The following is a 143,378-nucleotide window of genomic DNA, read 5'->3' on the forward strand; positions in this document are numbered from 1 at the left end:
ATTGGGTGATTTTCAAGTATTAATTTACTTGGTCAGTCATTTTATAACTGTTTACTGAGTATTTATGAGGTGCCAGACACTGTGATGGAAGCTGAGAAAATGGCACTGAACAAAGGACTTATCCTTGGGAAACTTACATACTGTGGAATCTCTAATTCTGTGAGGTTGTCTTTGATAGACTTTTTCATAGGGAAGGGAATTCCAAGTGAATCAGTTATGATAATAGAATGGGTTTGACTTAGAGGAAAAAGCATCAGAAGCACAATTTTTTTCAACCCTCTAGAAGGAACCCACTGCAAGACTAAAATAGTCTAAACTTAAATTGTATGATTTTTTTGTCAAATGAAGATTTCCTTTGTGTCCTAAACCTTCAGAATCAGCTTGGAAATCACTGCGGGTTCTTCACTCTTTTTTTTTCATACTTAGCAAAGATCAAAGTGGTTGACCAGAATGTTTTGGTAGATTCCAGAGACCATGGAGTGATAGAAATGAAGGACAGAGAGCATCTGACCAAAGTACCTGCCCTTGCAAGGTGTCACCTCCATCAGTCTAGTTCAGTTCAGTCACTCAGTCATGTTCGATTCTTTTCCACCCCATGGACTGCACCATGCCAGGCCCCCTGTCCATCACCAGCTCCCGGAGCTTGCTCAAACTCATGTCCATTGCATTGGGGATGCCATCCAACCATCTCATCCTCTGTCATCCCCTTCTTATCCTGCCTTCAATCTTTCCCAGCATCAGGGTCTTTTCCAAAGAGTCAGTTCTAAGCATCAGGTGGCCAAAGTATTGGAGCTTCAGCTTCAGCATCAGTCTTTTCAATGAATATTCAGGACTGATTTCCTTTAGAATTGACTGGTTGGATCACCTTGCAGTCCAAGGAACTCTCAAGAGTCTTCTTCAACACCATAGCTCAGAAGCGTCAATTCTTTGGCGCTCAGCTTTCTTTATAGTCCAACTCTCACATCCATACATGACAACTGGAAAAACCATAGCTTTGACTAGACGGAAACTTGTTGGCAAAGTAGTGTCTGTTTTTTAATATGCTGTGTAGGTTGGTCATAGCTTTTCTTCCAAGGAGCAAGTGTCTTTTATTTCATGGCTGCAGTCACCATCTGCAGTGATTTTGAAGCCCAAGTCACCTCCACAACCACTCACTAGCAACACCGCCAGAACTTCCAAACCTCATTGAGTTTGCTTTTCATAAACCATGCTGTACCTCTTTTATCCAGCAGAGGGCAGTAGTGCATCACAGTTATTGCAGAAAGCCTGCTTGATATTAATCCTGTGATACTCAGTTCAGTTCAGTCACTCAGTCGTGGCCGACTCTTTGCGACCCCATGAATCGCAGCACGCCAGGCCTCCCTGTCCATCACCAACTCCCGGAGTTCACCTAGACTCACGTCCATCGAGTCAGTGATTCCATCCAGCCATCTCATCCTCTGTCGTCCCCTTCTCCTCCTGCCCCTAATCCCTCCCAGCATCAGAGTCTTTTCCAATGAGTCAACTCTTCGCATGAGGTGCCCAAAGTACTGGAGTTTCAGCTTTAGCATCATTCCTTCCAAAGAAATTCCAGGGCTGATCTCCTTCAGAATGGACTGGTTGGATCTCCTTGCTGTCCAAGGGACTCTCAAGAGTCTTCTCCAACACCACAGTTCAAAAGCATCAATTCTTCGGTGCTCAGCTTTCTTCACAGTCCAACTCTCACATCCATACATGACCACAGGAAAAACCATAGCCTTGACTAGACGAACCTCTGTTGGCAAAGTAATGTCTCTGCTTTTGAATATGCTATTTAGGTTGGTCATAACCTTCCTTCCAAGGAGTAAGTGTCTTTTAATTTCATGGCTGCAGTTACCATCTGCAGTGATTTTGGAGCCCCAAAAAATAAAGTCTGACACTGTTTCTACTGTTTCCCCATCTATTTCAAAAATAACGATGTCCCAGGATTGTAAACAAACTCGGTAAAAGCCAGCTCTGGGCAAAATGCTGGAAAAGGAGATTTATTTAGGCAACTGCTTGCAGGCTCTGCTGTCCGACCTCTCCCATCAAGAGTCCCTGAGAGATGTCATCCTGCCCAAGATGCCCTCTTTCAGCCTGGCAGTCTGATCTTCCCTAATTTTTCCATCCCCCAAGTTTTGTAGCACCCTGTAAGGTCATGCAATGTCCCCATGGCCTTCTGAGTCCAGGCTTTATGTTCAGCCTTCCTAACACGGCACTTTCCACTTTAGCTGCCTGGGATGGTCAGGCTCTGGCCTTCTCCTGTATATTCCACAAGGTGAGAAACGGTGAATGCAATCCATGCTGAATCATCATGTTTAGGAGAAATGGGATATAAACTCTAAATCATACCCTCCTTCTCAGGTTTCATGCAGTTTTCTGAAGCCCTGTCTTACCTACTCCCCCCAGCCTTCTTCACAGACCTGTACCTGTGCTTTTAACACAGATGCAGTACGGCCTGGCTTCACCTCCTTAGAGGTGAAGTCATTTTTATGAGGCCACAGACCGAGAGAAGTTTCCTTCACCATGCATGTCTAGGTCTGAAAGTAGTTAAAACACTCTATTAAGGGTATCATAGTGTGCCCTTCGGAGAAGGCAATGGCACCCCACTCCAGTACTCTTGCCTGGAAAATCCCGTGGACGGAGGAGCCTGGTGGGCTGCAGTCCATGGGGTCGCTAAGAGTCAGATGTGACTGAGCGACTTCACTTTCACATTTCACTTTCATGCAAGAATTCCATGGACTGTATAGTCCATGTGGTCGCAAAGAGTCGGACACGACTGAGTGACTTTCCCTTTCCCTTTCATGCATTGGAGAAGGAAATGGCAACCCACTCCAGTGTTCTTGCCTGGAGAATCCCAGGGACGGCGGAGCCTTGTGGGCTGCTGTCTCTGGGGCTGCACAGAGTCGGACATGACTGAGGCGATTTAGCAGCAGCAGCAGCAGCAGCAGTGTGCCCTTCTGGGAAAGAAAGGCATTTGACCAGAAGGCACTGCCCCAATAGGAACAGATGCCATAAAGGACAAGAAACTTGGGAAGGACTCACCCTTTCCAAGCCCTGCAGGCTCTTTCCCTACCCAGCCCAAGGAATACAGACCCAAGTGCAACTCTGCACTGAGTCCAGGGGGGCTCTACCAAGTGTATCCTAATGCCATGGATTTACTTTAATTAAGAGAAAGGGTGGTGGCAGGGTTGGGGGGGATGGATTGTATAACTAGGAACAGTGTAAATTTATCATGAAGAGTCAGCAAGGATCATGGTTTCCAGTGATTCTGAGGCTGAACTTGCCATCTTGAAATATTCTCCCAGTGGCTGACTTCTGTCAAATGAGAAAAAAAAAAGCAAAACCTAAAAGTTGAGAATTATGTTTTATTCGGTGGACTTTTTGAGGACTAAAATCAGGAAGACAGCCTCTCAGCTCCAAGCTACAACCATAAAGAGGTAAGGGAGGAGCCAGGAGCTTTTGCAACAAAGAACAGGGGGTCAGAACATAAAAAAAAAAAAAATACTGTTAATTAAAGAAAACCAGACATCTCAAGTTAATGAACGAGTGCTTTTCTTTATATGAGAAGATGCAAGAGTCTGGGCTCACTGAACTCATTCCTTTGATAGGCACCTTACCATCCAGGACCAGTATCCTGCTTTTCTCCATCCTAAATCCCCTCAGCATGCACAGTTGTGGATGACTTCTGTGCCTGATGGCTTAATGGCTGCAACATCTTCTCATTTACTGATATGGCAGGTGACATCCTTTGTCCACACTGCCCTTCTAGGTCAGTGGCTAAGATAAAATGTAATGGACAGATACTTGTAAAGTCTTTAGTATCATTACAATGCACTGATTCAAAAAATGTATTAAACACCTACATTAGGGCACTACACCAATAAAAAATTTAAAAAATCTGGAAAGGTGAAAAAAGAAGTGGGGGACAAAAATGGGAACTAGAAGTAGTTAGGGGAGAGCAAGTGTTATCAGAAAAGAAACTCTTTGGGCAAGGTGTGGAGACAGCCACCAAGAACTGCTTCACTGCTACTAGTGGATTGATGGCCTGGGCCCCCTGAGGTTTACGCCTGTTAGTGAAACCCATCAGGGGGATTTACTCTGACAAGCAGCAGTAAAACTAAAGCCTTTGTCTGTATTGGCAGTAAACCACCCATGACATGGATGCCTTTGGCGCGAAGCTTGCTACTCTATTGCACTCCGTTAAACTGGCTCATTCTCAGAAACAGCTGTTATAAAAATCAGATGCCTGGGCCCCATTTCAAACCCAATGAATCCAATGTCCAGGCATCTGGGTTTTGTTTTTCTTTTTAAGCTCCTCAGCGCTTCTGATAGCTTGTTTTTTCCTTTCTTGAAGATGTTTCAAGTACAGGATTACATTTTTTAAGGGATAATAATTTAAACAAGTTTTGTAAAAAGAGTACCTACGGTTTTGACAATTTATCACCGCGCTTATTTGCTTCTCTGCTATGACAAATTTTTCTTGGAAGATGTATTTCCCCTCGTGGGTCTGATCTTTTTATTGCAACTGTAGGTAGTGATCGTAGATACTCGGAGAATTGACAGAAGCGCCGTGTAGCTCTCCAGTCAACAAATACTGAGTGTCCTACGGTGAATATGTAAGACCCCCCCGCCCCCACCAAGGCCTGTGAAGGAGGGTGTAGAAATAGAATGTGCTGCGCTTAGTCGCTCAGTCGTGTCCGACCCTTGGCGACCCCATGGACTGTATGTAGCCCGCCAGGCTCCTCTGTCCATTAGATTCTCCAGGCAAGAATACTGGAGTGGGTTGCCATTTCCTTCAGAAAGGTAAAGTAGGAAAAAACTTGAATGACGTAGTTGGAGGATTAGGCACCAGTCAGTTGCTTTTGTTTATTGAACATCCTTGAACAACAGAATTACAATAATGAATATTTCTCAGTCCCTGGCCCCAGGGAAGCACGGGTTCAGAAGTAACACTTTCAACCGGAACCAACCAGTGACACTTCCGTGTGAACTGGGACAAGAGCCTTTTTCCCACGGGTGGGAGAAGAGCGAGCGGGACGGGCGAGGTGAGGTGAGGTGAGGACTGGGATGGAGCGAAGGAAGGACCCTTCCCCTGTCACTGATCTAAGGACCCGCCCGGAACCCGGACCCTCAAGGGGAGAACCACCACGTCATCCCAAACCACCTCGCCTCGCCCCGCCCCGTGTTCTCACGTGACTGCGCGGGGCGGGGCCAGCTCCCCTCGGCCACACTCCCGCGAGAACGTCTAGTCCACGGGCTGCGCACGCGCGGACCGGACACGCCTGCGTCTCGGGCCCCGCCCCTCTTCCGCAAGCGCTCGGCGTGTTTGGCGTTACCATGGAGCTGCCGGGCCGCCCAGAACGCCGCTGGTTCCCCTGGCAACCCAGGAGAGCCAAACCCTACTCGGGTGGTTGCAGCGAGAGCGGGCGCGATGGTGTCTAACCCAGTGCATGGCCTGCCCTTTCTCCCAGGCACGTCCTTTAAGGACTTAACGGTGAGGACGTCTCCGGCCAAACCCCTGTCCCCACCTCCTGGCAGCCTTGGAGAGCTCGCAGCAGGTTGCGTCTCTGCTCGTCCACGCGAGTTTGTCCTTTTCCCCTTCAAACCCTCTCTCTGCCCCCAACGCTGTTCTCCACACCCCCACCCCCCACCCAACCTCACTCTCTTTCTCCAGTTTGCTTTCAGCCCATCCCTTTCTGGGTTTTCCACTCCATCCTGGCAGTCTGTTGGCCTCCCAGCGTTCTTCCTTGCTGCTCTGCTCTTGCTGGTTTTCCCCACCTGGTTCCCGAGCTCCCTCGGCCTTCTGCCTAGCTCATTCTCCCTCTGCACATACCCTTTTCTGCCCAGTTCCATCCTTAAACTCTTCTTCCCTCAACCTGGGCCCCTTCCCCGACTCAACTTCTATACGCCTTCATCCTTATTTCCACAGCCCCATCGCGCCCACTCTCCCCAAGCCCGCATTTCCCTCTTCTGAATCCTAGACCCAGTAATCGCTCCCACTCCCAACTCCATTTTCCATCTGTTGGCTTCGTTATGTCAGGTCCTTTTCCTCGGTCTCATTTATGCTTCTACCAAGCCCCATCTCCTTTTCTGTCCAGCATGTCGACTTTTTCTGCAGTCTTGTTTAATCTTTTCCCCCAAATCCTCTCGCTTGGAAAGTTAAATTTTCAACACTTGGCCATCTTCCTCCCAAATCATCCTTAGGTGCTTTGTAGGAGATAATTGCACTTTAGTTCCCTCTGCCACAATTGATGTGTTCTTGTTTTTTCTTCTCTAGCCCTTTTCTTTTCGCTTTTAACATTTTTATAAAAGATTCCTATTTGGATTTTGTTTCACTCCTCCCCTACCTTAAGTGTTGTTAGTTGTATCTTCTAGACAAAACTGAAGAGGAAAAACAAAATAGGCTTGTGTTTTTTTTCTCCAACACAGTTTAGCCCTTGACAAAATTATGATTTTAATACTGAAATTTCAGGGTTGCTGAAATATGTGTGGGAAGGTCAGCATTAAGATTCAATAGGCTGATTTTCAAAGATGAAACAATAATCATTTATGTAGTTTAACAATTTAAACAATAAGTTCCTCTCCTTGGTCATGAAGGTAAAGTAAAAAAGACTGGAGCCTGACTGCTCACTTGGTTCTTCCTTTCCTGTTGAGGGGAAGTTGTCTCCTGGCACTGAACAGTGCTGGTTTGGAGGATGAGATGATGCAGACAAAATGAGGTAGTCTTCCTTCTCTTCCTGTACAAATATCCCACTGTGTTGCTGAAACCTACTACATGGACCTCTTCCAGAGCTCTTATTTGTGGATAGCTGTCCGACCGTTGATCTTTGTGGAGTGGTGGGGAGGCTGGGTCCCCGTGCCACTGTTTTGATCTCCTTCCTTCAAAAATACTTCATTTTCACTTTTTTCTTTTTTATATAATCTTTTGGTTTTTTCCAGTTATCAAAAAAAAAAATCTGTTGATTGTAAAAAAGAACAACAACATAATTCAGAAATGTATAGAACAGAGAACATTCTCCAAAGCAGTCTTTTTGTGCACGTGTTTGCATGCTTGTAATTGTAGTATGTGTATATTTTTATAAGCTGCTTTTCTGGGCTTATTAAATCATAAACATTTCCCCCAGATTGCTACATGGTCTTCAAAACAAGTATTTTAATAGCTGCATAATAGCCCATTAAGTGAGCTTTCCATCATTTGCTTGTCTTTTAGATTGCTTCTCATGTTTTGGTATATTGTAATTAACATTGTAATTGTCAGCCTTAGGCATATTGTTCTTTCCCATGATTTTGGATTATGTACTCAAAGGATGGAGGGTGGAATTATTGAGTTTGACTTTAAATCCATAATATCCATTTGCTTTCCAAAGAGTTACAATATATTAGTGTCACTGTAGCAAGAGGGCCTTTCATTTCAGGTAAGAAATCGTTTCACAGATTTGGATTGTTTTGGTTCTGTGACTTATAACCACCAGATAAGATAGTACAAAATTAGGAGTCTACATAAAGATATTTTAGTTTTTTTGTGGCAGGTGAGCTGATAATTAAAATTGGATGCTCAGTAACAGGGCTTTAAATTTTATTTTAAGCTCAGGCTGCTGCCTCCCGCCTTGTTCCTGGCCACCTGTTTTAGCTTAAAATACAAGAAGCTTCTCATGTAGGTAAAATTTTTGATACAGGGTTTGTGGATGTTTATAAGTAAAGGTTGAATCTGATACCTTTGGAAGTTAGCTCTTCTACCTAACAAATACTTGTTATATCATGACACACTTCTTTTTTCCTTCAGAAAACAGCATTTCATAGAAGCCAGACTCTGGGCTACAGGAATGGCTACGCAGTTGTTCGACGTCCAACAGTTGGGATTGGTGGGGACAGGCTCCAGGTCAACCAGCTGTCCCAGGCTGATCTGGATGAGCTGGCCAGCAAGATCCCAATCCTCACGTATGGACAGGCCAGGCAGGCCCCGCCTGCAGTGTTTGTTCCTGCACATGTGGCTTTCGACAAAAAGGTATCATCTGGGATCAAAGGGTACCCCTCAAATTCAGATTTCTGAGAGCCAGCTGTTTGCAGAAAAGTCAGTAGTAAACCACAGGCTTTCCAGATTCTCTGAGGAAAAAATTGTTCAAATGCCTCAACCCTTAGTCATAGACAGCTGGACTCAGGATTGAAAGACTCTTTCTTTACTCAGGAAGCTGATTACAGAAAATAATTCCCTGTAAATGTCCCTGAAATATTTTCTAAATACTGTTTTAAAAAGTTGGCATGGGGTGGTTCTGAATTCTTGAGTTCGTATTGCTGTGTTTACCTGTTTGATGTGTTTTCCACATTTTAAAAGTCCTGTATCCTGCAGTAATGACAAATTCTTAATCTCTGTGAAATGCAAAATATCATGAAAATGACTTCATCTATTGTCGGTTTTTGTCTGTTTCTGTAAGTTTTTGTTTTTCAGGAAACATTTCAGATTTGTCGTAACTGAACCAAAGGGTAGTATAACATTTTTGTTTTATTTATTCTTATGCTTTTGTAATGTGAGTTTTATTTCCATCTGTTAACATTTCCATATCTTTCTTGATTTTCCTTGTCAGTGAGCTTTCTCTTTTCACTAAGGTAAGGTTGTCCTAACCCTGGCCATGCAGCAGAATTACTGACGGGACTTTTAAGAAACTTGGGTGTCACCCCAACCCTTCATTGATTCTAATTCCCCAATGATGTCTATATATAACTGAATGTGACAACTACTAATCAGGAGTTAACTGTCTTCATTTACTCCTGGCCTATATTACTTGTCTGTTTTCTTGGTCTTACAGAGTACTTATTGAAGCTAGAGGCAGAAAGGTACAAAATAATCTTGTGGAAATTTGCCATTTGCACTGGTAATCACTTAATTAGAAGCAAGTATTTTTTACTGTATCAGCCATAATCTATATCATCTCCCCTTCCCCATCTCAGCTAACTCATTTGATACAAACAGATTGACATGTGCTTTCCTAGGCTGAACCTAAACATCCCTTATCAGTGATACATGATTTTGTATGTCTTAACTTTGTTCTTGTGTCTCTTGTTTATTTACAGCTGTGAATGGCACTGCAAAGCCAATAGAAAAGGGAGAGGGCTGAAAATACAAGAGAGGAGTGAGACAGGCATTTTTAAGTTTGTGCTGTGTTAAGTCGCTTCAACTGTGTCCGACTCTGTGACCCTATGGACTGGGGCCCACCAGGCTCCTCTGTCCATGGGATTCTCCAGGCAAAAATACTGGAGCAGCCTGCCATGCCCTCCTCCAGGGGATCTTCCCGACCTAGGGATCAAACCCACATCTCTTAAGTCTCTGGCATTTGCAGGCAGGTTTTAACAGTTTATCAAGATATAAATGGTTATGTTCAATTTTTACTGAAAACAATAGCAAATAACTATTGTAAACTAGAAAGTGAAAAAGTATTAATGAAATTCAAAGAGAGAAAATTGTGCCTAATAGGAAATAAGCTTCTTATTTTTTGTTTTTCTATGTAATTTTATGCTAATTGTCATTACTTAATTTATACTTTTTAAATACTACAATTCATTTCTTTAAAGATATTTGTTGTGAAAAGAATATTTATATTTTTTTCTATTCATTTACTTGGATCATCATAATTTCTTGATAAATAATTCTTACCATAAATTATGAAGTAGAGTAGTTAAATACATGGTTTTGAACCTGAGTTGTTTTTTTTTTTTTTTTTTGCAGTAAGGAAATTACAGGTTCTGTGAATTAAATCAGAGTTTAAATTTTTTGAGAATACCCAGAAATCCACTTCATAGCCAAGATATGTGTCCATATTTTGGACATTCTTCATGCCGTTCCTCATGATTAGAATATAACTGAATATAATGGCAACCCACTCCAGTACTCTCGCCTGGAAAATCCCATGGATGGAGGAGCCTGGTAGGCTGCAGTCCGTGGGGTCACTAGGAGTCGGACACGACTGAGCGACTTCACTTTCACTTTTCACTTTCATGCACTGGAGAAGGAAATGGCACCCCACTCCAGTGTTCTTGCCTGGAGAATCCCAAGGATGGGGGAGCCTGGTGGGCTGCCGTCTGTGGGGTCGCACAGAGTCGGACACGACTGAAGCAACTTAGCAGCAGCAACGACCTCTTACACAGATGATAAAGACCAGGACTTCTCCAGGGAATGCCTTCGTCTTCCCCTTTGCTCCTGTGCCATTCTCATCTTTCCCCAGGCTGACTTCCCACTCTGTGGTGTTCTTCTTCTTTCATCTTTTCATCCTGCTGCCATTTCACTCAGGGGACTGCTTCTCTACCTAGGGTCATACCATCCTGTCTTAAAAACAAGACAAAACAAAAAAAACCCTACCTTCTTTCTGCTTGGTTTATTCCTCAAAGCACAGCTCTGAGAACATCACTTCTTTAGGAAAATGTAACCACTACCCAGCTCCTCTGGCCTACAGTGGTCACAATTCACAAGTGTAAGCACAAAGATAGATTAGGATTCATTTGTACTGATCATGTGACATAATTCTATAAGGTTTGCTTTTAAATAACTCATTAACGTTTTAAAAAATAGAATGCATAAAATCCTGATTATTTGAGCCTTTAAAATGTGGTGTGTGTGTATGTATCTTTTTCCTGCCTCCCGTTCTGAGGCCAACTTTCTGTTGCCAAAGGTATCTGTATCCCCTCCACCATAGAAAACAGATGGCTTGGGAAGCTGGGTATGCTCCAGGGTTCAGTGTGTGTTCTTCTCCTTTGTCTCTGCTCACTCCTTGACTCCAGACTCTTACCTTGAAATGTCCTTTACATGATGAACTGTGTCCTGAATTCTAGATGAGTTACCCGTTTGACATCTCCTCTTGAATGTTTAGTGAATACCTCAAAAGTAAACATGTTCAAAACCAAACCCCTAATTTTGTTTCCTCATCCCCAAAATATGCTCCACTACAGTCTCCCCCATATCAATTTGATTGTAGTTCCATTTTTTTCAGTTGCTCAGGTCAAAATGTTTGAGTCATTTTTTTTTTTTTCCCCTAATGCTGACATCTTTCTCCAAACCCAGCTCTACATCTCAAGTCGCCTCCTTCGGTGTTAACTGTGCGGTCACTTAAATTCAGTAAGCCTAAATTCGAGCCCCCTATCTGCACTGCCAAAGTCATCTTCTCAGAAAAATCTGTGTAAGTCTGTGGTTCAAATACTGACTATTATGTACATGAATTACTGATCATGTCTTCATTTCATTCTTTGCAGTTGCTGTAAAATGTTACTTTAAAAGGATCTTCATATTTGGCTTTTACTGTATGATTGTTTTGCTTTAAACATTCTGCTATATTCATCCATTTCATCTTTTTGTTATGAGTTTTAAGGCCCTGACTCCATTATATTCATATTTCTGCTATGCAGTTGCCCATTCTTTTTTGGTTCTTATCTTATTCTTCCGCAGTAAACATTATACATTATTTCATCTCCTCCTCCATTGAGCCATAATTGTGTCTTCGCTAAAAAGTCTCCTTGGTTTGTTCCCCTTGTTTTAATAGAGTTGGGTTTGGGTTAACACTCTTACTTCCCTGAAACATCATTCTAATATGTTCTTGCCTTGAAAAGAAATGTTAAAAATAGAATAATAGACACTTTAAAATCCCATTTTGTGCCATTTTGACTTTACACTGATGCTGCTGCTTCCAGAAGACCTGGGATTTGGTCCATCTGGGATGGTTGTTTCTGAGCACAAAACAGGTATTTACAAGCCACCCAAAGATGTTGTGATGGATGGTCAATTTGAGATTCATTCATATAAGTCTCTAAGAATGAATATGTCATTAATATATGTTTACAAGGCACCCCACTTCTAAAGAAATGGACTTGAGATTCGTTTTCATTTTGAAACCAAAAGTCGTCGTCTTGTCCAAATTTCTTATCCTTTTCACAAATTTGAAATGGAATTTTTGACATTGAAATAAGGCTAGTAGAGTTAAGTCTTTAAGGAACACATTAGTAAACTGTCTACCCCTATTTTGAGTATTTAGTTCAGAGGTCAGCAAGCTTTTTCTGTGAAGGGCCAAATAATAAATATTTGGTCTTGAGCTGCCATAATAAAATACAGACAGACAGGTGGCTTAAACAATAGAAATTAATTTTCCCACAGTTCTGGACGCTTCAAGTCCAAGATTGCTGTTGATTTGGTTTCTGGTGAAGGCTTTCTTCCTGCCTTTCAGGCAGCTGGCTTCGTGCTGTGTCCTCGTACGGCCTTTGCTCAGTGCGTGTGTGCTGAGAGGGAGGGAGAGAGCTCTCTTCCTCTTCTTAGAAGGCCACTAGTTCTGTTGGATTGGGGCTCTACCCTCAGGACTCATGTAATCTTACTTAGCTCCTTGGCACCTTATCTCCAAATATAGTCATGTTGAAGGTTAAATTTCCAACACTGCATATTGTGGAGGTGGGGACATAATTCAGTCCGTAGCAGCAGTCCAACTACTCAACTCTGCCCTTATCATGGGAAAGCAGCCATTAGCAATTATATGTTATGTTGTATAGTTCCCAATTGTTTTGAAATTTTGTTCTCCTTTTGATTTTGCGACCGTTTAAATGTATTAAAAACTGTTCTTAGTTGCAGGTTCTATAGAAATAGACAGCAGGGGTAGATTTGTCCCATGTTCATAGTTTGGCAGCCTCGGAATTACAAGGTGGGAATGATGAGTATTTGAACCTCCCTGAGTGATTCTTGGCGTGAGAAGAGACTTGTTATTTTTTGATGAGACACTAACACACCATTTCTCCCACCCTTCTGTATTACAGGTGCTTAAATTTGATGCCTATTTCCAAGAAGATGTTCCTATGTCAATTGAGGAACATTACAGGATCCGCCAAGTGCACATTTACTACTATCTAGAAGATGACAGCATGTCCGTCATAGAGCCTGTCGTGGAAAACTCTGGGATCCCTCAAGGAAAGTTAATCAAACGCCAGCGCCTCTCCAAGAATGACCGGGGAGACCACTACCATTGGAAAGACCTAAACCGAGGAATAAACATCACGATTTATGGCAAAACTTTCCGCATTGTTGACTGTGACAAGTTCACACAGGTATAGTATGTGTTTCGGGAAGTTTTGGTGTCTGAGGCATTGTTCTAATCTATGAGAGAATACATGTCACTTGTCAGGGTAAGAGGAGGGCACTGATCCTCTGTCCTGAGTGGATTAATATGTAGGTTAACTTGGCATTTGTATATGTCATATGTGGCATCATGGGCATCCCAGGTGGCACTAGTGGTAAGAGCCTGCCTGCCAATTCAGGAGATGTAAGAGATGCAGGTTCGATCCCTGGGTTGGAAAGATGCCCTGGAGGAGGGCACGGCAACCCACTCCAGAGTTCTTGCTTGGAGAATCCCAGGGACAGAGGAACGTGGCGGGCTACAATCTATAGAGCCTCACAGAGTCAGATGTGACTGAAGCGGCTTAGCACACATGTGCCATCACTGCATGGTGACATCATCTTTTTCATGATGACATTGGTACATATCCTCGATGGATATTTGAGTAATAAAGTTAAACTCCCATTGTGGCTGAATCATTTGGTTAGAAATCAGTTCACATGCCAGTTCAGATAGAGAGTAGTGGAGCTGGTACCCTTGAAGGGATAGAAATATGAAAGAGACCTTGGGCAATTTAGCTTAAGTCTGGATTTACAAAAATAGCACCATCTCTACTAGCAGATATGAGCCAAAAGTTTTTTGTGCGATTTGTATTTTTTTGGAACTCATACTTGCTGTATACTAGGGAAACTTGGTATCTAAAAAATTCCTGGAATAAAACCATTTTTAAAGAAAAACACATATTGGGAAAAATCTTTATTTCTCTATTTCATATGTAATGGATTTTTGACACCTTTAATTGTAGAGAGAGAAAAAAAAGCAAAAGAGAGCACTTTCTTTAGCACAAAGTGTAGGTATTAGTAAATAATTGCAAATTTGCCTTAGCAAAGATACAGTTCCTAAATTTTTTATGCCTTTAATCCCATGTGACATAATGCCAAATGTAATTAAGTTTTACCATGCACTGAGCCCCTATGAGTTTACTCATTTATTATTTTTTTAATTAGTAATTTATTTAGCAAATACTTAATGCCTGCTGAATGCCAGGCACTGTTCTAGGTGCCAGGTATAAAGATTTGCCCTTATAGAACTTATTACATTCTGGTTGGAGGAAACAAATAATAAGCAAACCAATGTTTGTCAGATGCTGCAAAGAGCTATGGAAGAAACTAAAGAGGGGAAAGGGGTTGGAGTTGGAGGGGGTGCGGTGTGTGAAGGCTGGCCAGGGAAGGCCTCACTGATGAGATGTCTCAGGGGCAGGACCTCAGGGCAGTGAGAGAGGGTGCCATGGCATCCGTGCTGCCCTGAGAGCAGCCAAGAAAACCATAGAGAAGGTGGAGGTACCAGACCATCTCTGAGAGACCGTCCCCCTCAAATGGGTCTTGATATCTCTTTCTGGTTTTGAAGTCCATTTTATCATAGGTAGTTCCAGGATTGTGCCACCAATGAAAAATTATGAAGTGTTGTATGAATTTGAGGTATCACCATTGTTTTTACAGTCACATCTTTACAGTTTGAACATTTGCGAGTTGATCCCTGAGCTGTTGATCTAAGCCAGTTGTAGTCACTTCTCATTAATAATGGTAGTTACATGCAGTACAGTCTTCACAGACACTGAATTAACAAATACTGAACCATTGCTCCTACAAGAAATGCAGAGTTGGGTTCCTCCAAGCCTGTGGTCAATACACAGTCTTGTTCTGTGTGTTGTTCTGTTTACAGATTATTGTTGATTCATTAACATTGAGGTCTTGGCCAACAGCACTATAAGTCATGCCTGAATGAAGCTTAGCTGACACTTGTAATTTTTCCGTAAGGTACATCACATCTGCCTTTTCTTTTTTGTAGTAAAATGTAGGTAACATGAAATTCAGCACTTTAACCATTTTTAGATGTACTGAGTACTTATTGATCGTCTTGTACTGAGAACATGAGACAGCACCGTAGCACTAAGGTTGGGGGCCACTTCAAACTGCAGAATCGCCTACAGAAAGCAAATAAGTGAGAAAAAGTGGCTGGCCCCAAATAGACTGAAAAGGACGTTCGAGGAAAAGGACTGAAACAGGCAGAACTTCCCAGTGTTCGACCTCAGCTGAGAGTGTGCATCAGACAACTCAGAATTCCCACTGCTCCATGCTCGGCTGAAAAGGACCACAAAGCTCCACAAGGGTTGATTAAGTTGATAAGGTTGAGCAGGTAAACAAATACAGAAATTTGTGGAAGCTGAAGTTCTCATGACTGATAGACAAGAGCTGAGTGTTTCAGGCATTGATGAGTAGATTATGTTTTCAATAACTGATCTGTTAGAAGTTGGCTCCTATAATAGTCTGAAGTTTGTCCACATCTTACCTGATTTGATGGTTTTCGCCCTGGCTAGACCTATGAGTGAATAAGAAAGGAAACTCTTTACAGTATGATTTGGACAAGGCACCATCTCTGTTCACACACATCATCATCACCATCCATTCTCACCCCCTCCTGAGGGCTCTGCATAAATGGTCCCATAGACAGAGTGCGCTGAACGTGAGATTCCGGGCCCTAGGACCAGCAAGGAAGCAGCAGCGTTCCCAGACCTAACGGGGTCATCCAGGGTCCACAGGTTGTCTGGTGACCACGGGCACCTTTCTGGAGCATGGTGCCGGTGAGAGACTAGACTTTGAACACCTGTGTTGGCGGGCTGCACCTGGGCTTCGAGCGTCTGTGCAGAGACGTGGGGAGTCTTGCTCTTTTCAGGCCCGCCAGCCTGTGTCTTAGTTTCCTGTCTGGGGGAATTCCCTCCCCCACTTGCCTCTTCTGCTCTCAAAGACACTCCCTTCTCTCTGCTCCTCCAGGGACACTTTAGAATAACCACTTCAAAGAGCTTAGGCTTTTTTCTAAGAGACAGGAAGAATAGTCAACTTCAGGAAGCTTCTACATTCCTGCCAAAACTTTAAATACTAAGATTACAAGCTAGTTAGCAGAACTGATACTAGAGCCCGTATATTCTGGCCCTGAATTCTGTACATTTTGTATGGAATTGTCCAAAAGCAAACCACACAATTCCCCAAAGAAACCCACATTAATTTCCAGTTCCAGAATGTAAACAGATCCCAGGAAATTGTTTTTGAGTGTGTGTGTGTGCTTAACAAAAAAATTTGTTGTGCTTTTAAGAAGAATTGAGTTGTATTAAATATATAGTGACTTAAAATAATACATATTTGCTCATAATCAGCAAAGAAATTCAAGATCACATCGAGTTCAGATGGCTTTCTTTAACTTTTTCTAGTGAGATTTGAGCCCTTGATTCATCTTTCCTGTTTGATTGAAATATTTTTTGGTCTGAAATAACCAGTGGGTTTGCTTTCTTTTCCTTTTTTTTTTTTTTTTTTTTGTGGGAAGTGCTTAATCATATATTTGTTTTAATTGAGATGGAAAGCTGGGAATTTGATTTCAGCTTAACTTTCCCTCGTGCCGCTTGCCGCCATGTGCTGTATGATGAGCTCAGTCCCGTCCGACTCTCTGGGACCTATGGACTGTAGCCCACCAGGCTTCTCTTTCTGTGGAACTTTCCATGAAAGAATACTGGAGTGGGTTCCCATTTCCTACTCCAGGGGATCTTCCTGATGCAGGAATCGAACCTGCGTCTCTTGGGTCTTCTTTATTGGCAGGCGGATTCTTCACCACTGTGCCACCTGGGAACCCCAGCTTGGCCCCATACCCGACATGAACTACATACTGTTCAGACTATGATTAGGTTCCCGATGTATAAGCATTATATAAGTGTGTATAAGCAATCCTAGTGTTTCCTCTGTTCCTGGGCACCTAAATCTAATTGATCTGAATTCATATTTGGAGCCAGTTACCTTGCCACCACGTCTTACATTTTTACTTAAGGTAATTATCAGTTATTGTCTGCATTACAGAATTGGGTCAGTCGGAGGCTTGGTACTGCTAAGACATGCTCAAGCTTTAAACTAATGGTTAATGTGGACAGTGGCTTAGAAATTCTTATTATATTAGTGTTTATTTTTATAGCATCACTTAGCACTTACTTTAAGAAGCTTCAAGAAGGATAATCATTATTAATTTTGAATTACGTAGGTATTTTTGGAAAGTCAAGGAATTGAGCTAAATCCCCCAGAGAAGATGGCGCTTGATCCTTACACTGAACTCCGGAAACAGCCTCTCCGTAAATATGTAACCCCAACGGACTTTGATCAACTCAAGCAGTTTCTCACCTTTGACAAACAGGTAGGTGAGTGAGCTAGTAGGTTTGTTCCCAAAAGCGGCACTGCTTATTAGCAAGCTGTCTTGGTAGGTGTGTATTTTGAAACATTACATCTGTATTTTAACTGGTCAGGTACAGTGCTCTCTTTCTGGGGTTACAGGTACAGGAATCCCTAGGTTTCATATCAGAGATTCAAAGAAGATTGTGAAGTTAAGTCTTATGAGTTCCACCAAACTTCTCTTTTAAAGTAATTCCTGAGCACCATCTGCTCCCTAACTTTACATTTCCAGCCGCCCACTTCTTTTCCTAAACATGAATTAATCTCCAAGAATCCTTTGGGAAACCTTGAGTGAATTATATTGGGATGTTTCAAAGCTATTGCATATATGTAGGTTTCTAATGTTAAGATAGTAATTTCAAAGCATTCCCATTGCAGATGCTTCCTTGTTAAATGTTATAATACATTGATGTTTGAGTACAGAATGTTCTGGGTATTTTCCAACTCTGTTCCAGCCTGTCTTCCCCCTTGTGAGCTGGTGTACAGAGCAGATCCGAGTCTTCTCTTCTCTGTACTAAAGGGAAAGAGAAAACAGCGAGATCACCCTCAGTGCTTCTCTGCTGCTGTTTCTCTCAGAAATGTAATTCTGTTTAGTATAGAAAATTTTACCTAGCACTACCAAATTCTTTTAAGAACATTCTTTAAACCAGTCATATGACTGTTACTCTTTTGTAAAGATTCTGTTTTTGAGATTGAAAGAACTAAAATACTGATTAATAAATGAAAATTCTTTCCATACTAATTATATACAAACCATTCACGTGTATCTTTATTAATTACGTATAAACCACTGAATGAAGGGCCCACTGCTCTTTTAATTCAGCTTTTCTTTCACTGACTAATATTTTGGATCAAAATGAATCCTTTCTCAGCACAAGCTTATAAGCCTATTACTTAATATTTTCCAGCTGTTGACATCTGGTTTATAATTTCAGATGTTTTTGTATCTTTGGTGAATACTTTTTTTTTTAATAACCATCTGAGATTACTTCATAGTCTTTCTAGCTAATCTTTTCATCACTGATACATAAATGCCAAAGTAGCTAAGTTAAACTCTCCCTTTGTGGAATTTTTTCTTTAAGTCACTGCTTTGGGTTCCTCAAAGGTTCTTCGATTCTATGCCATCTGGGATGACACAGACAGCATGTTCGGTGAATGTCGGACCTACATCATTCATTACTATCTTATGGATGACACGGTGGAAATTCGAGAGGTCCACGAACGGAATGATGGGCGAGATCCCTTCCCCCTCCTGATGAACCGCCAGCGCATGCCCAAGGTTTTGGTGGAGAATGCAAGTATGTGTGATTCAATTTATCCTCTATTAATTGGGACCTTTCCTGGATCTCAGAGGAGTTACTCAATCATGTGATCATTCCCTTTACACTTGGGAGATGGCTGCTGTGTTCTGTAGGCTTTTCCGTAACTTCCCTCCGTTACTGGCCCCTCAGTCCAAGCTTGTCTCTGAAATGATCTGGCAGAGATGATTGATACCCAGATGAAGGGAGCAGAACCAAAACAGCAGTGGGAGATTTATTTAAGTGTGGAAGGGCTTCTGAGCCATTTCATGTCAGGCTTTTAGTGCTTTTCTGAAACAGCCTTGTTTTCATTCAGAGGCACAGCTTACCATTTCCTTAGGTGTGCTTTGGACTTTGCTTCTCACCTCAACCACTTCCCAATCAATCAGGAAGTTTCTGTGTGGAATAACTTCAGGTGGTAAAGACACGTCTCTGATTCGTAAAGGTGGATCCCCATTCTATCAGCCCCTGGTCTTTCTTTGCTGGTATAAAATAACCTTGTGAATTGGAGCAAGAATGCAAACAGAATGCAGCTGAGACATGCTGTCTGTCACTACTTCTCTGGAATAAGTGAACTTGCTTTAGTTATTGACTTAAGAGTTTAAGAATTTTCTCTTGCAAGAGTGTCATCTTGGTCACATGTACTGACCAATGTTTGGATAGATGACAGAACTCCGTAAATACTTTCATTGTTTTTTTATTTTTTTAACTCTGTTTTTTGGAACTCAGAGATAAGAAATTCCAGGTATTGAGCCAAGAGGTTTGTCTCAGGTTATAAACAAATCGGCAGTCTGAAGGCTAAATCCAGCCCACCCACATGTATTGCTGGGTCTGCGGAGTGTGTTTTAAAAATGCAGAGTTGTTTAGGGGCAAGGAGGTAGAGATTTCCATCACTTGGAGAGTGAAAAGTCAAAATGTGGTGAAAATACACCTTGATAAATATGTAGTTGTTAGAAACAATAAACAAAATATACAAGAAAGCGAATGGGTGCATCTTAAATGCATACTGCTGTGTAGAAAAAAGAAAACAAGATGCATAGTGGAATACCGCTTACATAAAGTAAAACACAAAACGGTGTAAATAGTACATGCAAAACCAGAAAGCAGTTCGTTAGAATGGTGGCCTGTGAGGCAGAGGAGAATGAGACTGGGGAAAGGGCGATAAAAATGGTCATCATTTTTAAATTAAGAGTTAACTTTAAAACCCTCTTATTTTAAGAAGTGAGAATAAGTGCTTTAACAGCTTCCATTCTCAAACAGCAATAACTGGATTGGCGCCCTTGTTCAGCTTAGTCCAGCTGCTGCCTGCTCCGTTCTGCTTAGCTCCCATAGCACCCTCCTAGGGTTCCGTGACATTGGACTGTGTACTAAGTTTGGCCTTCCAGGTGCTTAAATGAGCTGAAATGCCTGCCATCTGGAGCTGACAAGCGTTAGAGTTATGACTGAGAGGCAGAATGGGAATGTATTCCGTGTAGCATGAAGAAGGGTCAGTAAACCTCATGAAGTCACTCTTAGGTTCCTTGTTTGTCTGCCTCATCAATGTGACCTATGTGTAAACTTTTCAACACGTAATCATCTGCTCCTATAACTTCCCAAATTCTAACAAAATTTCCATCAGAGGTAGATGGAGAGGTAGCCAGGTGACCTACGTATGGTCCCTTGAAAAGATAGGAGACATATGTTTTTGTGAAAGTTACAATTAGTCTTGTGGTAGCAGGACAGAAAAAGCTAAGCTCCCATCAACTAAATAATTTCTTTAACTGGAAAAAGAAATGGTGTTAAAGCATCTGATCGACTTCCAGAGGCCTTTATCTAGTGGGTAGTTCTTATTGAATTCAGTTAAACAAGAGTTAAATATCTGCTCCGAGAACCATGTCATGTGCTAAGTGCTGTGGAGGATAAGATAAAATTGCTCCAGACCTAGAATGCCTGTCCTTCAGGCACTTTCAGTGGCTGGGGAGACAAGTCATATACACATTCAGAGTGCTTAAACAGTAACACGGGTGCCCCAGGTGATCTGATTCCTGATTCGCGTGTCATGTAGACAGAGCTCAGAACAACGGGTGTGAGCTAGAAAGACCAAAGAAGCCTTTACAGGAGAGCCTTTACAGGGTTAGGTTAGTAAGACCTAACCCTTACTTGGAAAAATCTTATATACAGAAAGAAAATGATTCCAGAAGTAAAAATCTGAGATGTAAGAAGCAGTAAAGAAAGAAAATGGTAAAATGTAGGTGAATCTAAATAAATACTGACTATACCCGCTGAAGGCATAATGTTGAATTTAAAGTGAAAGTGAAAGTCGCTCAGTTGTGTCTGACTCTGCGACCCCATGGACTGGACAGTCCGTGCAGTTTTCCAGGCCGGAATATTGGAGGTACAGTTCCCTCCTCCAGGAGATCTTCCCAACCCAGGGACTAAACCCAGGTCTCCTCCTTTGCAGGTGGATTCTGTACCAGCTGAGCCACCAGGATTGAATTTAAGGGCTTAAGAATATCAAGATAAAATTAAAGTCTATGACAATAATGATATTGGAGCAGTATTAGGATTAAGAAAACAACAGGTTTTGAAAAGTGGGTATTTTTGTGGATTATTTATTTTCATCGAAATAGAATTAACTTACAATACTATGTTGGCTTCAGGTGATCTGATACTTGTATACATTACAGAGTGATCACCAGGATCTGTCTAGTTACCATCTGTCACCATACAGACTTATTACTGACTCTATCCCTATGCTGTACCTTACATCCCCGTGACTCATTTTACAGCTGAAGTTTGTATCTTTTAATCTTCCTCCTCAGTTTTACACTCATCCCATCACCCCGCTCCCCTCTGGCAACCACCAGTTAGTCCTCTGTATCTCTAAGTCTGTTCTTGTTTTGTTAAGTTTATTCTTTTATTTTACTTTTTGTTGTTGTTGTTGTTCAGTCGCTGAGTCTTGTCCAACTCTTTGTGACTCCATGGACTGCAGCATGCCAGGCTCCCCTGTCCTTCACTGTCTCCTGGAGTTCTCAAACTCATGTCCATTGAGTCAGTAATACTGTCTAAACCTCTCATCCTCTGCCTCCCCTTCTCCTTTTAACCTTCAGTCTTTCCCAGCATCAGCGTCTTTTCCAATGAGTTGACTCTTTGCATCAGGTGGCCAAAGTTTTGGAGCTTCAGCTTCAGCATCAGTCCTTCCAGGGAGTATTCAGGGGTGATTTACTTTAGGATTGACTGGTTTGATTCCTTGCAGTGCAAGGAACTCTCAAGAGTTTCCTCTGGCACCACAGTTTGAAAGCATCAATTCTTTGGTGCTTGGCCTTCTTTATGGTCCAACTCTCAATAGCTTTGGCTTTATGCACCTTTGCTGTCTAGGTTTGTCATAACTTGCCCTCCAAGGAGCAAACATCTTTTAATTTTATGGCTTCAGTCACTGTCCACAGTGATTTTGGAGCCCAAGAAAATAAATCTGTTACTACTTCCCCATCCATTTGCTATGAAGTAATGGGACCAGATGCCATGATCTTAGTTTTTTGAGTGTTGAATTTTAAGTCAGCTTTTTCATTCTCCTCTTTCACCCTCCTGAAGAGGCTCTTTAGTTCCTCTTCACTTTTGACCGTTAGAGTGATATTATCTGCGTATCTGAGGTTGTTGATATTTCTTCTGGCAGTCTTGATTCCAGCTTGCAATTCACCCAGTCTGGCATTTCACATGATGTACTCTACATATAAGTTAAATAAGCAGGGTTATAGTATTTAGCCTTGATGTATTCTTTCTCCAGTTTTGAACCAGTCAGTTTTTCCATGTCTACTTTTTAGATCCCACATGTAAGTGAAATCGTACAGTATTTGTCTTTCTCCAACTTAATTCACTTAGCCTAATAACTCTTTAGGTCTCGCCACGTTGTGGAAAATGGCAAGATTTCATTCTTTTTTATGGCTGAGTATATTCATTGTATGAATGGATAATGAAAGAGAAAGACAAATATGATATGATATCATTTATGTGTGGAATCTAAAATAAGACACAAGTGAACCTCTTTGTGAAATAGAAACAGACTCACAGACATAGTGAAGGCTGATTCTGCGTTTGGAAATCTGTTGATTTCCCCGGATGAACAGATTACTGGAACCATCCACACTGACTGTGCCTGCCTTCTGCCACAGGATCACACTGGCCTCACAGCATTGATCACAATTGCAATGAAACCGTTTTTTGTGTGTTTAGAGTCTGCCACCCCAAACAGAGTGTTGCCTCCATCAAGCCAGGAATTTTATCCATATTATTAATTGTGGTCACTAATAATTTGTTTGTTGAGTGGATAAATGGGTGAAAGTGAAAGTCGCTCAGTCGTGTCCAGTTCTTTGGGACCCCATGGACTATAAAGTCCATGGAATTCTCCAGGCCAGGATACTGGAGTGCGTAGCCATTCTCTTCTCCAGGGGATCTTCCCAACCCAGGGATCAAACCCAGGTCTCCTGCTTTGCAGGTGGATTCTTTACCAGCTGAGCCACAAGGGAAGCCCAAGAATACTGGAGTGGGTAACCTATCCCTTCTCCAGTGAGTCTTTCCAACCCAGGAATCGAAGTGGGTTCTTCTGCATTGCAGGCGGTTTCTTTACCAACTGAACTATCAGGGAAGCCCCCAAATGTGTGGGCAGTTAAACTAAATGACTTGGATCCCCCCACCCGAGATCCAGTACTCTGTCTTTATAGAAGGATGTTTATTCTTTTCTCTTGTGATGATTCCTTCTAAGCCTTAATTCTGCTGAGATTAGTGACCCGTGGACAGAGGAGCCTGCCTGTCCATGGGGTTGCAAAGAGTCGGACACAACTGAGCGACTAACACACACCCAACAGGGATATCGGAAGCCTAATATGGGAGAGAAACTTTACAGAAACCATCTGGGCCATTATGGGTCCCGTTCACGGATAGAAATACACAGCCCTGTGTTCTGCTGGGAGCGTGGAGGAGTCACTGACCCTCCATCAGAGCTGAAGCCCACACCTGCTCTGTTCTCAGGATTGCCCGGCTGTTGTGTGTCTATCTTTCTTCCCATCCTCATTCCGTTTTCTCTCTCCTCTTTCTGCTGTCTTTTGTTAGAGAACTTCCCTCGGTGCGTGCTGGAGATCTCCGATAAGGAGGTGTTGGAATGGTACACGGCCAAAGACTTCATCGTCGGGAAGCCGCTCACTATACTTGGGAGAACTTTCTTCATTTATGATTGTGATCCATTTACTCGGCAGTATTATCAAGAAAAATTTGGAATCTCCGATTTACCACGCATTGATATGAGCAAGAAGGAACCGCCTCCTATGAAACAGGTAATGGAACACTGGCTCTGAGGGTAGTGAGAGAGTTCATCTTCTGATAGAGGACTTTAAGGACAAAAGGGGCTCTTATATGAATACCCAATTAAAAATGGGCAAAACATATGAAATAGAGCAGTTCACAAAAGCAGAAATACAAATGGCTAATGAACATATGGAAAGACCCTCAACTCATCATCAAAGAAATAGAAATTAAAATACTGAGGTTTAGGATTTTTGATTTAAAAAGACTCAACAGCATCCCATGTTTGCCCTGATGTGATGAAATAAGCTTTTTCCCAGACTGCTAATAGGTGACCCAGTGAGGAAAGCTCTGAAAGACCGTTTGTTATCATTTTAACTTTTCCAAAATAAAAATATTACATATGTCTTGACCCAGAAAATCTGGTTTGGGGATTATAAGAAGATAGGTGTAAGGACCTGTATTGTAGCATTGTTTATAATGTGTTAGAACATTGGCCGAATAAATTATAGTATATCCATCCATACAATTAGAAGACTGTAAGTCTAGTTAAAAAAAAAAAGAGGAAGTCTGTGCATATTAGCATGAAAAAAATGTCCATAACATTTTTAAGGGAGTGTGAATACATGATGTGGCACTAATTTCTGTAGATTACTGTATACAACATCTGCTTCCGTCACTGAGGAAAAGACCCGGAGGAATGTTTCCCCAGATGATCTACAGTTGTTAGTTCTCCAGTGGGCAGAAGGGAGGGAAAGAGGGAAGTGGGAGATGACCAGGGACCTGTTTTTTATACTGTGTGGTTTTAATTTCACTTTCTATACCAAGCTGTATATTACCTTAATAACTTTTTAAATTTTTTCATTAAATTCCAGACCCCTAAGACATTTCTTTCTTTTTTTTTTTTATTTGCCTATTTATCAAACCTTTCACTTAAAAAGTGATTGGGAGCAAAAAACAAACAAAAAAAAACTAATTAATTGAAGATGTTGGAAGATGGTGTTCTTTAATTGCAGTTTTGCTGTCCTTAAAAATCAGGCAGAATCCCAGACTTCAGTTCTGTGCACCTCAGAGTCCACTGTGATCTGAGAGTAAGTTCATGGTGTCTTTAATGCAGCAAAATAGTAATCTAGTAGACTTGGGCCTTCAGAATGGCTCAGCCACGTATTTTAGAGTTTGAAGTAACAACTGCGTGTTTTCAGAATTACACAGCCAATTCCAGAAGCATCTCACGTATCAAGGCCCACGTGTCATAGACCAAAGGCACTGTGCCATTACACCTGTCTAGGGGAAGAACAATTCACACAACCTCTGTGTGTGTTGCTCGTGTATAAAATAGTGTGTGAGCATCCAGGGCCCTTCTTTATTCTGCTAGCATGTGTGTAAAATTATGTCAGCGGCTTCTTTTCAAAAGACAGTGATTGGAAGGATGGAATGATTGAGTTCCTCCAGCCTGGCCTCTGCTTTACCCACAACTCTTGGCCCGAGCCGCTTGCGTATCTGCTGAGTTACAAGGGTTCTGTGTCCTGTTTTATCCCCTGGACTTCTGCTAATGCTTGAACCACTTTTGCATCATTTCTTTACACGGCTCTCTCTCACCTCTCGCAACTTAGTGTAGGCCTTCTTTCTTCCAAGAAGCAAGTACCTTTAAGCTCTCCTCAGTCATTACCCCTTGGCCGTCTAAACTCTACAAGGTGAGTGGGGACACAGAGATGGGAGGCTAGCAGTTTCTAGAGGCACCAAGCCAGCGTCAGGCCAATGGGCAGGGACAGAGCCAGATATGAAGTGCGTATATTTGATTTGAGAATCGTGACCTTCAGATCAGGAGTAAGTCCACATGGATCCAGAGGCCACATGAGCTAGATCTCAGACTCAGTCCATCTGGAGACATGCTGGTAGGGAGGAGGAAGAAGCCAGGGCCAGGAGGGCCCATCTGCCATGGAGCCAGCCTCTGAACACGTTTAAAGGATGAGGGGCTCTCAGATTTTGTGTGTGTGTGTACATGTTAAAAAAAAAAAAAAAAACCCTGGGCAGGAACTCTGGAGGGTGGGTCATTGGAACAGGGGTATCTATGAGTGGTGGTATCCACAGAGGAATAGCTCTAGTTTGGAACAGGACCCATGCAGCAGCTTGGCATATGATGGAGTATGGGAAGCACAGTACCAGGGCCGCAGGCGGAAGGGCTGATATCTAGAGAAGGCCTGCATCCCAAGAGGGGAAATGAGATTCGATTTGAGGGAAATAGGTGGAAACCTGTTAAAACACAAAAGGAATTTGGCAGGAAGGTGTTCAGAAGCTTACCTCCCTATTTCAAAACCCCTTAATCTCCCCTGCACCCCCCGACCAGGTTGCTCTCACTGTGTATTGGAATTAGATAGTGCCACTGCATTTCTGCTGCTTACAGGTAAGTTAGAGCTTAGCATGTGGGCAGTGCTATGGGCAGCTTAGCATGAGGGACTTTCAAAGTTGCTCTGTCCATGGCAACTTATGTATTCACTGCCTACTGGTTTCGCATATGGGACAAATTAGTCATTGTCCACTTACTGGATCCGCTAATCACACTTTCCTGGTGGCTCAGACAGTAAAACCATCTGCCTACAATGTGGGAGACCTGGGTTCGATCCCTTGGTTGGGAAGATCCCCTGGAGAAGAAAATGGCAACCCACTCCAGTATTCTTTCCTGGAAAATCCCATGGACAGAGGAGCCTGGCAGGCTACAGTCCATGGGATCACAAAGAGTTGGACACGACTGAGCGACTTCACTTAACTTAGTCACATTCCAGCCATGCAGATCATATTAATCACATACAGCCCAGGGGTGGGTGAAGGATCAATGTTCTAAGCACTTCACCTTGAATGAACATAACAGAGTCCATGGTTTTTGAGGGAGTCCCCATTATAGATGGATCAGGGCTCATACAGACTAATTTGTTAAACTTGCTGGATACAATATGTTTGAAGATTTGGGGAAGGTGTCTACAGGTGAAAGCATGGTACGAGCAAGTTTGCTGAGAAAGCAGTGCAAAAAGGAGTCAGAGAAAAAGAATTCAGCTGAAGTCTGCCTGGCATTGATGAGAGGGAGGAAACCTCTGAATTATTAATACTTAAGTTTTTGACAAATCCCAGCATCCTGTAGTGGTACCTTCAGCCCTTTATGGAACCTAAGTTCACGACAAACATAAGTTCACCCTGTACTTCCACACTTACCGAATAATCTTTGCATCTGGAATTCAGTTCCATGAGTTTACTTCTTCACCAGGGAAGGGGAGTCCTGGGTGGACAGTGGGGGGGTCTGAGTTCTCAGTAAAGTATGACTGTCATTACTATGAGGCAATAATCAAGAAATAAAAATATCAGAAGTATGGAGGTTAACAGGAAAAAAAGGAGCATGAACCAAGCCCTGACACCTCCACCCCACCCCAGCTCCAACACACAAGAAAATGGTTTCCAGATCTGCCAGGCGGAGACCTACACCCCAGAACAAAGAATTCACAGGCCCCTGGCTTTCCATGCTGCAAGTCCATGAGTACCAGGGCTGGGGAGCAGGGCAGGGCTCTGCCATGGCGGTAAGGGTCAGTGGACGTCAGCGATGTCTCAGCCCAGTCTGGAGGGTTATTCTGTAGCATCATGAGTCACTTGTGTGAGCAGTGATCAAGGGCGTAAAGTCTATAAAGAAGAACGGAATATGTGATATGTTGTTCTTTCCGATTGCATTTGAATATGTAGAAATTACTTTTAAATATTTTCCAGACTTTAAAAAGAAACTTACAGTTACCTTTAATGAAATTTTAAAAACAAGCAGCATCTGCTTTATTTCTTGCTTCCTTTTTTTCTTCAGGAGTTGCCTCCCTATAATGGTTTTGGCCTAATTGAAGACTCTGCTCAAAACTGCTTTGCTCTCATCCCAAAAGCTCCCCAAAAAGATGTTATTAAAATGCTGATGAACGAGAACAAGGTGCTTCGTTATTTGGCCACACTGGTGAGGACAGTGTTTGTATCCTGAGGTTCTGCTGTGTCTCAGTGCTGTGCACGGTTGTCCGTTTTGTCTGTAAGCTAGAGAGTAATAGCTGTCGGAGTCATGTTGAACTCCAGCCTTCAGGCAGGGTGGACGGCATTAAGCATGGTGCTCCCGAACCAAGACCTAGCTCAAGTCCTATCTGCCTTCAGAATCTCTCTGAAATCATTAATCTCTCCTCGCTAGCCCTCACATCTTGACCGACTTTTTGGCCTTTTTTATTAAGCAGTGAAAGCCTTGACTTATATTCAAAGTATCTGTCTCTCTGTGTGCCTTTCCAGTGAACTGTCATTTCCTTGACAGTAGGGACCATGTCTTTTATATTCATTAAATGTAACAAATAGAATCGTACTAACTTAATAGGTAACTTTGGGAGGTCATATGTTTAGTGGCTAAGAGGTTTGGAAAGAGACAAATTTAGATCCTGAATGTTCCACTCAGTGGCTGAATTGCCTGAAGCAAATTACTGATAAGAATTCAAAGGATAATGTCTCTAAAAATAGAAAAAAAAAACAGAAATAGAAATATAAGTGTTTTATTTAGAAATGTAGACATAAATAGCAGAAATTGACATGTTACTCTGGCAATAGACATGTGTTTGAAAAATGAGAACGTAGTTAACTGATACATTTTTTGAAATGTTGAACAAAGCTTTGAAATGAGAGTTCTAGCAAATTCTAGGCCAATTAGAACACTTCACACTGTAAGAATTCTGGTAAGGCAGAAACCAACACGACGTAAAGCAATTTTCCTCTGATTAAAAAATAAAATAAAAGAATTGTGATTAATGAAGGTTTTGCATTGTTGCTAAGTTCTTTGAGTTACTATTAAAGTTCAGTAGGTTTGTTGAATTATAACATAGTAATTGTGAATTCCTTGAGGGCAGGGGTAGTGTCTCTTTAGACTTTGTAGGCACTCGATAATTATTGGTTGAGTTGGTAAATGAATTTATTTACACATACACTGTCCATGAGTCAGGCAATATAATGTTTTACTCATTTTATGTTTTGAAATATAAGAATCACAGAGGTTAATTGGTGTGTCCCAGGTCTTACTGCTTAGACAGAGGCAGAACTGGAACTCAACCTAATGAAAACTCTCAAGTTGAAAAGATAACACGCACCCCAGTATTCACAGAAGTACTGTTTAAAATAACCAAGACATGGAAGCAGCCTAAATGTCCATCACCAGAGGAATGGATATAAAGAAGCTGTGTGGAAGGGGGTGTGTGTGTGTGTGTGTGTAATGGAATATTACTCAGCCATAAGAAAACTATGGAATAATTTGCAGCAACATGGATTGACCTAGAGATTATCATATAGTAGAATTTCAATGAACAAGCCTGGAAGAGAAGAGTGAAGTAGAAAATTAGCATTATGCACTCCCCACAGTAAATTTGTTGCTGACCAGATCCATCAACAGATGCTAAAATTAGTGGGAAAATCTTTGGGGAAAAACACGATTTTCATAGTTTGCAAGTAGACAAGATCTCCATAGTTTGCAAGTATCTCCCTCAAGATATTTATTAACTGCAAAGGGAAAGATGATGACTTCCTAGGAGAGAAACCTACCAGGCATCTTCTTAACCAGGTGATCAAGGTCAGTGTCACCAATAAAAAGACGTTTTGACATCATGGACTCCTTGATACGCACAGAAAAGGATCTTCATATATTTTCCTCCCCTTTAAAATTTTCTTTTTAAAATTATGTATAGAAATGGATTTGTGTAAAGCCATAGACTTGGCGTAATTACTTTAGTGTCCTTGAAGCTGAACATAATGTCAGCTAAGAGGTTTCAGACTAGCCACCTTTGGATAGAATATAGCCCATATGTTATCTCTGGCCTGCCTGGTGCTTTTAAAGAGTTGAAGTCAACATGTTAAAGTCAGGGATTTAATATAGTAATCCATATTTCTATCTTCTCATGAAAAACTGGAAGATCTAACAACACTGGGCCTGCATTCATTCCCACAGGCAGCAGTCAACTGGTGTGAGTTGGGGCAGCTTCCCTTAGGTGAGGTGTACCCTGTCCAGGCCTCCAGAGTCACCCCATACTGTTCATTCATATTATATTCCATATGTTAGGTTTATATTGTACCCTAGTCCCTGTAGGTGTTTTAGTTGGCGGCATCTGCACAGATCATGTATCTTCATAATGTCCTCTTTTCTTCACCTTTCCAGGAATCCCCCTTCCCAGAAGACAAGGGCCGCCGGTTTGTCTTGTCTTATTTTCTAGCCACTGACATGATCAGTATCTTTGAGCCTCCTGTTCGAAATTCTGGTATCATTGGGGGCAAGTATCTCGGCAGAACTAAAGTTGTCAAACCAGGTTCCTCGGTGGAAAACCCTGTCTACTATGGCCCCAGTGACTTCTTCATTGGTGCTGTGATTGAGGGTAGGTCTCAGCAGAGTTCAGGCTTTCCTACTGGCTTTGTTGGGGATTTAACTGAGTGAACACTTGTAGGAGGCATTAGTCTGCAGTCCAGAAGTACATGTGGTTCAGTGTCGTAATGTCCTCCTTTATCAATTAAACTGTAAATTGGTTGCATTTGTTGGCTGTAGATGGAGACTTGGAGCTCCCTAAGTGCTGAGCAAACTAGTACACATTAGTTTGGAGAGCTATGTAAGGTTCATTAGTCTAGCTCACAAATACATGTCTGTGAATTTTTACTCTTGGTTGCCTGATAAAAACATAACCAAGCTAATGTATTTCTACCTTCTCCCCAGTGTTTGGCCACCGGTTCGTCATCCTTGACACAGACGACTATGTTTTAAAATACATGGAGAGCAACGCTGCCCAGTATTCACCAGAAGCACTCCTGTCGATTCAGAACCACATTCGAAAGCAAGAGGCTCCTGCACCAGAATTGGATGGGTATGTCTGACCATCTGAGATCCATTTTGAATTTGGCACAGTGAGATATTCAGGAAACAGTTCTTAACAAAATGAATGGGTAATCACATTTTAGCTTTTCAAATTTCCCTCACCAATGGAAATTCTTATACACAGGTGGTGGTGGTGGTTTAGTTACTAAGTCGTGTCCTACTCTTTTATGACCCCATGAACTATAGCCCGCCAGGCTCCTCTGTCTATGGGATTTCCCAGGCAAGAATACTGGAGTGGGTTGCCATTTCCTTCTACAGGGGATCTTCCTGACCCAGAGATGGAACCCATGTTTCCTGCTTGGCAGGTGGTCTACACAGGTTACCTGGGTTTAATATAATAACTTGGGTTTCCTTGGTGCCTCAGTGGTAAAGAATCTTGCCTACCAATGCAGGAGACACCGGTTCAGTTTCTGGGTTGGGAAGATCCCCTGGAGAAGGAAAAGGCAACCCACTCCAGTATTAATGCCTGGAAAATCTCATGGACAGAGGAGCCTGGTGGGCTGCAGTCTGTTTTGGGACTCAAAGAGTCAGACATGACTTAGTGACTAAACAACAATGATTAAGACAGTGGCTATAGGGGAGATGAGAGGAGGAGGCGGTACGGAGGATGAATGTTTCTGACCTGAGCAGTTGGAAAGGAGGAGTTGCCACCAACTGGGATGGAGACGTATATTGCAGGTAGAGGAGGGTTTTTTGGAGGTGGTGGGGTGGTGGGGATGTTTCAGTTTTGGACATACTAGCGTTTAAGATACCTTTAGATATTCAAGTAGAGTGATCAAGCAGGTGGTTGGACATATAAATCTGGAGTTCAGGTGAGAGGCCTATGCTGTGGGAGTTGCGGGCATATAAATGATATTTTAAGCCCCGAGACTGGGTGAAATCTCTAAGGTAGTCGTTATAGACAGAAGAAAGAATAGCTCCAAGTATTGCACTCTGGAGTCCTCCAGCAGTAAGAGTTGCGAAGAGAAACCGGAGAACAGCAGTGAGGCTGGAAGAAAGCTAGGCAGGTGTGTCCTGGAATCCAGGGGGAGGGTCCAGGCGTCCCCTTTTGCCCAGAAGTTTATAGTGGCATTATAAATGTGACCACACAGACAATCTTTGTGCCAATGGGAAAATTCACTTTTGTTCTGCAACTTCAAAAACTTTTTGTCAAAACATGAAAAACTCTGATGGTTACAAATGTATAGAGAGATTAAAAAATAGTAAACTTGATTTTTATTTAGTCCACTGTAATTTTAAGACATTGCCAATGCTGAGGATTAAAAATGTTTCATTTTCTTGTAAAAAAACAATTAAGAGTAGTTGGGACAGTGCTTGCCTTCCTGTTCTCACACAATGCGAGTATCTTTTCTGTGCCTCCACAAATCATCAGATTCCTTTCCAAGTTTGAATCAACTTCCAATGTTTTCTTATTTTCGCTTTTAGTGTTGTGATTATATCCTAGAGTTCCTTTAATGACAGTGAAATATCTCAGAGTCCTTTTAATGTGAAGTTTTTGAGCTTCCCAGGTGGCTCAAATGGTAAAGAACCTGGCAGCACGTGGGAGACCTGGGTTCGATTCCTGGTGGGAAGATCCCCTGGAAGAGGGAACAGCATCCCACTCCAGTGTTCTTCCCTGGAGAATTCTATGGACAGAGAAGCCTGGCAGGCTGCAGTCCATGGGGTCACAGAGAGTCGGACACGACTGAGTGACTTTGGCTTCACGTCTTGCTGGCGTCTGGGATATCGTGATCCTTTTTGTCCCGATCATTTCCTCCTTTTGGGTCAGTGCGCCGGCCTTTGCTGGGGTCCTCTGGCTGCACGTCGAGTCTCTCAAACGGCAGCGGTGTCCGTGTTCCCAGTCAGCTGGTTCTTCTCTAACTCCGCTGTGTTGGACCTGAATTCTCCTCTCTAGCTCTATCGCTTTTGGTTTTTTGCTGCACTCTCATCTTTGCTGTCAGAGTTCTCTCTTTCATTGTCCATTTTTGCAATCTGTCACTTGAGTTTATCCGTTAGAGAAAAGGAGGCAACGCAGCTACACGCTTTGCTATCTGTGTATGGCTTCAAAGACACATGCCTGGTTACTAGTTACTGACAGATTTCGAAGAGAGGATATGCTTGTCATTGATTATGACACACATCTGCTATTTATACAGTGACTTGTGGGCTAGAAATCTGACAGTGAGTTTTCACTTTAGGCAGTAATTCACAGTTAATGAACTGTGGTAACTGAAAGTCGAACCATGTTGTTGAAGGACTGGGTTATTTAACTAGTGAACTGTGGTAACTGAAATTCATGCATATCTGAGCCATGTGAAGTCGTAATTGTCTGCACATCAGTGAAGACAGTGATTCGCTCTCTCAGGTGAGGATTTAGCAACAGGTAGGGGGGACTGGAAGAAGCACAAGCTAGAATCAAGATTGCCGGGAGAAATACCAATAACCTCAGATATGCAGATGACACCACCCTTATGGCAGAAAGTGAAAAGGAACTAAAAAGCCTCTTGATGAAAGTGAAAGAGGAAGGTGAAAAAGTTGGCTTAAAGCTCAACATTCAGAAAACCTAGATCATGGCATCTAGTCCTATCACTTTATGGGAAATAGATGGGGAAACAGTGGAAACAGTGTCATACTATATTTTTTTGGGCTCCAAAATCACTGCAGATGGTGATTGCAGCCATGAAATTAAAAGACGCTTACTCCTTGGAAGGAAAGTTATGACCAACCTAGATAGCATATTCAAAAGCAGAGACATTACTTTGCCAACAAAGGTCCATCTAGTCAAGGCTATGGTTTTTCCAGTAGTCATGTATGGATGTGAGAGTCAGACCGTGAAGAATGCTGAGCGCTGAAGAATTGATGCTTTTGAACTGTGGTGTTGGAGAAGACTCTTGAGAGTCCCTTGGACTGCAAGGAGATCCAACCAGTCCATTGTAAAGATCAGTCCTGGGTGTTCATTGGAAGGACTGATGCTAAAGCTGAAACTCCAGTACTTTGGCCACCTCATGTGAAGAGTTGAGTCATTGGAAAAGACTCTGATGCTGGGAGGGATTGGGGGCAGGAGGAGAAGGGGACGACAAGGATGAGATGGCTGGATGGCATCACTGACTCGATGGACGTGAGTCTGAGTGAACTCTGGGAGTTGGTGATGGACAGGGAGGCCTGGCATGCTGTGATTCATGGGGTCGCAAAGAGTCGGACACGACTGAGTGACTGAACTGAACTGAACTGAGGGGGTACTGGGGACCTCAGTGAGGACTTCCACTGGAATGGAGCGGGGGGTGGGCTTAAGACATGGGAGGAGAGGAAGTTGAGGAAGTTGGTGCAAAGGGGATTAGGGAGATGGGGAGTAGCTGGCAGAGGAAATGGAATAGAGAGAGGGCTTTTTGTTTTGTTTGTAAGAATAAAGGGCAGCAAGTTTGTATGTAAATGGGAATAATTCTGTAGGGAAGGAAGCATTGATAAATCAGTGAGAGAGGGGAGATTTCTGGTGTCTGTGAGAGACAGTGGGGTGTTCAGGACCCAGGGGGAGGAACTGGCTTTAGACGGAAGCATTGGTCATCCATCTCGGGCAGTGGTTCACCAATGTTCACATTTAGGAACGTTCACATTCAGAGGTCAGAGAGCAGCTCTGACCTCACAGACTTCCATGAGGGTCTCGAGAAGCTCCCAGGGTCTCTGGATTACTCTCTGAAACCATAATGTGTGTGCCAGGCAGGAAAGCAGGGTGTGTGGGTGCAGGTGCTGGCAGGTTGGTTGAGGGGTCAACACGTGGTTGAGGGGTCCTTCTCGTTGTTTCGCTGTTTTCACTATAGCAGTGCAGCAGGAAGAATGCAGATGTGGAGACGTTGGAGGTTCCGGGAGGAGAAGTTGGGAAATGTTCTGTTGACTCTACAAATAAATAAAATGAATATAAAAATAAAGTGAAAATAAATACATACCATCATTTTACCTGCTGCTAAGAAAGAAAGACTGTCAGTTGTAATTGAGACTCACCATTAATTTTAAAATGCATCCTGATTCAGAGATGTGAAAAATATGAAGGAAAATAAGTTTCTTTGGCTGGTGAAACATGGCAGCCGTCTAGGAGAGTGGGAGGCAGATGGCACGAGGGCCATAGTTTGGTGGCTGGGCACCAGGAAGGGCCAGGTTGAGATTCATGGCACACATTTAACTTGAGTACTTCTCAAAAGCTTTTTTCTGTAATTTCCCCATGTCTCTGCAAATACCAGGAACACTGGAAAGCTTCTTGCTTTGGCATACTACAGGTGGGCTGTTTTCTCCCCCTTTTTTTAGTAATGAGGAAAAGATAGTATTAGGACACTTAGAGTAAGATACGAATAAAAATAAATTTAAGTTCTGGGTTAATAGATCCATGGCTATCCTCATTCTGACCCTCACTTTCGTTCTCTTCTCTTGTGATGAGTTAGGGATAAATGAGAGAAAACGCTCAAAGGTGCTATGAACCCAGGGATCTTGCCCTCCGTATTTTACAGCCTTACTTCTCTTGGCTCCTGACTCACCCATCTGGTAAAGAATCCCGCTCTAAGGAAACACAAACCCTGTATTTGATCATTGGAAAGAATAATGAAAAGGGATCCTGAGTACTTGTCATGCCCAAGAACTTTTTATGTCCAGTGTTGGCTCCTGCTGCTGCTGCTAAGTCACGTCAATCGTGTCCAACTCTATGCGACCCCATAGATGGCAGCCCACCAGGCTCCCATCCCTGGGATTCTCCAGGCAAAAATACTGGAGTGGGTTGCCATTTCCTTCTCCAGTGCATGAAAGTGAAAAGTGAAAGTGAAGTCGCTCAGTCGTGTCCGACTCTTCGAGACCCCATGGACTGCAGCCTACCAGGCTCCTCTGTCCATGGGATTTCCCAGGCAAGAGGTGTTGGCTACTGGATGATGAAATTTGGAGTTAGCCATCTTCTTTCTCTGAGCCATAAAATTAAAACAGTGCCCACGTGATTGGAGTATTGACTTCATCTGAAATTCTTTTCAGGCTTAGGTCCCTGTACTGGCAGGTGGATTCTTTACTACTGAGCCACCAGGGAAGCCGTCCATATTCACTCTGCAGTTGGTCTCAGGTAGATCCAGTGTGAGTGGCTTCCATTTTCCTACTCTTTGCCTTGGAATGTTTCTTTACTGAGCTCTTTACCTTCTTGTCACAGCTAAGTAGCTCCCATTTCTCTAAATTCTTTTGTGTCTGTCACCGCCTCCTTTCTGACTGTGCTGGTATCCAAATAACTCTCCAGAAGTTGTTTCTTGAGGTCACTGATTGTTTTCAGATCTAACGGTCTCTTGTCATTTATTCATTAATTCAGTGATACTGGAGCTTGCACCACATGCCGGACCTTAATAAACACTCAAGGCAGCCAGATGAGAGAATAGGAGCTCGTTGTCTAGGGCAGCGGTTGGCAGACGCTTTTGGAAAGAGGAGTAAATAATTCAGGTGTGTAAGCCACACCAGCATCTCTGTTGTAAACTACTCAGCTCTGCCTTTGTGGGGTGAAAGCAGCCGTGCATAGTGTGTAAACGAATAGGTGTGACTGGGTTTCACTTAAACTCTATGTAGAAACACAGGCTGCCCACTGGCTTTGGCCTTTGGGCCAGCCCTGCTGGTCCAGCGCTCAGCCTTTTGATCTGCAGATAATGTACACTGATTTTTACCACAGTGCCTTCTGACTCATCTGCCCGCCACCATTCTCTTCTTTAACCCATTGCACCGAGTTACCAGGCCGCGAATTATCACACAAAGTCATGCTGGCACTTGACTCCAAATTCATCATACTACTTCTCCTCTGCCCGTTGTATTGAAGTGTCATTGACAGAACTGTGTTAAGTGTACAATGTGATGATTTGATATACATGTGCATTGTGATGTGATTACCACAACCTAGTTAGTTAACACATTCATCATTTCACATTGTTTGTTGTTCAGTCACTCAGTCATGTCCAACTCTTTGTGACCCCATGGACCGCACACGCCAGGCTCCCCTGCCCTTCACCGTCTGCCGGAGCTTCAGTTCAGTCACTCAGTTGTGTCCGACTCTTTGCGACCCCATGAACTGCAGCACGCCAGACCTCCCTGTCCTTCACTATCTCCCAGAGCCTACACAAACCCATGTCCATTGAGTCAGTGATGCCATCCAGCCATCTCATCCTCTGTTGTCCCCTTCTCCTCCTGCCCCCAATCCCTCCCAGCATCAGAGTCTTTTCCAGTGAGTCAACTCTTCACATGAGGTAGCCAAAGTATTGGAATTTCAGCTTCAGCATCAGTCCTTCCAAAGAACACCCAGGACTGATGTCCTTTACAATTGACTGGTTGGATCTCCTTGCAGTCCAAGGGACTCTGAAGAGTCTTCTCCAACACCACAGTTCAAAAGCATCAATTCTTCGGTGCTCAGCTTTCTTTATAGTCCAACTCTCACATCCATACATGACTACTGGAAAAACCATAGCCTTGACTAGACGGACCTTTGTTGGCAAAATAATGTCTCTGCTTTTTAATATGCTATCTAGGTAGGTCATAACTTTCCTTCCAAGGAGTAAGCGTCTTTTAATTTCATGGCTGTAATCACCATCTGCAGTGATTTTGGAGCCCCCCAAAATAAAGTATGACACTGTTTCCACTGTTTCCCCATCTATTTCCCATGAAGTGATGGGACTATAATCATGTTAACAGTGTTAATTACTCTAATTCAGGAGTATGAAATACTTTCCATCTGTTTGTCGTCTTCAGTTTCTTTCATCAATGTCTTATAGTTTTCAGTGTATAGATCTTTCACTTTGGTTAAATTTATTCTAGTTTTTTAAATGCTATTATAAATGAGATTGTTTTAATTTTTCTTTCAATAGTTAATTGTTAGTGCATTTCATGTTGTTTAGTTCCTAAGTGGTGTCCGACTCTTTGTGACCCCATGAACTGCAGCACACCAGGCTTCCCTGTCCACTATCTCCCTGAGTTTGTTCAGACTCATGTCTGTTGAGACAGTGATGCCATCCAACCATCTTATCCTCTGTTACCCCTTCTCTTGCCCTCAGTCTTTGCCAGCATTAGGGTCTTTTCCAAAGAGTCAGCTCTTTGTATCGGGGCCAAAGTATTGGAGCTTCAGCTTAAGCATCAGTCCTTCTGATGAATATTCAGGGTTGATTTCCTTTAGGATTGACTGGTTTGATCTCCTTGCAGTGTAAGGGACTCTCAGGAGTCTTCTCCAGCACCACAGTTCAAAAGCCTCAGTTCTTCAGTATTCAGCCTTCTTTATGGCCCAACTCTCACATGCATACATGACTTCTGGAAAAACCATAGCTTTGACTGTATGGACTTTGTTGGCAAAATGAAGTCTCTGTTTTTTAATACACTGTCTAGGTTTGTCATAGTTTTTCTTCCAAGGAGCAAGTGTCTTCTAATTTCGTGCTGCAGTCACCATCTCCAGTGATTTTGGAGCCAAAGAAAATAAAATCTGTCTTCGTTTCCACTTTTTCCACATCTATGTGCCATGAAGTGATGAACCGGATGCCGTGACCTTAGTTTTTTTAATGTTGAGCTTTAAGCCACCTTTTTCACTCTCCTCTTTCACCTTCATCAAGAGGCTCTTTAGTTCCTTTTCACTTTCTGCCATTAGAGTGGTATCTGCATATCTGAGGTTGTTGATATTTCTCTCAGCAATCTTGATTCCAGCTTGTGCTCCATCCAGCCCAGCATTTTGCATGATGTAGTCTGCATAGAAGCTAAATAATCAAGACGACAGTATTCAGCCCTGATGTACTTACCCAATTTTGAACCAGTCTTTTGTATTATGTCTGGTTCTAACTGTTGTTTCTTGACCTGCATACAGGTTTCTCAGGAGGCAGGTAAGGTGGTCTGGTGTTCCCATCTCTTTTAAGAATTTTCCAGTTTGTTGTGATCCACACAGTCAGAGGCTGTGGTCAATGAAGCAGAAGTGAATGGTTTTTTTTGAGTTCCCTTGCTTTTTCTATGACCCAGAGGATGTTGGCAAGCTGATCTCTGATTTCTCCACCTTTTCTAAATCCAACTTGAACATCTGGAAATCCTTGGTTCATGTACTGCTGAAGCCTAGCTCGAAGGATTTTGAGCATAATTTTGCTGGCATGTGAAAGTTGCATGAGTGCAGTTGTGCGGTAGTTTGAGCATTCTTTGGCATTGCCTTTCTTTGGGATTGGAATGAAAACGGACCTTTTCCAGTCCTGTGGCCACTGCTGAGTTTTCCAAATTTGCTGGCATATTGAGTGCAGCACTTTAACCACATTATCTTTTAGGATTTGAAATAGCTTAGCTGGAATTCCATCACCTCCACTAGCTTTGTTCATAGTAATGCTTTCTAAGGCCCACTTGACTTCACACTCCAGTATATCTGACTCTAGATGAGTGATCATACTATTGTGGTTATCCGGGTCATTAAGACCTTTTTTGTACAGTTCTTCTGTGTATTCTTGCCACCTCTTAATCTCTTCTGCTTCTGTTAGGTCCATACCATTTCTCTGCTTTATTGTGCCCATCTTTGCATGAAATGTTCCCTTAGTATCTTCTAATTTTCTTAGTCTTTCCCATTTTATTATTTTCCTCTACTTTGCATTGTTCACTTAAGAAGGCTTTCTTATCTCCATTTGCTATTCTCTGGAACTCTGCATTCAGTTGGGTATATCTTTCCCTTTCTCCTTTGTTTTTGCTTCTCTTCTCTTCTCAGATATTTGTAAGGCCTCCTCAGACAACCCCTTTACCTTCTTGCATTTCTTTTTCTTGGGGATGGTTTTGGTCACCACCTCCTGTATAGTGTAATGAACCTCCGTCCATAGTTCTTTAGGTACTCTGTCTACCACATCTAATTCCTTGAATCTATTAGATCTGATTTAGGCCATACCTAACTGGGCTAGTGGTTTTCCTTGCTTTCTTCAATTTGAGTCTGAATTTTGCAATAAGGAGCTGATGATCTGAGCCACAGTCAGCTCCAGATCTTGTTTTTGCTGATGGAACAACAGACTGGTTCCAGATCGGGAAAGGAGTATGTCAAGGCTGTATATTTTCACCCTGATTATTTAATTTATATGAAGAGTACATCATGAGAAATGCTGAGCTGGATGAAACACAAGCTGGAATCAAGATTGCTGGGAGACATCAATAACCTCAGATATGCAGATGACACCACCCTTACGGCAGAAAGTGAAGAGGAACTAAAAAGCCTCTTGATGAAAGTCAAAGAGGAGAGTGAAAAAGTTGGCTTAAAGCTCAACATTCAGAAAACGAAGATCATGGCATCTGGTCCCATCACTTCATGGGAAATAGATGGGGAAACAGTGGAAACAGTGACAGACTTTATCTTTTTGGCCTCCAAAATCACTGGAGATGGTGACTGCAGCCATGAAATTAAAAGATGCTTACTCCTTGGAAGGAAAGTTATGACCAACCTAGATAGCATATTAAAAAGAAGAGACATTTCTTTGTCAACAAAGAACATCATATAGTCAAGACTATGGTTTTTCCTGTGGTCATGTATGGATGTGAGAGTTGGACTATAAAGAAAGCTGAGCACCAAAGAATCGATGCTTTTCAACTGTGGTGTTGGAGAAGACTCTTGAGAGTCCTTTGGACTATAAGGAGATCCAACCAGTCCATCATAAAGGAAATCAGTCCTGAATGTTCATTGGAAGGACTGATGCTGAAGCTGAAACTCCAGTACTTTGGCAACCTGATTCGAAGAGCTGACTCATTTGAAAAGACCCTGATGTTGGGAAAGATTGAAAATGGGAGGAGAAGAGAATGACAGAGAATGAGATGGTTGGATGGCATCACTGACTCAATGGACATGAGTTTGAGTAAATTCCGGGAGTTGGTGATGAACAGGGAGGCCTGGCGTGCTGTGGTTCATGGGGTCCCAAAGAGTTGGACACGACTGAGCAACTGAACTGAACTGAAAGACTAATATATAAGATCCTGTCATCTGTAAACTGAAACAGTTGTACTTCTTCCTTTTCTCTTTGGATGCCTTTCATTTATTTTTCTTCCCTAGTTTCTCTGGCTAGGTCTCTGTAGGGCTTTCCCAATGGCTCAGCGGTAAAGAATCTGCCTGCAAGGCAGGAGACGCAAGACTCTGGTTTAGTCCCTGGGTCAGAAAGATCCCCTGGAGGAGGAAATGGCAATCTACTCCAGTATCCTTGCCTGAAAAACCCCACGGAGAGAGGAGCCTGTTGGGCTACAGTCCAAAGGGTCACAAAGAGTCAGCCACAACCGAGTGGGCACACAGGTCTCTGTTGAGTAGAAGTGGCAAGAGTATGTACCTTTGTCTGGTTCCTGATCTTATAGAATGGGCATCATCGTCTTGTTCACTACAAGGTATGTTATTAGCTGGGGGATTCTCATGTGTGGCCATTATAACGTTGAGATACATTCCTTCTCTACCTAATTTATTTGAATTTTCATCATGAAAGGATGTTGAGTTTTGTCAAATGCTTTTTCTGTATGTATTGAGATGATCATATTTAGATATGTGTGTATTTATGTATGTATGTATTCTTCATTCTCAGTGTGTATTGATTTCTATATGTTGAACCATACTTGCCTAGTCAGGGTAAATCCCACTTGATCATGATGTACAATCTTTTTAATGTGCTGTTGAATTCAGTTTGCTGGTATTTTGTTGAGGACTTTTGCATTTGTGTTCACCAAGGGTTATTGGTCTGTAATTTTCTTTTCTTGTAGTGTCATTGTTTGGATTTGATGTCAAAGTATGCTGGCCTTGTATGCATTTGGGAGTGTTTCCTCCTCTTCATTTTTTTTTTGGAGGAGTTTGAAATGGATTGGTATTAATTCTGCCTTAAATATTTGGTACAGTTCACCATGAAATCATCTGGTCCTGGGAATTTGTTGGGAGATTTTTGATTCCTGATTAATCTTCATATCATTAGTCTGTTTAGATTTTCTATTTCTTTGTGATTCAGGCTTGGTAGGTTGTTTGTTTTTAGGAATTTATCCATTTCTTCCAGGTTATCCAACCCATTGATAAGTAAATTGTTCATAGTAGTCTCTTCTGATCCTTTATATTTCTGTGGTATTAGCTGTAATGTCTCCCCTCATTTCTGATTTTGAGTCTTTTTTTAAAAAATTGGTCAAGTTAAAAAGTTTGTCAGTTTTATCTTTTTTTTTTTTTTTAAAAAGGGTCTTAGTTTCATTGATCTTGTCTATCATTTTTCCAGGATCTCTTTCCTTTCTTTCTGCTCTGATCTTTCTTCTGCTAACTCTGGGCTTTTATTTTTATTTTTCTAGTTCCTTGAGGTATAAACTTAGGTGGTTTGAGATCTTTCTTCGTTCTTCTTTTGGGCTGCACTGCATGGCTCATGGGATCTTAGTTCCTTCATCAGGGATTGAACTTGGGCCACAGCAGTGAAAGCACCTAGTCCTAACCACTGAACTGCCCACGAACTCCTCCTTTTTCTTTATTACTGTAAGCTTCCCTCTTAGAACTGCTTTTGCTCTATCCCATAAATTTTGGTATGTGGTATAGGGGACCACTGAACAACACAGGTTGGAACTGTGTGAGTGTATTTATATGCAGATTTTTTTTCAGTGAATATGTATTGCACTTGTATACAATCCTCAGTGGGCTGAACCTGTGGATACAGAACCACCACACATTCGGAGGGCTTACTATAAGTCACACCCAGATTTTTGACTGTGTGGAGGGCTGATGCCCCTAAACCCTGCTTTTGTTCAAGGGTCAACTGTATATCTATTTTTGTTTGTTTCTAGATATTTTATTTCTCTTTTACTTTGATTTCTTCATCACACTACTTTTAGGCATCTGTTTCTAAAAACATTCAGTTCTAGGTGATGTAACACAGATGCTGACAATCATGTGACTCCCGCAGACGCCTGACTTGGAGGAGGCTGCAGTGGTGGTAGGTCTGGCTTTTTGTGGTGCAAGTATTTGACAGATGGTAGCAAGGGAGGCTGAGCCACAGACATGAACAGTTACTGATCAGCTCAGCATCAAAACTATATCATTAGAGGCTTCCTCAGCTTCACCAAGTGAGAACTTTGGTCACCGAGATAAGACGGTTGGGGAATGAACACCACGTCCAGCCATTTCTTTCCTCTTTCCACAGCCAGCAAGCGGAAGAGGACCCGGGTGTGCAGGACCTGGAGGCCCTGATAGACACAATCCAGAAGCAACTGAAAGATCGCCCATGCAGGGACAACATCCGCGAGGCCTTTCAGATCTATGACAAGGAAGCTTCAGGATACGTGGACAGGGAGACGTTCTTTAAAATCTGTGGCTCTTACCAACTCCCAGTTGATGACTCCTTGATTAAGGAGGTGAGTAGGAATTACTTTTCTGGGCTAATTGCAGAGGATGGACACTGTTCACTCGCTCCCAAAGGCAGCTGCATTTGTATTTTAACTGGGGAAGCTTTGGGGTGCTCGAATCAGATCTGCCGTTCAGTCCTGATTATGGCATTTGCCTTTGACTCTTATCATTGGTTGGTCATTCCTAATGCTGTTGTAGGGCATCTCTTTAAGTGGGCAGGGTTCAGACAGCAGAGCGGCCGGTGAGCCATGTGGGTGCAGGAGGAGGGCGGTCGCCAAGGCGGATGGAAAAGCTGGACTGGGCAGGATGGGGGAGCCTCTGACCCCTTCAAGGTGACCCCTATGCTTATCCATTGGTAGGGCTGGCATGGGAGAGGGCATGACCACTGACCCAGGTCCATGGCCAGCTGGACATTCTCCTCTTAGAGTTTCCATGAGGGAGCTGAGGCGGCATTTCATACCTCTTTCTCTTTATAAAGGACTTCCCTGGTGGCTCAGATGGTAAAGTGTCTGTCTACAACGCGGGAGACCCAGGTTCAATCCCTGGGTCGGGAAGATGCCCTGGAGAAGGAAATGGCAATCTACTCCAGTACTATTGCCTGGAAAATCCCAAGGACAGAGGAGCCTGGTGGGCTACAGTCCATGGGGTCGCAAAGAGTCAGACACGACTGAGCGACTTCACTTTCACTTTCTGTTTATAAATCCCTTTGACCAGGTTCAGGATGCCTGTCAGGACTAGAAGTTAGGACAGGCTTTCTCCCTCAGTTGCCAATGACAGTGGCTGATACGAGACATTCTCACTGATGAAGAGCATTGTGGTGCTGTAGTCCTTCTTAAGGACACTTCAGCACATGGGATGCTGGGGAGTTAAGTCATTTGGGGAAAGCTTTGGTTTGGGATTAGTGTGACTAGCTTGGGGACAAGAATTTGTCGGACAGGAACCTTAGCAAGGAGTGAGGAGGCAGGTGGAAGGATAACATCAGCTTTTCCCTGCTTCTGGACTCAGACTGAGATGTCGGCTCTTCCTTGGTCTCGAGGCTGCTGGCCTTCAGCAGTCTCGTGTGAGCACAACGCCCATCTGGCTGCCCAAGCCTCAGGCCAATAGCGTGTCCAGCCTTTGACTTTTACGTCATTTGTATCACCTGTGACCTGACATGGGCGCTGCCTCAGGGGGTGGGGGAGGGATGGGTCTGCACACATCTTTTAACCACAGTGGATCGGTGTACTTACTGCCACTCACAGGTGAGTTTCAGGAGACCTGGTGTTAGCAGTGACGTAACTATATTTTTCTCTTAGGCTGTGATAACAGCAGCCCTGATGGATAGTCTTGTAACTGAATATAAGAACAAAACTGCTTTGAAAATGACAGTATTCTTATAAATGTTAGACCTGAAACCTCGGGCAGGCCATTTACACCATCTGAGCTTTCTTTTCATGAAGCGTTAAGATTGGGGAAGGCTCCCAAGATCATGTCAGATCAGCTGAGGGTATAAACAGTTGAGCTGTTAGAGTGTGGGGGGCGGTCACTAAAGAGGCTCTGCTGCAGAGCTGAAAGCAGCCTCCTGTCTCTCCCCTGCAGCTCATCAGAATGTGCTCTCACGGAGAAGACAAGATCGACTACTATAACTTCGTCCGTGCTTTCTCCAACTGACCTGCTGAGGACAGAACGCAGCGGAGTGTGTTGACTTTGGGCCTCCATCTACCTGTACGCCTCAGAGAGGCATTTACAGGCATCTTGAAATTCCATTTCTCTTTTGGTTCTTATATTTCTCTACCAATGAAGGCTAAATTAAATTGGATCTTGTAGGAGCTAAGGTTGGTGCCTTATTTAGGGAAGGGGACAGGGGTGTTGTGATGGTTAATTCTGTGTCAGCTTGACGAAATACGGGTGCCTGGACATTTCTGGGTGTGTCTGTGAGGCTGTTTCTGAATGAGGTTACCATCCGAGTTGGTGGATGGAGGAAAGCACATGGCCCCCTCTAGGATGGGAGCCCCTCACCCCTCACCCCTCACTAAAGGCTTGAGGAGAACAAAAAGGCTGACCCTTCCCTGATAAGAAAGGACTCCTCCAGCCTGCCGTGACATCAGCTTTTTCCTGCTTTGGGACTCAGACTGAGATGTCGGCTCTTCCTTGCTCTCGAGGCTGCTGGCCTTCAGACAGGACCTCCTCATCAGCTCTCAACAAGTCTCCAGACTGCTGACTATAGATACTGGAGCTTGTCAGGCTCCACAGTTACAAGAACCAGTTCTTTATAATCAGTCCCTTTCTCTCTCTGTATAGAGCCTATTGGTTCTATTTCTCTGGAGAAAGAATCCTGATAATGCAGGAGCAGAATGAATAGGAGCAGGACGATAGAATTTGCTCAGAGAGACACCATGTGGGGTGTGGTACTGCTGCCAGACCACCCCTCCCCCTAGCTGGGTAGAGAAGTAGACACCGTTTTTCAACTGCAGTTCTAGGCCCCTTAGTAGACCTGCATTTTAAAAAATTAGATATTAGGTTGGTGCAAATGTAACTGCACCAAATGCAGTTACAAATGTTTTAGACCATGAATTTAAATCATTGTAACAAGGCTCAAACACATCAAATAAATATAAACAGCAAGTAATAAGTCATTAGCGAAAAACAAAAAGCAATAAAGCAAGAGATGTGGATTAAAATGATGTATAACATAACTACATTTATTTAAGAATGTATTCTGACATCAAATGATGACGTTCAACCATGCCAAACAGCAATTACCTTTGCACCAACCACGACCTGCCTCTTGAGAAATCTGTGTGCAGGTCAGGAAGCAACAGTTAGAACGACATGGAACAACGGACTGGTTCCAAATAGGAAAAGGAGTACATCAAGGCTGTATATTGTCACCCTGCTTATTTAACTTCTATGCAGAGTACATCATGAGAAATGCTGGACTGAAAGAAACACAAGCTGGAATCAAGATTGCCGGGAGAAATATCAATAACCTCAGATATGCAGATGACACCACCCTTATGGCAGAAAGTGAGGAGGAACTAAAAAGCCTCTTGATGAAAGTGAAAGAGGAGAATGAAAAAGTTGGCTTAAAACTCAACATTCAGAAAACGAAGATCATGGCATCTGGTTCCATCACTTCATGGGAAATAGATGGGGAAACAGTGGAAACACTGTCAGACTGTTTTTTTTGGGCTCCAAAATCACTGCAGATGGTGATTGCAGCCACGAAATTAAAAGACGCTTACTCCTTGGAAAAAAAGTTATGACCAACCTAGATAGCATATTCAAAAGCAGAGATATTACTTTGCCAACAAAGGTCCGTCTAGTCAAGGCTATGGTTTTTCCAGTGGTCATGTATAGATGTGAGAGTTGGACTGTGAAGAAAGCTGAGCACCAAAGAATTGATGCTTTTGAACTGTGGTGTTGGAGAAGACTCTTGAGAGTCCCTTGGACTGCAAGGAGATCCAACAAGTCCATTCTGAAGGAGATCAGCCCTGGGATTTCTTTGGAAGGAGTGATGCTAAAGCTGAAACACCAGTACTTTGGCCACCTCATTCGAAGAGTTGACTCATTGGAAAAGACTCTGATGCTGGGAGGGATTGGGGGCAGGAGGAAAAGGGGACGACAGAGGATGAGATGGCTGGATGGAATCACTGACTCGATGGACGTGAGTCTGAGTGAACTCCGGGAGATGGTGATGGACAGGGAGGCCTGGCGTGCTGCGATTCATGGGGTCACAAAGAGTCAGACATGACTGAGCGACTGAACTGAACTAAACATGCTTATACTACCCAGAGCCATCTACAGATTCAGTGTAATTCCCGACTGAGCAACTGACCTGACCTGACCTGAAAGGAACAGGAACTATCATGGGGTGGTATACGGATTCGTATTGTTTCATGAAATGTTTGTTTCATGAGTCATGATGTATAATGTATTTCTTGATGTTGGCTGTAGCTTAAAAAAAATAAATTTAGAGAAACTGCTCTTAGAGAGCCTGGCCTCAAGATAAGAACAGATTAGAATAACAGCTCCCAGTTGTCAACCAGGCTCTGATGCACTTTTGGAAGTACAGAAGCAGGGCTGCTCCTCAGCTGAAGTCAGCCACCAGCTTCACCTTTATAAGCACTGTCTTGGATTTCTCACCACCAGTACTCTGTCTGCACTCCCAGGGGCCTGAAAATACCATCTAGTCAAGCCTGTTACCTGTAGGCTTCAGGGGTACCCGAGAAGATATCTCTAGATTTCCAGATCAGGGGTCACTTGGATGAGTGAATATCCTGCTGGTGTAGGAGCATGAGCCTGTTCCTATGAGAAATCAATTCATCGAGTGCTCTGTTCAAACCACAAGCTTAGTGTTCACTGTCTCTAAATCTCACCACCACCATTCCCTCCAAAAACAATCAAGCGAGCAAATCAATCCCAAAGAAAGGCAATGCCAAAGAATGCTCAAACTACCGCACAATTGCACTCATCTTACAAGCTAGTAAAGTAATGCTCAAAATTCTCCAAGCCAGGCTTCAGCAATACGTGAATCATGAACTTCCAGATAGATGTTCAAGCTGGTTTTAGAAAAGGCAGAGGAATCAGAGATCAAATTGCCAACATCTGCTGGATCATGGAAAAAGGAAGAGAGTTCCAGAAAAACATCTATTTCTGCTTTATTGACTATGCCAAAGCCTTTGTGTGGATCACAATAAACTGTGGAAAATTCTGAAAGAGATGGGAATACCAGACCACCTGACCTGCCTCTTGAAAAACCTATATGCAGGTCAGGAAGCAACAGTTAGAACGACATGGAACAACAGACTGGTTCCAAACAGGAAAAGGAGTATGTCAAGGCTGTATATTGTCATCCTGCTTATTTAACTTCTATGCAGAGTACATCATGAGAAACGCTGGACTGGAAGAAGCATAAGCTGGCATCAAGATTGCTGGGAGAAATATCAATAACCTCAGATATGCAGATGACACCACCCTTATGGCAGAAAGTGAAGAGGAACTAAAAAGCCTCTGGATGAAAGTGAAAGAGGAGAGTGAAAAAGTTGGCTTAAATTTAGCTCAACATTTAGAAAACGAAGATCATGGCATCTGGTCCCATCACTTCATGGGAAATAGATGGGGAAACAGTGGAAACAGTGTCAGACTTTATTTTGGGGGGCTCCAAAATCACTGCAGATGGTGACTGCAGCCATGAAATTAAAAGACGCTTACTCCTTGGAAGGAAAGTTATGACCAACCTAGATAGCATATTCAAAAGCAGAGACATCACTTTGCCATAAAAGGTCCGTCTAGTCAAGGCTATGGTTTTTCCAGTGGTCATGTATGGATGTGAGAGTTGGACTACAAAGAAAGCTGAGTGCCGAAGAATTGATGCTTTTGAACTGTGGTGTTGGAGAAGACTCTTGAGAGTCCCTTGGACTGCAAGGAGATCCAACCAGTCCATTCTAAAGGAGATCAGTCCTGGGTGTTCTTTGGAAGGACTGATGCTGAAGCTGAAATTCCAATACTTTGGCCACCTCATGCGAAGAGTTGACTCATTGGAAAAGACTCTGATGCTGGGAGGGATTGGGGGCAGGAGGAGAAGGGGACAACAGAGGATGAGATGGCTGGATGGTATCACTGACTCGATGGACGTGAGTTTGGGTAAACTCCGGGAGTTGGTGATGGACAGGGAGGCCTGGCGTGTTGCAGTTCATGGGGTTGCAAGGATTTGGACACAACTGAGCAACTGAACTGAACTGAAGCAAACCAACCAGCCAACTGCCTCCCCCAAAACACCGAGCACAGCTGAGTGAGCAAGCTAGCTCAGAAAGGCTGACCGCTTGGCTCTCCCAGCTGAGCCCTGGCTCTCCCGTGCCTTCGCCTCAGGTGCACGGTTCCTGCTTGGCCCTCATAGTCCGTGCATGTCCCTCAGCCAACTGCACCCATCTCCTAAGCTCTCTCTGGAGATGGGCAACAGGCCACCTGACTGTGCCAGCTGTGTCCCTTGCCCACTGCTGGCACAAGCACTCAGGCAGCATCTGTTCAGCACCGACACTGACATCTGGTGGCTTCTACACAGACTCAGCCCTGTCTTCTTTTAGCCAGGTGACACCATAACACAGTCGTCCTCCCTTATCCACACCTTTACTTTACAATTACTACAGTAAGCCATGGTCTGAAAATATTAGATGGAAAGTTCCGAAGATGCTGTGTAAGTTTTAAATTGTGTGCCATTCTGAGTACTGTGCTGACTCTTGCACCATCCCGCTCTGTCCCACCTCGGATCTCCAGCCATCAGTGTCGAGATCGAGGATCGCCCCAAGCAAGTGCGCTTCCTCCTGACGTGTGGTCAAGTCAGCAGTAGCCCAAGGCTCCATCATGGCGTCTGCAGCATACAGCTCATGTCACCCCACCACACAGCCATTCAGTCAACTCACGTCGTGAGGAGAAGGATAAGTGCAGCACAGTTAAGATAAAATTTTTAGAGACCACATTCACATAGCTTTCATTATGGTGTATGTTTGTAATTGTTCTCTCTTACTGTGCCTAATTTATAGACTTCACTGTAGGTAGGTATGTTTAGGAAAACACAGTGTGTATAGGGCCCGGTCCTGTCTGGGGTTTCAGGGATCCACTGAGGGTCTCAGAACACACCCCTGTGGATGACAGGGAGCCATTGGGCACAGTGCGCCTCCTCCTGGAGCTTCCTAACCACCCCCCCAACGTCGGCACACTCCTGTCCACATTTACACCTCCTGTTACAGACACAAGTAAAAGGCGTTCTGCTACCCACCACTCAAAATAACTGACTTGTTCTCTGTCCTTAAGTCCAGCTCCCTTACTCACATGACCACAATAAACAACTATCTCAAAAGATATGCAAGAAATTACTAACGGTGAAAAACATTAGAAATGAGGTTGAAATGGCCGCAAACTCATTCTTCATATAAAAGCACACTTGCGAATACAAACTTAAGATTACAGTTGGTGCAAGTTCTTACAAAAAAGAAAGTTGCCAGCAATGTCACTATTTTCAAACAATCTTAATTGTAACCTTTTCAATCTTCAGGGGAAGAAACATACTCTATAAATGCATTGAAGCAACACTCTAAACAATTCCCTTATAACCATCTGACTTCGAGGTGAAATAAAATAACTGCAACTTTAAAAAGCAAATGTGAGCATCCAGGTAAAAAGCAATTATACCTGAGACAATTAGACTAATAATTCTATGCCTTTTATTCAGTTATTTCAAAAATATTTGATCATTTGTCTCAAAATGTACATTTTAAAAAATTCATACAAAACTGTAATTTGTTTTAAAATCGGACAGAAACAGTGGAAAAAGGATTTGGAAAAAAGTTCACTGAAAGTATAAAGAGCCCCCTCAAAAAAAACAAAACCCTTTTACATGAAAGCATAAATACGGCAGGTACAAATTTTCCTTGAGTTCCTCGTTGGAAATTTGGTCCATAACATGAACAGGCTGAAGTGGAAGAGTGAAGAGATACTTCGTCCACATCTGCATTATGAGTTGCTCAGGGCACCAGCAGCCTCAGCTCATCCTTCAGATGTTTATTAAACAAGAGAAACTGAAAACGAGGTGTAGAGTCTCGTCACATAAACACTTGACTCTGTACCCAAGGAGATGGTGGCACTTACCACTGGTCAGATGCGATCGGGTGACCAGGGGTGTCCACACACGGCTGATTCCCAGGAAAACCTCCCTCCTCTCCACACAAACTCTTAAATGCTTTCAGCGAAGTGCTGGTGATGCCTCAGGTGTCTCACAGAAGTTATTCCCAGATGCTAACCTATTAATGCCCCATCGTGAGGATGGTTTTTTTTTTTTTTTTTTTTCCTTTTTAAACAGTTTAAAAAATACAGGGACTTCTAAGACGATGCTATAATGTTCCATTAGAATGCCACCAAGGTCACGAGAACGACAAAGAGGGAGCGTGGCTACCGTTTCTTCTGTGGGGATGACGACCACCCTCCGTGGGTCCCGTCCTGGCCCAGTGGCCGAGCACTGGGAGGGACAGACGGCCTGTGGGAAAGACCACTGGCCGGGAGAGTTATTGCACAACCCGGAAGAGTGAGGAGGTGGCGGGAAGGGGCGGGCGAGGGGGAGCTGATGCTCAACAAGGTAACACTGCACGGAGGGGGCGTCTGCCACAGCCCAGCAGGACCCACGTCAGACTGGCATCTGTGAGTAACACTTGTGACCGAAGTAAGAGTAAACACCTTCCTGCATAAACTTTGGGTCGAATGGGAAACAGAACAGATGAGAAGAGGCTGCTATGAGGATACCTTTTCTTCTACACGTCGGGGGAGCTGGATGAGCAGGGTTCAGCGCATGAGCCAGAGGCATGGCGGCCTGGTGCCCAGGGAGCCCCAAGCTTCCCTGATGGGCAGCTGCCCGCAGAGGGGCCCTCACAAGCACCTGGACTCGAGGAGGAACTGGAAACCACCAGGTCCTGACAACGGGCGGGGGCAAGGCTAAGACGAATGAGGGGAAACTGTCACAGTCCGTGTCCCTTTTCCACGGAGCCCTACTGGGGCCGGGGGCTGGCCACACGGTGCAGGTGGAGGCCAGGAGACCCCGGTAAGGAAGGCACTTCTGACAAAAAGATACAGGATCAGCTCAGGGCACAAAGAGGCCTCGCAGAGCCAGCGTCCCCATGCTTTCTGGGGACCTCCATAAAACAGCGAGCTGGTAAGGGAGGCGGCTGGGGGAACCATGGTCTTTCACAGCCTTCTGAAAGGAACTACTACTCACGCAAGAACTGAGAGAGAGAGAGAAGTTGGTGAAGGCTCCTCCCTGAGGCAGCCATACCCGGGGAGAGACTCGACTTAGGTCCCAAGTGATCTGTCAACAGCCCAGTTGTGCATTCGTGCCTAAGCCCTCCTGAGGAGAGGGCTGCGAGCTAAGATGGCAGTGTGGAGAGAGAAAGACCACTCGGCGGCCCTGACTCCCAAGCCACTCTCCACGGGGTCAGGCCCTGACCCTCAGGAGAGGGGGTCTGTTCACTGGGACCCGGGGGCCCCTGCAGGTGCGAGTCATGTGCAGACCTCCCCGCCGCCTTGGCCCCCCAGCCTAGGACAGACCGACAGGGAGGCCGAAGCCCAGGAGAGAAACCAAAAGGCTGCAAGGAGCAGCCACTTTGAACTTGAACCCGGGAGGGGGGTGCACACCCTGCCCCTACCTTCTCCTCAGCACCGAGGAAAGTCAAAGGTGACAAGAAAAAAGGTCCCCAAAGCAAACCCAGCCGCGCGCATCCCGGAACACCCGGCCCGGCTCCAGGGCTTTCCAGTCAACAGCACCCTCTGCAGAGGGGGCCAGGGCAGGGATCTAGTCTGGTTTCTGAAGTGTGGTAGCTCCGCTTGGGACAGAAATGGGAGAGGCACTCGTTGGGAAAGGACGCAGGTCTGCAGAGACACATGCAGGACTAGGACTGACCAGGCCCAGCTTGGCCTGCTCCTGGGTCCCCCAGAACTGCCCTGCCTTCAGAAGGGGCACCTATAACCAAGGAATAATACACAGTTATCAGAACCCGGGGCGAGACGACAACTTCCCATCACAGAGCCTCCAGGGAGGGTTAGGATCGCCACCCCAGGGCCTCCTCTCCCATGCTACCAGATGCCCCCACGTGTGCCAGCCGGCGATGATGGGGTGGGGTGGGGCTGCTGAGGTAGATAAGTGTCTGCTCGGCTCCTGGCAGATGGTGCTAAGCAGCCTCTCAAACTTGGGGGCGTCTGGCCGGGCCATCACAGAGGATGTGAGACTGAAGAACAGATCCAGAATGGCCAAACCAAGACAAGGCAGCCCAAGTTCTCAAGACCAAGCGGAACTGAGATTTTTCGGCCCCTGGTCACACACAGTGAGCCAACCTGCCACAGGCTTGGCTCTGCTCTGAAGCGAATGTGCCAGGCACCCCCAGTTACCCTCTCAGCCTCCCCTCAAATCACTCCTGAAGCTGGCGGGTGGGACACTAGCCTCCTGTAATGTTCTCAGGGGCTTCACATGGTGGGGAAGATTTCCCCAACTCTCATCAGGGAACCGACCCCATCGTTTAGGATGCAGTGCGAGTCGGCCCGGGCCCAGGCTGGTGGTACCACCGTGAGGCACATGGTAAACACCTGTGTTCTGTCAGTGATCACCTTGGTACCCGAGAAGGGACGCTGCTCTGGGCAGGGCCCCAGCTGCGGCTCCCTCCTCCCCGGCCCAGGGAGAAGGCATGACGCTGCAGGGCTCCCCAGCATGGGGGGTGGCCTCCGGGGAGCAGTGCCAAGGCCAAGGACACCTAGAGAGGACTGGGCCAGGCGTGAGGCCAGTGGGCAGGCTGAGGAGGCTGCAGGCTGACCTGGGCTACATACACAGCATCCCCAGGCAAGCAGGAGCAGAAACTCGGCTACAGCCACGAGCGGGGAGGGGGACTATTTGAACGGCTGAGGGCGTTCTAGACTGGATCCGCTCAGTTGGTACAAGCCACCCTTTCACCAACATTCTCCCTTGCAGCCCAGGTAAGTGTCAGGGAAGGAGAAGATAGGAGAAGTTCGCGTTTTCACAAGCATTGTCCCTCTCCTAATGGTAATCAAGAGAACCCCTTCCCCTCTCCAGGGCCTCATCCTGAGCAGAGAAGCGAGGGTCTACCAGGCTGTCAGGAAGCAAATCCCAGGCACTGGGAGATTAAAACTTTTCTCTGGGGCAAGTGACCTGGAGAAGGAAGCTGCCTTGATGAAGAGACCCATTTCCCCCATGCTGGGTAATAACTCAAGGTTTACTTTCTATTCTGGTGTCAGGGAGAAGAGCAGCCCCTCAAATGGCACTAACATGCCTGCTCCCACCAGCTCCACAAGGCACTCAGGTCTCCTCCTGAGAGCCTCGCTCCCTGCTGGAGTCCTCACAAGGCACTGTGAGGCCTGGAAGCCTTGTCTTTGGGGGGTTGGGGGGGAACACGTGGGGGGAAGGTGCAAAAAGACTCCCATCAACAAGGCTGGGTCTGCCCTCCTAACCAGCAAAGCGATTCTGAGTCAGCCTGGGTTTATACCGTCTAAAATGCTGTGGGCGTGCTCAGCAAACAGCAGCAGACAACGACAACTCCATAGGACAGTCAGCAAGTGAGGCTCGCAGGTGAGGGGCCTAGGTGACCCTCGCTGGGGCACCAGGGGTCACCGGGGAGCTTAGTGTTCCTGCAGCGAGAGAGATGAAGTCAGGGGCAAGGCCAGCCCCCAACAGGCAGGGCTGCTGGGTTTAGAACCGGCGTGTCCCCCGCTGGGCTGGTTTGTTAACTGCTGTTTGGTTTGGTTGCTGGTGAAAGATGGGAAGCGCAGTGCAGCTGGACGTGCTACCGAAGGCCAGGTCGACGCCGTCATTTCTGCCGCATTACCTCCCTGGAGGTGCCCACCGCGCCGGTTACTTTGCTCTTGCTGTAGAGTGGGATGACTCGTCCTCCTCTAGCAGGTCCCCGACAGAGAGCAGGGGTGGCTGCCGATGCATGACCAGCCACGGGACCCCATTCAGTCACCACCATCCTTCTGGAACGAGTTGTCACGTCCCAAAGCCAAACGCCTTGGCACTTAGGACTAGAAAGGGCCCCCGGGACGGGGGAGGCGGGGTGGTGCTCAAGATGGCACGTGCAGAACTGGAATCATACATCTCGTCAGTTCATCAGCACCTAGGAGATGATGATCCGAGAGAGCCGGTCTCTCCTCCTGCTGCCCATCCGCATAGAGATCACCGAGGGGCCACTGCCGGCTTGGTGGAGGCTCCATGGCACGGGGCGGCCCACTCAAGTCCCAGGGACTGGGTGTTAGATGGCCAGCACTGCAGGCTTAGCCTCCTCTCGTTATAAAAAATCAGACACGGAGAAATTGCACGATAAGGTACACTAACGAGTAGAAAGAGAAACAAGCCATGAAAGAAGAGAAAGAGGAGGCCGACAGAAAAGGAACCGTGAGAGAGCCTGGGCTTCTAGCAAACCCCACCCAGGACAGAGGTGAGGAGGTGCGGCGGTCTGAGGAAGGGAAAGAGGGAGATTTTTGGTTTTATTGAGAACGGTTCATGGAGGAAGAAGAGGAGACAGCTGAGACGTAAGAAAGAGGAAAAGGCCCTGTGTGAAGACGGGATTGTGCTGTTTGAGGCGGGGCGCCTGGAGCAGGAAGGCGGGTGGGGGCGCTCCCTGCTGACCCCACGAGAGGATTGCTGTTCTCAGCACTTTGGCCTTAAGGAGACTTCAGTTTCTTAGTCCGTGTGGAGGTTCCATTCTCGGCTTTCACCACCCCATTTTCGTGGTAACCTGGGAATAAAAGGAGACGGACGTGGTGTTTCTGTTGCGTCTGAAGCGGGAGGCGGCGGGTAGGGGTGGGAGCGGAGGGGTGGGGGGAGGCCTGGCAGCCCTGTGGCTCTCCACGGGACAAGCCGAGGGGACCCAGGCTGCAGCCCCCCATGGCGAAGGACACCAGCAGGCCGTTTCCGGGGGGCCCTGATCCCCGCTAAGGTGGCTGGTCTCTGTCCTTCAGCAGGAGGGGCTGGGGTGACACACGGCCACCGAGGCCGGCCCAGACTCTCCTGAAATCACTCCAAGGCCTCTGGGGTCCTCAGCTCCCCTCAGGCCCCTGCAGGGCACTGGCCGGCTTCAGCAAAGCTTCAGGGAAGCTGACCGGCCGGACAGGAGGAGGTGGAGAGGCTGCAGGGACAAGGCCGTACCCTCTTGCCTGATGCTCCCTCTGCCTGAAAAAACTCCGCTTTTTCTTGTCAGCAACACCCAGTCTCCTTGCTCAGAGTCAGAGGCTCATTTGGCTGCAGCCTCGCCCCGTACCCACCCCCGCCCCCAGCGAGGCCTGACTCGTAGCCACACCCAGCCGCACACGTGTCTGAAACACACACAAGCCCTGCCAAGCAGGCCACACCTGGAGAAAGGCCGGTGACTCAGAAGACAGAGCCTGGCGCAGACAGGCCCCCAGGCTGCATGGAGAGCATGGGGCTGGCAGCGCCCCAGGACCTGGCAGGGGCCAGAGGAGAAGGGGGTGTCCCCCATCCGCCAGCCCCTAGTGCTGTCACCTCGGGTCACCCCTGAAGAGAGAGGCAGAGCCAGCATCCTGGGAGACAGCCAGGCCGAGATGCAGAGCAAGAGGGCAGGTGAGGACACACGGCTGCCCTTGATGGGGTCCCCAAGGCCAGCCTGAAGGCATGCTTCCTGCCAGAGTTCCCCACCCCACTGCCGCCCTGCCCTCTGTGGCCACGAGGGCCCCTGCCTCACCTGCCTGCCCCCGCCCCCGCGACAAGCCATCTGGGCCCAGCCACGTGCCAGTCAGGCCCCGGCAGGAGCCAAAGAGTCCCCTTTGGGGAGGAGGAGCAGCAGGTCTGGTCCAGGGTCCTGGGGGAGCCCACCTGCCCCACGCAGATCCACACTCACCCGACTCCCTCTTGATGAGCCTGGCTGCTAGCCTGGGGGCAGCAGGCACCCTGCGCTTGGCACTCTGCTCGCTCCAATACTCGCGCCAGTGCCGCAGCTGCGAGTGGATGAAGCGCCACATGAGCCAGGCCTGGGCGGCACACACCAGCAGCAGCACGCACAGCCTGCGGGGACAAGGGCCTGGTGGGCTTGGGCGGAGGCACAGCCAGGACCCCACAGCGCCCGGCCCGCCAGCCCTCCGGGAAGAATGTAGCCAGTGCCGGGCTCAGCTCCAGGCACGTGGCGGGGGAGGGGGGTGTGCCGGCTGAGAGGAAGTGATAGATGTGATTCCAGCTCCTGTCACAACGCCCTGTACCTGCCCAGGACCTGCCGCCCAGAACATGGCACATGTAAGCTCCCTATCATTGGGGCGGAGGGGTGGGGTGGTGGTTCAAGTGAACTGAGGTACGATACAGCAGAAATCATTCTAGAAGAGCGACTTCTCATCCGGCGAGCAACCCAGATAAATCTGATCCCCCAACCCCAGATCATGAGGTCCGTGGCCTCCTTGCTGCCCTCCTGGCCGCTTAGGAGAACATGTTGAGAAGAGCCCACAAGGGGTCGTGACGGACAGATGAGAGGCTGTTTGTGAGCCCAGCACCCTCCGTGAGGCGTGGGCCGGCAGGGGACCCTTGTTGGCACTGGGACCTGGCCTGCAGACTGATGGACTAGGGCCAGGCAGGAGAGACGGCTGTGACGGAAGCAGGGGGGTGGCATCTCTTTTCCCCTCCCAGCCGGATGTCTGAGATTCCCCCCTAAACATCAAGGTGCGGGAGACCTGGGGGTCTGCCCCATCCTGACCTCCAGCTGAAGTTGGGCTGAATTCACAAAGCTCTTGGCCAGCTCACCTGCAGAGTAATGTGTTGAAGTTCCCTTTCTCAGGGTCAAAGGCCTGGTTTTCCATGCGAGCGAGGCCGAAGCCGATGGCCAGCACGGCAAGGGTGAGGATGAAGAGGCGGGTGACTCCAAATACGGCCGCCCAGGCGTTGAACCTGCCCGCAGGGAGGTGCAGAAGGTGTGTCAGCCTTTGGGGCCCAAACAGGAAGAGGGTTCAAGGGTGGTCGGGGAGGGTGATTGAGAACTGAGGTGTCCAGAATAAGATGCTCCAGGAAAAAAACAACCCCAGGGCTCCACCTAACCCCAGGGCCCTCCCATCCCACGCCCTGGCCTCAGCATCACTCACAGCTTCTCGTTGTTCTCGTCCGCAAAGTGGCAGAGCCGGGCCGTGTGGAAGAGGAACTCGGTCGAGTACTGCAGCAGGAGCAGGACGAGGCCCAGGCGGCTCAGGCTGCGGAGACACAGGCGAGCCTCACAGTCCCCGTGAAACACCCATCGCCCTGGGGCCCTGCCTCAGCCCGCGATTCAGCTCTGCTCCTTCCAGTCTGCCCCCACGCTGAGCCTGGCCTTTCACCTGCTCTGTCTGGGCCCGCTGCCCCACCCGCTCCCCCCGTGGACCTGGCTGACTTCACAGCACCCGTCACTCTGCATTCATCATCTGGCCCGGGGTGGGGCCACAGAAAAGGTGCTCACGGCGAGTAGCTGAGCTGTGCGCGTGCAGAAATACAGCGGGGGCTGGTGGGAGGGAGTCCCACTGCCCGATTTGTCATCCAAGTCTTCATGGCTAAGAGGCGCACGAAGAAGCAAAACTCAACACAACGTAAGAACACGTGCGAGTGAACTGGCCTCTTAAACCACGAGTTCTCTGGATCCTAAGAATGGTCGAGAGCATGACTGAGGGTGGCCCAGGGTCTCCACACAGCCGAGGCTGGCCAGTGGGATCGTGCCCTTGACCATCGCAAGCCTCATTTCCCAGCCCCGCTCCCACCTCAGGGCCCTGCTCCTGGGGTCCCCTCTCCTGCACAGCCCGCCCCCGCCCAGGTCTCCACCTGCCTGACTCTGCCACTCGCCCCCGCACCAAGTTCCCTCCTCAGAGAGCTCTTCCCACCACAGAGGGGCCACCTCCTCATCCTGCCCACCACAGGAAACTCTTTCCTGACGGACACTCCTTCCCTTCCTTCGAGCGGTCCTCCTGTGCACCCTCAGCCCATCCTCGCCTCACTGCTGGGTGACTGTGGGCTGGCTTGCTCAGACCTGCCCTGCACGCAGCACTAAGAGCAGAGCGGGCCCCACACAGCCTGTGCCCTTCAGAGGCCTGTCCAGGCACGGACGCTGCTCCCAGCCTCCAGAGAGGAGAGCGGACCTGGGTCTGGGTCGCCCTGTTTGGTCATTCTCACAGCAGGCCTGTAGCGCAGACCCAGGAGACCCCAGGGCCGGCACCCCCGGGGCACCTGAGAAGGTTACACAGCGCATTGCTTTCCTGTCCTGCTAAAAAACCCAGCCCGAGAAAACTCCAAACTAGAAGACACATCCTGCCCAGCAGTGATTCTCTTCACTACAGACACACTCGGGGTGACGGCCACGCTTCTGACCTCAGGACAGCCAAGCAGTGCCTACTCTACGCTTCACTGCAGACCCAAGGGAAGTCCAGGGCCACGAGCTCTGGCAGCGCCCCCACCTGGACGCGTGGGGCGGGAGCCCCGCTCAGGCTGCCGGCAGCCTGCAACGCCCCGGGTCGGCAGCGGTATGCCTCAGATCCCTCCCAGCTCTGTCTCGGGTTGAGGCGGTCACTCCTCTGGGTTCCCGTGGCAGGTGGTCCACGTGGTAGCACAGTGTTCATCCCACTTATCTTTGTAGTTTTCTCTCCTACTCGTCGGAGAAAAAGTCCGGTAAACATAAAGCAACCATCCACTGTCCATCTAAGTGTTCCCAGGTGTCAGCATGGTGCTTGGCACACAGAGTGTCTGACCAGTGCCTCCTGATTGAATGACGGTGTGGAGAGGGGCACAAACGTAAACGGGCGGGGAGACCTGGCCCACTCTGGGTCCCACTCACTTTAAGAGGTATGCGCCTGCTATGTGGACCAAGTACAGGCAGATGTACTGGAGCTGCCGCGGGATCTCCTCCTGCAAGAGAGAGACACAGATGGCACATGTGCTGACTCCCTGAGACGCAGGAGCAGGGGAAGAAGGCGCAGGCGGAGCTGCAGAGCAGGCAGGAGGGGTGCAGAGCGATGCTGCTCTAACACAGGCAGACGGGTGCCCCCAAAGACCCGTGCACCAGGCTGTACAAAGTCCAAAGGTAACTCGATGGTCAGAGGGCGGGACTGGGTTGAAAAAGGAGAGACAGGGACTGAGGAACAAGGGCTTTTGGAAATAAGTCAGAGGGAAGTTTTAAAAAAAAAAAAATCTCTGTGGAAAAGGCAAAGACCTCTCCATCAGCTCCCCTGAAGATGAGTCAGGTTTCCCCCAGAGTCACACATCCTCTGGGGGAGGAAGAGGCTGATCTGGCAGTGTCCCCCCTGCCAACAATCCTGGAGGATGTCAGGGAGACTCTGACAGGCGCTTGCTCAGCGTCTCACCCAACACACACCCATCTCCACCCCCCATGAGAGGGTAGCCAGAGAGAGGAACAGCAGGAAGGTAGGGGGACAGGTGGTATCAGAGAGGGGCAGCGAGTACTCACCTTCCGTACCTTCTGGAAGTAGAGCTCGGGAAGTGCATGCAGCCAGTAGGCCAGCTGGCACAGGTAGAAGAACTTCACCTGGAAGCTGGAGACAAGGGGGCCAGTCACCCAGAGGGATGGAGAGAAGTCCCTACCAGGGCGGGCGGGGGCAGGCTGTGTGAGGAGCTGGGCTGAGGGAGGGGCGGGTGGGGGAGAGCTGGGTTGCTGGGAGGGGCGGGTTGGGGAGAGCTGGGTTGCAGGGAGTGGGGGTGGGCAGCTGGCATGCACTAGATCCCTGGGCCAGGACACTGCTCCACATGTGGAGGGACACAGGAAGCCCATGAAAAGACACAAGAAGGATGAAAAGAGCAGAGGACAGGGGTCTTCAGCCCAGAGGAGGAAAGGCTAAGGAGAGGCCTGATTCCAGAGCCCTGTCAGGGAGGAGGTAGTGGGCAGCGGGTATGTGCCAAGGAAGGCAGGGGTCTCAGCCACAGAGGGTGGATCTAACTCTGCTAAGTCTCTGGGGTTGCCGTTCTAAGGATCTTAGGAGAGTCTGAGAGTCGTCTCGGGGGCATGCGGGCCCAGCTTTGCCCTCTTGGTATCCCATCGGAGCAGGAGAGGAGGGGGTGCTGCTCAGAGAGGCACAGGTGTGGATGTGAGCAGGTGCCAGGAGGCGCAGCCCACGGAGCTCCAGGCAGTGGCTCTGCTTCCCGCTCCCTCCCGGCAGTTTAGGAACCCGCTACAGACCCAACACTTGCGGCCCCTACCCTTGAAATTCACATTTGAAATCCTAACCCCGCAGTGACAGGGTACCAGGACGTGGGACCTCTGGGAGGTGATGAGGGCACAGGGGTGGACCCTCCTGAGTGGGATTAGGGCCCTGGTGACAGAGGCCCTTCTCCGCTTCTGCACGTGAGGAAGATGCCATCTGTGAAGCAGGAAGCGGCCTCAGCAGACGCTAGGTCTGCCAGCCTCCAGAACTGCAAGAAAGGACTGTCTGGGGTTTATAAGCCCTCTGGACCCCTGCCATCTGTGGTGCTCCCTGAGGGCAGCCGGGCGGAGACCCTGTACCTGAGCTCCTGCAGGAAGCACCCGCGAGCACTGGGGGAGGCAGCAGCTCCCAGACTGGCCTCCACGACACTGGCCCCAGAAGGCTTGGGGGCATCTGGTCTTCATGCTCACTGGCCCATGTTCTGGCCAGTCTGGGGCGAGAAGCTGGCACACCCAGCCCGCTCCTCCCTGGGGACAGAACGTGACAATACTCACGGGAGGTACACATGTGGGTAGTCTTCCCAGAGGCTCCTCGGGTTTGTTAAGTATCCTTCCTGTCACGGGCAGAAAGAGACCGCGTTTAGAGACGTGACCGCAAGGCCAGCAGGGACCCGGGGCAGGCCCGGGGGTCAGGGGTCACAGACACACCTAGTCCCCAGATGCCAGAACGAGGAGGTGACGGAAAACGTGAACACGGAGGCCCTCTGGCACTTGGCCGGTCTCTTTATTATAAAAAAGAGTCATGATGCAGGAGGAACAGCCCTGCTCTGGGGTCTGACTTGACTGAAGACCCGAGTCTGACTGCGGGTCTGACCCTGACTGGCCGCATCCTCCGAGCAAGTTTGTCTCCCTCAGCTTCAGCTGGCTTGTCTGTAAAATGAGGATAAAAATACCCTCCCAGAGTTATTGTTAGAAATAAATGTGACAGTTTATGTTTATGTGACAGTGTCGAGTATTATGCCTGGCATGCAGGCACTCAGGAAATGCTTGCAGGGTGAATAAGCAGATCAACTCCAGAATCACCGTCCACTGGAAAAATGAAAAGCCTCCTCTGGTTTTTCACAACGCTGTGAGCAAAAACAACAGCAGGACCCCACAGGCCTCCCCACCGGTGGCCCGTCTGACACTCATCGCACAGTGCAGTCCCTGTCCTGGCGCCAGGACACCACAGGCCTTCTTTTCTGGCCTTTTTTTTTTTTCCTGGTTCTTTTCTAGCCCTTCTTTGCATCTCCAGCATCTAGCCCAGGGCCTCTTATAGAGTAAGGGGGAGGCAACCTGAAAACCCTCCGATCAGAAGACACCTGGACATGCTGCATGAAATCTAACAAATGTTCTTTCAGATGCAAAGCTGAGCTCACAATAAGAAAGGCAAAACCCCTAGGGCCCAGGAGGGCAGAGCAGGGGGCAGAGGCTGTGGGACCAGGGCATATGTACCCACATGGGGACAGGAAGACCCTCAAAAGGCTACCACTCCAGAGGAAGGGGAGACTAGAAAGGATCTGACAAAGAACAGAGGGAGAAGAGGTCGGTGTCTGCTCACCCTCGGCTCAGTATGGGAACAAAAAAATATGACCTCCTGAACATCTGTAACCTCAGATTCACTTTCACATGGACATCACCTGTGTGTCCAGGAGTCCCCACCTAAGAACTCAGCATTGGCGGTACTGTGGGCCAGTGAGACCACTGGGACATACTCCTGTCCAAGGAAATACAGGGTTCTGACATGCAAAGCCTTGCTAAAGATGACTTTATTATCCAGGATCACAAAGCATACAAGGAAACAACCCACCAAGAGCGAGGCGGCCAACGGGATGCTCAAAGAGGACAGAGGAGGTGATGGCAGCCTGACCTCCTTTTAGAGACAGGGAAAGGAAGGAGCCCCAGAAACAAGGTGGTTTCTCAGCAGTACAACTGAAATCTGAGCTGCATCCCCAGCCTCCTGGTCCCGGTACCCCAGGCCTGGTTGCCCGGTCCGTCAGAAAGAAACCACGCTAGTGGCTTGGATGAGGAGGCCGAGAGTTTCAGATGTTCCCTCCAGGACCAAGGAGCAGGCTGTGCTGGGGGGAGGAGGCCCAGTGGCTCACAGGGGACCTCCAGGTGGCTACAGGAGCCTCAGCCTTATTTCCACGGGAGGGCCAGTCTACCCCCACTTGAGTCACTAAACACCTGAGGACATTTCAGGTATGGCCCATGGCCCCAAACCCACGACCGGGGCCTCATTAACACAGCTTCCCAACTGACTGGGTGCCCTCAGGCCCAGGCCCAGGGCAGCCATGGTCTCCCCCAAGCCCTTCCGGCCTCATTCCATCTTCCTCCTCACAGTCTGACAGCGGTGGGAGGCTCCGGGGCGAGCTGGGTGAAGAGAGGGCTCTTCTGCGTTGAGGCCACCCCTCGCTGCCACCCACACACCACCTGCATCAGACACCAACCCTGGGCACAGAGGTTCACAGCCTTCCACCCTTGCTTCCAAGAAACCAGAGCAGGCAGGACGTTCCTTCCTAGAAGAAGCACCAATGCACTTAAGGAGGAAAATGGTACTTCGAAGACTCAGGTGGGAGAATTGCTGCCAAAAAAAAAAAACCACTGGCCAAGAAAAGCAGCACCAACAGAAATCTAAAGCCCAGAGAATCCTGGGATATTAAACAGGGACCTTCCTGGCTTGGCCCTTCATTTAGGAGACAAAGAAGTCAGAACTGTGAAGCCAACCGACGGCAGAGAAAACGCCCCAGAACAATGCTGCCTGCCTGCGCAGGGCAGGAGGGAGGCGCACGGGGCAGCCGGAGGAAGAATGACTCACTGCTCTGAGAACAGTCTTTTCTAGACCTCGGGCCAGGCAGCCGCCCAGGGGGGCCCAGGCCGGGACCCTTGGAGCTCCACATGGAGTGTGGGCTCGCCGCCCCCAGATCTCCCTGCCGCCGGGTATGCCATCTGGGGGCCTTTGGGGTCCTCTGTTCCTTCCTGGTTCTACAAATCAACTAGGCAGCAAGGAGGCCCGCTGAGCCACCACACTCCCTCCCCTCCCCCACAGCCAGAAAGCACCAGCGGAAGAGGAGCACCCAGTCCTGATATGGCCAGCTGCTCCCTGGACCCACTGGTCCTTCAGGAACACCGCTGCGGAGGTTCCGCTCCAGGCAGTCTGTCTGTCAGGAGGCAGCAGCCCTGACCTGCACACTTGCACCGAAGTTGCTCCAGGGCAAGGCTCCTGCTGAGCGCCCAGCTGCAGCCCTACACTAGGAAGGGAGGCGTCCCTGGGAAGCCAGGCAGGGGACCAGGCGCCCACCCAGCCTGATTTCCGCAGTAGAGTTCTGTTTCTTTGCCCTGAACGATGAACAGTAGTTGGGCTAGATTAAAGGTAGGAGGTTGACATTCTTATTAATGTTCAGTTGGCCCATCCACAACCCCATCACCCTGCCTACATCAATGCAGAGAGAAATCTGAATCCAATGCCAAGATAAAACTGGTTATTTTGTGGGGGAGGGATTTAGGGTCAGTTTTTACTCTCTTTTTATAAACTTTTATGTATGGCTCATGTTTGAAAAAAAAAAAGATCTGTGAATTCATAAAAACAAGTGATTGATTACTTTAAAAACTGCTGAAAGCTGGAACAAGAAGATACATTTGCAGTTTATTCCCTGTCACAATATTGAGAGAGCACTCTGTACATGCTGTACATGCTGCGAACACACCGAGAACTGAACTCAGGGGCCAGCTGTGAGCACAATTCTGGGAGCAGTCCTAGGCAGAAGCAGGCAGCAGAGAACACCCGTTAACAAGCAAACACCAGAGTAGAGGGCAGAGTGCAGCAGATACAAGAGGAGGGGCGTTCTCTGCGGAGGTGACATTTAGGTGGAGAGTTGGAAGGCATGGGATGTCAGGGGATGGAGCGCTGCCTGCGAAGCCCAGGAGGCAGGAAGGCCAGGAGAGTTAGAGGAACGGTGGGGGCTGGGGCGAGTGAGAAAAGATGGATAAGGCTGGCCCAGAGCTCAGGAAAAAGCACAATTTCTCTACAAGTGGGACAGCGGCTTTGAAAGCAGGGGGTGCATGACGTGGTTTACACTCTGTGAAGATCTGTCTGGCTGGGCAGACAATGGATAGGGGTGGGTGGATGGATACAGGAGTGGAAACAGCCTCCTTCCACAAGTGGTCCAGCAAGGATGATGGTGGCCTAGATTACAGATCAGGCTGCCCAGCTGTAGCACTCGTGATGCCCGGGCCAGACTGGGCTTTGCTGTGGAAACTCTCCTCTGCACTGCAGGACACTCAGCTCATCGCTGGCCTCGACCCCCTAGAGGCCGGAAGCATTCTGTCAAGTGCCCCCTGGAGAGACCCACCGGCCTGGGGGACAGAGATGCAGGCAGAAAGCAGGGGACAGGCCCTCCACGTTCTGGTGGAGGCAGGGGACCTGCTGATGACCTGGCTGGAGAGTGAAAGAGAAGAATTGAGAAAAAGTTCATCATAACAGAAACATACGATTTTTAAAACCTAGCTATTTTTACTCCTTTTACATAAGGACCCTCTCTTCTTCAGTCACTTTCACTTGGAATGGCGTGGAGGGAGCACGTGAGGGCTAAGAGCCACGTGGTGGATAAGGACCGGGGTCACTCGAACTTTCCAGGGTCTCTATCTCCAGCTGAGTGGAGGCCTGGCTGTCACCACAGTAAAAGCCTGTTTGGAGTGAACGCAGGAAAGCGCGACCGCTCCAGACTAACGAGCCTCACTTCCAAGCCCTCGACCGGCCCGGGAGAAGCAGGGACTTGGCGTGGAGCCTTGCACACTCTGGAGGGGGTGGGAAATCCCCTGGGTGAGTAGCTGGGTCACAGCTCGGGTGGGTGGTGGGGTGAGACTGAAAGGGCAACAGTGATTCAGAGACGAGGCAAGAGCAGTGAGGTATCTGAGGGACCCCAGAGTTGCTCTGCCTCAAGGGAGCTCCAGGTCTCCAGAGGCCGCAGGACCCAAACACCCAGCAGCAGGGAGAGATCTGAGCCCAGCAGTGTGTACACTTCCTGGGGCCGCATGTGCGCTGCACAACAGCAGGGGGGCACTACCCGCACAGACCATACGGAAAGTCCGCCCCAGGGCCTGCTCCGCAGCACAGAGGCCTGGGGCCCTGGGTTTCAAATCCCTAGTGTTCTGTGGTAACAGAAATACAGGCAACATGCTAAAAGACATGCTGAGTCCTGCTTTGAGAACATGGGCCCAGGGTTCAGACCAGAGACAGAGGGGTTCTGAGGATGGGAGAGTGGGCCACTGTCGCTAAAGAAGAGGAAGCGGGGTGAGGGGTCAGGGGAGGCAGGGAAAGAACCTCCTAAAAGATCACAAGGTTGCAGAATCTTCCAAGCCCCCGGCCTGGATTTCTCACAGGACGATTCTAGCTCCTGAGGAAGAGATCTGGTTACAGACAGGAGGTGCTCCAGGCTGTGGTTGGGGAATTAAAAACTTCCTAGCATGACCGGCAACCTCAAAGGACTGTCCACATTCTGCTGTACAAAGGAATTTGGCTGTATCAAAGGTTGCTTAAGAGTCGTATTGTGCAAAGAGGGGAGGCAGGTCAGCTGTCTGCTCCTCCAGGCATTCGTTGGGGGCGGTGCTGACTCTCAGGGGCCTGATGTGCACACAGCAGGGCTGGCCATGCCCTGGAGGCCAACGTGGTGAATCAGAAGCAAAGCCTCAAGTCCTGTCCACTGCGGAGCCATGTGACTGCAGGACCACTGCGAAACCTGAGCTTGGATTTCTTCAATCCATGACCCAGGTGCCAAGGTGAACATAAACCTCAGCTCAAGGGACAGCACAGTGCGGGGGCCCTGGGAGCGGACACGGAGCTACGGAGCTGTACGCTGTCATCACCGTGACATCTTTTGGACCAGATGACGCTCCCTGGCTTCACACAGCTCCTAAACCACTGACCCCTCTTCCACCACGACGCCACGGCTGCCCGGGCCCCGGTCATCACGAGGACCACTCACCGTCACCACCACGTAGAAGCACCAGATCACCGAGCTGAGATGAAAGACGACCAGCTGCCCAGATTCGTTGAACTTGCTGTGCTTGACTTTGGAGAGATGAAGCCGTTTGCTGATTTTCTAAAGAATAGAGAGGGACCTGCGCGTTAATATATAAGTGTATGGATAACGGGCAGGTTTCAAACACCTTTGCTCTCCCCACAAAGGGGCTGAAGCTATGTCGTGTGAGTGTCAAATGTGCACACAGCGTTGAGTTGAAGGCAAGCACTCTGAAAGAGCGGCGAGGTGGATGTTTTTAGCCAAGATGTGAAGGCGACATCCCCGACCCGTGCCGTGTGAGCCCGATGACGCCGTGTCGACACACTTCAGGCAGCTCCCTCCCGTGAATAAACACCACTACTAGGAGGCTGGGGGTTGGGGGGGGACACAGTGTGGTATGGAAGGTCAGCCCCAAGGGAGCCGGAGCCTGCGAAAGGGGAGGACCGAGGCCTCCGAGCTGCGGCCGCTCCACCCGCGCGTCCCCTCAGCCTCCCACCTCCGAGCCCAGACCCGGCACTCACGTCTAGTATGTACTCCTGCACCACGGCGTGCAGGATGATGGCGATGAAGATGTAGAACAGGACAGTGACCAGGTCTTTCGGGCCATAGTGGTACTGCACCGTCTCGCCGTCTGCGGAGGCAAGGACAGCCACGTCAGCACCCCCGGCGGAGGAAGTGCTCTGCAACCAGCAACTGAAGGGAGACTGGAGCGGAATGTGCCATCAAGGGCTTCCCTTTGGCTGTGACCTCAGCCTGAGAAGAAAGAGTTTATTCCAGAGAACCCACCCACCGTCTGGACTTGGATCCCGGGAGCACCAGTGGGGAGGGGTAAGGAGAAACCAGCCCATGGCATGCCCTGATTTGGGCAGGAGGGCTTGGTGGCTGCAGCTAGAGGTTGGAGACAACCAGCTTCCACCACTCCCTGGCTGTGTGACTACAGAAAAGTGACCAACCTCTCTGAGCCATAATCGCCTCCTCTGTAAAAACAGGACCACAGATTATAGACTTCATTGAGGAAGCACGGGGTGGGGTTCAGAGTGTGGACTCAGAAACCTGAGCTTGTATCAAAACTGTCATTTATCTACTCCCTCTTTTTGCTTTATGGCCACACTGTGCAGCTTGCAGGATCTCAGTTCCTGACCCCAGGCGATGGCAGCGAAAGCCGGGAGTCCTAACCTCTAGGCCACCAGGAAACCCACTCCTCCTCCTCAAAAAAAAAAAAAAAAAAAAAAATCTGAAGTATAGGTGACTTATAACATTGTTTTGGTTTTAGGTACACAGCAAAGTGATTCAGTTATATATAATTTTTTTCAGATTATGTTCCAGTATTGGTTATCACAGACACTGAATAGCTTCCCTGTGCTATATGTAATTCCTTGTTGCTTGTCTATTTTATATATAGTATTGCACATCTGTTAATCCTATCTGTCAATCCTAACTTCTCCCTCCCCCTATCTTCCCCTTTGGTAACTATAAGCTTGATTTCCATGTCTGTCTGTTTCTGTTTTGTAAATAGATTTATTCATATTATTCTTTTAGATTCCACATATGGGTGACATCATAAAATACTGGTCATTGTCTGACTTACTTTCACTTAGTATGATCATCTCTACGTTCATTCATATTACTACAAACTGCATTATTTCATTCTTTTTACAGCTAATATTCCACTGTATATATATAAAACATCTTTATCCAGAAAAAAAAAAAAAAGAGGCAAACTATAGTTTGAAAAGATACAAGCACCTCAATGTTCACAACAGCATTATTTTACAAAAGCCAAGACACGGAGGCAAACCTCAGCGTCCGTCGACAGACGAATGAACAAAGAAAATGTCATTTCTTCCCTATGTAGCTCTGGGGCACCTCTATGTGTGACCTTTCTGGGCCTCAGATTCGTCATCTATAAAATGAGGATAATGGAATTCTTGTACTATAGGGTTTTTGTGAGAATTAGGTGACTTCAAAAAGGCAAAGTGCTTACTTAGAATAATATCTGGTGTATAGGAAGTACTGTACCTGTATCTGCTATTATTTTTGTTGTTGTTTTGGTTGCATGCAAGATGCTTACCAGTGCCTATAAGCATACACTAAAGTTATTAAAAAATAGTATTTAGTAGCGATAAACGAGATGCAATTTCAGATATCTTAAGTCTTGCAAAGCTCTGCTAGTGCAACCACTCCCTCCACGGACAGAGGCGGCTCCTGCCTTCTGCCAGCTGGCAGACCTGCGGGAGTTCAGGTCCCAGGCCTGGATCCCTGGTGCTCCGTGGCCCTCCCTCCCCCGGGCAGACACACTGGCCACCTCTCCAGCTGTGCTGCCTTCACGCTGAGTCACACACACATGAGTCATCTCTCTCTGCTGGGATGCATTTACCAGAAGGTAGGCCAGGGTGAGTGAGTTTCAGGGTGGCCAGAGCCAAGAAGAGCTGACTGGGTCACTCTGGGAGCCAACCCATGACCCCGCCACCCTGGACTGGGAGAATGTACTGGTGGGCGGTGGAGGGGGTGGGGAGTGGGCTGGGAAGGGGGCAGGAAGACATGAACTTTGAGATCAGACCAGCTTTCCTTTGTCCTCTCCCTCCTTGCTTCCACAAACACCCTACTCTGTGAGAGCCACTGGGCTGATTGCTGAAACATGGAGACAAAAGACACTGCCTTAGTTTCGGAGAGCACAGACCAGTCAGGAGGCTGACAAATAAGTGTACAAAGACCTACAGACAGGCAGACAACCACATGGTACCAAGAGGTAAACACAGCCACACAGGGAGCCAAGGCAGGTGAGGGAGACTCCAGCTGGGGCGGGGGAGGTGGGGCAGCCTGTCAGGATAAATGGGATGAAATAGAAACTTGAGAACAAGCAGGGGTAGGCAGGCGGGGGGCGGCGGGAGGGGGCGGTGGAGCATCCTGGGCAGAGGAGCATCTGCTAAGGATGCAGGGAACGAGGACACATTATTGAGGGCGGCCAGGGTACCACATAAAAGGGTGTGGACATGATCCTGAAGGCAACATGGAAACATCGAAGAATTCAAACTCAACAGGAAAACGCGGAAATTGGGTTTCAGACAGACAGTTCACTCTGGCAGCAGTGCTGCATAAGCATTGGGCCTGGAGGCAGAGGCCAGTGAGACAGGTAAGGAACTCGGGGGACAGGAAGTCAAGTAGAAGAGGAAACAGGGAGGTAGGAGGGCCATCGGTGGCCTAGACCTGTCAGACGAGGTGACTGACCCAGGCAGGGGCTGAGACCCAGGCTGGGAGCTGGGACCCAGGACGGAGGAAGCAAAGAGGCAGGCTTGTGGGTCAGCCTATGCTTCCACCCTTCCATTTGCAAGGCCAGCATCACCCTTTCCCAGCCTTTGTAATGGAGGATCAACGGAGACTAACTAGCTGGCAGCATATTTTGAAACTATAAAATAATACATGCAAAGTTTCACCATCAAGACCAGCCTTATTAGGCAAAATGGGACTCAACCAAAAAAAGCATGGCCCCGGAGTAGCTGAATAACACATGTCAAGGGCTTCCCTGGTGGCCCAGTGGTTAAGAATCCACCTTGCAATGCCAGGGACACCGGTTTGATCACTGGTTGGGGAGGATCCCACATGTTGCAGAGCAACCAAGCCCATGAGCCACAACTACTGAGCCAGTGCTCTCGAGCCTTTGACTGGCAACTGCCAAGCCCTCAGACGGCAACGAAGAGTAACGCCTGACTGCCACAACTAGAGGAAGCCCACGCAGCAACGAAGCCCAGCGCAGCCAAAATAAACAAATCTTAAAAAAAAAAAATGCCAACACTTTGGATTATCCATCTTAAAGCCTTTTCAAATTACTTCCATTCATCACTCTATTCACTATGCTTTCAAAGAGACGTGACCAGAGCCCTAAATCCTTCTTGAAACAAGAAGGGATGCGTGGACTAACATCCTTTTACTCCTTTGCTGATAAGAGCTCCATGCGTATTTGCTCACCTACCAATAAACCACAGGCAGGGAGGGCTCCATGCTGGACACTGGGGCATGGCAGGGAAGGAGGTGGGCACGGCCCTGCCCTCTTGCAGCTTAGCACCTACAGACCAAGTTCTCTCTACCCAAAACCAGAGGCCGACAATGACGACAAAAACAAAACAAAAAAACATAATTAGATTGAAAACTGGGCAAAGACTTGCAGCAACATGGAAAGACCCAGAGATGATCATACTGAATGAAGTCAGTCAGACAGAGAAAGACAAACATCATATGTTATCACTTATACGTGGAATCCAAAATACGACACAAATGAGCTTATCTATAAAACAGAAACAGACTCGAGACATAGAGAACTTACGCTTACCAAAGGGGAAAGAGGTGGGGGGAGGGGGACGCAGATAAAGCAGGAGTTTGGATTCGCAGATACAAACCACGATACACAAACTAGGAAGACAGGCCCTGCTATATAGCTCAGGGAACTGTATTTAATATCCTGTAATAAATCATAATGGAAAAGAAGTTGTTTTTTTTTTTAATGGGCAAAGGAATAGACATTCCTCCAAAGAGGACATACAAATGGTCAACCGGTATATGGAGACCTTCAACATCACTATCATTAGGGAAATGCAAATCAAAACCACAATAAGGTACTCAAATCCATTAGAATGGCCACAATTGAGAAAAAAAGAATAGGTGTTGGTGAGGGTGTGCACGAATTAGAACCATATTTGTTCACTGTTTTGAGAATGTAAAATGGTGTAGTCACCATCAGAAACAGTATGATGATTCCTTGGAAAATTAAAAATAGAACTACCAGATGATCCAGCAATTCCACTTCTGTACACAGAAGAAAAAGAACTGGAAGCAGGATCTTAATGAAATATCTGTAAACCCCATGTTCACAACACACATCACGACAGCCAAAGGTAGAAACAACCCAATTGTCTATCCACAGATGAACAGAAGAACAAAATCTATGGTCCATACATACAACAGACCATGAACACCATTCAGCCTTAAAAAGGAAGGAAAACCTGTCACATGCTACACAGAGCCTTGAGGGCATCATGCTAAGTGAAATAAGTCAGTCACTAGAAGACAAATATTGCATGATTTCATTACCGAAGGGCCCCAGAGGAGAAACATTCAGAGAAGACAACAAGAATGGTGGTTGCCAGGGACTGGGGCAGGGGAGGGACGTGGGGCTGCTGTTTCATGGATGCAGTTTCAGGTCTGCAGGATGAAGCGTTCTGGAGGTTGCACCAACAGTATGAGTGTGCTTCCTACTACTGAACTGGACGCTCAGAAACGGGTAAGATCGCACATCTCATGATAGGCGTATTTCATAACAAAAAACAGCGGCCAGGTGTGATGAGTGCTGCGACCTGGGCAGGAAAGGATCAGGGCAGGGCCCTGGGGAGGAGGCGTCACTGAGGTGTGCTGGTCAGAGCAGAGTGGTCTGGACAGAGGCAACCAGGGAAGATCCTGGTGGGCAGAGGACTGGGTGACCTGGAGAGCAGAGGTGAGCAGGCCGTGCCACACCCCACACCCCTGACAATCATCCAAAGGCAAGCAAAGGTTCTGGAGCACTGAGTCACAGACACCTTTTGTAAAGATCACTCTTCCTGTCAGATGGACGGGTTAAGTGGGCTGGAATAGGACCGGCAGAGCAGTCAGGAGGTGCCCATAGGAGGCCAGGGTTGGGTGCAGGCGTGCCCTCCACTCCGAGGGTGGCAGCGTGATGTCTGAGAAGACAAATCCAGAGAGATGTGGGCAATGGACTCACAAGGACCATCTGGTGGGCTGGCCGTGCAGAACGGTTCTCAAGTTCCCTCTGGAATCTGTCCTCTGGTAGCGCCCACAGTTTCAGAATGCGTCAACCTGCTGTCTGGTTTGGTTCTTGTCCCCATCCACGGCGAAGCAGAGTGGACGAAGAAGCAGAACTCACAGGGTTAAGGGACAGGGCCATTTCTCAGGTCTCCCAGTGTCCCACAGCCCAGCCCGGCCCCCAAAGCCACCTCAGGCCAACAGGACCCCCCTTCATGACCCCCGCCCTGACTGGTGAGAAGCTGATCCTTGGACTTCTTTCTCCTACCACAGAGCAAGGAGCATCACACAAGCACTCATGAGCTGTGCTCTGATTCACCCACAGCATCTCCACTGCTCTCCCCTTATCTGCTACCCTCCTGCCCTTGATTAGAGCAGGAAAGGGGACTGGTTTGGCCCCTTCCGCTCACCACGGAGCTATGGAGGTCTGAAACCCGTGTTTTTTCAGGAGGTTATAAACAAATGGATTTTTTCTTTTCTTTTTAAATGTTTGGTTGCTAACAAATTCTTAAAAAATCCCGTCTCTCCCCATGTTAGACCTCTGACCCTTTAAGCAGCATCCCCACCTTGTATGAGCTCTCAAAAAAGAATGGCAATAGTCTGGCAGTGAGCTACTGTGATTTTTTTTTTTATTAAAGTTTAGGTCCTTTTTTTTTTTTAACTTTTTATCTTGTATTGGGGTATAGCCAATAGATCCCTTTAAAAAAAAAAAAAAACTTTCTTGGCTTTACTGCATGGCATGTGGGACCTTACTTCCCCGACCAGGGAACTAACCCACATTTCTTACACTGGAAGTGCAGAGTCTTACACTGAACCGCCAGGGAAGTTTCTGAGCTGCTGTGATTTTTAAGAAGAGTATGTTTTGGCACATCTGAGCTCTTAGACCAGAGAGGTGATTCCAACCCAGAGTCACGGCAAAATGCCCGCAGAGACCAGGCGGAGAATGCAATGAGCAAAGTGGTCCAGGCGTCTTCAGGTTAAGTCCTTTCAACCCAGAGTCTGCTGCACTAACAGTCTTCAGGACCACAGAGCTCCCCACTGTTTCTCCTCAGCTGTAGGGCCCCTCTGGTCTGTCTTTCACATTTCCACTTTCAGAGAGAAACAAGTTTAAGAAAAGAGTGACATCCCTTTTAACCTTGCTAGAAGAAAAACAACAATTCAGACTAGGATATGCGGTGGCTGCCAGGCATTCTCGGTGTTGGGGGCACATTAGAGAGGAGTGGCGATTGTGGTGAAGTGCAGAGCGTCTGCCCCGAGGGGGTGAAGGAAGGAGGGGGAAGGCCACTGGAGGGGTGCGGCCCCGTATTTCAAAAGCAGAGAGAGAGGTTCCCTACGTGAAATCATCTGATTTTAAAATGCTGGTGACTAATTCCAAAATTGTAAAAACACTTTATGGGCCAATTACCAAACTGGCCAAAGAAAATACACATATAAGCCAGCTCTGACCACAGGCCACCGATTTACAATCCCCAGCCCAGATGCCTCCTGACACCTCCCAACGTCCATATTCCAAGTCCTCTTCCCGCGCACCACGATGGAGGTCAGTGTATCCCCCAGAGGGGTTAACCTTGCCCAGGAAGAAGCACCTTTAATAATGACCCTCCCTCTATAAGTGACTCATCCTGTCTCCTGTCAAAAGTGGCACTTGCTTTATCTCTGATCACAGTTTAAAAGTGAAGGATAGGGAAGCCTGGTGTGCTGCAGCCCATGGGGTCACAAAGAGCTGGACACGACTTAGCGACTGAACAACAACAGTTTAAAAAGAGAATCAACATGCTCAATAAGAGCCTGGCTGTCCTGACAACCTTGGGTGGAGCCGGCCCTTTCGGGAGCACCCTCTCACCTCCTGCTTTGTTTGCTTCCTATGACTAACAGACATTTTCCCATTTCCCCTGGTGTCACCTGGAAGCAGCTTCTCCCGCCTGCCTCCACAAGTCCCATCTTGTCTGGATACAGCTGTGCAGTGTCTGACCTCCTCCCAGGGACCTGAGCTGGCCAGTGGCCAGCTACAGCTGATGCCCCATCCGCTCTTTACATCCGCTTAAAGTCCAGGCCCTGCCAGCGAGGGTTCTGCCTTTGTCTGGTGCTTCAAAGAATACCACTGTACAACCTGGATGCCTCTTCTGCTCCCAGCTTCCTTCCTCACCCTTGCAAACCTGGATTTATGAGTTACTTTCTGTTGGTTTCTATGCTTATGGCCAACTGTTTCCCCATTATTCTGAATCTTCTACACAATAAATAAATCCAGAACTCTGACATGAAGAAACACCAAAAGCAAAATCAAGATGCAAATGATGTCTGAGCGGAAAATATTTATAATTCGGATTAGAAACAAAGGTTGATCTTCCAATGTATGAAGAGCTCCTAGAACTTGAGGATGAAAAGATAACAAACCCAACAGAAGAATGGGCAAAGGATTTGAACAGACAATTCACAGAGGAAAAAAACACAGATGGCGCTTTTACATGTAAAAGGATGCTCAACCTCACTGAGAAACGAATTACAGACACAATGAGATACCATCCCACCCATCAGACTGGCATAAATCCAAAACTGGTCTCTAACTCTTGCTGAAGCTATGGGAAACCAGGCTCTCACCCTGCAGTGGGATGCGAAATGGACCACCTCTTTGGAAAGGTGATTTGAAAATTTCCACTGAGATTACAAACCATCAGCCTTTGGATATGGCAATTCCACTTCTGGGAATTTGTCGTATAGCCATATCTGCCATGTTCAAAATGACACCGGCAAAAGGTTGTGCATGGCAGCATGGTTTTTACCCTTACGAAAACAACCCAAGTAGTTTTCATCTCCGGTGCCTGGCTTACAACACCTTATAACACACAGGTGTAAGCCTCCTCAGGGATGCATGCTGCTGCACGTCCACCCCAGGGCCAGTGAATCAGAAACTGGGACATGGCCCAGGAATCCATGCTTAATGTCACCAGGGGATCCCAACACATTGTCCATATAGACAATGGAGCCAGTTTACAAAAATCAGGGAGAAATGAAGGGCAAGAACAGGAGAAACTAATCAGAAAACATGACAGCAGACAAGTGGTTGCTTTGGGAGGGGGTGTTCACCGGAGGGGTCTGAGGAAGCTAGGAGGGCTGCCTCCTGACCTGGGGGATGGGTGCATGGCACACACGGATGTAAAAAGTCATCTCACTGTGCCCCCAAGTATGTGCATGCTTTACTGCTGTTCAAACCACCCAGTCTGTGGTACTTCATCATGGCAGCCTTGAAGTGAAGTGAAGAAAAGTGAAGAGAAGTCGCTCAGTCATGTCCGACTCTTTGCAACCCCATGGACTGTAGCCCATCAGGCGCCTCGATCCATGGGATTTTCCAGGCATGAATACTGGAGTGGGTTGCCATTTCCTTCTCCAGGGGATTTTCCCGACTCAGGGATTGAACCCAGGTCTCCCGTGTCGAACGCAAACACTTTACCATCCAAGCTACCAAGGCAGCCTTGGCAAACTTAATATACACACACACACTCTCTCTCTCTCCCAGGCTGTTCAGAGAATGAAAGAGTCTTCAAAGTCATCATTTTAACTGCAGACTGCACGATTTGTTGCAATATATTTTTCTCCAGTTTCACTGGAGGTAGGAAGACAAGGATATTTTTATGATACAAAAATGTAGCAAAAAATGAGAGAGGCATTAAAGAGAACCTACAAATAAAAGTGAACAGCCTCTGCGTAGTTTTCCTGGTGAACCATTTCTTTCTATAAGGCGGTATAGCTCTGCCTGAGGCCTTCAAGAAATACCACAGGCACACACTCAGCCTCACTGTGGTTCACAAGTCTGAGGCCTGGGCAGAAATTGTGTGGTCCTTGAAGGCGCCTACTGAGGGGACAATGTGAACTGAAAGCCATACAGAAAAAACAACTCAAGATCATACACCAAAAACATGTCTAAAATCTCAGCCTTGTTTTTAACTTGGATAAAAATATCAGGTTCACTGTTTAATTAAGGACAAAAATTATTTCAGTAAAACCTAAGCAAGAAAAAAAAAAAAAAACAATCCTGGCTAGATAGGAGAAAAGATCTGCTCAGGAGAAATGGCCGTGTGGGGGAGGGGAGGCAGCTATTCAAAGATGCTGCCGGCTTGGAGGCTTCAGGCTGGTTAACAATTAGCCACAGCAACTCAGCGGCCCCTGCTTAAACCTCAGGAGCTCCACGTGGCATAAATTCTCTGGGCTGTATGTAACAGGGGGACTGGATAAAAATCAAGTCTAGGCAGGAAAGGGACACACTTCTGGGGGGCTGTTACCTGGGGCCGACCAATGACTGTGCGTCCACTTTTCTGCACAACTGTTACACTTAAATAATTAAGTGCTATGATCTGAATGTTGGTGTCGTCCCCCCCGCCCCCCCCCCCCCCGAGTTCAGTTGGACTCCCAACTCCCAAAGATGATGGTATTAGTGGGTGGAGCCTTTGGGAGGTGTTTAAATCATGAGGGTGCAGCCCTCATGAATGGAATTAGTGCCCTTATGAAAGAGGCTCCAGAGTGCTCCCTTGCCCCTCCCACCACGTGGGGACACAGCAGGAAGCCTGTGACCTGGGAGAGGGGCCTCACCTGACTAGACTGTACCCAGATCTCGGACTCCAGCCTCCAGGACTGGGAGAAGTAAATTTCTGTTGTTTATAAGCCATCTAGTCTGTATTTTGTTACAACAGCCTGAACAGACTAAGAAAGTTTAATAAATTAACAACAACAACAAACAGATTATACCCAGGGCTGGCTATAAACTCCCACGCGTCTTCAGATGCCATCCAATACGGTGAGGGCAGTGAAGACTTGGGTTTATTTTCATTTTCTCTTATTCATACAGATAGGACCTCAGGGCAAAAGGGGATCTTGGCAGCTGTTTGGCCAGAGGGACTAGGATGGAGCCAGCTCTCTGCCAGTCTCGCTGGGCCCCCTGGAGTCACGCCCACCGCCCCATTTGCATTCAGGGGTGTGACAGCCCAGCACCCGCTCTGTCCTTACTGGTGTATCCTTAGGTACTTGCATCATCTCTTTTCCTTGTTGTGAAAGGACAAGGCCAGACTCTGTGAGTCTCAAGTCTCCTGCAGCTGGACAGACCACAGGTCCTGGTTGGGCAGCTTCTGCCTGAAATCAAGCCAGGTTTCCACTTCTAGAGTCACTGTCGCCCACCTGTCTCTTCCCTCTTTGTCTCCCACAAGCTCATCTTACAAACAGGGGCTCAGTTTGGTATGTGACGCCAATCTCCTAAGTACATGATACAAGCACAGGGCTAACTCCTACTGGCTAGCAAGGGAACAAAACACACTCTGAGCCCTGGACAAAGGCTTTCAGCTGAATGAGGCTTTAAAACCATCTGTCTGAGGTTGTTTTGATGGGGCCGTGTGTCTCGCCCTGGGAGGGCTGTGAGAACAAGAGCCACACTGTGGTGCGGGGAGGGACCCCGGGGGGTCCCTAGGCTTTTTATCTCCAGCTGTTAAATGCTACGTGGCAGCTGGTGGTGATAAAACCACCGGGACCAACAGGGAATGGTCCTTGTCCTCCTTCCTCACTGTGAAACCAGCCCTTCTCCGGAACAGGCCCTGCACACCCAGCCTTCTCTCTCCAGGTGTCAGGAATACCTAGGTGCCCTTGACTCCTGCAGAGTGGCAGCCCCAGCTCAAAACCAAATCCACCCAACAACAGTAACCCCTCGCCTCCACTCCTCAGACTAAAAACAGTTCTAGAAAAGCCAAAATTGGACGAGAACAGAAAGATGCAAATGAGTTCCTGGATTTAGGGGGTTTCCCTCCCTGAACTTGGGGGCTGGAAGCACAGGGTCCTCTGAAAGCCTACTTAGTGGGTTCCACCCAGAGCACGGGGAGCAGCACTTCAGACACCTGGAGGTCTCGTTACCATGAGGGATCCAAGGCAGAAGTCTTCGGTGGGGCCTGGAGTCTGTGTTTCTAACCGATTTCCAGATGGTGCAGGTCTGTGACAATCTGGGGAGTGAGTGCCTCCTGGATCCCTGTCTTCAGGAGGTGCTGGGTGGACACAGTGACCATCACCCTCAACTCGACAGATGGTGATGGAGACCCTGACACCGCCTGGTTTGCCCAAGACAGCTCAGCAAACTCTTGGAACAACTCAAAAGAAGCTGCTACATTTCAGCCTGTGTGGGGTCCCCTGTTCTACATCAGAAGGGGGAGTCAGGAAGCCACAAGTCTGTCTGTGGCGGGACTCAAGCCTCTGCTCTTTGCTGACCTTTTACAGTCTATATACTTCTGGCCGTAATACCAGATACTGTGGGGTATTTGAATCAGAAAGACTCTGATGGTTAAGACCAGAAACATGACATTTTATTCCTTGCCAAAGCTGGGTGTATGGTTGCAGATAAAATACACGATGGTCAGTTAAACTTGAATTCCAGATAAACAAAGACTACTTTTCTAGTATAATTATGCCCCATATATACTTTGAGATATACTTACACTGGAAAAAAAAGTAGTAATTCTCTGAAATGCCAATTTAACAGATAGTCCTGGATTTTTATTCGCAAAGTCTGGCAACCCTAACAGGTGGGAATGATGTGACAAGAACACTTCATCACTGTTGACCTTAAAGAAAACCCCAGGGACACTGACACTGTCCCAGGATGCACAACTTCTGACTGCAAGGTCTGTGCCATCTTCTTTTTTAGTTTATTTCTCTGAATGGAACTTAATCTTCTTAGCTAGCTTAATATAATATGACAGAGTCATGCATTTATTAGCCAGCATTATGAGTTGAATGGAGCAAAACTCCTGTGAAATCCAAATTCCCAGCATCTCAGACCGTGAGCTCCTTTGGAGTCAGAGTTATTGCAGATGTAAATAGTTGAGATGGGACCATAATGGAGCAGAATGTGTTCTAATCTGATACGACTGACGTCCATACAGAAAGAGAAACTGGATGCAGAGATGGCCGCAAACACAAAGACTGGTGTCCCGCTGGTCCACGCCAGGGAGCACAGCCCTGCTGACACCTTGATCTTACCCTTTTACAGTGCGTTACATTTCTGTTGCTTAAGCCACTCAGCTTGCGGTACGTTGCTGTCACTGCTGGCCTGTAAACACATGCTGGGAGCTGGAAAGAAGAGAGGTGAGCGAGGAAAGGAAGCTGGGAAGAAACTCCTCAGCGTTCCCACTGGCCGTTTCCTGTAGAACCTGAACACCTCCGCCAAGGGAGGCTAGGGATTTAGAAACAGCAGGCCGGTTATATGAAAACCGTCGCTGCTCTCCTAAAATCCACAGGTTAAACACTGATTTGAACAAGTCCCAAGCCACTGAAAGAAGAAACCTTAGAAATCAGAACTGACCCTGGTTCTACAAATAGGACTCATCCTCAAGAAGCTGCAGGCTGGAAGAGATGTGAGCCGGAGGGTTTTTAAGTTGTTTTTTTTTTAATTTTTATTTTGATGGCCCATGGCTTTAGTTGACCCTGCAGCATGTGGAATCTTAGTTCCCTGACCAGGGATCAAACCTGAATCCCTGCACTGGAAGGTGGATTCTTAACCAGTGGACCACGAGGGAAGTCCCAAAGGGGCGTGTGGTGGTGGTTTAGTCACCAAGTAGTGTCCGACTCTTGTGACCCCATGGACTGTAGCCCGCCAGGCTCCTCTGTCCATGGAATTCTCCAGGCAAGAATACTGGAGTGGGTTGCCATTGGTATGGGGTTTAAATCCGCAGCTTCAAGGGCCCTCTGCCCTGAGTTGTGAACTGCTTCTTTTCGGTGAGAAGTTGGCCCTCCTCCACAACTTACAAACCAAATACCACCACCCTGGTCTGGTGATCAAGGAGCTCAAAGCAAAATTAAGCAGGCTGCTCTAACTGCACTGTCTCTCTGGGTGATGTGCCAGTCTTATTTTGAACAGCCCCAGTGGCAAGATTTAAACAAAAGCCAGGCTCTTTAGCAATACTTTATCTCCTCTGTCAGTACATCCCTCCACCTCTACCCAGGCCTTATTCTGGCCTGGATGGGGATTCCAGGACACAATTCAATAGCCCCACCTGAGAAAAATGCCAAACTTCACTGGCTCCAGACACACTGGCCTTGGTTCAGTTACTAGAACATGCCGAGGTGTATGTGCCTCACCCGGGGGCTTTGTGCATGCCAATCCGTGTCTGGAATGTTCCTTCTTCTGCACATACCCCCCTCCCCAACCCCCTTCACATCAGCTGTTTCCCAGAAGTTCAAACAGCAGTTTCCCAGAAACATCTGGCAATCACCCTTTGATGTTTCCTTATCGCACACCCTGTATGCTCCTTTCGACACCCATATCACAGCTGTAATTGTTTATTGTTTGCTGTGTAGTATCTATTCCCTCCCTAATAAACGGTTAAGTTCCATGAGTCAGAGATCAGACGTGTTTCATGAATTGCTCTACAGTCCGGGCCTGGCACACGGCAGGCACACAAATATTTGTCTGGATTAATCAATTAACTAATTAGTTAAAACAAACAAATGAGGGCAGGATAGGAAGCGCCTCCTGCTCAGGAGCTCTGGGTCTGGCCCTGGAGCAGGAAGCCTCGCTTGTTACCCTTGCTGTGAAGAGGGACGCTTCTAGGATATCACTTGTCGCCTAATTTCAAAGTTTCAGACTGAAACAATCAATCCCCTGGTCATGATCGGGCTTTACAAACAGGCCCTTCCTACAATAAAGCCACGTCCCACTCATATGTGCTTCAGCCACTGTGGTCCCCAGGACGGTACGTTCTCCCAGTAATGAACAAAGCAAGGCTGGGCTAGGATCTGGCAGGCAGCCCCTCTAAGTCGATTTTGGGCAGAAATGTAAAGAAAGTCCAGGCACCACCTCTGACAGGTGCATATCTCTTTGCTGTATCTCTTTGGCTTAGTTGCTAGGTCATGTCCAACTGTTGTTGTTTAGTTGCTAAGTCATGATGGACTCGTTGTAACCCCATGGACTGTAGTCCACCAAGCTCCTCTGTCCGTGGAATTTTCCAGGCAAGAATACTGGAGTGGGTTGCCATTTCCCTCCCCAGGGGATCTTCTTGAACCAAGGATTGAACCTGTGTCTCCTGCATTACAGACGGATTCTTTACCACTGCATGAGCAGGGAAGCCCCTGGGTATCTCTTTACAAATTAATAAACTGGAATTCTGACGTTTTTAAAAAGCCTATGCATGTGGGCTTCCCTCGTAGCTCAGTTGGTAAAGAATCCGCCTGCAATCAAGGAGACCCTGGTTTGATTCCTGGGTCAGGAAGATCCGCTGGAGAAGGGATAGGCTACCCACTCCAGTATTCTCGGGCTTCCCTTGTAGCTCAGCTGGTAAAGAATCCGTCTGCAGTATGGGAGACCTGGGTTGGGAAGATCCCCTAGAGAAAGGAAAGGCTACCCACTCCAATATTCTGGCCTGGAATTCTATACAGTCCATGGGGTCACAAAGAGTCAGACACAACTGAGTGACTCTCAAAAAAAAAAAAAGCATTTGATGCTATCTATAAAAAACATGATTTATGGGTCATAAGAATTAGATGCCTGAGGGTATTTGGGCAATACATATATAAAACCTTTATAATGTACATACTACTTGACCCAGAAATTCCAATTATAGGAATTTATCCAAAAAAAAAAAAAAATCATGAATGCAGGAAGTCACAAGAATGTTTACTGTAGCACTATAAGAACTGGGAACTTAAATATCCAACAATGTATGACTGAATACATAACTGTGGTAATCCTTATTAATAACTTTTCTTTGGTTTTTGCAAACGCCTAATTGAATGGAAGAATAATGAATGACTAGGGGAAAGGTTCATCATATGCTAACAGCAGAAAAGTGGGTTATATGAATCAAGATTACAAAATGTTAACTGTAGTCTTTGGGTGGTAGTCATGTATGATTTTTATCTTATGTTTACCTGTATTTTATAAGTTTCCTGTGAGAGTCATAAATGTACTTTGGAAACCATTTAAAACTAAATTGTAACCAATCACACACAAAAAAATACTATACGACTCTACTTATAGGAGGCCCTAGAAGAGTCAAATTTATAGCGACAGAAAGTAGAGTGGTAGGGGGCAGGGGTGGGGCAGGGGAGAATGGTGAGTCACTTAAGAGCTACAGAGCTCCGTTTTGCAAGATGAAACAGTGCTAGAGATGGATGGATGGTGGTGAAGGAACTTCATACCACTGAACTGGTACACTTTAAAATAACTAAGATGGTAAATGACATGTGTATTTTATCCCAATTTTTTAAAAAACCAAAATACTTTTAAAAATGTTAAATGCATAAATCATAAGTATAGCTGGGTCCAGAGTTGTCCTAGTTATTACAATTTTCAAGAGACATAGGTACATAAGGTCAAATTTGACCCTGGACCACATGGCAAGGAGCAAGATGGTCCGTGAGCCCACCAGGCTGGCATGTGCCTTGGGACGACCTGGCCGTGCCATTTCCTGTCTCTTCCGTCATGAGTATGGTGTTTTCTCCCTCTCCAACCAGCTCTGATTCTAGATGAAGGGCTGAGTAAGCCGTCCCCAGGGTGTGACTTCCCCTAGAGCCTAGCTACAGGGACTGCAGGGGCAGGCGAGTCTGGGAGAGACGCCAGCCATGTCCTGCAGAGGCCACGGTTTAAGAGTTTTGCCCCCAAAGCCCTTCAGGTAGCCTCTGGTGGAGCCAGGCCAAGAAAGGAATCTTACCTCCATGTCCAGACAACTCACCACCTCACTGCAGGATGAGGAGGGAGGACTAGATTCAGGGAAGAACGTGTCCCCCTTTATTCACCAGGAGGGCCCCAGAGATGCCCACCCAGTTCCTGGAGGTGGACCTCAGAACCCCAAGCTTGCAGAGCCCCTGGCTGAGCACTGCATGTGGCCGACACCTTTTCAGCAACAGGAAGTGGGATGCTGAGTCTAGATATCCAAAATGATCATACATGGCACAGGAAAAGGAAGTTTTCCAAGAACTTTGGGGTTAACAGGGCCCGAGAAAGATAGAGACCAGTACTTTCCTTACCTGCTGTAGGCATGCTAACATTGTACTGAGGTAAGATAAATAGGAAGGCAGTCTTGGCGGTGACCTGTGAAACAGAGGGAAAAGTTCCAAGTTAGCTTCTTGGCCACATTTAAAAAAAAAAAACAAACAAAAACCAACCAGCAAAGCCTGCGACCAGCCCTGGAGTCCATGCCTTTCACATTCTCAGATCCACAGGCCTCTCCAATGAAGGGTTTCACCTGGAGCTGAGTTAGCAACGTTTGTTTTTCTTCCCTATTTTCTTTAATGGCATCCCTCTCAATACCTGTACTGAAAACAAACGAAACCACCCCAAGTCCTGGATGGTATCTAGACTGGTGCTCGCTGCAGACAGAATGCGACAAGGTGTGCTCCACCCACCGGCAGAGAGCTCAAAGGCAAAGGATACACATTTGTCTGTGCATCATTCATTCATTCACTCAAGTGTTTATCAAGGTAGTTCTAAGTACCCAGCACCAGTGAAGACAGGAACTAATAGAAGATAAGGTCACAGCCTTCCAGAGTTTTCCAGAACTCAGGACCTAGCTGAGGTTCCCCAGCACGCTGATTAACTGCACAGTGGGCAGCAGCCCCCTAAATCTAAACCTGAGCCTCAGAAACAGAGAACTCCAGCTGCTAATTTCACATCTTCTCTACTCGGGGGGTGGCAGGGCACAACACCCCATACTGTTGGTCTGTTTATTTCGAAAGCTGCCTTTCAACTCTCAGTGGTGCTGTGATAAAACCGTGACTGTCACCTGAGTTATTAACAGCCAATTCAGTCCTCTCGTGGTTCAGCCTGCAGGGGAGAGACTGTAAGATAAGGGGATTTGACATTTGGACTCTAGAACCGACTGCCTGGGCTCAGACGTTGCCTCTGCATTTGTCCTCCTGGAAGGATGGAGGGGGCAGACGCTCTCCTCAGCCCATCGGACACTTGGGAGTCTCACTTCCTGTGTCTGTAAAAGGCAGGGTATTTGCGGTGCCCTAGCTGGTCTGGGGCGGGGTGCGGTGTGCGGTGTGGGGCAGCGATGGCCCAGCTGTCAGTGTCGTTTAAGGCTCCCCAGATGTTTCTGATGTGCTGATGTTTCTGGAGCAGGTGCAGAGGCCAGGTGTGAGGTGGCCAGACACCAGGCCTTTCCTGGCAGGGCCCTGGGGACACTTCATCAGCAGAGTTACTGGTTTGCCTCTAACAGAAAGATGTGAAGGGTGCCCCGTGGGTGTGAGGGAAGATGGGTTTCTGTGGCAGAAACAGCAGGGAGATGGCTGAAGGACACCCTACCAAACGCTGCCTACTTCTTAGGGCACAGTCTCCTCCAGTGTCACCCAAGAAACACACTCGCCTTTTAAGCTGGCAGGCTGAAGTGGACCTCTGTGTAGTTCTGGCTGACCAGAACCCCCTGGCCCCTGCCCAATGGCACCAACATTTCCTGAAGAGATAACTCTCCCCACCTGAGTTGTGTTGACGGTGGTCTGGTGACCCCCATCCTCCTGGAAGGATGGAGGGGGCAGAAGCTCTCCCCAGCCCATCAGACACTTTCTCCCGGGCTCTGAATCTTGGGCGGGGATGGAGGAAAACCTGGTCAGTGCCATGTGCCTGCCAGACTCTCCTGCTGGGGTTCCTGAAGCTCTGCCCTGAAGCAGAGACTCACATCAACCATAGGAACCCCCAGGCGGTCCCTTAAAGTTGGGTCAGAGTCCATCCTAAGATATATCAGAGTCTCATGAGTACAGCATTGAGATCCAACCCAGGCTGCATGTTCGAACCTCTGGGGGAGCTTCTAGAATCTCGATTCCTGGACCACCCTCAATTAACCCTACCCCTCGGGGGTGTCAGCAACCCACCAGTCTCCCGAAAGCAGGCCAGGTACAGCCTGGCCTGGGAGCCCCTCATGGGAGATCCACCCTCCCCAGCCTCGCAAAGCACGTCTCTCTGGCCAGTTTCTGTGTCCTCCATAGAATTCATTTCATGTAATCAAGTTATGTTTTAAGTCAATTTTTAACTTCGAGAGAAACACACATACTTTAAAAACTGAAACAATTCAGAAATGTAAACTAAGAGCTGAATATTCACGCTACATTCTTGGTTTTTCCTCTCTCCCCGCTTGTGTGGGGTCAGTTTTCTGAGAGCTTTCCTGCGCATCTATCCACTTGGAATTAATTTCATTTTACTCTGACATCATAACTTTGTCTGTGTTTATACCACTTGACAGAAGGGATTAAAGAGTGAAGAAACTGTAAAAGAGCTACAACTTTTTTTTCCAATTTTTTTTTTTAATTGAAGTATAGTTGATTTACAATGTAGCGTTAGTTTCTGGTGTACAGCACTAGGGCACAAGATTCAATTATAACATATATTTTTTCATATTTTCCACTATGTTTATGACAGGATATTGAATACAGTTCCCTGTGCTAAACTGTAGGACCTTGCTATTTATTTGGTATATAGTAGTTTGCATCTGCTAATCCCAAACTCTTAATGTATCCCTCCCTGCCCCCTAGCCTTTTCCCTTTGGTAACCTTAAATTTGTGTTCCATGTCTGTCTGTTTTGTAAACAAATTTGTTTGTATATTTTAGATTTCACATATAGGCAATATATTCACATATACCAGAATTACATGATATTTGTCTATCTCCTTGACTTACTTCACTTAGTAAAAGAACTTATTAAGTACTGTTTAAGTCACTTTCTTAGCTCGGTTAATCAAATGGTTGTCGCAGGAATGTACAGACCAAGGCACAAAAACATCCAGCATACATGAAAGTATTCAAAGTATGGCGACATAGAATGTGTAGCTTGACTTTTCCTTTACTGATGGGAACACAGAGATAAGTGGCTATATAATAAAAACTTCCTATAAAAACTAGGCCTTTTCATTACTATTTGGGGTTACCCCTAAAGTTTTATGCTGAAAAGTTTGCCCAAATAAAATGGCCTCTCTGTGGAAGTGTATACAGACAGACATTTTTTTTTTTCTTTTCATTGAAAAAAAAATTTTAGAAAATGACAATACAGGGCACAAACAAATCAACAGGGATATACAAGTAGAAAACACAGGGACAAGGTAGAACGAAGCATGCCGCTGGCTTCTTTAATTGGTTAAAAGCACAAAGTGTAACAGGCAGAAAGTCTATTTTAAAGAAATTAGAAAGCTGTGCGTTTAGACATAGAAAACAAACTTATGGTTACCAAAGGGGAAAGCTGGGGGTGGGGGATAAATTAGGAGTACGGTATTAGCGCTTACAAACGGCAGTATAGAAGACAGATAAACAACAAGCACCTACTGCACAGCACCCATCCTGTGATAAACCACGATGGAAAAATATGAAAAAGAATAACCTATAATGGAAAATCTGAAAAAAGAATAAATATGTATAACTGAATCACTTGGCTGTACACCTGAAATGCCATATTGTAATCAACTATACGTTAAAGAAAAAGCTGTGTTTCTGTCTCAATTAGCCCCAATACACACATCCACAAAAATGGTATGTGAAGGAATGCTGTCCTACACAAGACACTGTACCCGGAATTAAGGGAAACAGCTATTGACACAGGAGTTAACACCCAGAGCATTAGCCTCTAACTGGTGGAAGGATAATCCCACTTCGCTTTAGGGATGACAGCAATCTGGTATATGGGCTGTACCAATGCCCTTGGCCTAGCCCTGCATACCCAGTCAATTCTTGTTACTGCTGCTGTTCTGCAAAATCACTGTGATCCCAGCAACAGTGGACCACTCACTGCTCCTAGGGGACAGGGGATCAGACTCCTACAGGACTCTGAGCACATTTCCATCAACTGATCAATATGTAACCTTGGTTTACACATGTTCCCTTTGAGAGACGCTGCATGGAACACACACTGTTGAAACGTGAACCCTGAGCTTGTGGCTTGAGCCTGAGGAAGCTTCTCTAACACATGTACATTCTCCACCAGGCCCATCCCGGCCTCTCCATGCTCAAGATCCCCAGACGGCACCCTGGCACCCCATGTGAGGGCCCCTGTAAGCAGCTAAGTCACAAACAAAAGGCATGAAGATGCAAGACCGTGGCACTAATCAGACAGCAAGAAGGCCACTTGCTCATGGCAGGAGCTGGATCAGGAAGGCAGAGCGTCAGCTGGTTCCCCTCCATCCGGAACGTGCTTGTCGAGTGAGCCATACACCCCACTGCCCTGCGCATGTCCACAGACACCGCAAAGTCGCCTGGAGATGGGGTGCTGGGGATCACAGGTACACGTCAGCACACAGCAGCAGTGCACACGTGAGAGGTGCCAAGAGTTCTGTTCTGGGGTGAACCCGAAAGCTTTTCTCCTTTTTAACTTTTATTGGGGTGTAATTTACGCACCATAAACATCATCCTTGATAAGCAGCCGGCTTTACAGGGCTTATCTTTCCTTGTTTTTAAACTCTCTCCTCACTGGGATATCAATTCTATGAAAGGAGGGGTCTTTGATTATCTTCAATCTACTGCTGCAACAGTGCCTAGACACGGCCTGCACTGGGCAGGCGCTTGTTAAGCGCAGGCCTGATTAAGCAGGGGAGGCGCTGCTGCTTTGTCACTTGACTCTCAGCTTGTGCTCTGCCCTCATCCCCTGCGCATGTCCCCTCTCTCCCTGGGGTCCTTCCCAGTGCTGGGCATGTAGTAGCTCTCTCATAAATGCCTACTTGATGAGCAAATACTGCAAGAAGCTATAGCGTTTAGTAACCACAGACAAAAGCTTAACAGATGCTTTCTAAACATGATTCTAAGAGGAAAGGATCTGGGACTCTGCTTAAGGCAAAAAAATCGAGATTCCTGTATTTTTCCATCCCTACGCCCCTGGTCATAACAGCAGAAACCATTTCAAGCCATGCATCCTTGTCTGCAGCAGCCAAGCTTGCCTCCACGTTACACGCCTCAGCAAGATAATGTGTTTTCTCTGCTTTGACGACAAAGAGACTACACCTGAGACACAGAGAGGTCCCCGTCCACCAAGACCTCACAAGTTTACAAGCAGAAAAGGCAAGACATACAACATGACACATAAAATAGAATGATGATATAAAATAGGAGAGGATGACCAAAAAATATATATTGAAGGCAAAGAGGAGGAGTAGTGATGAGGCTGATCCACAAAAACTCACTTCAGAAAGTCTCACTGGCTTAAGGCCCCCAGAAATTTGGCCTTAAGCTTTCTCAAAGTCGTCGGAAGGGAGGAGGAGGAGGACCATCAGCTCCTAGACTGATCACATCCCTTAATTAAGAAAACAAAAAACACGGCCCCTCCAAAAGCAACTCTACTTTTCCAGCACACAAAAAAGGCAGCTCTACTTTCCCAGCACAAGAAACTTCTGAGGTCTTCTGGCATCCCAAAGCTTCACTCCAAACTTCTCCCAACTTCAGACCAAGGATGAAACGGCCAAGAAACACCCCTCTGCCAGCACTGGCTGGGTTCGTTAACACAGAGGGCTAAGAAACAGGAACCTACTAAAAATGTCATTCCATTTATTTCCCATCCTTCTAAGGTTGTTTATAGGAAACATTATCGAGCTTAATAGCATTTTAAATGCCAGGCTCAGTGGGTAAAAGTGCAAACGTGCTAATATGCTAATGTAAAGAAGAATACTAAATTATGTAGGAGGGGCCACCACACACACGAAGCTTCACTGAACTTTTAACTCAAACAGGGCATCAAGCACAAAGGCAGTGACACTGAGCGTGCTTGTGTAGCCGTAACAGAACCAAAACTGTTGCACATGCCGTGTTCTATTAGGGACACATGAATCTGAGCTCTCAGTTGCAACTGAGACCAAGGATGCCAGTAAAAGAGCTGCCTCCAGCAAAGCGTAATAGACGGACTCCAGTCCCAGTCCTGCTGTGGGTGTGGGTGACCGACCTCAGGCAAGGCATTTCACCTCTCTGGACCCCAGTTTTTCCATCCATGAACAACAATGGTGGTGAATGTTAGGGCTTACTCAGTGCAATGCATGGTTCTAAGGGCTTCACAGAAATTATTTCCTGTAATTCTCACAACCACCCTGTGAGGCAGATACTCATAATATTCCCATTTTACAGATAAGCATAGAAAGGATTAGGTATCAGAATGCATGTCCTTAAAGGTCCTCTCTCCACCTTCAGCTCCAAAAAGTTATTTCCTGGTTCCACTTACCATCAATGCTAAAAACATAGCCTTGGCCTACCTTGGTGGCTCAGTGATAAAGAATCCGCCTGCCAATGCAGAAGACACAGGTTTGATCCCTGGTCCGGGAAGATCCCACATGCTTCCGAGCAACTCACCCCGTGCACCACAACTACTGATCCTGCGCTCTAGAGCCTGGAGCCGCAACTACTGAAGTCTAGAGCCCTCACTCCACCACAGGAGAAGCCTCTGCAATGAGAAGCCAGAGGACCACAACCAGAGAAAATCCTGCAAGTGAGACACCCAGCAAGCCACACACACACACATTTAAAAAACAGCTTCGTGCTGACAGCTTGCTGAGAGTGTAAAATCCACTACTGCATCTGCATCGTGAGAAGACGAGGCCCAGGTATCACCTGTAACCAACAGCAAGAAAACAAGGCCTCTTGGGTCAACCTGCCAGGCCCATGTACCACGTACACCTGGGCTTGCCAATGCCCCAGTCTGCTCTCCTTCACTGCAAGCTGATGTCTGGACAGCAGAGATAAGAGGAGAGATGCAACGAAGGTAGTCTCCTGGCTTTCCTGGTAAGCAGTATTTGACCTTCGGTTTGGTTTATTGTTTATTTCGTGGCCATATCCACACACTGGTCCTTGAATGGGCTGCACTGCAGGACTCACCACCAAGGACAGGAGATGGGAGGGGTCCTGCTCCAAACGAAGCTCACCCACCCAGGGGCTGAACCGCAGTCCATGCAGCCGACCTGGAACCTCTGGGGAGGGGTGCTCACGCCCAGCTCCTCAGGAGCACAAGTGAGCCAAGTGACCTGTCCCCGTCTCGTGCCCCAGCCTGCTCTCCGAAGCCACACGATCTCCACTTAGAATTTCCCAAAACTGCTCTTGCATCTTCCTGCCCAGGTGGTGCACAGAAAAATTTCAGTCAGAAAAACATTTAAAACTCACACCCCTCACAGATACAGAGAACAAACTAGTGGTTACCAGTAGGTGGGGGGAGGGGCAATATAGGAGTAGGGGATTAAGAGGTACAGTTATGTATAAAATAAGCTACAGGTATACAGTGTACAGCATGGGGGATATAGCCAATATTTTATAATAACTGTAACATTTAAAACTGTGTAGCAGTATATTGTACACCTATAAGTTATATGATATTGTACATCAAATATACTTCAGTTTTAAACTGTAAGAAAAAGTAAATAAGTCATGCTCAACTGGTGAGTGTTTTTAATGAGTCTTTTAGCCTTTCTCTTCTGGAGTGTTGGCTTCATTGAGTCCAGCTGGTCACCTGCTGCTGCTAAGTCACTTCAGTCGTGTCCGACTCTGTGTGACCCCATAGATGGCAGCCCACCAGGCTCCCCCATCCCTGGGATTCTCCAGGCAAGAACACTGGAGTGGGTTGCCATTTCCTTCTCCAATGTATGAAAGTGAGAAGTGAAAATGACGTCACTCAGTCGTGTCCGACCCTCAGCGACCCCATGGACTGCAGCCTACCAGGCTCCTCCGTCCCTGGGATTTTCCAGGCAAGAGTACTGGAGTGGGGTGCCATCGCCTTCTCCGGCTGGTCACCTACATGCACCGTAATATGGCTGGGACTCGGTGCAGGAGGTTCGAAGCCCCTCTGCCACTCAATAAAAGGCAGATACAGCTGAGACAAAGATGCTTTTCACACTTGCTTTCTGAAAGTTTCCATCTGGATGAGCAGGGGCTGGCAGGGAGGGCCAAGTGCCTGCAGTCAGGGGCAGGTTGTTGATGGTACCTTCTGTGTGGCTTTTATAACACCTGGAGATTTCGTTTTCTCACCTGAAAAACCACCTTGATGTAAGAACAAGGCAAAACTACTCAAACACACACTACAGATTCTCTACAAGCCTGTGTTCATTGTGCTGAAAAGACTCTCTGTTAAGTCATGATCACAGTCCTATATCAAATGAAAAAAAATGACACTGTACATTTATGAGAAAAACCCATCATCAGAGCAACCATGATACAATGATAGCAGGGGCTTTAGAACATTCATTGATTCCAAGGTCTAAACTATATTATACTGGGATCAAGAGGAATTTAGAAAGGGCCACTTAAACAGTTTCTAAAATTTTGAAGTTGAGCTTTTAATTTTTTTGGCCATGCTGAGCGGCTTGCAGGATCTTACTTCTCTGACCAGTGATTGAACCCTGGCCCTTGGCAGTGAAAGAACGGAGTTCTAACCACAGGACAGCAAGGGAATTCCCAAGATGAGCTATTCAAAAACAGAAAAAAAAAAAAAAAAAAAGATACATATGAAAACTGAATTTGAGGTTAATCCAGTACTAAAACACAGGAGGTGGTCTAAAGTTAGCTCTTTGCACTTCCTTTACAGCCACAACTAACTGATAACCTTAAGACGGCATGTTTATGCAACCTATGCTTATACAGAAGGAATTCGACCCATTATGTGCCTTATAGACAGCCTTAGATAAATACCTACATCCCGTGTATATTTCTTCTCTGGAGGCCTTAATACATACACACTCTCATCTGCTCCCTCCCACAAAGATCCCTGAGCCAATATTTTAAATACTCTTAGTTGATTACATACTTCACCTCCCCTTCATCCTCAGCAGCTTTCCCCTTATTTGGGTGGGTCAGCATACTCAGAAACCATTCCTCACAGAAGCTAAAAACTATATAAAAATAAAGAAGAGCCTTGTTGTTCTTGTTTAGTCACTCAGTTGTGTCCAACTCTTTTGGGACCCAGTGGACTGTAGCCCACCAGGTTCCTCTGTCCATGGGATTCTCCAGGCAAGAATACAGGATTGGGTTGCCATTTCCTTCTCCAGGGGATCTTTCCAACCAAGGGTCTGACCCTGAGCCTCCTACACTGGCAGGAGGATTCTTTACCTCTGAGCCACCCAGGACGCTCAAAGCAGCACTTAGTCATTCAAAATTCAAAAATAACAAAATAAGGAAGTGTGTACACAGAATACCTTTCTAGCACGTCAATGTTCTTAAAATGCGCTTCTCTTGCAGGACATGGCAGAGTTCAGATTCTCTGCGGATATTCCCAGAGCACATACATGAGTGAGAACAAATAATTTTTATGAGCAAAAGCTACTTGTTCAGATGCAGTATCTCTTTAAAACAAAAATCAACACAGAAAAAAGAAAGGGTTGTGGAGTGTAGAATTTTAGGCTCCAAGTGATTTTTTGGGGAGGGTTCAGATTAAGTAACATCTTAGACTTGATTGCAGAAAAGGAACTGTGGCACCAATATATCACAACGTCCACAGAGCTGCAGTTTCTAGAGAAGCTTTAGCTCCATAAGGCGGGACACACAGGGAGGGGGCAATTCTGAAGCCACGTGTGTCTGCGGCAGCCAGTCACTACTCACTGGCCATCATCACCAGTGGCTCCAGCGAGAATCAGACCCAAGGAGCTCGTGGCATTTCCTCCTGTTTGGAGGAAGTGGAAGGATTATTGGGGGGCGGGGTGGGGAGGAACCAGGCGGGGCCCAGGTGGATCTGCCTTCATTTGCTTGTTTACAATGAAGGAAGGAAAGAGCAGGGTAGATCAGAGTCGAAGGCCACCCTTTTAAATGATTTTCCACCGTCTGGAAAGTTTCCTACTTAAAACATCAGCCAGGCGTGGGGAGAGCCTGGCGTAGGGAGCGGAGCTTGCTAGAGAAGGGAACTGGGGAGAGCGATGAAGCTTCTCCGGGGCTGCAGACCAGGCCTGATTCCCGTGGGAACCCTCAGATTCCTCTTGGGCTCCAGTCAAGCCGCGAAGAGAGGCCCTGACTCAGGCTGTCCACCTCCGCCCACACGCGAACTGAGCGAACGAGGGCAAAAAGGCAAATCAGTGGGCTCTTACAATCAGCCGTTCCTCTGCAATTGAGGATGTGCGTTGTCTGTCGTCCTGGTCTCTGCACACACACCTGAGGGGTGAAGGGCGGGTTCGGCGGGTGCCCTGGGGTGCCACCTAACTGCAGGCAGCACCTTACCCTCCACACTCGAGGCCTGAGCATCGCACCTCTGAACCTCCGCTCTTTCCCGCGCTCCCTGCGCATGCACTATACCCTGCTCTGGGCGGCCCCCAGCCTACCCAGCACGAGTCCAGGAAGGCCTGCCGAAGACCACCCGCAGGAGGGCACCTAGGAGAACTTCATGGATGATGACTTGGTTCAGGTGAATTAAATCAAGGCTATCAAGGTGAATGAAAAACACCAGGCACTCAAACATCCCTTGTGTGTCTGCAAATAATATTCACAGGGGGATGTTCCAAATCGTCTTCAAAGTGGAGAAGGAAAATAACATGAAAGGCAAGAGTTCCCAGAAAAATGTGCTACAGACAGATGGAATACACAATTCTAACCCCCAAGGCACCACTTGAGGTAGACACTACCCACACTGCCACAAGAGTCCCTCCGTAGCCCTAAACCGAATAAACAGAGCCCAGGCAAACACTAATATCTAGGTTACAAGCTATATGCCAAGATCCTCTCTCTCTCTCACACACACACACACTCAGATAAAGCAATGCATGTTAGTGCAAAATCTCACTTTACTAATTCAAAGCAGTATTTTAAATGAGATCTAAAAATGTGTGGTGCTTTTTCTCTGCTGGGGAGGCCAGCCTCCTTCACAGTCTCTCAGCAATCCAGGAGGCTGCCTGTGACCTCACACAGGTGAAGGCGGCCCAGGAAGAAAACCACACCTCAGAGAGAAAGGCTGGACCGAGGCTGAACTCAGGGCGGGTCCTCAGAGGCAGACAGGTGGCGGCAGGCACCCTCGTCCAACATCCAGTGTGTAAACCCCAGACCACCTGCTGGTGAATCCAGGCCTTGGAGCAAGGGCCAGGGGCGAAACTGGGCAACTCTATTTCAGAGGGACATAAGAAGGAACAGGAACCGCTGGGGACACCAGTGACCTTAAGCTTTGGCTGAGAAGCACGGATGAACCCCACGTAGAGCAATCAACCACACAGCAAAGGTGGAGGAGGGGAGGATGCAGACAGACAGGCACACACAAAGGTGGGGGGTGGGGGCTTCCCTGCCAAGGCCTCGAGGGGGACAGTGCTTCAGCCACTGCTCTGCCCCCTCTAAGGCAGGAGCCCAGGCCATGGCCTGCAGAGGGCAGGTCAAGGAGCTAGCCTGAGTGCGGTCTCACCCTCTTCCCAGACTGCACTGGGAAAGACCAAGATCAGCCTTCCTGACAACACCACAGGCCCACTCCACAGACCTCTGTGACTTCTTAGTGCCTACAAAGGAATCAGGCCCCCTCCTGGATCCCAGGACACCACAGGTACCCCACCCCACCTAAACTTTGCCCCCTCAACTCCCAGACACAAGAATACCCCCACCCCAAACACCGTCCCAGGCGGGAAAGGCACTTCCCAAACCTGGAGCCCAGCCAGTTAAAGCCAGATAAACGTGGAAAAGCTTACAACACAACCTGGTCATTATCAGAGGGTACACACAGCAGTTCTGGAGACTAGAGGGGGGCTCTGCCTGCCGTGAAGAACTGAAGGGATGGACAGGCCAAAGGCAGGCAGGAAGCAGGTTGCACGCTCTCAGAGCCACCAGAGAAATATGACTCTGGGGAAATGAATGGCCTGTGTGTGGAAAGTGATGAAGCTGGAAGGCTGGCAAGAACCAAGTCCCATGAAGGACCCTCTATGGTGGGTATAAAAACTGGACTTTTTGCTCCCTGTGGGAGGCTTTAAGCAGGGGAGAACACACTGAGGTCTCCACTGCTGAGAGCATACCTGCTCAGGGCGCAGAGGAGGGGCTGGGGAAGCCTGGGGGGCAGGAAACCAGTTTGGAAGGAAGGATAATGCAGACCTGGACGGAGGTGATGGCCACAGACACAGGCAGCGTGGGTCGTTTTCAGAAGATTCGATGGCACAGTGAATTCAGATGGAGTATCCAACAGCGATGTTCCCGTCTGGTTCAGGAGATGGACGGTGAAACATATAACTTCAGTAAGATATGCTTGGGGTTAGAATGGCAATGAGGAATGCTGGGAGGGTGGTGGGATCATCAACTGAGAGAGAAGACAGCTGTGGTCCAGGGCCGGGACGGGGAGGGAAAGGGAGGGGGCTGAGAAGGACCCACAAGAGAGGCAGAAGGAACAGCAGCCAGGGGAGAGGGCATCAGGAGGAGTCTGGGCTCCAGGGTCTTGCTGCAGGGGGCAGTGGTCTTAACTTTTTTTCTTCTGATGGATCCAGAGCAGCTGGAACAGAGCTCAGTACACACTGGGACCCCAACAAATATTTGCTGAATGAATGAGTGGATGAAGAGTCTATCCAATTTGGGGACGGGAAGGTCATAAAGTCATTATTTGCTGAGTAAAATGTTGCAGAAAAGGAGGTGGCAGAAGCTGGCACGTGAGATGAGCGTGAAACGTAGAGAGAAGGGGAGACAGGTCTGGACCTCGGTGGCCAGGTCAGGGAGGGATGGAAGAGTTCTCAAACCTCCGCATGGTGAGGAGAAAGTCTACGGGAGGTGAAGTGACTGGATACGCAGAAAACGGGGGAGCTGGAAGGAATACATCTACTCAGGGGGGAATCTCTTGAGGAAATGAGATCCAGGACCACAGAAGAGGGGTGGCTGAGGGAGCACCGGCCGTGGGCAGCTCCACAAGATTGCTGATGCCTCTGAAGTTCTGACACTTGTTCAGATCCGAGAAGATGCTCATTCCGTATGCCTTGAACTGATGTAATTCGAGGGGGAAACAGGAAGTCAAGAGGACTGGGGAGGATGTGGTGGGGGAGCAAAACCAAAATTATAACAACAGCATCACGCTCAACAGGGCTGGGAAAGCTTCTGGCCTGTCTGTCGCTTCCTCTGGCCCAGCACTGAGCGGCCACTCTCCCAGGCCATCAGTTCACCTTCAGTCGTGGCCCGAGAGGGAGAGGCAGGGCCGCCTGGATGGACTCACAGGAGGACAGCTGTTCTGCCGGTTCCGGGGGAATTGTTAGGGTGCTGGCCAGAGGACCACCAGGAGGCCTCCGACTTCCCATCATTCCAGCAGCCTTCACTGTCTCTGGTCGGAGTGATGGGGCTCGGAATCAGAACACGCAGTTGTATAAGGTCTGGCTGAGGCCGGGATTCGCCTTCTCCACTACAGCCACAGGAGGGATTCTGGGGCCTTCTCCTGGATCTTATAGTGGCCACACCAAGTTTTCTAACAGCTGGGTCAAGGAAAGCAAGAGAAGTGCGTATGTGTGTGCTCATGCATGTAAAACAGGCTGGTAAGAAAGACACTCTCACTCCCCAGAAACATACCTCTGCTTTGAACTGAAAAATCTGAAAAGTTAAAGAACATGTAAAACTTTTAAAAATATAAAATCAACCTATCAATCACAAAATGTTTACTGAGGGCATGCTCTGTGCAAGGCACGATGCTACTGGAGACACAAAAATTTCTAAGACCCACTTCCTTCCCTCAAAGGCTCAGACCAAAACCAGAAGCTACAGCCTGTCAATCCAGTGCAAATCCTTAATTTCAGCAGTGGTAAAACTGACCGCGCTTTACTGAACACTTACTGCCAGCTGTGCCCGGTTGAAGCGTTTTACATGATTACCTCACGTAACCCTCAACAGCCTGTAAGGAACAACAATGAATGTGTGAGATCTCATTAAATGCTGGGCCCCGTGGGGAACAGCAAACAGGATCACCCCATTTAACCTTCTGTTGTAGAAACTCCTACTGCTATGAACACTGCCTCTACTATTACTTACTATGTTCCTACCATGTGCCAGGAATCGCTGTAAACACTTAACAGAAATTATCTCATTTAATCCTCCCACAAGCCCTATTATACAGAACAAGTGAGGCTCAAAAAGCTTAGGAGGGTTGCCCAGAGGCACACGACTAGTAAGCCCCAGAAGTGGGACTGGAACCCCAGATCCATCAGACTATGATGTGTGGACTCTTAGCCACATGCACCCCTGAACAATGAGCCTGAAAACTAACGATGGAGACTCTGTCGTGCGCGAAGAGTTATTTGTGAGACAACAAGAAAAGATGCCGTGAATCAGGACATGACGAGACAAAGGACAAGTGGGGGTCCTTCTATCTGGGGCAGAGACTGTGGCTTTATTCATCTTTGCACCCTGAGGGTCCTTGGTACAAAGGAGCGACTCCGTAAATATCAGCAAGTGCTCTGGGCTTGGAGCGTATGGATCTCCTTGGGGAAGACTCCTGGGAGGGGGTGAGCTTGGCCAGAAAGATGTACAGATTGTGGATAAGTAGAGGGGAGGGGCGAGGGTGAGAAGAGACATAACTGTGCTGAGACAGTGCGGGAGGACCCAGATGGAGCCAGCCAGCTCAGTGCACCAGGGGGGCTTTGGTGGGGCAGGGCGGGGAGGTGGATCTACTGTGTGGGGTGGCTTTGGGGGGATCTACTGTGTGGGACAACTTTGGGGGGATCTACTGTGTGGGCAACTTTGGGGGCATCTAACTGTGTGGGGCGGCTTTGAGGGGTATCTACTGTGTCAGGCAATTTTGGGGGCATCTACTGTGTGGGGCAGCTTTGGAGGGCATTTGTGTGGGGCAACTTTGGGGGCATCTACTGCACTGGGCAACTTTGGGGGGCATCTACTATGTGGGCCGATTCAGATCAGCTGAATCCCATGTGTTTCAAACAAGCTAGTCTAAAACAAGAAAAGGAAGGGAAATCTGGCCCTCAGACCCCTTAAAGTTTGCATTCATTCATTCAAGTATTCATTCATTCATTCTAGCATTCATTCATTCATTCTAAAAGCAACCCGGCTCCAAAGTCGACTTTTTGCCTACTGAATTCATCCATGGGATGCTGTTCATTCCTGCATCATGGGCATTTCAACATCTTGCTTCCCCAAAGAGCCAAGCACAGATGAAAAAGTAATTGCTTCCCTCAATTAGGAAGGCAACACTGTCACATAAAAATCCGAACTCTACTTCTAGACACAAAACTTGACAGACCATCCCACATTTGTTTGCCAATTAAATTTTATCAGTTATTTAACGGTCTGGTGAGTCTGAGCTTCTCCACGTGAAACCATCAGGGAAGTAATTTCCTGTTGGATACCGATGTTCCAAGACCAGTGGTAACTGCACACATGATAAGAATCCTATGTACGTTCCACTGGAACCTCTTCTTGGTCCCAGAAGGCCCAGGGTGCAGAGCACTGGCAGAGAAGGAAATGGGTTGAAGTGGTACCTGAGCATTATCTGAACTGGTTCAGGAGCCAGGGCGATCCTGGTCTCCCCAGAGATCAATCAGGGTAGTCAGTAGCTTACAGTAAACGTGTTCCAGGATTTGAATTATTGCAATCAGGAAACATCTGCCCCAAAAGGCTGTCATCAGAGTTTGCAGTATTTTAGGAGTACCGGTATCCCTTTGCCCCCCTTTCCAACTGCCCGCGGGCATAAAGGAGGCAGGATTCAAACTGGAGATAGAAGAGACTGTGCAAGTGCTACTGGTCTGGCTGAGTCTCCATCCTGCCCTGGGGCCCAGGGCAGAGGGCGTGATGACCTTTACCAAGTGCATCAATGGGTTTCTTGGAGCCCTGGCTTCATCTGATTCCACAGGAGGTGAGAGGACCCCAGGAGGTGCCACTGCCTGGCGCCCTCCCCGCTGGGTGACGAGGCAGTGACTCGATCACATACCAAAGGTCCAGCCCCCTCCTTCAGCCACAGCTCCCTCGCCCACCACCTCTCCCTCTTCCTCCCTCTCTCCTTCACAACACAAGGTCTGCACCGGCTCCATCCTCTGTCTCTTCAGATTTGGGGCCACCTTCCAAGATCGAAAGCCCTGGGGCGGTTTACCATGTCTTGTCCATTTCCCCTCGTCCTGTCTGTCTCCACCTGTTAACAACACCTTCAATCATCTCATCTGTTTCCACCAGGACCTGGATTGAAACTGTTATGCTCTTCAAATAAAAGGCTTACTACTAATACCACGTGACAATAATTAACCTCATCAATACAACTGCTGGCAACAGGGCACATCACATCAGCCGAAACCTCTCCCATCCATGTATGCTGGGAGCTTAACTAGGAAACTAGCGGGAAGGCGGACAGACGGCTGCTCCGAGTTGTGATGACCAGCAATGCTGACAACCAGCAGAAACCACTTCCCTTGGGCAAGATGCCTTGGGACTGACTTCTCACACATTCTCGTCAACACAAGCCCCTGCTTCAGACCAGCGACCTGCGTGTTCAGGGGCCTTTTCCTAGGACACCACTGCCCTCGGGCTGCAGGAGGGAACCCCAGGCTTGGCTTCAGGAATATTTGATCACAGAGCTTCCAGCCCTGATTTTGGAAAGTCACATCCACTCTGGAGACTGACTTTATACTGACAAATAACAGCTTTGAAATAATAATCTCATCTGCTCCAGCAGGCAAGTGAAAGGCTCTCAGCCTGTTTAGGCTCCAAGTGGGTGGAAGGGGTAAGCCAGGGAGGCCCCAGCCCAGCACCTCCTCAGACATGGGGGGATTTTTTCCCTTTTCCTTTTCAGGGACAGAACAGGCCTGGTAGGTGGCGGGGAAGGGAGAGCCTGCAGACAAACCGGGCCTCAGCTCCGGGACGTCCTTCCACCTTTTCCTCCAGCTGAGCAGCCTGGGGGCAAGCTGTCTGCCAAGCTTCCCCGTGTAAACACTCCGGCACCAGCTGGGGTTTGGAATCCGCTGAGTCTCTGCCAGCTGGCAACCTGGAGATGGGCCGGATTAAAGGAATGCATAATGAGTCGGGGGGTGGGAGGCAGGGGCTGTATTTACCCAGAGCGGGTCTGCAGGGGTCACTAAGGCGCTGACTAAAGGCGGCTGTGGAAGGGGAAAAATCCGAAGGGAAGAGGAAAGGGGTTGCATACTGCCCAAGTGTCCTGCTGCGCCCCACCCAATGGCCCAGGGCTGTTATGCTCATTTTTTTTTCTCTTTCACAAACTGGCTTCTTTGTCCCCATCTCGGTCCCCCCACCCCTTCCACATCTCCTGCGCAAGTTACACGCGGCCTTTTGAAAGTTCTGCAGCTGGCTGCTCCAGAAGGCTCGGCACGACCAGCCAGCATGACACTCGATCCTCTGTGATCCCGATTTGGGAACGTTAACACGGAAACCCAAGCCACGTGCTGACAAGCAGGCCCCGGGCCACACCGGGCCCCAGCCTCAAATACGGAGACTTCAGGCTCCCCCAGGTGAAGTCCAGAAGGCAAGGATTCAGAGAAGATGGACTGCTGGGTGGGACCACAAGACCCTCATGACCTTCAGCCGCCTGACAGAGGGTTCGGGGGACAAGAAGTGACCCAAGTCCAAAGTCCTGGGAGGCACTGGGGGACACAGCTGACAGGAAGCCGCCTGCAGCCCTCCTGTGTGCACGCGTGCTCAGCCGTGTCCGATCCTTTGCGAACCCACAGACTGTGGCCCGCCAGGCTCCTCTGGCCATGGGATTCTCCAGGCAAGAATACTGGAGCAGGTTGCAGTGCCCTCCTTCAGGGGATGTTCCCAACCCAGGAGATCTTCCCGACCCAGGGAAGCAGCCCTCCGTGAAGCACCAGTAAATATCTAAGCCTGACGTGATATTTATCACTAAGCAGAAGAGGCAGGCAGCCCTGCAGAACACAAGGAAAACAGCACCCGGAGGACGCGGCGGACTGTTCTTAGAAGCTCAGCCACAAAGCAGCTGTGGAGCCTCAGGCTACAAGCCACCGCCCACAAGGCCTGGGGAGTCACCTCTTCCAAAGGGTTTTTCCCTGCAGTCCCTTTGCTCCCTCAGATTCCTCCACACACAGATGCTTCCAGGACAGAGACTCACCCCCAGGTTCAGGGTTCAAGGCTCGGCCCTTGTTGGTCCTTTAGAAATCCTGCCCCAGTGGCCGCCTCGAAGCCAGTGACATTCAAATCTACTTTTCCTACTCAGTTCTTTTTCCTGGGGGACGTTGCTGCATCTTTGCCTAAACAGCACGCCACTGACCCCATTCGGCATGCCAAAACTCACACTACGCATCTTTATTTCAAAAGCTGATACCCAAGAGACATGCCCATATCTGCCCATGTCCCAGGCTGCAGTCAAGGACTCCCACTGGCCCTTACAGTCACCTGTTGGCTTTATTATGTAATTAAATCCATTATTTCCGCTCACACCCTCATCTCTCACCAGCCTACAGAAGAGGGTTTAACTGGAGTCTCTGCCTCAGGACTCAGTCTTCTTCCTCTTCTCTGGCCATCCTAGCTAGAACAGCCACGCTCTTCCAACCTCCCCACTGCTTACAGGAAAACGTCTAACCCTTCCATCTGACATTCCTGAACCTCCTTCCCTCTCCGCCCTTGATTACCACAACTCCCCAAACTCAGTACAATAGCCCTGGACGCCCTTAAGAATGTTCTAGAATATCATTCCATGAAATACTCTCCAAGGCCAACAAATGTTTGGGGAGCAGGTATACTAGACTCATTATGCTCCATTAAAGGCTCTGATAAGTCCTGCAGCAAAGAAACCTGTTTAGCCTATCATTTTCCCAGCCTACTCAGCCTAGAAACTTCTGCAGCACTTCATCTATTAACGGCTCCCTTCAGTTCTCTGCGCGACTTCTCTTGCCTGGAAGATCAGCCCTTCGTTCTGCCTTCCATTTGTGTCTCTGCCTCAATTTCCCTTCGAGGGCCAGCTCTGGCCGCCCCTTCCACAGACTCCTCCTCCTGCCGTCTGTGCCCACACTGCTTCCTTGCCTCACCCCAAAGCCCATGCTGCCTACAGGCCTTCCTGAGATGCAGGGGAGCACGGCAGTGAAAAGCCTGGATTCCGAATTCAGAAAGATGTTAAATCCCAGTCCTGCCTTCAGCAACTCTGATGGGGCTGTTTAGAGTGCTCTGTGCATGGAGAGACAACAGGATGTACTGAAGAGAGCTGCTGACAGGGTCAGCGCAATCAGAAGGGCCGATCCAGCACAGGCTGGGCACATCACATACTCAGGAAGTCATCATCAGCCATTTTTCTTCCAATTTGTTACCGCTGCTTTGCCATTTATCATTTTCTGTGTATCTTTTCGATGGGAAACCACAGAAAGCCCCAAGGCTGTCCCTTCTCCCACTCTTCCCTCTACACAATCAGGTTTAACAAATAATGTGTTGATGCAGTGGCTCACTGGTAAAGAATCTGCCTGCCAATGCAGAAGACACAGGAGACTCAGGTTTGAGCCCTAGGTTGGGAAAATCCCCCAGAGGAGGAAAGGGCCACAGTATTTTTGCCTGGAAATCCCATGGACAGAGGAGCTTGGTGGGCTACAGTCCATGGGGTCACAAAGAGTCAGACACGATTAAGCGAAGGAGCATGCACAAAAGCCAGCATCACAAACAGCAGGTGGGCACACACCTGGGCAGGGAAGTGGAGTCAGCAGCCCCAGGCTATCAGCATTGAGCAAGACGCTGTGGGTCCAAAGATTCTTCAAGCAGTCAAGACCCATACCTTCACTGAAACCCTCCCTGAGATAGTACCATCCAGCCCTGCCCCCACCACCTGTTCACCCGCTACAGCCCTGGAAGGGTAGGGAGGTGCTCGGGAAACCAAGGCGGGTGGATCTCACCCCAAAGTGGACAGGGTGGCCGGTTTCCACAGCCCCACATTGGGCCACGATGACCTGCTGTGTTAGGATTTAACTTGAAATTTTCAATTGCTGTTTCTAAAAGCTTAAATTTTCACCACAGGCCCTTTCATTCATGTGACTTGCTCGGTTAATAACTGAAACTGAGAAGTTTCATTTCCACTTCTGGTCCACCCTGACTTGCGTTTTTCCTGATGTGTCTGTAGTCGCTTCCCCGAATGGCTTGAAACACCCCCGTTTCACCCTCTGAACCTCTCTTCAAAAGGCTTCAGAAAGATTTCCCTGGTGATCCAGTGGCTAAGACTCTACACTCCCAACGCTGGGGACTCAGGTTCAATCCCCGATAGGGGAACTAGATCCCACACGCTACAACTAAAGATCTGGAGTAGCCAAATCAATAAATATTTTCTTTAAAAAAGGCTTCAGAAAAGCACACTCTTATTTACAGCAGGTGGGAATGACGTCTCTAAGATCCAGGGCGCGAGCTTATATCTACAGCATCCCCTGGCAGCTCCGTGGACCCCCCTCTCCAGCTCCCCCACCCAACACACCCGAATTCCCACTCCACCTCCAGGTGCTTCCCCATTCTCCTCTCTCCATTCAGCTTTCCTGTTCTCCAAGCAACAGGCTCTGCACCAATCCAAACTTTTCATCTTTCCATCTCCAAAATGGTAACAGCCTTAATGTGCCTTTTCTGCTTACCAAAACTATATTTCGTTGAAAAAATATAGATAGAAGCATGGAAAAAAATTAAATTACAGTTGTGCCACACACAGAAAACAAAACCATCGACTATATCTTGATAATTATCCTTACCACTGTCTTTTTATAAAAATAACACAAATCCAAGTTTTTAGAGAGGACCACACTGACATTACATTCTATAACCTGATTTAAAAAGAAACACACACCCATAGGCTATGGACAGCCTTCTGTGACATTGCATATAGATTTATGTCACCATTTTCAACTGATCTAACCAATCCCTTACTGGCAGGCATTCAGAAACAACCTCAACTTTTAAAAATGCTAACATCTCAAAATATTTGGATATACCATTGTCTGGGGGGAAAGGTCAGAATTTGGTCTGTGCATTTCTATTACAATCATGAAAAACCACAGTATCCAGGTGTCTCACCGGTAAAGAATCTGCCTGCCAGTGCAGGAGACACAGGAGACACGAGTTCGATCCCTGGGTCAGGAAGATCCCCTGGAGTAAGAAATGGCAACCCACTCCGGTATTCATGGACAGGGGAGCCTGGCAGGTTACAGTTCATGGGGTCACAAAGAGTCGGACATGACTAAGCTCTCACGTACACTGGGCAGAGTAAAACTTAAATCAACTGTGCTAAGCAGGAGGGCTCAAAGAAATCTGTTTATAAGAGTGGCATTCAAACAGCAAAGAAAGTCATTCAGTAAAAGCAATTCGTAAAATGCAAATACCATATTATTTTTAAAAATGCTATGATGGGCTGTGCATGGATGGGCTGTGCACGGATGAGCTGTGCTCGGGTGCTTAGTCGCTAAGTTGTGTCTGACTCTTTGGGACCCTATGGACAGCTATCAGTGGGATTCTCTAGGCAAGGATACTGGAGTGGGTTGCTATGTCCCCCTCCAGGGCATCTTCCCGACCCAGGGATGAAACTCAGGTCTCCTGCACTGGCAGGTAGATTACCACCTGAGAAGCTCATGACAGGCCACACCATAGTATAACATAGTTCAAGCAGCACATCTCCACTTCATTGGACCACAGAGTTTTCTTTCGAGGGGGAGAAGGAGACAGTAGTCTGAAGTCATATGATCTTTGAGAAGGGGAAGAGGTGAGAGGTAATTCTGAGGCTTGATCACTTGAGGGAGCCCAGTGAACCATGGGCTGAGGGCTCAGAGCCCACCAAGGAGAAAACCTCAGCAAACGTACCCCATTTCCACATTTCTTAGCAGTCTTGGTGGCCCAGGCAGCAAATGGTGTATCTGGTGTGGCGTGGATACATCAAGACTATATATAAATATATATGAAAATGAGAGACAACAGAAAAGCAGCTGCCTGATGATGGCTTGTGAGGGTCACAGAATTAATTAGTATTCATGAATAATGAACACTGATGGAGTCCTTGATATCAAGCTCTGTGAAAATGCTGTATGTACACGCACTATTAGCTCACAAAAAACTCAATGAGATAAGCACAATTATTTTCATTCCCATTTTACTGAGCTTGTGTGGGGCACAGTTGAGGATCTTAAATTAGTGAAGTGGAGGAGCCGGTAAAGAACCAGGCAGTGTGAAAGCAACGTCTGCACTCCCAAGCTGTACATGCTCTGGGGTATTTACAAGCCCGGCACGACCTGGCAACATGACTTTGGGAAACAGGGTGCCCACCCGGATGGCAAGGGCAGCCGAGCCTCACACCAGCAGTCTGTTTTCCAGGAGAAGGAGAGCCTGGGAGTGAACCATCCCAATAAACCCGCACAAGAACACCACAACTGCCTTTCACTTCCCGGAGGTCTCCATGGAAATGCACAGAACCAATTGCGCCCTGGAGCCAGGCCTCTCCGATCTGTTTGGTTTTATACATGCCCCTCATCTGGGACTTTGGCCACGTCACCATGGTCTTTTTTTTTTTTTTTAGCAGTAAAGTGGAGCGAAGGCACTTGGGACTAATCACAGCTGAAAGATCGTCTATTTAGCTTCAGCGTGCTGGGAGGAAGGGCAAGGAGACTATATTTGGGCAAACCGTTGATGGGGGGTTCAGTGGAGTGCTGGCTTGGGTGGCAGTGCCCTTCTCCCACCCGAGCCTGCCCCCACCCAAGCCATGTGGCTCGAGCACTTGGCTCTGACACAAGCACATCCCTGAATCCTCCCTGGGGCTCCGAGGAGCAGAGGCAGCACCGCCACTCCAGGAAGTGATGCAGTGAGAAAACCAGCACGGAGCCAACAGGAAGCCAGGGAGCCCTGCAGCACGAGGTGGTAACGTGGCCCCCGCCCCAGCTGCAGAAGCCCCCCAGCGATCAAGCTCAGACAGAGCCCCTCACAACTCTGGCCACAAGGAACTGTGACCACTGGTTTTCCTATCCCTCCTCCACATGAGGCAGAGCACTCCACGTGAGTCTCAATCATCTCCAGGTCCCAGGCACCTTCAATCAGCAGGGGCTCAATAAATATTTGAGCTTCCCCGGTGACTCAACAGTAAAGAATCTGTCTGCCAATGCAGGAGACCTGGGTTTGACCCAGGTCAGGGAGATCCCAGATCGGGAAGATCCCCTGGAGGAGAAAATGGCAATCCACTCCAGTATTCTTGCCTGGGAGATCCCACGGACAGGAGAGCCTGGCAGGCTGCACAGTCCATGGGGTCTCAAGAGTCGGACACAACTGAGCAACTAAACAACAAATAAACAACAATGACAAATTTAAAAGAGTTCTGGTAATGGTTGTATAACAATGGGAATGTCCTTAATGCTACGGAACTGTACACTTAAATGGAAATATCAGGGTAGGGGGGTAAAAGGGCTATGGGATTATATGAAGTCATGTGTGTGAAACTTCTGAAAATTGTAAAGGACTATGGAATTTAAAGAATCTTCCATTCAACTTAAAAAATTAAAAATTGTAAATGGTAAGATACTAACTAGTATGTCATGTATAGTGAAAGTGAAGTCGCTCAGTCATGCCTGACTCTTTGCGACCCCATGGACTGTAGCCCACCAGGCTCCTCCATCCATGGGATTCTCCAGGCAAGAACACTGGAATGGGTTGCCATATCCTTCTCCAGGGGATCTTCCCAACCCAGGGATCGAACCCAGGTCTCTTGCATTGCAGGCAGATGCTTTAACCTCTGAGCCACCAGGGAAACCCATGTTATGTATATTTTACCACAATTTTAAAAAAAATAACACATATCACAGAAAAATAACAGGTGGTGACACTCAGATGCTTCTAACACCCATTGTATGAAATGTGGCCTTGTGTGCATTGAATAATTTGAGTTTAACAAGTATGGGGTGGGTTTAATAAGGTAACAATTAACAGTGAACCATGATTTACTGAAACAAAATGTCACAGAGGTGGCAAACGGGACACTCAGTAGGCCCTTCCAGGTATCCTAAAGCAGGAAGAGTCAATAAACGTGTAAGGGGTCAGAGACAAAGCCCCACATCCATCCAAGAAACCAGACTCTTCCCCACATACTTTCAACCCCAGATCTGAGAGCTGGCACCCCACCGGTCACAGGAGTGCGAGCGGTCCACACACCTGTTTCACTCCCAGCTCTTTCTAACAGGACGGGAGGGTGGCAGTCTACAGAGCAGACCTGTGTGTGTGTGCCCAGTGGCTCTGCTGCGTCCAACTATGAGAGCCCGTGGACTGCAGCCTGCCAGGCTCCCTCTGTCCATGGGATTTCCCAGGCAAGAATACTGGAGCGGGTTGCCACTTTCCTAAGCCACTTCCTCCTCCAAGGGATCTTCCCCGACTCAGGGATCGAACCCTCATCTCCTGTGTCTCGGTAGACAGATTCTTGACCACTGAGCCACCAGGGAAGCCCGAGTAAACCTGTGGATGTTACTAAATCCTACTGGAAAGGGAGGGCCAGTAGATCTGAGATGTTCCTCTACTTTGGTAAGTTTATGTGGTGCATGAATCTCCAAGGAAGGGGGCCTGGTAGGAAGAGTTTCATGTACCCCTCTGACCCAGAAACTTCCAGCCTCCTGTCACCATGCCAGGGATTCCAACATCCTGGAACTCGAATCAGGAAATATCAGTGTGAGTAGATGGATTATTTAGAATATCCTGAGTGCATACCTGGCTCCCCAATTTACTAGCTGTGTGACCTCAGGCAAGTTATGTGAATTCCCTTGGCCTCAGTTTTCTTCTCTTTAAAATGGAGTCAGGACTCGGGCTCTGAAGTCAGACAAGTGGGCTGTCGATCCTGGCTCTGGCCTCTTGACCAATGGAAGCCTGGTTAGGCTCCCTGCTCTTTGCAGACCTCAGTTCCCTCGTCTGTACTATGGGAGCAACCACAGTATCCACCTACTAAGGGTGGCTTGGAGGGCGGGATAACGGGACCCAAGGAAGGTGCTCACAGCAGTGCTTGGCACAAGGTCAGCACTCAGCAGACTTTGTCCTTTGACCCCACAAGCTGTAAAGTGCTACATGAACGTCAGCATCCTCTGAGGCTCCAGCCAAGTCCCACTCTTCTCTGACGAAACTTCCCTTGCTGGAATCTAAAAGCTTTCTCAATTCCAGGCTTACACAGTGGGTAAAACCACTGTATTCACCACAAGTATATTCAGCATTTAGTTATAAGCTGATATCTAGCACTATTTCCTACACTGATATCTAGTGATTCAGATAGAATTCTTATCTCAAGTTTTTTTCCAAAACAGAACTGAGAGGAGTTAGATGAATTTAAAAGCTACATACACCTACTGTTAGAAAAAAAAAATTAAGGGAAAGATATAACACTGAAAACTAAAGTCTTCCATGAGCTACCTGGGGGAGAGACATAATTGATGTTGACAGTCTGCTATGATTTTTCCGGATTTTGCCTTTGCATATACAAATGTTTTTTAGTATTATTAAAATGGACTCAAGCAATGGCTCCCTGTTTCCTAAGCCGAGGAGCAAATCCAAACGCTGGGTGTCCACAGCCCTGAGACCAGTGCAGACTCATCTTCCATAACTTCCTTCCTGAGCCACCTCCCCGACTTTGGCAACACAGAGCCACTTCCCACTCCCTAACCTCTCTGTCCCTTCCACACATCCTCTCTCTGCCTGGAACACCTACCTTCTCCCAGGTCCATCTGCCTGGCCAGCACCCCTCGGGCCTTGAGGCCCAGCACACGTATCTCGTGTTTACAGTGACTCACTCTGTACCTTTGCACACAAGAGCACCAAGGATACTGCCCCCTCCCACAGGACTCCGGGCCCTTGTGACAGCAGGACCTTCACCTTTCCATCTGTGACCCACTTGGCAGAGAGCGCACGCCCGGTCTGAGTCGGGCTGAATGAACAGATGAGAAAGGCCGAGGCTGGCAGTGAGGAGGCGTGAACTGTTAGAGGCTGCGAGAGTGTTCAGAGCAGGTGGTGCCGGTGCGACATGGGAGGTGACACAGGAGGTGACGTCTAGGGAGAAGCTAGAGTCAGTCAACAAAACGGGAGACAGGGGATGGGGGAGGGGTGCATACACAAAGCAGGAGGCAGGCAAGAGGAATGTTCAGGAAGCACTAGGGTGGTTTGCGATGAGGGGTCAGGGCAGGAGCAGGCTGAGCTTGGAGGACAAAGGCTGGTCAGACTCCAGGGGGACCTGGAATGCCACACTGGGCTCCTCAGACTTCAGGTGGGCACCACCAGAGGCCTGGAAGGGAGTGAGACCCAGACCCAGCTCTGAGCCAGACGACGTCCATGGAGAAGGGACCACAGAGGAGGCCAGACAGGAGGCCGAGGACCAAGCTGGGACTCACTGTAGCCATTCAGGGGGGAGACATCCAGGGTGTGAGCAAAGGTTGAGGAGCAGTAAGGGTGAGCAGGGATGCGGGGCAGCTCAGAAGGTCAAGCCGGTGGGACTAAGAGACCAGACGTGGGCCAGTGACCACAGGGGTCTGTTCCGACAGATGCACTTGCTTTACTTCCCTCTGCTGTAGACCACGTAAACTACAGGCAGTGGGGGCCAGGGCTGTTAAGATGACGGGTGATCACCAACGGGCCTCGGGAAGAAGACCCCCACGGTTCCACCCGGGTTCGAGAGGTCAGACAAGGGCCCGATCCCCTCGTTTTGTCTCCAGGAGCTTGGCACCAGCACAGAGATGGCAGACACATGTCAAAGATGATGACTGACATCCATCAGCACCCACCGCCTGACGGACGGAGCACAGACAGCCCCTTATGTACAGTGAGCGAAGCAACTTCGTGAACAAAATGAAGCTGTGCACAGGCCGAGCCTCTCTCCTCCCCTCCCCAGTCAACCCCCATCCCCCAACCCCAGGAAACCTCCCCAAAGGGCTCCCCCGCCCTCCGCCTCCTCTGACACTGGAACAAACCCTGCTTCCCTGGGTCAGGCTGCTGTACTTGAACATAAGCCCCTTCATGGCTTATGTAGCGAGAAAAAAAGGGGAGGGGGGGTGAAGATGTTCCATCTGTCTGAGGCCTGACTTCTTAAAAAATTAGAAATCGCGTTAGACACAAAACATACTGTCTGAGTAAGTCTGAAGGACACTTCAGTGATAAGGTCACACAAAGGCAGCAGCAGACAGTGGCTCAGAGCAACACTCGCGTTCAAGGGCAACTCTGCACCGGGGCAGCCAGGTCACAGCGGGTCCCACACAACCGCCTGGTCACAGTGTCTGCCACACTGGGTGGATAGAGAGAGTCTCTGAATGGACACCAGAAAGTTCAGATGTGGGGGGCCCAGGGAAAGTGGGGGGCCAGGGCATACTTCCCAGTTGGGGTGGAGACTGAAATTTTATTAGGAGGTAGGAGGAGATCTCCTGGGGAGTCCCTGCCACAGCCTTCTGATCAGACTCCTCACCTCCAACCTCACCCCCCAGGGATCAGCAGAGCAGAGGACGGAGTCTCAGGTCACTGCCCTCCCAAAGCTCTTCAAAGGCCCCCAGTACCTCCAGGAGAAAGTCTCAGGCTGGCGGCCACCACCTACCTGCCCACGGTTGTCTATCTGCCCAGCCACTGCTCCATCTGAACTTGTTCTTTCTCCTGTAACCTTGGATCACATACCCACGCTTCCTATAACTGTACGTGAAGTGAGTGCAGGCAAGGACCTGAGTGACTACCCAGTGTGGCGGTCACAGGACAGGGCACAGGGCTGACCTCCCCGGACACCCTGTTCCCAGCTGCATTCCAAATGCCGAGGGAGCCGCAAAGGGGAGCCCCACAAGTCAAGACGTCTCTCCAACACCTCCTGAGAGCAACATGAACAACAGGGCATATGCACTCAGCTGATGCCCTGCACCCAGCGACCCTCTAAGCGCTGTGGCTGTATCAACATTTCATCTTTTGTGTTGCTGTTTCTAATCCTCCCAACGACTCTCAGACATAGTGTTACCCCCATTTTCCAGATGAGGAAGCTGAGGCACGGAGTGATGAAATCATCTACAGAGACGATGCTGCTAGGACAGGGAAAACCAGGATTCAGACTCAGGCCATGTGGCCCCAGGCCCATGACCTCAGTCCCATAATTCATGCCTCTGACAGTCCTTAACAGAACCACACCTTAAAGACCCCCCATTTCACATTACTACACAAACAAAACCCACAAAAACCAAATTCTCAGAAAGCTACACGGAGACCAGCATGTCCAACAGAACTTTCTCGAAATGTGGCCAGTGTGGCTGAGCAACTGAACCTTTTGTATTATCTTGATGAGTTTACACCGAAACAGCTGGGTGTGGCGTGTGGCTGCCTACTGGACGGCACGTGTGAGGCCTGTGTTGGCTGAGTCCACAACTGTGACAGCACAAATGCTAACCGTAATGGATAATCCCTCCTCGAAACTAGGCTTCAGAAGGATGTCACCAAGTGCTGATGCCTCTCCTTTACAACATCTCTCCATCCCTTTAACTCGCTCCCATAATCTCGAGGCAGAAAGCATGCCCGTGGTCAGAGGAGCTGAAGAGGCCTTGCAGATGGAGTGGGACCCTACCAGCTGGCCGGCAACGCCTTAAGAACGCTGCTGTGGGTGTGGGGTTAGGGTGGCTTCAGACTCTAGGTTCACCCCACTGATGTGAAATTAAGAGGCCACAGATGTGTGTGTGTGTGTGTGTGTGTGCGTGTGTGTGCGTGTGCATGTGTGTATGTGGCATATCACTGAATATGCACACACGCTACAGCCCAGGGCCCAGGACCACCCTGAGCACCTGTGTGATGAACACTGGGCGGGCAGGGCAGACGCTGGCCATTCTGCCCAGGACAGTGGCCTCTTCTTGCTCTTCCCAGGTCCCCCGTCAGCCTCTTTCAAACAGTAGTCACAAAATCCGTATCAACAGTTACTCCTTGCCCATCAAGCACCACAGTTACTAAGCCCATGCCCTAGAGCCCAAGTGTCACAACTACTAAAGCTCCACTCACTCTAGAGCCCGTGCTCTGCAGTAAGAGAACCCACTGCAAGGAGAAGCCTGCGCATCACCACTAGTGAGCAGCCCCACTCGCCACAAGACAAAGTCTGAGGGCCGTGACAAAAGCCCAGTGCAGCCAAAAAAAGGAAAAGAAACCCTCTTCAGAGGTAGGACAACTGAGGCTCTGGGGATGATGTCCTTTTCACCCCTACCAACTCAAATCATGTTGGGGTTTGATGTTGAAAATCTTAAGAAACCATATGGAGGAGTTCTTCAAACCTCAACCAAAGCTCCAACCAATGACAGCCTCTGCGTACCAGAAATCACACCTGCATGCATGCACACACACACCCCGCCTTCGGTCAGTTCACTCATCCACGAAGCTGTGTCATACACAATGCCTAGGAGTCACCACCACACTTGTCCTCTGCTCAGGGTGTTGGGGCTCTATTCGATAAATCCCCTCTTCCGCCAATGGCAATGGCTTGAAGGTGAGGCCCAGCCATCTGTAACTCTGTAAGCTGCACCTGCCGCTTTCATCAAATTCAAGATTTTACTTCTATCTGCAAAACAGACTATCAGCTTCAAGCTACAACGTCATGACCTCCTTGGAGAGGAGGTCACCATGTTCACATTCGTCCCCAGAGCTCACACAGGCATACAGCAGGCACTCAGTCAGCAAAGAGCTGCCAAATAAATGCATGCAGCACACTGAAGAAAGATCTATCAGTCTCAAGGCTTCTGCACACACAGTTGCATTCAAATGCAGCATCTGGAAAGCCAGTGAACAGAAGTGTAAAAACACATTGGACCTGAGTTAGATGATGTGGGTTCAAGCCCCGAGCTTGCCAGAAATTCACTCGATCGTCCTGGGCAAATCACTCAACCTCTGGGGTCTTGTTTTCCCCTTCTATGAATGTAGTAGATTTTCCTTTAGCCCCTGGGCTTGTCAAACATGAAGAAAAGCTGTGCCTTGAGCGGTGACCACGATATTAACTTGATGAAAAGGTCAATGAAGATGTCACCACCAGAGGCAACAATTCTCACGCAGATGTGGACCAAGAGCAGGCAGTGACTTTAACAGGAGGTAAAGCTTCTGCCCACTCACCCTTGGTCACATATGACACACATATTCGGGTTACTCTCTGGAGTCTCTATCAGGGATTCGCAAATTGCAATGACTGTTCCAGGAAGAAAAGTCTCCACATGGAACAATGACCTCCAGACATTACTTCCAGGTAATAAACGGATTCCACTCAGACAAAGAAAAATAAAGCAGCCCTTGGCTACATTCCGTAGACGCCCCATTCATGGAAGCATCAGGGCTGAGCTCTAAGTGTGAGCCAGACGGGGCTGACTTCTTGTCTTGGCTCTGACTCGGAGAGGATGGTCCTTGGCCAAGTCTCTGCTCTAGAAGCCAGGCTCTGGATGGGTATGACAACCCCCATAAACCATCCAGATTACAGGGTGAGGCCAGTAAAGCATTTCACAGATGGAGACTGCTGCCAACCCCTCGAGACAGATGAGGGAAGCTGTCGAGAGGCAACGTGGCTCGGGTGGAGAACCACAGAGCAGCACCTCACCTAACCCTGCATGTCCCCAAATTCCCTCCAGGGGCCTCCCAGGCCCCCACTCATGATGACCGGGCTCCGTTCCTTCGTGCAGGAAAGCTACGTGAACCTGCACGGTCCAGGAGACCCGCTTGCAAAGCTCTTTAAACCTCACAGTCAACCCCCAACGTTACCCAGCTGTGAGTAAGCTAGGCTGGGTTTCTTTCCACCCGAGACACCTGAGACGTGGGAGCAAGTCGAAGCTGTATATGAGATAAAGGTGTGCTCGTGAAATGAGAAGGGCTGTGTCAGGAGCCGTGGTGGTAGCTTTACTGCTTTCTCCCCCCAGCTTTTTTTTTTTTTTTTTAACTCCTTTTTCTTTAACCATTAGGTACCAATGGACACCAGATACACAGAGCTGGATAAAAAGGTTACGAGATCATATCAGTGAAGTTTCCCACCACGGCCTGCTAAAAGCACTCTGGTTGATTAGAAAGCACTTCTGTAGTTTGGGAACTCTAATCCCCTCTTATCAACCCTTCAGCTTAGGCATTTATCAGGGTGGGAACGGGGGATACATCTGCCATAGAGTGATTTCTGGTGCCCCTGCCCACGATGAAGCAGATCAAAAAAGGAGCTCATGCCTGCCAGACTGAAGTTTTCTCCATAGCAACACATGGGACTCTGCAAACAGGCAGGACTAAGGCGCTCTGTTGTGACTGGGCTGGACAGTGGTCCGGAGAAGCAGCAGCCGGAGGGTGCAGACACAAAGCAGGCGAGAGGGAAGTGGCAAGGTCAGGGCTGGCAGGGCAGCTGACAACCACATATCTGAGACCCTCTAGTACGCCCAGCCCACCTTTCAATAAGATGGATGGAAGAGGGACAACTGATGTTCTCCGGGGAAAGAGGCACCTGGGGTATTGTGATTGTCCCCTTTGGGGCAGACGGCTGGCACTGGAGAACTCGGGGGAAATGTCTCACGGAAAAATAGGTCATATCTAAATGGAAATTGGGGCCAGCATGATGGCGGAAGGTGTGCTCACACGCCCAACTGGGACGCCAGTAACAGAGACCAGCGTGGTTGCTGAGACCATCAACTGAGTGCCTGCATGCCAGGCCCAGTGCGAGACATTTACACATTATCCTGTGGTGAGAGTTAAAAACTCACTCACTGATCAACACCTCCTTTCTGGCCGTCACATTTTTGCCAAGGGAATAAGTAAGGATCACTGAGGAACCCTTACGTCCCACAGGAGAGGGTTTGACACTTCAGGTAGACCAGGAGGAACTCTAGCTCCAAATCTCTGTTCTGTTGTTCAGATCACTGAAATGCGGGTAGAAATCCAATCACAGAACAAGGGCATCCCAGAGACAGCCCTTCTCGGCTTCCCCTGACTCATTTCTTTAGAACACCACTGATGGGCCACGTCAGAGGCAGGAGAGGAAGACGCGTAAGTCAGGAACTATACAAGCTGGCAGAGGAACGTCTTCAAAAGCACATTTGGAGTTAGTCAAAGAGAGGCGGCACATACCCATGGATGAACATCTGTGCCGTATACACAGCTCTTCGTCTTAACAGAACAGACGCAGAACTGTCTTAGGGCACTCATGAATGCTAAGGGGCAGGACCGGCAGCCTCACTGCGGGTTGCGGTGCCTACGGGGACGCCTGGCAGGATGTGGACTGGTGCCACGGGACCCATGTCCTGCCAGGTTGTAACACAACCGGCTCCCACTGTATATGCTGCAAACACATCACCCTGACAAGCTGACCGTGGCAACCAGTCAGCAACCAGGAAGAAGGTGGTTCCTGGGGAAAAGGTGGCCCTACTACATCTGTCTCCAAAACAGTTTGAAAGCAAAAGCCAGCCACTGCCCTCAAAGTTCTGAGTCCAAAATTTTTAAAGTCATCATGGACCAAAACAGAAACCCAACCTTCAAATGATGGGCCCAGAATTTCAGAACCGTTTCCATGCTGCAGACTGGCAGCGCTTGCAAATGAGCTTGGGCAACAAACAAAAGTTTCTGTCTTGAAATAACTTTAGAGGTAATATACAAGTGGCCTCGTCTCTGCTGGATGTGCCCCCCCTTGTTCTCATTCTCCGATTGCTAATGAGCGCCTTTTCCTCTCTCTTTCCCTGCCTGGTTTAGTCTGAAACGTGGCACCAAAGGAACAGGACACTGGAAAGGGAAGGGAAAGGGGAGGGAATGCGGCTTTCAAATCGGACACACACCCCACTGGCTGCCCACACCCTGAAGGCCGCTGGGGCCGGACTCCACCTAACAGGCCTGAAGGACCCAAAGTGTGGAGTAGAAACCCCCCCTTGCACCATCTCTCCCCAGCAGAGTCAAGAAAGAGAGCTGGAAGGGAAGGAGGGGGGGAAATAAAGCTCCACATTCCTGACATTTTTTAGCCGAGTGCCGAGACAGCACAGAACAGCTCTATTCCAAACAGCCTGCAGGATGGAAAGAAAACCTGGGCTCAGGGGGGAAGAGCCTGTCCCCCTACCCCAGCCTCAAAAATGGGAGAAGGAATCTCAGGAGGGTTCAAAACTGAGCCAGATGGAGGTGGGAGGGGAACTCTTTCACGTGTGTTCCCAAAGGAAGCGATCCCAAGGGAAGGAACTTGGAGTCAGCATCTCCCAGGGGACAGAACTAAGGTCCTGAGGTCCCTGCTGGGGAACGAGAGCCCTTCTGAATGCTGGTGAGCTGACCAGTGAGTTGGGGAAGGGGCGAGACACAGAAGAGGTGGAGACCAGTTAGGATGCAAGGGTCGGGGGAGAGGGCCTCAGCTCATTGGCCGAGGTTGGGCAGGGGACCCCAGAGGAGGGAGTGGCCAGGATACTCGCTCTTTGTGGGAAGAATTATAATTGAGTTTTCCTGACTCAGCTTCTGAATGAAGGCATCCTAGCCCTGCCCCAAGTTAGAAACCCAAAAGCCGGCAGTCCCCTCGCCCTGCCTCCCCCTCCACTTTCCATCTCCTTCCGTCTTCAATCGGGCGGTGTTAAGTGCTGGCCTGCCCCCGCACCCTGACCCACATCCCTACCTACACACACAGGCACAGCACCCCTCCAGGGGAGAGCCCAGATGGCCCCGAGTGACAGCAGTAAGTCCCTGACGGTCTCCCCTGTGAGGGCGCCCACATGTGTTTCTCGGAGGTCCCCAGAAGACAGTGAGTTGTTTCCACTCTCATTTGGTAGTTCTAGAAACCTGAGTCTCCCCAAATACCTATCTCCATGGAGCGTCAGCTGGTAGATACGATGAGGACCTTCTGTGTGCCTAGCACAGCAGAACACACATGCTTCGTAAGGGAGGTTGGGGCATGGCCCTCCTCCTCCCAGGCCAGCCCACACTGACCCACATCATACCTCAGTGCACCTTTCCCAGGAGACAACCCGCCTGAAGGCATGGATGCCACCGGACTAAGGCTCTACTGGAAGACGGTGGTGGGACGGACATAGGCATTTCGGCCACGACCCTTTCCACATTTCCCAGTCCAATCCCAAGATGGGGAGGAGAGCAGGGCAGTCTTTTCGCTGTTTTTTCCCACCCTGGGCCTTCTTTCCTCCTCTTCAACATACGGGATTAAGGACTCCTGGCGCTTTCTACCTCCCATAGGCGGCCACGTTTAACCAACAGGACTTTCCACCAGACCACAGGCGGTGAGGGAAGGAGGTATCCGGAGCTCAAATGCTCGGCAGCTCTTTTGGATTAAAGACAGAGTAGGTAGAGTCACCACCCTTAATGAACGCCAGAGACACAGCAGAGGCCCACCAGGCTGCAGAGCGAGCATGTGGCTGTGAGCGCTACAGCTGTCACGTGTGTCTCTCCAACCACACCCTCCCAGACTGGTGACAAGGCATTGGGAGGCCTCTCAGAATGAAGGACAGCAAGGAGATACTGAGGGCATCTGCTGGAGCAAACAAATTCTCTATCCCATAGGCTATTTTTATGGCCAACAATAAAGGTTCAGGCGCAAATGACTTGCTTTTATATTGGGAGATGCTGTTACTGCATTTGCTGCTCACATGATCTCAATTAAACCTCACAATAACCCCCGGGAGAAAGACAGGTTTTTACTAATCTGTACTGACAGGGAAACTGAGGCTGCAGCTGTTTTTTGTTTTTTTTTTTTTAAATTTCATCAGATGAGTGACCAAGCAGAGACAGCAGCACAGGAGATGACCCTGGCCTGACAAAGCCCTTGCCGCGGATATACTGCAAGAGATGTGGGGGTTGAGGGAAGAGTAAAGTGGGCCTGCAGACCCCAATAGTAGTCTCCAGTTACTTCTGACAGACCCTGAAGGCCAGCCAAGGACACGTACACCCATCCAACCCTGGCTCAACCACCACAAGAACATCCCCACCTTGAGGGCAGCTTCCCTGCCTAGCAGGGCCCTCGTTATCCTGAGAGAGGAGATAGGAAACCCAGACACAGAGGGACACGGAAGAGGAAATTAGCCACACCAGAAATCCTCCACATCCAAGGCAACTGATAGATGGTTACAGCTTTCCAGCCCGATCCTGAGATGCAGATAAGCTGCCAATGAAGCGGCACTCACCTTGAGACAAGGCAGACCAGGGCGAGTCCTTCCCTGTTCGCCAGTTCTCCCTGCTTGTGACTATCACATTTTTCTGGCTGTCTGGAGCAGGGAGTCTTCCCATCAGCCCCCTTGGATTCCGACCCCATTCGAGGTAAGTCGGTGAGGCCTGCCCCAGCTGTCCCCTACCCCCACAGTTATGGTAGAATCACCTTTCTCCTAAAAGCAGAGGATATGCCTCGCCTTCACCTTGCTCCTGTCACAGGGAGAAGCTCTAGGTCTACCACACATGGACTGAAGGAACAGTTCACAGAACGTTATGATCACAGGGTACATGAAAACTGGCCTTTGGGGCAAGAGCAAAAAAAAAAGGAGGGGTGTCAGGAGGACCGCAAAGGACACTGCTGGGATGGGGCTAGGGCCGTACCCCGAACACCTCCACTATGGCCCAAAGTTGAGGATGCAAGACCCCGAAAATCAGGTGGGAAGTAGAAAAGGGCCGGGGTCCCTCCCAATGGAAAAGCCCAGAGGAGCTGGCAGCTAGGGCTAGGAAGGGGGAGTTGTGCAATGCCTGCGGGTCTGGGAGTCTCCGGGCTTGGCTCCTGGACACCAGAAAGGAACCTCCGGCTGGGCGGGCTAGGGTGGCAGAGCCGCGTCAGTTCGAGGCCAGGGTTGAGAGTCGGGGCTGCAGAGAGAGCTGCAGGGTCCAGTGGGTACCCAAGGGGGCGGCAGGGCTGGCGGTCACGACGCGGAGCTGGCGGCGGTGTCTGGGCTGACTAGGAGGCCGAGGGGCGCACGGTGCACAAAGCCGGGGGGATGCGGGGGACCGACACGGCGGCCCGGCGCCCGGGCGCAGACGCAGACCCCGGGGGACCCGCAAGGGGACGCCGGGCAGCGCGCGAGAGGGGCGCTCCCCGCCCCGATGTCGCTCACCTCGAACATAAGCCCGATAAGGACGCAGAGCACCAGGCAGAAGCCGATGTCCGCATGGTTGTGGATGACGAACTCCTGGCTGAAGAGCGGGTAACTTTTCGTCCGCCGGCGGAAAGCCATGGCAGTGGGCGCGCACGGCCGGCGGGGCCCGCACCCGGCGCTCAAGAGCCGCCGTGCAAACTTCTCTAGCCCCGGCCCCGCTCCACCCGCCGGCCCGCCGCCCGCCCGCTCGCTCGCCCTCCCGCCGCCGGCCCAGCGCCCAACAACTTCTGGGGCCCGCCCCCTTCCTCCGCCCGCCCCCGCCCCCGCCGCCCGGAACCGCCCCCGGCGCAGCCCCCTCGCCGCCCGCGGCCCTCAATCCGCGCGCCCGGCTCGCTCGGGCCCCGCCCCCCGCGCGCTTAACCCTCTCGCCGCCGCCGGGGACGCGCGGGGGGGCGGGGCCTGGGCCGGTGGGGGCGGTACCCGCGGCCGGGTCCTTCTCGCCCGGCTCGCGCACCCCACTCCGTTCTCCTGTGCTGCGAATCTGCAGTTTCCAGCCGAGGGGCTCACGAACGCTCTGCCCTGCCCGGACAGGAAGTGGGCCCGGGTTTCCCTCTCTCCTCGGTTACCGCTCCTTCCTCCACGGGAAGGGAAGGGCCGCAGGGCCACCGAGAGGTGGGCCGCGCCTCCAGGGTTCTTCCGGGGGTGCGAGCTCTGACCCTGTGGGGCCGAGAGCAGCGCAGGTTGGGCGCAGGAAGGAAAAGCTGCAGGCCGGTTTCCTTGATGGCCCGCGCCCTGCACCGATGATTATGAATGGACGGATAACCAAGTGTTTGTTGAGAGCTAGAGAGCGTTAGGCACGGTTCAGAATGCTGGGAATAAGCGGCAAAGACCTTGCCCTCGGGGAGTTTGCTTTCTAAAGAGAGGAATGGATGAATTCGTGCAGTTTTGTTCTATTGACATTTGAGATCTTTGTGCCACTATCAATGAGTTTCACACCTTTTACCCAAATATCTTCGGTATTAATCTGAAAAAGTGGAAGAATAAACACTGAAGAAGAAAAGAAAGAACTTTCACATTGGAAGTTTCTATTCAGTATTAAGTTTTAGAAGTACTCCTGGAAATGACAAAAGGTATTTTTCATAAATTAATTTATATCGGCAAATATTGGATTTATTCCTACCAATAATGAAGGAGTCAACTAATCACCTTCCAGATATACAAAAATACAAAAATGAGCAAAGAACTATTTAATTCCTAGTTCCTTTTTTATTAGGTCCTCAGCAATTTCACTTATAAGTAAATACAATTTCTTAGAAACGGCACAGTGTAGGAAATGGGGTTGAATCTGGACTTAGCTGGAGTTCCAAGATAAGTTTTCCATCTTAAGTTTCTTGAATCCAGTATTTAGTCTTTGTTCTTTAATTCCTTTATCTGACTTTAAGGAAATGAGAAAGTAATGCCTGTATTGGGCTAAACCTAATTTAACTTCAAGACTGACCTTTCTTTTAGTTGGACCTCAGTCTCAGGAATAGAAAGATCCAGAACTCTGGAACATCTCAATTTTCCATCTGTGAAGAGGTGTTTAAATCTTCAAACTGCAGACATGTATCTATTAGGTTGAACCCTATGGAACTGATTTCTTTATAAGTCAAAACTGGAATACCAGCATTTCATATGGTTTAATCTGATAGTTCCCTTGTGTTTAAACATGACCATTTCTAGAGGATGCAGTGGTGGGAATTTCCTGCAAAAGATGAGATGTTGCCAACCTTTTAATATTCCCAAGAGTTTAGTTGGAAAGTTCTGGTACACAGTTAGGTACTATAACCTCCACATTTATAAATGAGAAACATGATATATAGGGGATGACTTCTGGCTCAAATTGATGACTGCCAACTCCAAACCTTTCCAAATATAACTGAACAATTAGACTTGGGGCTTAAGTTTAGCTGTATGATTTATATGTCATTACCTTTGAAATCCCAAGAAGGAAGTCCTGAAAACTGTCACAACCATCTTTAAGTCCTAGTTTCAAGACCACCTTCAACCCCAAATGGATCTCTTCCCAACCCTCCTCATGTAACCAGTCATGGAGTCCCACGAATTCTTACCTCAGAATCTCTCCCATCAACTCTCACCTCCACCATTCTTCACCTGGGCCACACTAATTACCCATATTACAATGACTCCAATATCTCCCCCCTTCACACATTATTCCACTAGAAACATCTACTGAGCACCTACCAAGTGCCAGAAACTGTGCTAGTTACTGAAGACAGAAAGATAGGACAACCCTTGTTGGTGGTTTTAAAATATGTCCTCAAGTTCTTCCCTATCTCTCCCAAAAAGAGATGGTGATTAATACACCTCTCCCCCTTGCGTGTGGGCTGGATTTGGTGGCTCGCTTTTAACAAACAGAATAAGTGATGGTCATAAAAGCATTTTGGTTTTCTTATTTATTTCTTGAGCTGGATCACTTGCTCTTGGGGGGAAGGGGGCTGCCATATTGTGAGGATACTCAAGCAGCTTTATGGAGAAGTCCCTATGGACAGGAACCAGGACCTCCAGCCAACAACCAGTGCTAACTTGCCAACCTTCTGCATGAGCCCTGTTGAGAGCAAATCTTCCAGCTCTGATCAAGCCTTCAGATGACTGCAGCCCTGGCTGACCTCTTGACTCCAACTTCATGAGATATCCCTAGCCAAAACCAGCAAGGTAGCCACTCCCAAATTCCTGACACACAGCAACTGTGAAATAATAAACATCTGCTGTTTTAAGTCAGTGAATCTGGTTGTTATTTGTTATACAGCAAGAGGTATGCTGCAGCTTACAATCTGTTAGAAGAGACAGAGGCATCGTTACAATTCAGTGTGATGATGGTGACTCTAAGAACAGTTTAAAATATGTACCCTATGAGGACAAAGGAAAGGCAACTTAGTTCTGGTTGGGGTATTGGGAAGAGGACGTTCAGGCTGGACCTTCAGTAGGTCCATTCTCTATTTTATTAATAGAGACTGCAGAAGAGCAGTGTGAGATAAATTTTGGAGACTTAAGATGGAACTAGATTGTAATGCATTTCAAATGCCATGATAAAGAATTGTACCTTTCAAGGTATACATTTATCAAAACACCATGAATATCTTATAATTTTATTTGTCAATTATACCTTAGTAAAACTGAAAATTTTAAAAAAGAGAGAATTGTGACTTTACTCTGCAAACAGTGGGAAATTTTTTTAGCATAACTGAATCTCTCTTTAGAGAAACCATCAGGAATATAAAGATCATTTTTATTTAAAAAGAGTGGTATCTGGAAGACCAATTGAAAAACTATTATAACAGCCTAGTCAAGAAAAAAAAAAAGGAACCCTTCTCGATAGTAGTGATAAGAGTGAAAAGGCAGTGGATGATTTCAGGGACATTTCAAGGGTTAATTCATTGGATTTGGTGTTTGCTTTAATATATGATGTATAGAAGTTGGAGGAAGCAAAACTTTAGGCTCTGGTGCTCATGCTCAGTCACTCAGTTGAGTCAGACTCTTTGCGACCCTATGGACTGTAGCCCACCAGGCTCCTCTGTCCATGGAATTTTCCAGGCAATGACCTAAATGATAGTGGGACCATTAAAAAAAAATGTATATGGAACAACAGAGAAAAAAACAGTTATAAGACAGGAAAAGTGGGCCTCCGCTTTGCACAAGCTGAGCCTGAGGAGTCCTTGATGCTTTGACAGGTCAGTTGGAAACCATTGGATTGGATTAAGGGAGGGAAAGCCAAAAATAAAGGTATTTGTGCTTCATCTCGGAAAAGGCGATGGCACCCCACTCCAGTACTTTTGCCTGGAAAATCCCATAGATGGAGGAGCCTGGTAGGCTGCAGTCCATGGGGTCGCTAAGAGTCGGACACAACTGAGCGACTTCACTTTCACTTTTCACTTTCATGCATTGGAGAAGGAAACGGCAACCCACTCCAGTGTTCTTGCCTGGAGAATCCCAGGGACGGGGGAGCCTGGTGGGCTGCCGTCTATGGGGTCGCACAGAGTCGGACACGACTGAAGCGACTTAGCAGCAGCAGCAGCAGCAGCAGTGCTTCATCTGCAAGGGGACTGTTGAATCAATGAGGTTAACCAAGTGTTCCAGAAGAGTGTGCTGAGTGAAGGAAAAGCCCAAACTCAGCGGAATCTGAGGGACCCCCAACCCTGAGAAGAGAGGAGAAGGAAAAGGAAAGGGTAGGGTGGAGGAAGCTGGAACATAAGCATTTCACCAGGACAGGTTAAACCAGGCAAGATGAGAAGAGGATGAAGCTCCTAGATGTAGGCATTACAGTCAGAGCCTACTTTAAAAAAAAAAATTAATTGAAGTAGAGCTGATTTACAATGTTTCAAGCATACAGCAAAGTGATTCAGTTACATACATATTTCAGATTCTTGTGCATGCCCCTGCAGTGGAAGTGCAGTCTTCTTAGCCACTGGACCACCAGGGAAGTCCTTCCATTCTTTTTTAATGGCTGGTTAATATTCCATTGTGTGTCTGTCCCTTGGACTGCAAGGAGATAAAACTAGTCAATCCTAAAGGAAATCAACCCTAAATACTCATTGGAAGGACTGATGCTGAAGCTGAATACTTTGACCACCTGGTGTGAATAGCTGACTCATTGGAAAAGACCCTGATACTGGGAAAGATGGAAGTTTGCAAAAGGAGAAAAGAAGAGCAGAGGATGAGATGGTTAGATACCATCCCTGGCTCAATGGACATGAATTTGAGCAAACTCCAGGAGATAGTGAAGAACAAGGAAGCCTGGTGTGCTGCAGTCCATGGGGTCACAAAGAGTTGGACACAACTTAACAACTGAACAAGAATATTCCATTGTGTATCTATATCACATCTTCTTTATCCATTCATCTGTTGATGTACATTTAGGTTGCTTCCATGTCTTGGCTACACCAACAGTGTAGGAGGGTTTTGAGGCCCACTCTTAAATGGATATTGGAGTGGACTTGGTTAACATTGGGTAGGAGATGAGAAAAAGAGATGAGAAAGTAGTCTATTCTTTTAAGAAGTTTGGTGAAAAAAAGGAAAATGGATGGTGTTCTTGGGAGATATGGAGGATCCAAGGAAGGATCTTTATTTTTTAAGATCTGAGATTGTTTGGAGACAGAGAAGAAACACTCAGGAGAGAGAGAAGGAAATATAAAATACTAGAAATATGGGAGATCGTGGATGAAACCAAGGAAGAGGCATGAGGGCCGCTCCAACAACCAAAGCAAGAAGGGAAACTCCTCTGAGCCTGGGACAACGACCTAAGATGGGTGAATATATAGTTAGGCCTGGAGGTGGAGGAGATAATAACCTCTCACATTTATGTTGTGCTTACAGTTGCCCCATAAGGGAGCAAGACAGTGATTACCAGCCCCTTCTTATAGCTGTTCTGAGACACATGAATGACCAAGGGCCACATAATTAGCAGGTTGCTGAAACAGGACTCAGACCAGAGGTCAGCACCGGGTCCCCTCTGCCTGCCCAGGCTGGAGCCTTTCAGGCTTCCTAGAGCATGGCACTGATCAGGTGGGTGCCATCTCTCTCTCTCCACCTATCCCATAGTAAAGCATTAGTTGCCCAGTCATGTCTGACTCTTGGCAACTCCATGGACTATAGCCCACAGGCTCCTTTGTCCATGGGATTCTCCAGGCAAGAATGCTGGAGTGGGTTGCCATTCCCTTCTCTAGGGGTTCTTCCTGACCCATGGATTGAACCCAGATCTCCTTCATTACAGAAAGATTCTTTACCATCTGAATCATCAGGGAAGTGGGGACTGATAATTCTGAAACACCAGTTCCTAACTAAACTGGAGTAGCCCCTCTTTCTAGACCACACCCTGTGGTTTCTGCTTTCTGTGTCTTTGTTCCCCTCATAAGACCCCTGTGCTGTGTCCCTTTGCTAAAAGTAGCCAACCTTCAAGATAAAGGGCATTACCTCTTCCTTCACAAAACTGTCTTCAGGGAGTTCAGGCTGGAGACATCACATGGCACCTATGCACTCCTCTCAGGAAGCAGCAAGTTCTCCTGCAACCAGTGGATCTGTCCGTGAGTTTTACACCCCCTTTGGATGATGTCACCTTTAAAGGCAGGAATCTAGCCATTCACTCTCATATCATGCTGTGTTCTCATCAAGTGTTAGTTAATCGAATAAATGGCTGAAAGAGAAATGCTGTGGTCATGGCCAGTACAAGTATGACAACTATCCCCAGCAAATTGAAAATGTCTTTTCCCTCATAACAAGAAGTCCTGAATTAGTTCATTCCCAGGTGTGTATGTGATTCATCCAACCCTGGAGTCTCACTGTCCTCCCACTTTGCTTTTGTCTCAGACTTGTTCCTCATGGTTACAAAGGGGCTGCAACAGCACCAGGTATTGTATCCTTCATACAATAAGACCCAAAATTCAGACAAGATGGAGAGGGGCATTTTGAAGAGTGAAGAAAACTTCCCCAGAAACCCCAGACTTTCCCATCATGCCTCATTGACCAGATTGTACCTCATGTCCATACTTAATCCAATCATTGGCAAGGTGAGTGGAACTGACATGATTAGAGTAACCTCACCAGGAAGCCATCCTCAAAAGAGCAGAGACTTTTAGCCTCCTGTGAAGATCCTGATGACTGACGGCAAGAAAAAAGGGCTGGGAGACTGGTATGGAGCAAGCATCCGGAAATGTCTGCACGGTAATTTTTGTCAGGGCTTTTGATTATGATTTATTTATTTTTGATGTCGTTGCTGCACAGGCTTTTCTTTAGTTGTGGCTCCTGGGCTCTAGAGCACAGGTTCAATAGTTGTGGCTCACAGTCTTAGTTGCTCCACAGCATGGGGGATCTTCCTGGATCAGGGATTGAATCCATGTCTCCTACGTTGGCAGGCGGATTCTTTACCACTGAACCACCAGGGAAGCCCCTGTCAAGGTTTTTTACTCTGTATATTTTCACTTCTTTGCCTTATGGGACTCATGGAACTCTTGCCCAAAATGAGTCCAGCTTTCTGGTTTCTGTACAGTAGACACATGAATCTTGCACATGTCACACACCTAACAGTCACTGTTGAAGTGTCTGGCTGATGGAACTCCAGCTTGACAAAGTGAGGTATTGTTTCTCTTGGAGTCTAGCATATTAAAACAGACTCCATACCACCTTTTGCCAAATGATGAACCATCTGATCTTCTTGCCTTGTACCCCACAGCAGTGTAGTGGAATCAGTGGCGTCCCAAGGTCAGGGCAGTGGAAGCTTTGTCCCTGGGGGCAGGGACAAAGGGGTTGCATGATCTATAAAGAATTTTAAAACAATGATAAACCTTTAAAGGCACTGTGGTATCCTGGATTGAACCCTGGAACAGAAAAAGGACACTAGTGAAAACACTGCTCAAATCCAAACAAAGAGTGTAGTTTGGTTAATAGTATTGTATCAATGTTAATTTCTGTTTCAAAAAATGGACCACAGTTATATAAGCTGAGTGAAAAGTTTTATGAGGACTATCTATAATATTTTTGCAACTCTCCTGTAAATCTAAAATTATTTCAAAGTTAAAAGAATTTAAATAACAAAAGTGACTAAAAATTGGTGTTTCTTTTTTTTTTTTAATATCACCGTGGCAATTCTAAGCGATTTTAGAAGTAAAAATACCTCCTGCTTGCCGAAACTTTTGCTCTAAGTTCTAAATAATTGTTGTTTCTATTGAGTTTTAATAATAAATATGTAACTTAGCCCATTTTTATTACTTATCTTTTAATAAGCATTGCATCCTATGTGAAGTTAATTCAGCTCTCATATATACCGCTGGCCCCTAATGTACAGGTTCTCAGATGCTCACATTTGTTTCAGGTAAGTTCATACGGGATTGGAATCAGCGGAGCTCAATTCCGGCACAGCCAGATCTCCACCCTCTGGTGCAACAGAAGCTTGCATTTGAACCACAAATTGGAAATAAACAATGATAATGATTTTACAGATGAAGAGACAAATTGTTACTTTAGTTCCATCATTCTGTGTGACCACTTGCAGCTCTTATTTGTGTTTTAAAATTTAGAACAGTGAGACAGAGTACAAAATACCATTGTTATTTATTATTATTATTAATTTCATGTCATGTGTCATGATTATTTCTGGGTTTTTTTTTTTTTTTTGGTAAAGAAGCAGAGTCTTAAAAAAAAAAAAAATTCCCGCTCACTATTAAATATTCTAAGTACAAGAGAATGTAGAGTTAAGAGTCCAGGTATTAAAAACTACCTTAAAGATTATATAGCCCACTCCCCTCCTTTTAGAGACAATGAGAGGAAAGCCCATAAGACTGGTGAGTTGGGGCGAGGACAAGGCCTCCCTTCCTGGCCCGGAGCTCCCAGCCCAGTCTCAGTATCCCATGCTCACTAGTCTCTGGCAGACAGGCAGTAACTCAGAAAAAAACAAGTAGCTCGTCCAGTGGCAGCTAGTGACTCAGTGGCAGAGTAACACATGGGAACCAGGACTCCTGACCACTCAGGGCTCTAACCACTGCCCTCTATTTCCTCTTTCCAGCTCATTCAGCTGGAGACAGATTTATTCCAGACGACTAATGAATGTGCCACCATTCAGAAGGGAAGTGGGGGGCATTTTTAAGAAGAGACGCAACTCAAGTTAACACGAGACATGAATGCATTGCGGTCAGAATTCCTGCAACCAGAAAAATAATCGGAATACAACATTTAGGGAGCAAAGGAACAATTTCAGATCCTGACCTCCACTGAGTTCTCCAATGTGGGGGGCATCTTTAGATGGAAACTATCTGGGAAACTTATCCTTAGTTTGTTTAAAAAGAAAGCAGTAACTATCAGTAGCAGCTCTGTTATGCAGTGGGTGTCACAGTGAGGAAAAGCTCAATGGAAAGATGGCTTATAGGAGCCACTGCCTTCCCCAAGCAGCTTTCGCCCAGACTGGGGAGAAAGGGAGACATTGTTTTGGTTACATTTAAGCACCTCTCTGTGGACCTTTGGTACTAGTCCATGAAATCCATCCCAGCTTGATTCTCACATCACAGCCCAGGGTTCAGGAACCATTTACTTGTGAGCTGACGATCAGCAACACTACATACAACTGGGTCTCTCTTTGTACAGTTCCCAACCACAACAACTGTTTCTGGGTGCTTCGATCCCCACTGAGCAGATAATTGACCTCCTGCTATGTCCTTGAAAGGATGATGGTTGAGTCAAAGGGTGGGTGGATGGATGGATAGGTGAGTGGAGGGAAGATTGGTGTATGGTAGGATGGTTGGATGGGTAGGTAGATGAATGAATGGATATGTAGGTTGAAGGTAGGTGGATAGGTGAATGAAAGGCTGGAAAGGTGGATGATTGGATGTGTGGAAGAGTGGATGGATTAATGGATCAATATGAAGGAATCTGGGCTTCCCTGGTGGCTCAGCTGTAAAGAATCCAGCTGCCAAGCAGAAAATGTGGGTTGCATGCCTGGGTTGGGAAGATCCCCTTGAGAAGGAAATGGCAACTCACCCAATTCTTGCCTGGAAATCCCATGGGCAGAGGAGACTGGCAGGCTATAGTCCATGGGGTTGCAAGAGTTGGACACAACTTAGCAACTAAACCACCACCATCATGAAGGAATCCATACTATCCCATATTTATATCAGTGCCCAAGGTAATTCCATAGTGAAGGAACCCCACAGGGAGTCTGCTTCCACACAGGAGGTGTGTTTAAGAACAAAGCTATATTTAGGTTGGATAGAACCTTGGGGTTGATTTTAAGACCCTGAGAGATTGGAATCATAGCTTTTCATGTGTGCCTTAGTATTAATAACCACCTCATTCTCTGCTACAGAACAGGTGCTAAGTGAATATTTGTTGACAAAAATGAATGACTAAATGATTTGGGAAACACAATGAAAGCTCCCCCTGACTCTGATATTCATCCTCACATTCTGATTTTCTGCAATTATATTCCCACATGAAAAGTTCATTCCTTTGTAAATCAAGTATGTGTCCAGAGTGTCCAGTTATGATGCAAAATATTCCTGGATGCTTAATACATGAAACCCTTTCCATCTGTTGTCTCTTTGGCAAGAATGAGTGGGTCACATTGCTGTTTTGCTTGATTCTTTGCTAGGCAAGCCCTCTCTGACTGGGTTGAAGGACTCACTGACGAGTGGAAGAGGGCCCTTCACTGGGCGGCACCAGGGTTCTGTGGGGGGAGACAAGACCCCTCTCTCCTGATCTTGGCAGCCAGCCCCTGGCCGCTGCCCCTTCTCAGCAGCCCCTCCACCTGATAAGAGAAGAATTCCTTGCTTTGTCCTCTGGGTTTCCACAAGCTGAGTGGGGCACTGAGGTGAGGAAAGAAAGAAAAAGAAGAGTTAAGAGTGAGAGCAAGAAAGTAAACACCAGAAGATGGGAAGCATAAGACAGTAAAGAGAGAAGAGAGGAAAGAAAGAAAGCGAGGCTGGATATAGGCAGCGGATAGGAAAGAGAAAAAAAAAGATAGGTTCTCTTTGCAACACAGTGCTTCTAGTAATAATATCATCATTATCTCACCTGAACAAATGTGAGAGGACTCTGTCTACTCACTATACAACATGAAAATGCAACGCGCTTCCATCAGCCTCATCAGAAATCTTGGCAGATACTGTCAGAAAGTGGTGCTGCTTCTGAGATGTGATTTTTCAATAGCAGATAGCGTACTTTTTGATTGGGGTTGGGAAAAAAGAGAAAAGGGGAGTTGATCTGTGTGTGTGTGTGTGTTTTTCTTTCTTTTTTAAATCTTGAAATTCTTTTCCCCAAGGAGGTTTAGCCCTAGCCCACATCGAGCTCCTTGGAACAGCCACATCAGCATGACCAGTGGTCCGGGGCTGACCTGCGGTCTTAGGCCCACGCCAGCCCCTGTGCCAAGGCCTGTTCCTTTGAAATAGCCTCTCTGCTCAGTCTCCAAGGCCCACCCTGTGAGGCCCTGACCTCCCTTACTCCCTACTCTTCGTAGTTTCCAGTCCCCTCTTCCACTTTTGCCCAGACCTTGGTGTCCCTGTCCTGCACAGAGATGTCTGAAATGGACGGTTCAAGCAAAGAGTGTTTTGTTTCAGGCTGAAGCAGGCTCAGGGAGCCCGGCAGCGCCAGAGGTGGGAGTGGGCACCTCTGTCCGCAGACTGAGGCCTCGCAGTGTGCGGGCTCCCCACGACCAGCACCACCTTTTCCTGGGAAGGCGGCCAAGGCCTGCGGCCCTGGGTAGGAAATCCCCAGTGAGAGGCCCTTCCTGAGCACCACAGAAAATGCTTCTTTTCATTGACTCCAGTCCCCTTCCTTTCTAGCGTGAAGGCCCAATCACATCCCCCTTCCTGGCCTTCCACACTCCACTCACATGCCAAGTGCCCCGCCCGGCGCCTGCTGGCTCCTGCACCCCTTCCCCAGCACCCTCGGCCGGGCTCCCCCAGCCCCTGGAGGGCCGCCTCCCCTCCATCACTGAGGCCACCCGCTCTCCCTCCAGCCAGCACCCTGGGACCTCCCAGCACACTCTTCCATGCTGCGACCTAACACCTCCAGGAGGCTCCTGTCGGGTTGGACAGAAAGGGTTTGTTGACTTTGCCAGATTAGCAAGGGGAGCAAATTCCATGGATGCCTCAGTCCCAGAGTCTCAAAGTTCAGACCTCCTGTTTGATAGCAGGAGCACAGTGATGGAGGCGGCCTGAGATCACACGAAAGAATAACAATGACAGCCATTGCTCTTGATGGAGCAATTACCAGCTGGCACCCAAAGGTCTCTGCCCTCTCATGAACGTAATCCTCATGACAACCTCGGCAGCAGTACTTGCTGCCAGTCCCGACTTACAGGAAGTAGAAGCCCAGAGATACTAAGTAACTGGCCCAGGTTCCCAGGACAGTAGGAGGCAGGGCAGGGTGCGCCTGGAATGGCACTCCTGTCCCCACCCTCGCCTCTTCGGACGTGCCCTGAGGGCAGGAGGAGACTTAGATTCCAGACTGTTTCTGCCACTCCCGGGTGGGTGACCTTAGGCCAGTTACACTCTTTCCTAATCGGAAAAATTAAGAGGAAGAGGTGATTTCTTGGGGCCCTTCCATGTGGTGATGCTGTGATTTTCCCCCCTTACTTATAAAGAGAGTCAGAAAGATCTCCAAACTTTCTGGACCTGACGTCAACCACAGGCAAAGGGATGGCGTGGGTGGCAAAGGTGATCACTGGTGACCCCTCAGAGTTCCATCTACCATGTTTCCTCTGTCCAGACCACGCCTCTGGAGTCCTGCTATGCTTCTGGGCCCCCAAATCCTTGGGTGGATGAAAAGATTTGCTGTTGTTGTTTAGTTGCTAAGTTGTGTCTGACTCTTTTTTTGACCCCATGGACTGCAGCCCTCCAGGCTCCTCTGTTCATGGGATTCCCCAGGCAAGAATACTGGAGTGGGTTACCATTTTCTTCTCCAGAGGATCTTCCTGACCCAGGTTAAATCCATGACTCCTGCTTGGCAGGCAGATTCTTTACCACTGAGCCACCTGGGAGTCCCCAAAGAAGGTTTGTCTATCACCTAATAAATTAAAGCATAGCAAGGAGAGATAAGAAAGCCTTCCTCAGTGATCACTGTAAAGAAATAGAGGAAAACAATAGAATGGGAAAGACTAGAGATCTCTTCAAGAAAATTAGAGATACTGAGGGAAAATTTCATGCAAAGATGGGCTCGATAAAGGACAGAAATGGTATGGACCTAACAGAAGCAGAAGATATTAAGAAGAGGTGGCAAAAATACACAGAAGAACTGTAAAAAAGAGATCTTCACAACCCAGATAATCACAATGGTGTGATCACTCACCTAGAGCCAGATATCCTGGAATATGAAGTCAAGTAGGACCTAGGAAGCATCACTACAAACAAAGCTAGTGGAGGTGATGGAATTCCAGTTGAGCTATTTCAAATCCTAAAAGATAATGCTGTGTAAGTGCAGCACTCAATCTGCCAGCAAATGTGGAAAACTCCGCAGTGGCCACAGGACTGGAAAAGGTCAGTTTTCATTCCAATCCCAAAGAAAGGCAATGCCAAAGAATGCTCAAACTACTGCAAATGAGCTCACACACTAGCAAAGTAATGCTCAAAATTCTCCAAGCCAGGCTTCAACAATACATGAACCATGAACTTCCAGATATTCAAGCTGGTTTCAGAAAAGGCAGAGGAACCAGAGATCAAATTGCCAACATCCGCTGGATCATGGAAAAAGCAAGAGAGTTCCAGGAAAACATCTGTTTCTGCTTTATTGACTATACCAAAGCCTTTGACTGTGTGGATCATAGTAAACTATGGAAAATTCTGAAAGAGATGGGAATACCAGACCACTGACCTGCCTCTTGAGAAATCTGTATGCAGGTCAGGAAGCAACAGTTAGAACTGGACATGGAACAACAGACTGGTTCCAAATAGGAAAAGGAGTACGTCGAGGCTGTATATTGTCACCCTGTTTATTTAACTTCTATTCAGAGTACATCATGAGAAATGCTGGGCTGGAAGAAGCACAAGCTGGAATCAAGATTGCTGGGAGAAATATCAATAACCTCAGATATGCAGATGATACCACCCTTATGGCAGAAAATGAAGAGGAACTAAAAAGCCTCTTGATGAAAGTGAAAGAGGAGAGTGAAAAGTTGGCTTAAAGCTCAACATTCAGAAAACTAAGATCATGGCATCTGGTCCCATCACTTCATGGCAAATAGACAGGGAAACAGTGGAAACAGTGGCAGACTATTTTTCTGGGCAGATGGTGATTGTGGCAATGAAATTAAAAGACACTTACTCCTTGGAAGGAAAGTTATGACCAACCTAGACAGCATATTGAAAAGCAGAGACATTACTTTGCCAACAAAGATCCGTCTAGTCAAGGCTATGGTTTTTCCAGTGGTCATCTATGGATATGAGAGTTGGACTATAAAGAAAGCTAAGCACCGAAGAATTGATGCTTTTGAACTGTGATGTTGGAGAAGACTCTTGAGAGTCCTTGGACAGCAAGGAGATCCAACCAGTCCATCCTAAAGAAGCTCAATCCTGGGTGTTCATTGGAAGGACTGATGTTGAAGCTGAAACTCCAATACTTTGGCCACCTGATGTGAAGAGCTGACTCATTTGAAAAGACCCCGATGCTGGGAAAGATTGAGGGCAGGAGGAGAAGGGGATGACAGAAGATGAGATGGTTGGATGGCATCACTGACTCAATGGACATGAGTTTGGGTAAACTCTGGGAGTTGGTGATGGACTGGGAGGCCTCGCATGCTGCAGTTCACGGGGTGGCAAAGAGTCGGACATGACTGAGCGACTGAACTGAACTGAATAAATCAAAAAACACATAGACCCTACACATCAGGGTGGGTAAACCCAAGCCCCTTATTAATAAAGAGCTATCCTTCAAATGCATCCTCACTTGTAACAGAGGTGACCAGTGCTAGTCAAAGGTGAGGTCACTTTTGCCCAACTCTCCTGGGCAATAGAGGAGCGGTCTTTCATGCTCTGATCTGAAACAAAGTTGTAAATTTGATTTCAGAAACTGGGGGCCCACTTCCTGCCAGGAACCCCTCAGTGACTGCCCATTGCCCATAGGAGGAAGCCCACATCCTTAAGATTGGCTTCGAGGAGAGCCGTAAGCACACACTAACCCTCCCACCTTAGTCCCTAGAAACTCATGAGTACATCCCCTGCCAATTTTGATTGAGCTGGCAACATCTTAAGAGTTAACTCTGATTGTTGGTGGAAGATTCATAGCATCCTATTTGGTTGATTTTAAAATGCACTCTTTTTCTCATTTTAACACCTTACTCATTTAAACACTGCAATTGATGGCAGGCTGCTGTATATCTGACAGCACTTTTTCTTCTGTTGATTCATGAAGTAACGATGTCGCTTCCAACTGGAGGCATCTCAGGTTTGATGGAGTGTGGTGGGTAGCGTTTTCCACAGTAGAGCTCTGGAGGCTTGTCCAGGAACCAGGAAGCTGCTTGCCCATTCTCTGAGTCTTCCCCCCTCAGATCCCCCACCAATCAGACCTGGGTCCTGGTGTAACAGGAGTGATCTCTGGAAGCCTGTATGGACCTCCGCTTGCAACCCCGTGTGATATTTAAAATGTTTAGAGACTTGATACAATCACACATGGAGAAGGCAATGGCACCCCACTCCAGTACTCTTGCCTGGAAAATCCCATGGATGGAGGAGCCTGGTGGGCTGCAGTCCATGGCATTGCTAAGAGTCGGACACGACTGAGTGACTTCAGTTTCACTTTTCACTTTCATGCATTGGAGAAGGAAATGGCAACCCACTCCAGTGTTCTTGCCTGGAGAATCCCAGGGACGGAGGAGCCTGCCGTCTGTAGGGTCGTGCAGAGTTGGACACGACTGAAGTGACTTAGCAGCAGCAGCATCAAAACAAGAGATAGGGATTTCCCTGGTGATCCAGTGGCTAAGACTCTGTGTTTCCATTGCAAGGGGCCCGGGTTCCATCCCTGGGAACTAGATCCCACATGCTGCAAATAAGACTCAATGCCGCTAAATAAATAAATAAATATTTTTAAAAAGAAGAATAAGACTACTGAAAACCATTGGCATGTCTGTCCTGGAGCTTACTCGATCCCCACCCTGGCTGTGGTACTTCTTCCTGATTTTATGGACTGTTGCCAGCACCCGCAGGGAACTTGGCTTGTCACCTAGTCCCAGGGGAAATCCCTAGTTTTCCCTAAGCCAGGGATAGTTAGCTTAGTCTCTTTTGCCTTTACTGGCTTACAAGATGGGCAGGTGTATTGGTTTACTATTGCTGCCATAACAAATGAGCATAAAACAACACAAATTTATTTTCTTATGGCTGTATGGGTCAGAAGTCAGGTATAGATCTCACTGGTCTAAAATCAGGGCTGCAGGGCTGAGTTCCTTTCTGTAGCCTCTGGGGAAGAATTGGTTTCCTTGTTCCTTTAGGCATAGACAGAATTGAGTTTCTTGCAGCTGAAAGACTGAGGTCGCTAGCTATCAGCTGGGGGCCTTTATTAGTATCTAGTGGCCTCTGTCTTACATATAACCCTTGCCCCACACTACCATCTCTGTCACCCATCTGGGTTTATGTGATTATGCTGGGTTTTTGTTTTTGTTTTTGTTTTTTTGCGGGGGTTTTGGACACACAGGATGGCTTGCAGGATCTTAGTTCCTCAACCAGGGATTGAACCCATGCCCCCTGCAGTGGAAGTTTGAAGTCCCAACCACAGGACCACCAGGGAATTTCCATATGTGATTACGCTGAACATCCTAGAAATCCAGGATAACCTCTCCATCTCAAGAATCTACCTTTAACCTACAAAGTCCCTGCTGTCGTTTAAAGTAACAAATTCACAGGCTCCAGGGAATAAGAGTGTAATCGTCTTTGGAGGCCATTGTCTGCCTACTATATAGCTTGTGACCCACTGTGGCTGAGGAGATACAGAGGAAATCTGCTGGGGCTTGGAGAAAGATTTTGCTTCCTAACACAATAACTTTGGGGCTTTCCTGGTAGCTCAGCTGGTAAAGAATCTGCCTGCAATGCGGGAGACCTGGCTTCGATCCCTGGGTCGGAAAGATCCCCTGGAGGAGGGCACAGCAATGCACTCCAGTATTCTTGCCTGTAGAATCCCATGGACAGAGGAGCCTGGCAGGCTACAGTCCATGGGGTTGCAAAGAGTTGGACACGACTGAGCAATTAAGCACAGCGCAGCATAATGATTTTGAGGTTTGCCCCACTCTTACCTACTTTAATTGAGGGGTTGTAAGCTGTGGCAACCATCATACCATGCTTGGCATCAACACCAAGAATAAAAACTGACACACTGAGAACAGTAGTGGGAATATCAAAATGAGAAGAGTGCTTGGCCTTTTGATGACCATGTTGAGCCGATGAATCAACATAGCCTATTAACCTACTCCTGCTGGCCCTCTCTTTAGGGCTGGAGGAGGACCCTGTATTTCTGGTTACGGCTGGGGATTAGTCTTAGAGGAGTAGATTGCCCATAGTCCACAATGTTGTGTGCTGGACTGTACAGATATGAGAGTTGGACCATAAAGAAGGCTGAGTGCCAAAGCATTGATGCTTTCAAACTGTGGAGCTGGAGGAAACTCTTGAGAGTCCCTTGGACGGCAAGGAGATCAAACTAGTCAATCCTAAAGGAAATCAACCCTGAATATTCATTGGAAGGACTGATGATGAAGCTGAAGCTCCAATACTTTGACTACCACCGACTCACTGGAAAGAGCCTGATGCTGGGAAAGATTGAGGGCAGGAGGAGAAGTGGGAGGCAGAGGATGAGATAGTTAGATAACATCCCTAACTCAATGGACATGAATTTGAGCAAACTCAATTTCTAGATTGTGAAGGACAGGAAAGAGTGGTGTGCTGTAGTCCTTGGGGTCCGAAAGAGTCAGACATGACTTGGCGACTGAACAATAATAACAAAGACTGTACATCCTGGTTGAGGGGATTGTCTGAATCGCACCTGAACTTGCTGTATCCTTCAAACCTGGTGACTTGGACTGCTGGTGGCCCTCACAGCAGCTCAGTCTCCCCAGCACTGCTCCAAGGAGTCTCAGCTCTTCCCTCCCTGTTAATCCTGTATTTTCAGATTCACATCTTACTTGCACTCTGCCCAGCTTGATACTTCCGGTGTATCGTAATATCCAGACATTCCCAGACTGCTGGCCATTCCCTCAATAGTCCTTCCACTTCTGTATGCTTCTACACCGTCCCTTCAGGCTGGTCCCCCAACTGGAAATATTCTTTCTACACTTGCATATCTTCACCATGAAATCCTTGTGACCATATTGTGATGCTATTGTTCCCTGGCAAATGATTCAGAAACATTAGGTAATTTATTTAAGGGGACATGGCCAGTAAGTGGCAGAACTGGGATGCGGATGCAGGTCTCTCCGACTTCAATGCCTGTGTCCTCTGACACCCTTCATTTGGCATTTTAGAGAAGACACTGAGCAGCTCAAGTCATGAAGGACGTGTCCCCTTCCATGTCTTATAAGCACCCTATGGGGAGGTAATGAGTCATTTCTTATTGCCTCTCAGAGCTACAGTCAAGGTCAACAACTGCCTTGGGGGTTGGGGGTTGGAGGTCTGATTTGTAATGCTTTCTAGTGGTTAAATATCCGCATCATGGCTGATTTCAACATCCCAGTGTGATCTTACTGAACCAGGAATGGGAGGACTGAACAGCGCACAGCATCATAGGATGTTTGCATTATAGGAGGTTTCCACCAACATTCCCTTCTCCAAGGGTCTTCTTGACTCAGGGATCCAACCCAGGTCTCCTGCATTGCAGGCAGATTCTTTACTATCTGAACCACCAGAGAAGCCCACAGATACAATAGATGTGAATAATCTCAAGAACACAGATACCCACTCCAGTATTCTTCCCTGGAGGATTCCATGGACAGAGGAGCCTGGTGGGCTCCATGGGGTCACAAAGAGTCAGACACGACTGAGCAACTGACAGTTTCACTCTTTTTTCAACCTCAAGAACACGGATAACAGCAAATACAGTAAAATCCTTAAGAAGTGAATAAGTTTTGATCATTTCTTAAAATTTGTTTTAAATCTAGTTGCTTCTATTTTAATTGTATATAAATTAATCTTTAGTAATTGTTGTGTTTAACCATAGGCTTGCAAAGTTCCTGAAAACTTAACAATTAGGTTCACAACTGGTTTGAGCTAGCTCCAGCACGCCACTGCTGGAGTCTAGTCCCAGGCTTTACTTTTAATTGGTTCTAGAATGGTGGTGAGGATGCTAATAAAAAGAATATGCTCATCTACTAATGAGCTTTGAATAGAGCTGGTAACTAGACTTCAATATTCTTTCCCCTGTCTGACAATGTCTTAGTTCCCTCGCTCATACAGAAGGCCAAACAAATAAAAACTAGTTGAGGGTGGAGACCAGGGCACAGCCAAGGCTCCAACTAAGGTCTGCGAAAACTGGACTCTGCCCCATGCCAGGGTGGGGCCCTGAGACGGCTTCCAGTTCAAAACAGTCCAGGGCAACTGGGCTTGAGCAAGTAACTGTCCTTTCTCCTCATGTTCCCTGCCCACACCCACAGCCAGAGCAGTAACTGAAGAAAAAGTACCAGTCGTGTGGCGGTTTTATCACATTCCAGAAGGGAAAGCGCCCCCAGGAACTGGGAACCCTGAAAAGAAGCAACAACTAGATTGCTCCTTCCAAAGGCACAAAGAAGTGCTGCGAGGGGGCCGCCTTAACCTTTTGTGATGGGTGCAGGGCTGACGTCACTGGAAACTGGAGTGGGCAGGCGCGGCGTGGGGAGGGAGAGGGCCTCTCAGCGCTACCCCTGCCCCGGCCCAGGGGTTGTATTAAGACCATATATGGACTCGGGCTCAGGCCGGCATCGGGGCTCCCAGAAAATTGCATTTTGGGATTAAGTCATTGCTACCAGCCAAAGGGAAGCCCCTAGAAAGGCTGGTCAGCATAAAGGAATCTGGCCAATTGTGGTCTGGTGTGGAACGATTAGGGACGGGGCGGGGTGGGGTGGGGGTGGGGTGCAGACCCTTTCCAGCCAAGCTGCTCTTAGAAAGGAAGGCCAGAGCCCGAGAGCGAGCTGTGGGAGTGACTCTCAGCCACGGTACCAGGGGAGGGACTCGGCAGAGGACCCGCCCCCTTTCTCAGACTCCCTCCTGCCGCCGAGGGACTGGAGCTTTATCTCTGATTCAGATGCGGGGAAGAACTCCAAAATCTCAGATGTGGGGGGCAGCCTCCTCGACTCTGGGTGAAGGCGGCTCTGACACTACTCAAGGCACAGAAACCCTACTAGCCAAGTGAGGGATAGTCCAGGCTCCCAGTTACTCTGGGGTCGAGATGGGTTCACCCGGGGAAATCCGAGCAAGTGAACCCCCTATCCCTTCCTCTAAGTCCAAACTGGGTCAGCCCAGGGTGACATAACTGGGGCTTGGGAATCCAGGGAAACAGGAAAGGAAAGGGTGGGTTGAAAGTGATCTTGGAAAGTGGCTTTTAAAAGAGGACCAATACATTGGATCCAATTTACAAAGATTAATTAACTTGTTTTGCTGTTGTCTCAGCAATTGAGTGGCTTTAACTGTTTTTTTTTTTTTTTTTTTTTTTTAAGGACTAGCTTGAATTATGTAAGGACACTTCTCTCTCTGTGCACCTCTTGATTTGATTCAAAAGACCAGAAACACGGATTATTCTCTCTCAGTGAGAATGAACTGCTCTATAGGCGAGATGAAGAGAAATCTCACAAACATAAGGTGCAGAGAAAGAAGGCGACACAAAGGAGGACTGTGAATCCCATTCGTATCATCTCGGAAACAGGCAAATCCATCTGTGATGTTAGAAGTCGGGATAGTGGTTCCTTTGTTGGTGTGAGTGGCTGGGAGGGGCAGGAGGGCCTCGGGGTACAGTGATGGGCTCAGTCTTTGTCCAGAGGCTGCTTACACAGATGTAGACACACTTCAATGTCTGTCCACTTAGGATCTGTGACATGCATGTCTGTTATATTTCATTCAAAAGTTTCCTAAAAAATAAACAAACCAGACTGTAATTTTGTAAAGTTGTAATAGCATAAGAGTGAATTCCTCCATGCCAACCAAAAATAAACCTCTAGTGTCAGCGTGGCTGATATCGACCCCACTGCTGCTGTTCACTGATGTGGGGGTCTTGGGAGCCCAGCTCCCCACTTTGCACATCCTCTGGTGCAGAAAAAAGGGGGTGGGGTTTAATTAAATGCTCTCCCAGAGAAGACACCTGTTCCTACCTGTTTAGGTGGAGATGGAACAGATTAAACGTTTGCTTGACCTCTCCTGTGATCTTGTAGAAGAAAGTTCTGCAGGTTTGGTGAGCCTACAGCTCAGATTTCACAGTCAAAGCGCACATACTCGTGTGCATACACGTGTGCACACGTGGGAGTGTTGAGCCCCTCTCAGCATCCTCTCATCACCCATTGTCAGCCTTGACTTTCCCATTCATCTTTGTCCTCATCTCACCTCCACCTCCTTGATCTTAGTAAGTGTATTTGTCTCCTGGGGTTGCCATACAAAGTACCACAGATTACATGGCTTAAGACAACAGAAAAATTTTATCTCACAATTCTGGAGGCTAGAAGTTCAAGATCAAGGTGCTGGTAACCACGACAGGATCTTTTCTGTGCCTCTCTCTAGCTTTGGGTAGCCTCAGTGATTCTTGGCTGGGGAATGATGGCTCCAATACTTTGCCTCCACTTGGCATTCTCTCATGACCTCTGTCCCTCTCTGTACATCCATGCCCAAATTTTCCCTTCTTGTTAGAGACACCAAGCATATTGGTTAGGGCTACCCCTAATCACCTCATCCGAACTCGATGACCTCTGTCAAGACCCTATTTCTGGGCTTCTCTGGTGGGTTGTGGTAAAGAATCCACTTGCCAATGAAGGAGACATGAGTTCAATCCCTAGTCTGGGAAGATCCCACATGCCACAGGACAACTAAGCCTGTGCACCACAACTATCGAGCCTGTGCTCTAGAACCCGAGCTCTGCCACAGTGAGAAACCCAAGCACTGCAGCTAGAGAGGAGCCACAGCTCCCGGAAACTAGAGAAAAAGCCTCCCAGCAAGGAAGACCCAACACAGCCAGAAAAAATCAATTAATCAATCAATCAAATTATTTTTAAAAGATCCTATTTCCAAAAACAGTCATACTCTGAGGTACGAGGGGCTAGACTTTCAACATGTATTTTTTTTTTGGAGAACACAATTCAACTCAACATCCAGTGATTAAAAGACTTCAGGAAAAACTAAAGTAACCCCCCAGCTCTATACCCTGCCAGGAAAGAGTAAGGATTCCAGGTCAAGACCAAACACCAAGAGGGGCTTCCTGCAGTCCAGTGGTTAAGACTTCGAGCTTCCACTGAAGGGGACCCGGGTCCAATCCCTGGTCAAGGAACTAAGATCCCACAAGCCAAGGGAAATCATCATCAAAAAAGAAAAGAAAAAGAAATTTAAAAAATAAGACCGAGCACCAAGAGACTTGAATAAGTAGTAATAATCTCTCGTGTTTTTATCATACTTCCCCTACCCAAAGCACTTTCATAATCAAAATACCATTTGGTTCCCCACAGTGAGAAAAGTGAGTTTCCTAGATAGCTCAGTGATAAAGAATCAGCCTGCCAATGCGGGAGACATGAGTTCCATCCCTGTGTTGGGAGGATCCCCTGGAGGGGGAAATGGCAACCCACTCCAGTATTCTTGCTGGGATAATCCCATGGACCGAGGAGCCTGGCAGTCTACACTTCATAGGGTCAAACAAAGACACTTTATCTGACACTTTGTTCAGACACTACTGAAGCGACTGAGCACTCACGCACACGTGCACTTGCTGGTGGAGAAAAACAGAGATGCAGTAAGAAAGGCAGAAATGCAAGCTCTTGGGCCAGATGGCCTGGGTTGGAATCTCAGCTCCATTTGCTACCAACTGCTTGATCTTGGGAAGGTTATCTCTGTACCTTGGTTTCTTCACTTGTCAAACAGGGATGTACTGAGGATGAAATGAATTAATAGAAGAAGCACTTACAACAGTGCCTGGTACTAATGGATAAGCGTTAGCTACAGCAAAGTTAGGACACCAGACAGTGTCATCCACATCTTACAGATAAGGAAACAGAGATGAACAGGGTGATTCAAGGCAGATCCAGAATGGATCCAGAACCCAGCGCTGATTCGTGGGTTTTCTGGCCTGACTTGCTGTCCTCTTTAGGTAATAATAACAATGACAGTTACTTCTTACTGAGCACACACTAACTGCCAGGCACTATGCTTTATATATAGCATCTCATTTAATTCTCATAAGACCCTGTGAAGCTGGGCTTGTGATCCCCACTTTAGAGCTAAAGCACCCAGCTAGTGATGGGAAGCCAGGTTTTGAGTACAGGCCTCTGCAACCTCAGGGTCTGAGTTTTCGACCCCTTATGCACCATCTCCGGAGAAGGCAATGGCACCCCAATCCAGTACTCTTGCCTGGAAAATCCCATGGGCAGAGGAGCCTGGTAGGCTGCAGTCCATGGAGTCGCTAAGAGTCGGACACGACTAAGCGACTTCACTTTCACTTTTTACTTTTCAAGCATTGGAGAAGGAAATGGCAACCCAATCCAATGTTCTTGCCTGGAGAATCCCTGGGACGGGGGAGCCTGGTGGGCTGCCGTCTATGGGGTTGCACAGAGTTGGACACGACTAAAGCGACTTAGCAGCAGCAGCAGCAGCATGCACCATCTCCTTCCCTAATAGCTCAGTTGGTAAAGAAATCCGCCTGCAATGCAGGAGACCTGGTTCAATTCCTGGGTCAGGAAGATCGGCCGGAGAAGGGATAGGCTACCTACTCCAGTAGTCTTGGGCTGTCTTTGTGGCTCAGCTGGTAAAGAATCTGTCTGCAATGTGGGAGACCTGGGTTCGATCCCTGGGTTGGAAAGATGCCTTGGAGAAGGGAAAGGCTACCCACTCCAGTATTCTGGCCTGGAGAATTCTGGCCAGGGTCGCAAAGAGTCGGACACGACTGAGCGACTTTCACTATGCACCATAACCTCTGGAAAGATGACCACTGTAGTTGCTTGCTTTATAAACACAGTGTTGCCAGGATGGATTGGGTGACATTTGTAAGTTCCCCCAGGGTTAGGAAGCAGCCACTTCTAACCATCCTTCTCCCTATTGGTACAGGCCCTGGGGCCCCATAAGTGTCCCATCTGTGCCCATGGAAGGATTTGCAGATCCAACACCAGAGCTTAGGGTGCCAACCCCAGGAGAGAAGAGACACCAGATGAGAGCTTGATAGCCAAGGCCGGGGCTGGGCGCCAGCGGGATCCTCTGATGCTGCCAAACAGATAGAGAGGATGTGGTGTCAGCACCCAGAGGGAGCTGCAGTGCCCAGGCACAAAGGCTCTGGGACACCTTTGAAGTCTGTGTGGAGACAGAGGAATGACAACGACCGCCCCTCCCCCCTGGGTGCAGCTAGTCCTGGAGGGGGATGCTCCT

General features: G+C 47.8%; 2 protein-coding genes and 1 long non-coding RNA gene across 12 annotated transcripts; 2 read left to right on the forward strand and 1 right to left on the reverse strand.

Annotated features, from left to right (window-relative positions):
- The first annotated feature begins 5,380 nt into the window (after nt 1-5,380).
- On the forward strand, nt 5,381-44,931 carry EFHC1 (EF-hand domain containing 1). 3 transcript variants are annotated; one of them, XM_086369062.1, is made up of 11 exons: nt 5,381-5,494; nt 7,784-8,005; nt 12,781-13,068; nt 17,157-17,306; nt 18,447-18,639; nt 23,725-23,945; nt 27,752-27,892; nt 30,110-30,323; nt 30,656-30,803; nt 42,916-43,126; nt 44,697-44,931. In XM_086369062.1, the coding sequence occupies exons 1-11, from the start codon at nt 5,432-5,434 to the stop codon at nt 44,766-44,768; spliced, it is 1,923 nt and encodes a 640-aa protein (XP_086225188.1). In that variant the 5' UTR covers nt 5,381-5,431; the 3' UTR covers nt 44,769-44,931. The 3 variants fall into 3 exon arrangements, with proteins under 3 accessions (XP_086225188.1, XP_086225190.1, XP_086225189.1); XM_086369063.1 differs by having other exon boundaries at nt 5,400-6,719; XM_086369064.1 differs by lacking the exons at nt 30,110-30,323; nt 30,656-30,803; nt 42,916-43,126; nt 44,697-44,931 and having other exon boundaries at nt 24,564-27,823.
- A 5,366-nt stretch (nt 44,932-50,297) lies between these two features.
- TRAM2 (translocation associated membrane protein 2) lies at nt 50,298-119,636 on the reverse strand. 8 transcript variants are annotated; one of them, XM_086369065.1, is made up of 12 exons: nt 93,811-93,962; nt 93,580-93,643; nt 83,593-83,656; nt 67,332-67,441; nt 66,775-66,891; nt 61,307-61,365; nt 60,062-60,146; nt 59,432-59,502; nt 57,723-57,827; nt 57,388-57,531; nt 56,501-56,664; nt 50,298-55,381 (listed from the first exon to the last, which is right to left on the reverse strand). In XM_086369065.1, exons 1-12 carry the CDS (start codon nt 93,945-93,947, stop codon nt 55,308-55,310), a joined length of 1,194 nt encoding a protein of 397 aa, XP_086225191.1. In that variant the 5' UTR covers nt 93,948-93,962; the 3' UTR covers nt 50,298-55,307. The 8 variants fall into 8 exon arrangements, with proteins under 8 accessions (XP_086225191.1, XP_086225192.1, XP_086225198.1 ...); XM_086369066.1 differs by lacking the exons at nt 93,580-93,643; nt 93,811-93,962 and adding an exon at nt 119,368-119,636; XM_086369072.1 differs by lacking the exons at nt 93,580-93,643; nt 93,811-93,962 and adding an exon at nt 118,456-119,305.
- Nucleotides 119,637-125,827: 6,191 nt separating this feature from the next.
- Nucleotides 125,828-139,924, forward strand: LOC147346960 (uncharacterized). Its single transcript, XR_015152052.1, has 2 exons — nt 125,828-126,066; nt 139,490-139,924. It is a non-coding gene; the product is annotated as an uncharacterized LOC147346960 (long non-coding RNA).
- Nucleotides 139,925-143,378: the final 3,454 nt, after the last annotated feature.

This window comes from Bos grunniens, chromosome 23 (assembly GCF_055505025.1).
Source record: "Bos grunniens cultivar Pamir isolate PY7600 chromosome 23, Bosgru_T2T1.0, whole genome shotgun sequence".
NCBI classification, from domain to species: domain Eukaryota; kingdom Metazoa; phylum Chordata; class Mammalia; order Artiodactyla; family Bovidae; genus Bos; species Bos grunniens.

Coding starts and splice junctions, on each gene's coding strand:
- EFHC1 (XM_086369062.1), top strand. CDS start 5,432: ATGGTGTCTAACCCAGTGCATGGCCTGCCCTTTCTCCCAGGCACGTCC. Junction 23,946..27,751: donor AACCGCCTCCTATGAAACAG/GTAATGGAACAC, acceptor TTTTTTCTTCAG/GAGTTGCCTCCCTATAATGG. Junction 30,804..42,915: donor CCTGCACCAGAATTGGATGG/GTATGTCTGACC, acceptor CTCTTTCCACAG/CCAGCAAGCGGAAGAGGACC.
- TRAM2 (XM_086369065.1), bottom strand. CDS start 93,947: ATGTTTGAGTGCCTGGTGTTTTTCATTCACCTTGATAGCCTTGATTTA. Junction 93,644..93,810: donor CCTTCCTGGACTCGTGCTGG/GTAGGCTGGGGG, acceptor TTCACCCCTCAG/GTGTGTGTGCAGAGACCAGG. Junction 61,366..66,774: donor GCTTCTACGTGGTGGTGACG/GTGAGTGGTCCT, acceptor TGCCCGTGACAG/GAAGGATACTTAACAAACCC.